Source organism: Coregonus clupeaformis, unplaced genomic scaffold (assembly GCF_020615455.1).
Source record: "Coregonus clupeaformis isolate EN_2021a unplaced genomic scaffold, ASM2061545v1 scaf0069, whole genome shotgun sequence".
NCBI classification, from domain to species: Eukaryota; Metazoa; Chordata; class Actinopteri; order Salmoniformes; family Salmonidae; genus Coregonus; species Coregonus clupeaformis.
Window position 1 is genome coordinate 609,584 of NW_025533524.1, and position 144,179 is coordinate 753,762.

Here is a 144,179-nt window from a genome sequence, read left to right on the forward strand (position 1 = left end):
GGATAGTGGTCGGGTTAGGAGGGGTAGAGAGAGGGGATAGTGGTCGGGTTAGGAGGGGTAGAGAGAGGGGATAGTGGTCGGGTTAGGAGGGGTAGAGAGAGGGGATATTGGTTGGGTTAGGAGGGGTAGAGAGAGGGGATAGTGGTCGGGTTAGGAGGGGTTGAGAGAGGGGATAGTGGTCGGGTTAGGAGGGGTAGAGAGAGGGGATAGTGGTCGGGTTAGGAGGGGTAGAGAGAGGGGATAGTGGTCGGGTTAGGAGGGGTAGAGAGAGGGGATAGTGGTCGGGTTAGGAGGGGTAGAGAGAGGGGATAGTGGTCGGGTTAGGAGGGGTAGAGAGAGGGGATAGTGGTCGGGTTAGGAGGGGTAGAGAGGGGGATAGTGGTCGGGTTAGGAGGGGTAGAGAGAGGGGATAGTGGTCGGGTTAGGAGGGGTAGAGAGAGGGGATAGTGGTCGGGTTAGGAGGGGTAGAGAGAGGGGATAGTGGTCGGGTTAGGAGGGGTAGAGAGAGGGGATAGTGGTCGGGTTAGGAGGGGTAGTGTTGGGGTAGAGAGAGGGGATAGTGGTCGGGTTAGGAGGGGTAGAGAGAGGGGATAGTGGTCGGGTTAGGAGGGGTAGAGAGAGGGGATAGTGGTCGGGTTAGGAGGGGTAGAGAGAGGGGATAGTGGTCGGGTTAGGAGGGGTAGAGAGAGGGGATAGTTGTCGGGTTAGGAGGGGTAGAGAGAGGGGATAGTGGTCGGGTTAGGAGGGGTAGAGAGAGGGGATAGTGGTCGGGTTAGGAGGGGTAGAGAGAGGGGATAGTGGTCGGGTTAGGAGGGGTAGAGAGAGGGGATAGTGGTCGGGTTAGGAGGGGTAGAGAGAGGGGATAGTGGTCGGGTTAGGAGGGGTAGAGAGAGGGGATAGTGGTCGGGTTAGGCGGGGTAGAGAGAGGGGATAGTGGTCGGGTTAGGAGGGGTAGAGAGAGGGGATAGTGGTCGGGTTAGGAGGGGTATAGAGAGGGGATAGTGGTCGGGTTAGGAGGGGTAGAGAGAGGGGATAGTGGTCGGGTTAGGAGGGGGAGAGAGAGGGGATAGTGGTCGGGTTAGGAGGGGTAGAGAGAGGGGATAGTGGTCAGGTTAGGAGGGGTAGAGAGAGGGGATAGTGGTCGGGTTAGGAGGGGTAGAGAGGGGGATAGTGGTCGGGTTAGGAGGGGTAGTGTTGGGGGATAGTGGTCGGGTTAGGAGGGGTAGTGAGAGGGGATAGTGGTCGGGTTAGGAGGGGTAGAGAGAGGGGATAGTGGTCGGGTTAGGAGGGGTAGTGTTGGGGGATAGTGGTCGGGTTAGGAGGGGTAGAGAGAGGGGATAGTGGTCGGGTTAGGAGGGGTAGAGAGAGGGGATAGTGGTCGGGTTAGGAGGGGTAGTGTTGGGGGATAGTGGTCGGGTTAGGAGGGGCAGAGAGAGGGGATAGTGGTCGGGTTAGGAGGGGTAGAGAGAGGGGATAGTGGTCGGGTTAGGAGGGGTAGAGAGAGGGGATAGTGGTCGGGTTAGGAGGGGTAGAGAGAGGGGATAGTGGTCGGGTTAGGAGGGGTAGTGTCAAAAATAGGTTTCCAAAAAAGGTCCAGTTGCCAGGACCACAAATACAAATTCACTGCGTTTCAGCCCTGCCACAAAAGGACCAGCTGACATCATGTCAGTGATTCTCTCATTAACACAGGTGAGAGTGTTGACGAGGACAAGGCTGGAGATCACTCTGTCATGCTGATTGAGTTAGAATAACAGACTGGAAGCTTTAAAAGGAGGGTGGTGCTTGAAATCATTGTTCTTCCTCTGTTAACCATGGTTACCTGCAAGGAAACACGTGCCGTCATCATTGCTTTGCACAAAAAGGGCTTCACTGGCAAGGATATTGCTGCTAGTAAGATTGCACCTAAATCAACCATTTATCGGATCAAGAACTTCAAGGAGAGTGGTTCAATTGTTGTGAAGAAGGCGTCAGGGCGCCCAAGAAAGTCCAGCAAGCGCCAGGACCGTCTCCTAAAGTTGATTCAGCTGCGGGATCGGGGAACCACCAGTGCAAAGCTTGCTCAGGAATGGAAGCAGGCAGGTGTGAGTGCATCTGCACGCACAGTGAGGCAAAGACTTTTGGAGGATGGCCTGGTGTCAAGAAGGGCAGCAAAGAAGCCACTTCTCTCCAGGAAAAACATCAGGGACAGACTGATATTCTGCAAAAGGTACAGGGATTGGACTGCTGAGGACTGGGGTAAAGTCATTTTCTCTGATGAATCCCCTTTCCGATTGTTTGGGGCATCCGGAAAACACCTTGTCCGGAGAAGGCAAGGTGAGCGCTACCATCAGTCCTGTGTCATGCCAACAGTAAAGCATGCTGAGACCATTCATGTGTGGGGTTGCTTCTCAGCCAAGGGAGTGGGCTCACTCACAATTTTGCCTAAGAACACAGCCATGAATGAATAATTGTACCAACACATCCTCCGAGAGCAACTCCCAACCATCCAAGAACAGTTTGGTGACGACCAATGCCTTTTCCAGCATGATGGAGCACCTTGCCATAAGGCAAAAGTGATAACTAAGTGGCTCGGGGAACAAAACATCGACATTTTGGGTCCATGGCCAGGAAACTCCCCAGACCTTAATCCCATTGAGAACTTGTGGTCGATTCTCAAGAGCCGGGTGGACAAACAAAAACCCACAAATTCTGACAAACTCCAAGCATTGATTATGCAAGAATGGGCTGCCATCAGTCAGGATGTGGCCCAGAAGTTAATTGACAGCATGCCAGGGCAGAGTGCAGAGGTCTTGAAAAAGAAGGGTCAACACTGCAAATATTGACTCTTTGCATAAACTTAATGTAATTGTCAATAAAAGCCTTTGACACTTATGGAATGCTTGTAATTATACTTCAGTATACCATAGTACCATCTGACAAAAATATCTCATAACACTGAAGCTGCGAACTCTGTGAAGACCAATACTTGTGTCATTCTCAAAACTTTTGACCACGACTGTATATAGACATAATATGACATTTGAAATGTCTTTATTCTTTTGGAACTTCTGAGTGTAATGTTTACTGTTAATACTTATTGTTTATTTCACTTTTGTTTATTATCTATTTCACTTGCTTTGGCAATGTTAACATACGTTTCCCATGACGATAAAGCCCTTAAATTGAGAGGGAAAGGGAGGGTTTTTTGAAGATGTTAGATCAAAGAATTCCATGTTGTCCCCTTTACACCCAAAGCCTTCTGGGAGTTTCCCTGAAGGTGGGGTCTGTGGTAATGAGGAGAGGGTGTGTGTGTGTATGGGGGGGGGGACATGATCGTCATCATTGCTCCTAATAGAGGAGTTGCTAAAAATAACTACTGGGAAGAAATTCCAGTGTTTAGCAACAGTGTTAATATATTTCACCTACTGTCATTACCTTACCACATCTTTCAGTGACATAGGAAGGAATATATACACTGACCTTGAATAGCAGTAAGAATTGAAAACGTTTAATTTTCTTGTGTAGCCTATTCTGGACAATTTATAGATGTGATGTGAGCACAGTCGCATTCGCGTTCTCATTACATTAGTGTTGTTATGCCCCCTTGTGGCAAAACGGCAACACTGATCTCAAAGCTCGTCATCCTTTTCCCTGGTGCCGTTCTTACCTTGCCACTGTTCCCAAATTTCATAATCACTCAGCTATTGGCTACTTCCAGCTTGTGAGTCCTTTTAAGAGAATTGAAAGGGATGGTTGGTAGATCATTTAAAGGGATAGTTGGTAGAGAATTGAAAGGGATAGGGCCACCCATGCCACCTCTCTGCCCAGATACAGTACCTACAGTTGAAGTCGGAAGTTTACATACACCTTAGTCAAATACATTTAAACTCAGTTCTTCACAATTCCTGACATTTAATCCTAGTAAAAATGCCCTGTTTTAGGTCAGTTAGGATCACCACTTTATTTTAAGAATGTGAAATGTCAGAATAATAGTAGAGAGAATGATTTATTTCAGCTTTTATTTCTTTCATCACATTCCCAGTGGGTCAGAAGTTTACATACACTCAATTAGTATTTGGTAGCATTGCCTTTCAATTGTTTAACTTGTGTCAAACGTTTCGGGTAGCCTTCCACAAGCTTCCCACAATAAGTTGGGTGAATTTTGGCCCATTCCTCCTGACAGAGCTGGTGTAACTGAGTCAGGTTTGTAGGCCTCCTTGCTCGCACACGCCTTTTTCAGTTCTGCCCACACATTTCCGATAGGATTGAGGTCAGGGCTTTGTGATGGCCACTCCAACACCTTGACTTTGTTGTCCTTCAGCCATTTTGCCACAACTTTGGAAGTATGCTTGGGGTCATTGTCCATTTGGAAGACCCATTTGCGACCAAGCTTTAACTTCCTTACTGATGTCTTGAGATGTTGCTTCAATATATCCACATAATTTTCCTTCCTCATGATGCCATCTATTTTGTGAAGTGCACCAGTCCCTCCTGCAGCAAAGCACCCCCACAGCATGATGCTGCCACCCCCGTGCTTCACAGTTGAGATGGTGTTCTTCGGCTTGCAAGCCGCCCCCTTTTTCCTCCAAACATAACGATGGTCATTATGGCCAAACAGTTCTATTTTTGTTTCATCAGACCAGAGGACATTCTCCAAAAAGTACGATCTTTGTCCCCATGTTCAGTTGCAAACCGTACTCTGGCTTTTTTATGTCGGTTTTGGAGCAGTGGCTTCTTCCTTGCTGAACGGCCTTTCAGGTTATGTCGATATAGGACTCGTTTTACTGTGGATATAGATACTTTTGTACCTGTTTCCTCCATCATCTTCACAAGGTCCTTTGCTGTTGTTCTGGGATTTATTTGCACTTTTCGCACCAAAGTACGTTCATCTCTAGGAGGCAGAACGCGTCTCCTTCCTGAGCGGTATGACGGCTGCGTGGTCCCATGGTGTTTATACTTGCGTACTATTGTTTGTACAGATGAACGTGGTACCTTCAGGCGTTTGGAAATTGCTCCCAAAGATGAACCAGACTTCAGGAGGTCTACAATTATTTTTCTGAGGTCTTGGCTGATTTCATTTGATTTTCCCATGATGTCAAGCAAAGAGGCACTGAGTTTGAAGGTAGGCCTTGAAATACATCCACAGGTACACCTCCAATTGACTCAAATGATGTAAATTAGCCTATCAGAAGCTTCTAAATCCCTGACATCATTTTCTGGAATTTTCCAAGCTCTTTAAAGGCACAGTCAACTTAGTGTATGTAAACTGCTGACCCACTGGAATTGTGATACAGTGAATTATAAGTGAAATAATCTGTCTGTAAACAATTGTTGGAAAAATGACTTGTATCATGCACAAAGTAGATGTCCTAACTGACTTGCCAAAACTATAGTTTGTTATCAAGAAAGTTGTGGAGTGGTTGAAAAACAAGTTTTAATGACTCCAACCTAAGTGTATGTAAACTTCCGACTTCAACTGTAGATATATTGCTATTGGCACAACACCAGTCAGACCATTGTGTGTGTGTGTGTGTGTGTGTGTGTGTGTGTGTGTGTGTGTGTGTGTGTGTGTGTGTGTGTGTGTGTGCATGGTGTGGCACCTGCCTTTGACGCAGTGGTACTGTGTTGTTGATATAGTCCGTGTGGGGGTGTTGGTGTAATGTTGTTGGCCCAGGTTGGGTGGTGAGAGGGTGAGGCTTGTTCACTGCCCGCTCCTGCCCCAGACATGAACCCCCATAGCAGCTGTCACTGTCTAAGTACACAACCATAGTTATGCCATTTCCCTTCCCTGGTGACCTACTACAGGACTGGACTGGAATGGTATGACTAGGACACAACCACAGATATGCCAAGCCCACTCTCTCTAGTCTAGAATCCACACACTCACAACTATTCCGAACTCCCTGACATACTGGCTGGAGTGGAGTGACTGGTATGAGAGAGTTTGGATGGCTGAGTGAGGTGGAGTAGGTGGAAAATGATGCCCCCCCAAAATCAGGTTGGTATGTTGTGTTGAGATGTTTTCCCCTCTGTAAATGCTGTTCCTTCTACAGCCTCATGTCCCCCCCTCTGTTTATGCTGTTCCTTCTACAGCCTCATGTTCCCCCTCTGTTTATGCTGTTCCTTCTACAGCCTCATGTTCCCCCCTCTGTTTATGCTGTTCCTTCTACAGCCTCATGTTCCCCCTCTGTATATGCTGTTCCTTCTACAGCCTCATGTTCCCCCCTCTGTAAATGCTGTTCCTTCTACAGCCTCATGTTCCCCCCTCTGTATATGCTGTTCCTTCTACATCCTCATGTTCCCCCCCTCTGTTTATGCTGTTCCTTCTACAGCCTCATGTTCCCCCCCTCTGTATATGCTGTTCCGTCTACATTCTCTATAATGGGAAACAGCCCAACCAACCAGGGAGGTAACTCAACTGGGTGTAGGAACAAGGCCGGCCACATGCCCTCAGTGACTGTCGGGGTCCCAACTTACTGTTGAGCGTTAGAACAGTAGAATACACAAGGTGCAAGTTAAACATTTGGTTGTGCATCAGCAATTATTCTCTTGTTATGTCAGTCACCTGACAGTAACTCAATTAGCCATGTCAACTAACAATATTTTGATTGGTAAATTAGTCTAGCCAGCTATGTAAACTTGTAGTTATCATGGCCGAATACCGACAGGGCACGCAGGGCACGTGCCCAGGGGCCCGGACCTCCAGGGGGCCCCCCATTGATTTTGTTAGTCACTCTCACTCAGAACACATTAACATGGCATAAGGGAGGCAGGTAGCCTAGCGTTGGGCCAGTCACCGAAAGGTCGCTGGTTTGAATCCACGAGCCGACTAGGTGAAAAATCTCTTGATGAGCCCTTGAGCAAGGCACTTAACCCTAATTACTCCTGTAAGTCGCTCTGGATAAGAGCGTCTGCTAACATGTCAATGTAAATAAGTCTTGGCGGCCCCCAAAAGGCTATAGATGGTGCCATAGATCTGTTTTAGAAACAGATCTATGGCACCATCTAGTGTTCTGTATTGGTTATTAGGCGACCCAAGGATGGATTCCTATACTCCTCGCTGTGTAAAATACTGTATCTGCAAAACAATGCCTCCTAAAACATTCAAGCTAACCAGAGTAGACCTACAGAAGACATATTTTGCATGAATTAAGTAATTGGTCATGTATCTTGTGTTTCTACACCATACATAACCATTTCTCTGGCAAACACATTAGACACACATTTTTTTCCCCACTACCCTTTATGTTTTGAATAGTTTATGCATGCACACTTTAAGACAATATAGTGTGTAGTCCCACAGAGAATATAAACGTTTTGAACCCAACTTTAAAAAAAAATAAAAAAAATAATTCACAAACGTAGTTTATAACATAACTGTTACTTGCACAAAACACAAATAGAAATTGTAATAGATGTCCATACCACAGAAATAAGGAAGTATCCCACCAAGGGGTTGCAGAGACAAGGGAGTGGCAAATTGCCATCATCAAAACTGAGGCAGCAGACTTTGTGAAAATGTGTCTTTGTGTCATTCTCAAAAACGTTTGACCATGACTGTACTGAATCTGCAAAACACTGCCTCCTAAAACATTCAACCTAACCAGAGTAGACCTACAGAAGACATATGTTGCATTAATTAAGTCATTGGTAGAAATAAGGAAGTATCCAACCGAGGGGGTTGTAGAGACAAGGGGAGTGGCTTGGCTTGAGCACATACCTTCCTGCGTCACATACACTTTTTAATTCGAGGGAATACCTGGTAATACTCAACGGACTAGGCCCAAAGCAGAGCTGCCAGAAATACAATATAACATTTCCGTGCAGATGCTCGTGGAGTAACATGTCCTCAAATTAGGTAAGAGACAAATTCCTAGAAATCAATATAAGAAGTGTTTTTACAACTGTAGGCTTAACTTCAGGTGTAGGAGAGGCAACGGGACGTTAGACGCGTCAAGGTATTTCAAGCGATTGGAGTTGTTAATTATTGTTGACCGTTTACTCAAAACGAAACTATTCAAGAGTCGTTTGAAGTCAGTAAAATTATACCATGAACATCATATTATTTCTAGCAGTTTACAAATATGTCATGTCATGTGTCTAAATGAAATGTGAAAAACATGAAGACTGAGGACAACATTTGTAATAGATTGATTGACATGCCTTAATGGTATGAGTCCTTTACCAATATAGATATATGAAAGAAATACCTTCGGATTCAAGCATTTGAACTTGAACAACATATGCACAATGTGTGGAATTTCTTCCATTGCATTTGCCACCTGAGTTCAGTTGGAAGAATCTCGATTATCACTCTGCAGGTCTGTGCAGGTGAAATTGTTGGTACGTAATTCCAGCGCCTGGGTGTATGACGCTGCAGTATGCAATCCTATATACTCCAAAACAAGTCTTATTGCTCCACTGACTCTCTTACAGAATAGGGAAGTATAGAGGGTGTATCTATCTGTGTTTTGGTTTTGACAAGTGAGGTGGATTTCCGTGGTAAAGTTGGTTTGAGATTCGATATTCAACAGACATTTGGACCTTCAAACTTCTATAGCTCGGGAACGATTTGAGCTATATACCTCAGGTGAGGCTCTTTATGAAGGAAAAAAGTTGTACAACATTGCACAGGTCTTATTTTCCCGAGTCCGACCCGAGTTTCATAATCACAAAGCAACGTTGTAGGCAGCCGGCTCAAAGTCAATGCAACTAGTTAGGGACCGTCAACAAAGTGCATGATCACAATATTCAAATAGCTCTTACACCAAGTGATTTAGCAACCCAATTTCAACTGTCCATTGTATCTTTCATAGAGAGGCAAGTTGCACACCCTTTGGTTTTCTCATAAAATGATTCCAACATGTTATTTTGTAAAAAAAAATATATATATTTATTTAATGTCAAAATCTAAAAAAAAACTTAATTCAATATCTCCTTGACCATGTGATCTACACACCTTAAATCAACGTTGTATTGTTCACAGGGTAGGGACACACATCGCACAATTTAATGAAAAATGGTTACATTTTCTTTTACCTTAATTTATTTGTTGAATGTTTGACTTTGAATTCCAATAGCTCCTTGATCACACGGGCACCTTAAACCAAATGTTGTATTGTCACAGGGTAGGGACGCACATCACACACCCTTTGGTACCCTTTTATTTATTTATTTATAAAAAAAAAATACGTTCATTTATTAGTTCCATTTTTGACAGATTGTCACCTCTTACCTGGACGACTGCAACGCTCGTCTCTATAGCCTCTCTGTCAACCCTCTTCAATATGTTCAGAATTCTGTTGCTTCAGTGCCCACCCTGAAGGGTAGAACATTTTTGTGTTACCTTACCTTCATGGCTCCATCTGTTTACAGGCATTTTGATGGGCTGACAAGGGGAGGGAAAAGATAGTGTTGTCCCTCCTCTGGGTCCTTATCTGATGTTCTGGTATAAAGTAAGGCTGTTGGAGAACTTTGCAGACCGTCGTTTTTCGCTCTCTCCTTGGATCCTTTATTTCACATCACTGGAAACCGAAACTTCCCTACATCCGCGCCAAAACCTGGGAAAACATCACATCCACTCTCCACCGACTCCACTGCTCACGTACACATCTCTCCATGTCCTGGATCTATCCTGCACATCTCTCCATGTCCTGGATCTATCCTGCACATCTCTCCATGTCCTGGATCTATCCTGCACATCTCTCCATGTCCTGGATCTATCCTGCACATCTCTCCATGTCCTGGATCTATCCTGCACATCTTCTCCACATCCTGGATCTTTCCTACCTCTCTGACATGCTTGCACATCTAAATCCCCTGTCACTCACTCCGCTCATCTGACTCCAGCTTCCTTATCACCATTAACACCAGACTCCTGGCCACTGGGGACCTTGTCTTCAGTGCCTTCAGCTCAGCTGCACTCCAGCTTCCTTATCACCATTAACACCAGACTCCTGGCCACTGGGGACCTTGTCTTCAGTGCCTTCAGCTCAGCTGCACTCCTCTTAAACTCCTGGAACATCCATCACTCCATTTGCATATTTATAACCATATCTTCAGACAGCACCTATGTTACCCTCCATTCAGCCCCAAGTCTCCCATTTCTTGTTAGATGTTTTGACTAGAACCAAACGTTTTTTAAAAATCATATTACTCTAGTGCTAGCCTCTGGCTTCCTGTTTAAGGTTAGGGCTGATTTTCAAGGTTTTACTGTTAAGCTACAAAGCATTACATGGACTTGCTCCTACCTGTCTCTCTGAGTTGGTCCTGCCGTAGATAATGTATCTACATGTACGCTGCGGTCACAAGACGCAGGCCTCCTTATTTTCATGATCATTTATTATTATTATTATTATTATTATCATTTCAAAGGAAACAGCTGGAGGCAGGGCTTTCTCCTCTAGAGCTCCCCTTTTTATGGAATGGTCTGCTGATCCATGTGAGAGAAACAGACTTGGTCTCAACCTTTTTTAAGTCTTCACTGAAGAATCATCTCTTCAGTAAGTCCTATGGCTCGGGGGTGCAAAGGTGAATGGCAAGGCACTGGCAAGAGGACCCACCCTTGCTGTCTGTGCTTGGCCGGCTCCCCACTCTCTCCTGGGATTCTCTGACCGTATTAGGGAGGCATATTCACTGGCCTGCTCGTGCTCTCACATGCATTCCCTATGAGGGCTCATCATGCCAGGCTTTGTTCACTGTACTCCACTGTTGATCCATTTTTAATTCAGGTCAAGGGCTATGAATACTGTACTTTCTGAATGCACTATCTTCCCCATGAAGTGACTGAAAACATTTCACTTTTAAGAAGGCGTGTAAGTAGATGAAAGTGGGCGGCAGGTGGCTTAGTGGTTGAGAGCGAAGGGTCGTTGGTTCTAATCCCCGAGCCGACTAGGTGAAAAATCTGTCGATGTGCCCTTGAGCAAGGCACTTAACCCTAATTGCTTCTGTAAGTCGCTCTGGATAAGAGCGTCTGCTAAATGACTAAAATGTAAATGTAAATGTACTCGACTCCCTTGGGTCTTCCTGTCCAGTTTTGCTAGGGCTAGTGTGGTGGGGGAGATCTTCCTGGGCTATACTCAACCTTGTCTCAAGGTAGTAAGTTAGTGGTCTGTGGATTTCCGTTGAGTGGTGTGGGGGGCTGTGCTTTGGCAAATTGGGTGGTGTTTATCCTGCCTGATTGGCCCTGTCTGGGAGTAATTTTGGACAGGCCTACAGTGTTGCCCAACCCCCCCGTCTCAGTCCGCAGTATCTATTCTGCAATAGCCTATGTGCCGGGGGGCTAGGGTCAGTCTGTCCTATCTGGTGTACTGTGTGATCTTAGGCATAGTCCCTCTGATCCTCCGCTATCTCTCTGTTTCTCTCTCTCTCTGTCTCTACACACACACACACACACACACACACACACACACACACAAACACTGTACACAGTGATTGATTGATGTTATTGTTGTACATTTCTCATTCTAGATGGAACCCTCTGTAAAGGTTTCTACCTAGCACCTAATGTGGTTCCCCATGGGGACAAGCAGAAGGTTTCTACCTGGCACCTAATGTGGTTCCCCTATGGGGACAAGCAGAAGGTTTCTACCTGGCACCTAATGTGGTTCCCCTATGGGGACAAGCAGAAGGTTTCTACCTGGCACCTAATGTGGTTCCCCTATGGGGACAAGCAGAAGGTTTCTACCTGGCACCTAATGTGGTTCCCCTATGGGGACAAGCAGAAGTAGTCTATATGTTCTATTTAGCACCTTTTTTCTAAAGAGTGTACAACAATAATCTACTCTCCTTTGCCATTGAGTTCCTGGATGTGTTGTGATGTGTTCAGAGTGTTGCTGGAATTATGTAATATTTAAATCCAATTTCAAGTGGCATATTTATCTTTTAAGTCCTTCCGTAGTTTGAATTTGAAAGGCATTGTGGTTAATGTCTTCTATCAGTCTGACTCCATAGCCTTCAGAAGTTAGTAATGTTGTGATGATAAATGTGTGCCATGATTTCACTGGCAGGAATAGATCCATCTTTTTCTTTCTAGTGATCCAAAGAAATTGTATTTGATGCCAATCAAGTGTTAGTTCACAAAAGGAATGGTGCAAAGGGGGGGTGCTGTGGGATTATTTAAGATAATTTTTGTTTTGAAGAGGTAGGGTTACAGATGTTTTCAGAAGATGGGCAGAGTCACTGCTTTTGATGTTTGCAGAGAATGTCAGTGTTGTCCAGGGTCACGCCAAGGTTCCTTGCACTCTGGGAGGGGGACACAGTGGCGTTGTCAACCATGATGGAGAGGTCTTGGAGCTGGCAGGCCTTACCTGGGAGAAAGAGAAGCTCTGTCTTGTGGAGGTTGAGCTTGAGATGGTGGGCCGACATCCAAGCTGAGATATCTGCAAGGCACGCAGATATGCGTGTCACCACCTGGGTGTCAGAAGGGGGGGAAGGAGAAAAGTAGTTGAGTGTCATCCGCATAGCAATGATATGAGAGACCATGTGAGGATATGACAGAGCTTAGTGACTTGGTGTATAGAGAGAAGAGGAGAGGGTCTAGAACCGAGCCCTGGGGGACACCAGTAGTGAGAGTACGTGGTACAGACACAGATCCTCTCCACGTCACTTGGTAGGAGCGGCCTGCCAGGTAGGATGTAATCCAAGAGTGTGCAGAGCCTAAGATGCCCAGCCCTGAGAGGGTGGAGAGGAGGATCTGATGGTTCACTGTCGTAGGCAGCGGAGGATGAGAACAGAGAGAGTCAGCTTTGGCAGTGCGGAGAGCCTCCGTGCCACAGAGGAGAGCAGTCTTGGTTGAGTGACCCGCCTTGAAGCCTGACTGGTTAGGGTCAAGAAGATCGTTTTGAGAGAGATAACGAGAAAGTTGGTCAGAGTCCTGTGAGTGTGCAGAGTCCTGTGAGTGTGCAGAGTCCTGTGAGTGTGTATAGAGACAGTGCAAAAATACAAATAAAATCCAAGGGTCAACTCAGACAGTTCCTGTAGCCATTCTGTTAGGTATTTAGCAGTCTTATGGCTTGGGGATAGAAGCTGTTCAGGAGCCTGTTGGTGTCAGACATGATGCACCGGTAACGCTTGCCGTGCTGAAGCAGAGAACAGTCTATGGCTTAAAGGAGAAGGTTTAAAGGGAGGGGGGAGAAGGTTTAAAAGGGAGGGAGGAGAAAGTTTAAAAGGGAGGGGGGAGAAGGTGGTTAAAGGGGGGGGGTAAAATAGTTTCCTAGTGTTAGAGGCAGAAGCTAAAAAATGTAGAGTGATAGAAAGTGGCTTTAGCAGCGGATACAGAGGAAGAGAAGGTAGAGAGGAGGGAGTGAAAGGATGGCTTTAGCAGCGGATACAGAGGAAGAGAAGGTAGAGAGGAGGGAGTGAAAGGATGGCTTTAGCAGCGGATACAGAGGAAGAGAAGGTAGAGAGGAGGGAGTGAAAGGATGGCTTTAGCAGCGGATACAGAGGAAGAGAAGGTAGAGAGGAGGGAGGGAAAGGATGGCTTTAGCAGCGGATAGAGAGGAAGAGAAGGTAGAGAGGAGGGAGTGAAAGGATGGCTTTAGCAGCGGATACAGAGGAAGAGAAGGTAGAGAGGAGGGAGTGAACAGATGGCTTTAGCAGCGGATAGAGAGGAAGGGAAGGTAGAGCGGAGGGAGTGAACGGATGATAGGTCCTTCAGAAGTTTACTTTTCCTCCATTTTCGCTCAGCTGCCCACAGCCCTGTTCTGTTAGAAGGGTTGCAGCCAAGGGTTGGGGAGCGTCTCTGTAAAGCCTACAGGGGGAGGAACAGCAGCCCTGTTCTGTTAGAAGGGTTGCAGCCAAGGGTTGGGGAGCGTCTCTGTAAAGCCTACAGGGGGAGGAACAGGTATAGAAAACACACACATAGTTGACAAAAGCTACAAAAGAGCAAAATGAGAATCTGTAGAAGACTAGGTAAGCTACTCCAGTGAGAGAGCCTTCCTCTCTCTCCCTCCTGGAACAACTCCACAGAACAACTTGGCAGAACCGTCTTTGTTTCAGCGACGGTCTTAGTTTTGCCCTTCCCCTCAATCCTGTTTGATGTGTCAACAATCAGCTGCACGTTATGAGCAGTCAGCAGTTCACACACTAAGTAGGCCACTGGGAAGACAGACAGCACTTCAAGTAGATGGCCCTAGCTAGCACAAATACAGTACTAGACAACAACAGATAAAACAAAAAATGATACTTATGGTTGATCCTCAGCATAGTTTCTGGAAACATGGAGGTAGACGTGGTAATGGTTGATCCTCAGCATAGTTTCTGGAAACATGGAGGTAGACGTGGTAATTGTTGATCCTCAGCATAGTTTCTGGAAACATGGAGGTAGACGTGGTAATGGTTGATCCTTTTATTTTATTTATTTTAATTTCACCTTTATTTAACCAGGTAAGCCAGTTGAGAACAAGTTCTCATTTACAACTGCGACCTGGCCAAGATAAAGCAAAGCAGTGCGATAAAAACAACAGCACAGAGTTACATATGGGGTAAAACAAAACATAAAGTCAAAAATACAACAGAAAATATATATACAGTGTGTGCAATTGTAGCAAGTTATGGAGGTAAGGCAATAAATAGGCTATAGTGCAAAATAATTACAATTAGTATTAACACTGGAATGATAGATGTGCAAGCGATGATGTGCAAATAGAGATACTGGGGTGCAAATGAGCAAAATAAATAACAATATGGGGATGAGGTAGTTGGGTGGGCTAATTTCAGATGGGCTGTGTACAGGTGCAGTGATCGGTAAGGTGCTCTGACAACTGATGCTTAAAGTTAGTTAGGGAGATAAGAGTCTCCAGCTTCAGAGATTTTTGCAATCCTCAGCATAGTGTCTGGAAACATGGAGTAGATGTGGTAATGGTTGATCCTCAGCATTGTTTCTGGAAACATGGAGGTAGACGTGGTAATGGTTGATCCTCAGCATAGTTTCTGGAAACATGGAGGTAGACGTGGTAATGGTTGATCATCAGCATAGTTTCTGGAACATGGAATAAAGTAAGAAATATAGATGCATAACAAATTGGTAATAAACATGAGATAGACATGTATTAAAGAGTTATACACCATTCACATAAGACACAGAAAATACATGAATATGAAACATTGCAAATGACTTTGTGGAGAAAGCAAAGGAGGTCCTCTTTGACTTCAGATAGAAGGCTGATTTCAGCCGACCCTCAATTGAGAACGGGTAGAGAGGTTCAGCAGTTTAAATTACTTAGGGACTATGTGTGATGTGTGTCCCTACCCTCTGAACAATCCAAAGTTATCCAAAGGAGCTATTGAAGTTTAAGTAATTTTATATATATATATGGAATAATGGACAGTTGAAACGAGGTTGCTAAGTCACATGGTGCTATTGAAATTTGAATATTGTGATAATGCACTTTGTTGATGGTCCCTAACTAGTTGCATTGAAGGTGCACCAGGCTGCCTACACAGTTGCTGTGTTGAAGGCATAGTGCATTTGAACATATACTTTGCTCTGTCAGTTTTCTAATGTTGCCCCACAGTAAAACTAGATTACATGTTTTTACTTTCTCCATCTGTTTTTAGCCTTTCATTCTTCTACGTAACAGTTTTGTCAGGGCTGTTTCCCTGTAGGCTGTCCAATCTTTCCAACCCTGTCCACACACACAAACAAACAAACAAACAAACAAACATACTTCCAACCCTGTCGAGGTCTCCCTATCTGTACCTCTGGTGCTCAGGGTTTAGTGTTTGCCTGTTAAATATTAAACCCTCCAGAGGTCAGCTCTCACATTCCTGTTATCGGGACCTGTTCCTGCCCTTTATGGATGTTACCCACTGTATTTGTATCTATTATGGATCCCCATTAGTTCCTGCCAAGGCAGCAGCTACTCTTCCAGGGGTTTATTATGGATCCCCATTAGTTCCTGCCAAGGCAGCAGCTACTCTTCCTGGGGTTTATTATGGATCCCCATTAGTTCCTGCCAAGGCAGCAGCTACTCTTCCTGGGGTTTATTATGGATCCCCATTAGTTCCTGCCAAGGCAGCAGCTACTCTTCCTGGGGTTTATTATGGATCCCCATTAGTTCCTGCCAAGGCAGCAGCTACTCTTCCTGGGTTTATTATGGATCCCCATTAGTTCCTGCCAAGGCAGCAGCTACTCTTCCTGGGGTTTATTATGGATCCCCATTAGTTCCTGCCAAGGCAGCAGCTACTCTTCCTGGGGTTTATTATGGATCCCCATTAGTTCCTGCCAAGGCAGCAGCTACTCTTCCTGGGGTTTATTATGGATCCCCATTAGTTCCTGCCAAGGCAGCAGCTACTCTTCCTGGGGTTTATTATGGATCCCCATTAGTTCCTGCCAAGGCGCAGCTACTCTTCCTGGGGTTTATTATGGATCCCCATTAGTTCCTGCCAAGGCAGCAGCTACTCTTCCTGGGGTTTATTATGGATCCCCATTAGTTCCTGCCAAGGCAGCAGCAGGGACTGTGAACAGACACAAACACAGGCAGACACACACATGATAACAGACGCACTCTACACACACGTACACATGGATTTTGCATTGTAGATATGTGGTAGTAGAGTAGTGGCCTGAGGGCACATACTTAATGTGTTGTGAAATCTGTCATGAATGTATTGTAATGTTTTTAAAATTGTATAACTGCCTTAATTTTGATGGACCCCAGGAAGAGTAGCTGCTGCCTTGGCAGGAACTAATGGGGATCCATAATAAATACAAATACTCTTCCTGGGGTCCAGCAACATTAAGGAAGTTATATACAGTAAAAAAATATTACATGACATTACATTTCATAACACTTTTCACAACACATTAAGTGTGTTCCCTCAGGCCGCTACTCAACTGCCACATATCTACAATACAACATCCATGTGTACCAGTGGCGGTCAGTTCTGTTTAAGATGAGGGAGGATGATTATTTTTTCCCATGTTATTCATATTTTATTCACCCAGTTCAATGTAACATTGATAGGTCTACCTGATACTCTAATTTTCCCTTTACCCATCACGAGGTTGCTATAACCTAGCCTATGAATGAAAGTTTACAACGTAGCTGCACACATGTTCGAGAGAGAAATTTGAGGTGACAGGCGGTGTAATCGTTCGTCCAACAGTTGCAAACAAGAGTTTCTATTGGACAACTTCAGGTATGTTTATCCCCGTTTTGTTCTGTTTAAGAAACGTTTTTTCAACAGGAATGAACACACCCCTGATCACGCGTAAACACAGTTCACTTTCATAGCAGCCATGTTGTATTCATTCGCGCGTCTATGCTCTCTCCTCCTCTCACCTTTTCCCTTCGTCTGTGTATGTGACCAGGCATAAAAACCTTTCCAAGCCAAACCATATCATAACCGCTACACACAGCCTTTATCGTTGTCCCCATATTAGCTAAAATAAACGTCATAGTCAACATAGCTAATAGAACTAACGTGTTTGTAAACCCACTACAATCATGCAGTAACGTTACAGTGTACAGTCAGTAAGCAGTTATACCGGCGGGCCCCGGTGGCAATAATTTTGTAAAACCAAAAGCTTACCTTGACTTGGAAGAGTTCCAGTGTTGTGTTGGAAAGTCATAGCCAGCTAGCTAACATGGCAACCCTCTGTTTGAGCAGGGTGTTTGAGTAGGCTAAACTAGCTAGCTGCATTTGCTAGCTAAGTAAGTGAAACTAAAAGTGGGAAAAAAAATGACAATCTCTCTCTCTAGTATTATTTGGTGACGTGATTATATGTAGTTTAGTTTTATCTAAAAAGGATAACTTTTTAACTGTTTTACAATGTTTATTTTTCTGAAAATCACTGAAGAGGATGGTCCTCCCCTTCCTCCTCTGAGGAGCCTCCACTGATGTGAATGTGTGTGTAGAGTGCGTGTGTTAGCATGTGTCTGTGTCTGTGTGTGTGTGTCTCTTCACAGTCTGATTCTACTGCTTGTTATCAGTTACTTGATGTAGAATAGAGTTCCATGTAGTCATGGCTCTGTGTAGTACTGTGCGCCTCCTATAGTCTGTTCTGGACTTGGATTGTGAAGAGACCTCTGGTGGCATGTCTTGTGGGGGTATGCATGGGTGTCCGAGCTGTGTGCTAGTAGTTTAAACAGACAGCTCGGTGCATTCAACATGTCAACACCTCTCACAAATACAAGTAGTGATGCAGTCAATCTCTCCTCTACTTTGAGCCATGAGAGATTGACATGTATATTATTAATGTTAGCTCTCTGTGTACAGTTAAGGGCCAGCCGTGCTGCCCTGTTCTGAGCCAATTGTAATTTTCCCAAGTCCCTCTTTGTGGCACCTGACCACACGACTGAACAGTAGTCCAGATGCGACAAAACTAGGGCCTGTAGGACCTGCCTTGTTGATAGTGTTGTTAAGAAGGCAGAGCAGCGCTTTATTATGGACAGACTTCTCCCCATTTTAGCTACTGTTGCATCAACATGTTTTGACCATGACAGTTTACAATCTAGGGTTACTCCAAGCAGTTTAGTCACCTCAACTTGTTCAATTTCCACAGTATTCATTACAAGATTTAGTTGAGGTTTAGGGTTTAGTGAATGATTTGTCCCAAATAAAATGCTTTTAGTTTTAGAAATATTTAGGACTAACTTATTCCTTGCCACCCATTCTGAAACTAACTGCAACTTTGTTAAGAGTTGCAGTCATTTCAGTCGCTGTGGTAGCTGACATGTATAGTGTTGAGTCATCTGCATACATAGACACACTGGCTTTACTCAAAGCATTGACGTTATTGTGAAAACCCATAGGCAAATGCAACTACAGTGGCTGCCTGTAATATAGCCCTTTGGTGGGGGAAAACTAATTCTGATTGGCTGGGCCTGACTCCCCAGTGGGCGGGCCTGACTCCCCAGTGGGCGGGCCTGACTCCCCAGTGGGCGGGCCTGACTCCCCAGTGGGCGGGCCTGACTCCCCAGTGGGCGGGCCTGACTCCCCAGTGGGCGGGCCTGACTCCCCAGTGGGCGGGCCTATGCCCTCCCAGGCCCACCTATGGCTGCCCCCCTGCCCAGTCATGTGAAACCCATAGATTAGGACCTAATAAAATTATTTCAATTGACTGATTTCCTTATAAGTCAGTAAAACCGTTGAAATTGTTTCATGTTGAGTTTATATTTTTGTTCAGTGTATATATAAAGCCAGGTTGGTTGTCATACCAAGCTACCTAACTGTAAGTTGCTCTTGATAAGAGTGTCTGCTGAATGACTAAATGTAAGTACTTGTGTTTCAATGAAAGGTCCCATTTTTCATTAAGAAAATATTTTCGTAACTGTTTTTCATGGAGATGTTTGGATTGGGTTTCTCAAAGTACAGCTACTAATATACTGTAGAATGGCATGCCATTACGCAAGACAGGAGATTGGAAACCTTACCCTTGCTTTCCTCCTGTGCAATCGTTTGTAACTAGAAAACATCTCAAATGGTCAAACTTTATTAGCAACTGACCATACTAACCTTTCAGAGTTCACAGCATTTAAAGTATTCGTTATCAAAATGCTCTGAACCATGTACTATTACATGAAAATGATTGAACAGGAAGTAATGAGGTGCCTGTTATGTAATATTGTCTGAGCGTCTCGATCGTAGGATTGTAGCGTTCCAACCCCTCCCTCCCACAAACCCATGTGGTGGTGCTAGGTGCTGTGGGGAGTATCTCCCAGACAAACACGCACGCAGGCACTTACGCACACGCACACACGCACGCACACGCAAACACACACACACAGAGTGAGACACACACACACACACACACAGAGTGAGACACACACACACACACACACAGAGTGAGACACACACACACACACACACACACACACACACACACACAATATTAGGAAGGTGTTCTTAATGTTTGGCATACTAAGTGTAGAGATACTGTTAGTCGCAGGAGCATGTCCAGGAGCATAGCTGTGTACCCTCGGTTAGTCTTAAAACCACAATGACTGCTTGCAATCAATCATCAGTTGTTTGTTGAACACAGCCCGTTGGTTGTTGATTGGTTAGTACAGAATCTGCTGTAATCTTCGGGACATATTTTCTGTTGAGGTGTGATTCTCAAGGACAGAATTGGCTCAATGCAGACCACAGCTTGCCTCACCAGACCTGGGTTCAAATACTATTCAAAATAATTTCAAATACTTTCTCTGGGCTTGATTAAGCTTGCCTGGCACAATCCAACCAATAGAATAATCGCAAAAGTGCAAACCCCCGCCCATGTGGTATTTCCAGGCAGACCAGAGCAAACGCTAACATGATTTGAAAGATTTCTAATGTTATTTGAACCCAGGTTTGTGCCTCACTACAGAACACACTGCAGAGAAAATGGGCCGTGGGAAAGCGTGCTTGTTGCGTAACAGCTTTGTCCCCTTTTCTCCTTACTGCCAGTGTAATGTTAGTTATATCCTTACTGCCAGTGTAATGTTAGTTATGGCCTTACTGCTAGTGTAATGTTAGTTATGTCCTTACTGCCAGTGTAATGTTAGTTATGGCCTTACTGCCAGTGTAATGTTAGTTATGGCCTTACTGCCAGTGTAATGTTAGTTATTGCCTTACTGCCAGTGTAATGTTAGTTATGGCCTTACTGCCAGTGTAATGTTAGTTATGGCCTTACTGCTAGTGTAATGTTAGTTATGGCCTTACTGCCAGTGTAATGTTAGTTATGGCCTTACTGCTAGTATAATGTTAGTTATGGCCTTACTGCCAGTGTAATGTTAGTTATGTCCTTACTGCCAGTGTAATGTTAGTTATATCCTTACTGCCAGTGTAATGTTAGTTATGGCCTTACTGCTAGTGTAATGTTAGTTATGTCCTTACTGCTAGTGTAATGTTAGTTATGGCCTTACTGCTAGTGTAATGTTAGTTATTGCCTTACTGCCAGTGTAATGTTAGTTATGGCCTTACTGCCAGTGTAATGTTAGTTATATCCTTACTGCCAGTGTAATGTTAGTTATATCCTTACTGCCAGTGTAATGTTAGTTATGTCCTTAATGCCAGTGTAATGTTAGTTATGTACTTACTGCTAGTGTAATGTTAGTTATGTCCTTACTGCTAGTGTAATGTTAGTTATGTCCTTACTGCCAGTGTAATGTTAGTTATGTCCTTACTGCCAGTGTAATGTTAGTTATGTACTTACTGCTAGTGTAATGTTAGTTATGTCCTTACTGCCAGTGTAATGTTAGTTATGTACTTACTGCCAGTGTAATGTTAGTTATGGCCTTACTGCTAGTGTAATGTTAGTTATATCCTTACTGCCAGTGTAATGTTAGTTATGGCCTTACTGCCAGTGTAATGTTAGTTATGGCCTTACTGCCAGTGTAATGTTAGTTATGGCCTTACTGCTAGTGTAATGTTAGTTATATCCTTACTGCCAGTGTAATGTTAGTTATATCCTTACTGCCAGTGTAATGTTAGTTATGTCCTTACTGCTAGTGTAATGTTAGTTATATCCTTACTGCCAGTGTAATGTTAGTTATGTACTTACTGCCAGTGTAATGTTAGTTATGTCCTTACTGCCAGTGTAATGTTAGTTATGGCCTTACTGCCAGTGTAATGTTAGTTATGGCCTTACTGCCAGTGTAATGTTAGTTATGGCCTTACTGCCAGTGTAATGTTAGTTATTGCCTTACTGCCAGTGTAATGTTAGTTATGTCCTTACTGCTAGTGTAATGTTAGTTATGTCCTTACTGCCAGTGTAATGTTAGTTATGTCCTTACTGCCAGTGTAATGTTAGTTATGTCCTTACTGCTAGTGTAATGTTAGTTATTTCCTTACTGCCAGTGTAATGTTAGTTATGTACTTACTGCCAGTGTAATGTTAGTTATGGCCTTACTGCCAGTGTAATGTTAGTTATGGCCTTACTGCCAGTGTAATGTTAGTTATGTCCTTACTGCCAGTGTAATGTTAGTTATGGCCTTACTGCCAGTGTAATGTTAGTTATGTCCTTACTGCCAGTGTAATGTTAGTTATGCCCTTACTGCTAGTGTAATGTTAGTTATGTCCTTACTGCTAGTGTAATGTTAGTTATGGCCTTACTGCCAGTGTAATGTTAGTTATGTCCTTACTGCTAGTGTAATGTTAGTTATGTCCTTACTGCCAGTGTAATGTTAGTTATGTCCTTACTGCTAGTGTAATGTTAGTTATGTCCTTACTGCCAGTGTAATGTTAGTTATGTACTTACTGCCAGTGTAATGTTAGTTATGTCCTTACTGCTAGTGTAATGTTAGTTATGTACTTACTGCCAGTGTAATGTTAGTTATGTCCTTACTGCTAGTGTAATGTTAGTTATTTCCTTACTGCCAGTGTAATGTTAGTTATGTACTTACTGCCAGTGTAATGTTAGTTATGGCCTTACTGCCAGTGTAATGTTAGTTATGTCCTTACTGCCAGTGTAATGTTAGTTATTGCCTTACTGCCAGTGTAATGTTAGTTATGGCCTTACTGCCAGTGTAATGTTAGTTATATCCTTACTGCCAGTGTAATGTTAGTTATGTCCTTACTGCCAGTGTAATGTTAGTTATGTACTTACTGCCAGTGTAATGTTAGTTATGTCCTTACTGCCAGTGTAATGTTAGTTATGGCCTTACTGCCAGTGTAATGTTAGTTATGGCCTTACTGCTAGTGTAATGTTAGTTATATCCTTACTGCCAGTGTAATGTTAGTTATATCCTTACTGCCAGTGTAATGTTAGTTATGGCCTTACTGCCAGTGTAATGTTAGTTATGGCCTTACTGCCAGTGTAATGTTAGTTATGGCCTTACTGCTAGTGTAATGTTAGTTATATCCTTACTGCCAGTGTAATGTTAGTTATATCCTTACTGCCAGTGTAATGTTAGTTATGTCCTTACTGCTAGTGTAATGTTAGTTATGCCCTTACTGCCAGTGTAATGTTAGTTATGTACTTACTGCCAGTGTAATGTTAGTTATGTACTTACTGCCAGTGTAATGTTAGTTATGTCCTTACTGCCAGTGTAATGTTAGTTATGTCCTTACTGCCAGTGTAATGTTAGTTATGTACTTACTGCCAGTGTAATGTTAGTTATGGCCTTACTGCCAGTGTAATGTTAGTTATGGCCTTACTGCCAGTGTAATGTTAGTTATGTCCTTACTGCCAGTGTAATGTTAGTTATGGCCTTACTGCCAGTGTAATGTTAGTTATGGCCTTACTGCCAGTGTAATGTTAGTTATGTCCTTACTGCCAGTGTAATGTTAGTTATGTCCTTACTGCCAGTGTAATGTTAGTTATGGCCTTACTGCTAGTGTAATGTTAGTTATGTCCTTACTGCTAGTGTAATGTTAGTTATGGCCTTACTGCCAGTGTAATGTTAGTTATATCCTTACTGCCAGTGTAATGTTAGTTATGTCCTTACTGCTAGTGTAATGTTAGTTATATCCTTACTGCCAGTGTAATGTTAGTTAAAGTTCTCATGGCTTCATTGGGGTGTTTTTCCCTGACAGAGTTGTTATTGTTTCATATGTGTTTTTGTTTGCGTTGCATTTAGAAAGGGACTGGCCCGTTTCACAAACCCAAAGATGTTGGTTCATTTTGATACTCAAAGTGGTGTTTAACAGATGTGATCGTACGTCGTAACTCTTGTGAAAGTGGTGTGTGTGTTTAACAGATATGACCGTACGTCGTAGCTCTCTTGTAAAAGTGGTGTGTGTATTTAACAGATGTGATCGTACTTCGTAACTCTCTTGCGTTGTGTTTTTAAAGAAAGGCCTGTCCAGCCAGCGAGCCCAGTTGATTGGTGTTTATTCTGACAATAGACACAAGGAAGCACATTAGATGTTAGATTAGATGTGCAACAGTATGTTGATGGCTGTACATTTGTGATTCGTCTGTAGCATGGAAATAACTGTATATTAGCAGGGACCAATGAGACCATTATATCTTGAGAATGCCAGCTAACTCACTCTTAGAGCAATAACAAACAAAAGCACATCCCAGGATGCCCCCAATATTTACCAGGTACCGTACACATATATACACAAACCAGGACATGGACATAGTGAACTCCTACACATTATAAATATGACAATAGAGTACTGTATTTCAGAACGTGACCTACCACTTGCATGTCAGTATCAGACTGGGAAGAATTGACATTTGTGATCTCCCCCTATCTGCGAGCATGACCAAGTTGAATACGTATTTCTGCAATGGCAAGTGGAAACATAACCAACCGTGTGACGTGTAGGCCTGTGCACTGCCATGCGAGCTTACCTTCTGACTCACACAGGCCTTCACATGAACACAGAGAGACAGGAAAGGCTATCAGTAGATCAAGATCTGTGAATCGACTGTGAAGTGAGTCAGAACCCTATCTGATACTATACCACCACGCAGCATAGCATTGTTACTAATATATAACGTGTGTCGTGGAAATTCTTACACAGGGACACTCAAAGTCAGTCTTAAATGAATCATTGTGAACGTCTGTCAGGAGCTCTAACGGGGCAGTCCCGTTCAGTTCTCTTATATACTGCAGACAAGTCATATTTTCATGATTTAGCTTATTCATCATTGATTGATCATTTAACGTTTGCTTCGTTCATGTGGCCGACCAATACTGGGTCATGCATGTGACAGACCAATACCTCACGAGGCTTCTTCTCTAAGCTGAGACCTTGAAAACTGCGATATCAAAACAAGGGTCTGGGCGTACTGCCAAATTGCAGATGCTGATAGTGAGGGTTCGTTCAATCAGTCACTTGCATGAACACAGAAATTGGTAAATAGAAAAGCACAAACATAGAACATAGAAATTGGTAAATAGAAAAGCACAAACATAGAACATAGAAATTGGTAAATAGAAAAGCACAAACATAAAATGTTCCATCACAGGTGTTACTATTGTATAAGTTATACTCGTATATAAAGCACATTTAACGTTGAAAGTATGAGAGCTGTGACTTCTACATGGAATGTTTCCATTACTCAAAACATTTTGTGATTTGTCTCCATCACATGGAAAATTAGATGCGCTCAGTGGCCAGTTTATTAGGTACACCGGGTTGGTGTACCGGGTAGGACCCCTTTGCCTTCAGAACAGCCTGAATGATTCAGGGCATGGAAACGATGCTCAATTGGTATCAAGGAACCTAACGTGTGCCAGGAAAACATTCCCCACACCATTACACCACCGCCACCAGCCTGTACCGTTGACACCAGGCAGGATGTGGCCATGGACTCATGCTGCTTATGCCAGATCCTGACTCTGCCATCAGCATGACGCAACAGGAACCAGGATTCGTCGAATCAGGCAATATTTTAACACTCCTCATTTGTCCAGTGTTGGTGATGGCGTGCCCAGTGGAGCTGCTTCTTCTTGTTTTTAGCTGATTGGAGTGGAACCCGGTGTGGTCGTCTGCTGCAATAGCCCATCTGTGACAAGGACCAACTGGTTGTGCGTTCCGAGATGCCGTTCTGCGCCGTTATTTGTCTCTTTGTGGTCGCCTGTTAGCTTGCACGATTCTTGCCATTCTCCTTCAACCTTTCGTCAACGAGCTGTTTTCGCCCACAGGACTGCCGCTGACTGGATGTTTTTTGTTTGTCGCACCATTCTCTGTAAACTCTAGACACTGTCGTGCGTGAAAAGCCCAGGAGGCCGGCTGTTTCTGAGGTACTGGAACAGACGCACCTGGCACCAATGATCATACCACGCTCAAAGTCACTTAGGTCACTCGTTTTGCCCATTCTAACGTTCAATCGAACAGTAACTGAATGCCTTGATGCCTGTCTGCTTGATATAGCAAGCCACGGCCACGTGACTCACTGTCTGTAGGAGCGAACCATTTTCTCTCCTCTCTCTCTCTCTCTCTCTCTCTCTCTCTCTCTCTCTCTCTCTCTCCCAGGTATGATATCAGTGTGACATTGCCCTCTTCCCCCCCTCTCTCTCTCCCTCTCTCTCCTCTCTACCCCCTCTCTCTCTCTCCTCCCCCTCCCCCTCTCTCTCCCTCTCCCCCTCTCTCCCCTCTCCCCTCTCTCTCTCTCTCTCCCCAGGTATGATATCAGTGTGACATTGCCCTCCTCTTCCCCCCCTCTCTCTCTCCCTCTCTCTCCTCTCTACCCCCCTCTCTCTCTCCCTCCTCCCCCCTCCCCCCCTCTCTCTCCCTCTCCCCCCCTCTCTCCCTCTCCCCCTCTCTCTCTCTCCCCCCAGGTATGATATCAGTGTGACATTGCCCTCCTCTCCCCCTCTCTCTCTCTGCTCTCCCTCTCCCCAGGTATGAATACAGTTTAACGTTGTCCTCCTCTCTGCCCTGAGAATGTATGAGGTGATGCAAGGAGACACTACCACCCTGTCCTGGAGGCTACCCAGCCCCGGTCACAACAATGGCCCACAACAAAGCCCCTTCAGCGAGGAGGGAGGGCCCACCAAGATCCTCAAAGTCTGTTTCTCCACCAACAACACCCTGGGGAAGAACTTCAAGCTGGTCAAGTGTGACAGCTCCTGGCAGATCAGGGTGAGGGATTGTCTTGATACTGTGACTGCGTACTTAGTTATTTAGTTGTAACATTGTAAGAATACACTACTTTAAACTAACTATATAGCTTCGCAGACTAGCCCCCCAAATTCTAGCTGTGACTGACTCCATACTGGTCTCCTCCAGGCTATAGTGCAGTCTATCCTGACCAGTGGTAGGCTGGGCCCTAACATCCTGTATAAAGGCTCCTATGGCCTGCTGCTGAAGCACCTCAAGTCAGACGAGCTCCACTGGCTCCATCCAGACCTGACCGTGGGGGAGGTGGAGCAACGCTATGAGAGTCAGCACGTGGAGGCAGAGTGGAGGTGAGAGGAGGGGTGGGGTGGGGTGGAGGAGGTGGAGCAACGCTATGAGAGTCACCACGTGGAGGCCGAGTGGAGGTGAGAGGAGGGGTGGAGGAGGTGGGGGTGAGAGGAGGGTGGAGGAGGTGGGGGTGAGAGGAGGGTGGAGGAGGTGGGGGTGAGAGGAGGGTGGGTGGGGTGGGAGGAGGTGGGGGGTGAGAGGAGGGTGGAGGAGGTGGGGGGGTGAGAGGAGGGTGGAGGAGGTGGGGGGTGAGAGGAGGGTGGGAGGAGGTGGGGGGTGAGGAGGAGGAGGTGGGCGTCAGTGGAGGAGTAGAGGAGGTGGGGGTTAGAGGAGGGTGGAGGAGTGGTGGGGGTGAGAGGAAGGTGCAGGAGTGGTGGGGGTGAGATGAGTGGTGGAGGTAGGGGTTAGAGGAGGGGTGGAGGAGGTGAGGAGGGTGGAGGAGGTAGGGGTGAGAGGAGGGTGGAGGAAGTGGGGGTGAGGAGGGTGAAGGAGGTAGGGGTGAGAGGAGGGTGGAGGAGGTGGGAGTGCAGGAGGTGGGGGTGAGAGGAGGGTGGAGGAGAGGAGGGTGAGAGAAAGTAATGCACATGATGGATAATATACGGAGCCATTTGAGACGCAGCCCAGGTTGAGCAAGAGGAAGTAGTCAGGAACAATGATGATTGTATTGACGAATACGGTTCAGTTGAAGACTCCTACTCTAAAGCAGTGGTATGGTCATCTCTCCCCAGGTATGACCTGAGAGTCCGCTACATTCCAGTCAACTTCCTGGAAAAGTTTAAAGAAGACAGAACCACACTGCTGTATTTCTATCAACAGGTACGGTAGGCAGCAAGCACTACCCTGACTATGGAGAGAACACATTAATACTCTATAGAGAGAACACATTAATACCCTGACTATGTAGAGAACACATTAATACTCTGACTATGTAGAGAACACATTAATACCCTGACTATGTAGAGAACACATTAATACTCTATGTAGAGAACACATTCATACTGACTATGTAGAGAACACAATAATACTGACTATGTAGAGAACACATTAATACTCTATGTAGAGAACACATTACTACTCTATGTAGAGAACACATTACTACTCTATGTAGAGAACACATTAATACTCTGACTATGTAGAGAACACATTCATACTGACTATGTAGAGAACACATTACTACTCTGACTATGTAGAGAACACATTAATACTCTGACTATGTAGAGAACACATTAATACTCTATGTAGAGAACACATTACTACTCTGACTATGTAGAGAACACATTAATACTCTGACTATGTAGAGAACACATTAATACTCTGACTATGTAGAGAACACATTCATACTGACTATGTAGAGAACACATTAATACTCTGACTATGTAGAGAACACATTAATACTCTATGTAGAGAACACATTACTACTCTGACTATGTAGAGAACACATTACTACTCTGACTATGTAGAGAACACATTAATACTCTGACTATGTAGAGAACACATTCATACTGACTATGTAGAGAACACATTAATACTGACTATGTAGAGAACACATTAATACTCTATGTAGAGAACACATTACTACTCTGACTATGTAGAGAACACATTAATACTCTGACTATGTAGAGAACACATTAATACTCTATGTAGAGAACACATTAATACCCTGACTATGTAGAGAACACATTACTACTCTGACTATGTAGAGAACACATTACTACTCTGACTATGTAGAGAACACATTACTACTCTGACTATGTAGAGAACACATTACTACTCTGACTATGTAGAGAACACATTACTACTCTGACTATGTAGAGAACACATTACTACTCTGACTATGTAGAGAACACATTACTACTCTGACTATGTAGAGAACACATTAATACTCTGACTATGTAGAGAACACATTAATACTCTGACTATGTAGAGAACACATTAATACTCTATGTAGAGAACACATTACTACTCTGACTATGTAGAGAACACATTAATACTCTGACTATGTAGAGAACACATTAATACTCTATGTAGAGAACACATTAATACCCTGACTATGTAGAGAACACATTACTACTCTGACTATGTAGAGAACACATTAATACTCTGACTATGTAGAGAACACATTAATACTCTATGTAGAGAACACATTAATACTCTGACTATGTAGAGAACACATTAATACTCTGACTATGTAGAGAACACATTACTACTCTGACTATGTAGAGAACACATTAATACTCTGACTATGTAGAGAACACATTAATACTCTGACTATGTAGAGAACACATTCATACTGACTATGTAGAGAACACATTCATACTGACTATGTAGAGAACACATTCATACTGACTATGTAGAGAACACATTAATACTCTATGTAGAGAACACATTAATACTCTGACTATGTAGAGAACACATTACTACTCTGACTATGTAGAGAACACATTAATACTCTATGTAGAGAACACATTCATACTGACTATGTAGAGAACACATTCATACTGACTATGTAGAGAACACATTCATACTGACTATGTAGAGAACACATTAATACTCTGACTATGTAGAGAACACATTAATACTCTATGTAGAGAACACATTCATACTGACTATGTAGAGAACACATTAATACTCAGATTATTAATGTGTTCTCTACATAGTCAATGTAGAGAACACATTAATACTCTGACTATGTAGAGAACACATTCATACTCTGACTATGTAGAGAACACATTAATACTATATGTAGAGAACACATTAATACTCTGACTATGTAGAGAACACATTAATACTCTGACTATGTAGAGAACACATTAATACTCTGACTATGTAGAGAACACATTAATACTCTGACTATGTAGAGAACACATTAATACTCTGACTATGTAGAGAACACATTAATACTCTATGTAGAGAACACATTAATACTCTATGTAGAGAACACATTAATACTCGGACTATGTAGAGAACACATAATACTCGGACTATGTAGAGAACACATTAATAATCTATGTAGAGAACACATTAATACTGACTATGTAGAGAACACATTAATACTCTATGTAGAGAACACATTAATACTCTGACTATGTAGAGAACACATTAATAATATATGTAGAGAACACATTAATACTCTGACTATGTAGAGAACACATTAATACTCTGACTATGTAGAGAACACATTAATACTCTGACTATGTAGAGAACACATTAATACTCTGACTATGTAGAGAACACATTAATACTCTATGTAGAGAACACATTAATACTCTGACTATGTAGAGAACACATTAATACTCTGACTATGTAGAGAACACATTAATACTATATGTAGAGAACACATTAATACTCTATATAGAGAACACATTATTACTCTATGTAGAGAACACATTAATACTCTGACTATGTAGAGAACACATTAATACTTTATGTAGAGAACACATTAATACTCTGACTATGTAGAGAACACATTAATACTCTGACTATGTAGAGAACACATTAAAACTCTGACTATGTAGAGAACACATTAATACTCTATAGAGAGAACACATTAATACTCTGACTATGGAGAGAACACATTAATACTTTCCAGAACTTCATCATCTAAAGATAACTCACTGATGTCTTGGCCTTGTGTGGATACTGTAGATGCATTGTGACTACAGACAGATGTAATGTGTTCTCTCGGTATTGCCTGTGTTAGGTGCGTAGTGACTACATGCAGTATCATGCCAGTAAAGTCAGTGACGGGATGGCCCTGCAGCTGGGCTGTCTGGAGATTAGGTGAGGTTGGGCTTTCCTATTGTATTGTCAATGTGTAGACATTATCAACATCACAGTGGGTTTGTCCATAGAGCTTCATTATTGTCTCTCTGCTTCACCTTCAGGAGGTTTTATAAAGACATGAACGCTAAAGGTCTGGAGAAAAAGTCCAACTTTGAATTGCTAGAGTAAGTATGTACATTTGACATGTTTTTTCTACTAACCTTCAGTTCTATGACTTTTCTATCACATTGGATTGATTGTTTTGATTGATTATAACTGGTCTCTCCAATGAAGGAAGGACGTGGGGCTGAACCTGTTCTTCCCACAGGAGCTCATTGACAGCATGAAGGTACATTTATACATTTTGATATCCACACGATCGTTAAAAACATTATTGGAAGTTTCTACTAACATAAATTAAGTTGTCAATGAGCCGACTTCACTATTATATCAACAAGGATAATTTCTGATCATTTCTATGCTAGCAGCGTTGTTTACCACGTGACGTCATAGTAAAATAGGGTTATGAAAGTGTTGTCCAATGTTGCCGTGGTCTGTCCCAGTCTCGTCACCTTCGGAAGCTGATCCAGCAGACATTCCAGCAGTATGCTGCACTGAAGGAGGAGGAGTGCGTGGTTCGCTTCTTCCAGACACTCACAGACTTCCTCAGCATTGGCGAAGAGGTCTACCCTTGTGAACTGGTGGTGAGTGTTGCCGCTGGCTTTACAGACAACAAGGATACACTGGAAACACCTGACCCTCAAATGCACTGCCAAATACCTGACCTCAAATGCACTGCCAAATACCTGACCTCAAATGCACTGCCAAATACCCAAGTGTGGACCTTCCTCATTCGTTCATAACTGCTGACTTTTCTATCCCAGCACTACAATAATCTACAATTAGACGTGCCCCGGGTTTTCCTTTTTTCTCGGTTCACTTGACAGACATTGTACAAGTCTGAAATGTAACTTAACTTGCAACCCCACTGTCTGTCCACAGCAAGGCTGGAGTCTGTCAGTAGAGCTGGTGATTGGAGCCAGGGGCATTCGCCAACGCACCCAGAAAGACTCAGCGGTAAGCAGGGTGTTAACTGTATACAGTGCATTCTGAACGTATTCAGACCCGTTGACTTTTTCCACATTTTGTTACGTTACAGCCTTATTCCTCATCAATCTACATACAATACCCCATAAATGTATAAAAACTGAAATATCACATTTACATAAGTATTCAGACCCTTTACTCAGTACTTTGTTGAAGCACCTTTGGCAGCGATTACAGCCTCGAGAGTTCTTGGGTATGACATCAGGTTGGATGGGGAGCATTGCTGCAAAGCTATTTTCAGGTCTCTCCAGAGATGTTTGATCGGGTTCAAGTCCGGTCTCTGGCTGGGCCACTCAAGGACATTCAAAGCCACTCCTGTGTTGTCTTGGCTGTGTGCTTAGGGTTGTTGTCCTGTTGGAAGGTGAACCTTCGCCCCAGTCTGAGGTCCTGAGTGCTCTGGAGCAGGTTTTCATCAAGGAGATCTCTATACTTTGCTCCGTTCATCTTTGCCTCGATCCTGACTAGTCTCCCAGTCCCTGCCGCTGAAAAACATCCCCACAGCATGATACTGCCACCACCATGCTTCACCGTAGGGATGGTGCCAGGTTTCCTCCAGACGTGACGCTTGGCATTCAGGCCAAAGAGTTCAATCTTGGTTTCATCAGACCAGAGAATCTTGTTTCTCATGGTCTGAGAGTCTTTGGGTGCCTTTTGGCAAACTCCAAGCGGGCTGTCATGTGCCTTTTACTGAGGAGTGGCTTCCGTCTGGCCATTCTACCATAAAGGCCTGATTGGTGGAGTGTTGCAGAGAGGGTTGTCCTTCTGGAAGGTTCTCCCATCTCCACAGTGGAACTCTGGAGCTCTGTTAGAGTGATCATCTGTTACAGGAGTGGGTCGCAGTTCTGGAGCAACCCACTAGGTGTCATCCTTCGACAACCATAGGCACCTCCTCACTCACAGTCGGGACTAATTATCTGCCTATTGGTGTCACCTGTGGCTATCTGATTGACCTGTGTATTTATGCCCTCACTTCCCTGTGTTCCCTTGCTCAGTTTTCTCTGCTAGTTCCTTGATGTCAAGCAGTACGTATCAGTGTCGGATCACGTGACGGAGTTACAGGTACTCGAGAAGTGTTCTCCCTGTGTCATTGTGTTTTTCCAGTCAGAGTTAGTATTTCATATTGTTTGTTGTCAGCCTGTTTTTTGGAGACCTTTGTGCTCCTCATTTGTTTTCATGTATAGTCTGTTGTTTTGTATCCTGGCTTTTGGACCACCAGTAAAGATCCTTGTTTCACCATCCTTGCCTACTGCCTACTGTCTATCCTGCACCGCACCTGGGTCACACCAACCCTTACAACCATTGGGTTCTTGGTCACCTCCCTGACCAAGGCCCTTCTCCCCCGATTGCTCAGTCTGGCCGGGCGGCCAGCTCTAGGAAGCGTCTTAGTGGTTCCAAACTTCTTCCATTTAAGAATGATGGAGGCCACTGTGTTCTTTGGGACCTTCAATGCTGCAGAAATTTTTTGGTACCCTTCCCCAGATCTGAGCCTCGACACAATCCTGTCTCGGAGCGCTACGGACTATTCCTTCGATTTCATGGCTTGGTTTCTGTTCTGACATTTACATTTTAGTCATTTAGCAGACGCTCTTATCCAGAGCGACTTACAGTTAGTGAATTTATTTTATTTTATTTTTTATACTGGCCCCCCGTGGGAATCGAACCCACAACCCTGGCGTTGCAAACGCCATGCTCTATCAACTGAGCTACATCCCTGCCGGCCATTCCCTCCCCTACCCTGGACGACTTGTGCGCCGCCCATGAGTCTCCCGGTCGCGGCCGGTTGCGACAGAGCCTGGATTCGAACCAGGATCTCTAGTGGCACAGTTAGCACTGCGATGCAGTGCCTTAGACCACTGCGCCACTCAGGACATGCCCTGTCAACTGTGGGACCTTAGATAGAGATGCGTGTACCTTTCCAAATCATGTCCAATCAATTGAGTCTCATAGCAAAGGATCTGATTACTAATGTAAATAAGGTATTTCAGTTTTGTGCAACAGATTCTAAAAACCTGTTTGCGCTTTGTCATTACGGGGTATTGTGTGTAGATTGCAGAGGAATAAAAAAAAAATGTAATCAATTTTAGAATAAGGCTGTAACGTAACAAAATGTGGAAGAAGTTAAGGGGTCTGAATTCTTTCCGAAGGCACTGTATATGTTGCCATTTGGTCATTTTCATTGCATTGTCATGCATGCTTTCTGACCGCGATTGTTGTTCCTCTCCCATCACAAGATAAACAGGTTGGGTGCTGAATCCCCCTATATAATCCCCCTATATCACCCCCCTATATAATCCTCCTATATAATCCTCCTATATCACCTCCCTATATACTCCTATATAATCCTCCTATATCACCTCCCTATATAATCCCCCTATATAATCCTCCTATATAATCCTCCTATATCACCTCCCTATATCACCCCCCTATATAATCCTCCTATATCACCCCCCTATATAATCCTTCTATATCACCCCCTATATAATCCCCCTATATAATCCTTCTATATCCCCCCTATATAATCCTCCTATATAATCCTCCTATATCACCTCCCTATATCACCCCCCTATATAATCCTCCTATATCATCCCCCTATATAATCCTTCTATATCCCCCCCATATAATCCTCCTATATAATCCTCCTATATCACCTCCCTATATCACCCCCCTATATAATCCTCCTATATCACCCCCCTATATAATCCTCCTATACCCCCCCTATAATCCTCCTATATCACCTCCCTATATCACCCCCCTATATAATCCTATATAATCCCCCTATATAATCCTCCTATATCACCCCCCTATATAATCCAATATAATCCCCCTATATAATCCCCATATATCACCTCCCTATATCACCCCCTATATAATCCTCCTATATCACCCCCCTATATAATCCTCCTATATCCCCCCTATATAATCCTCCTATATAATCCTCCTATATCACCCCCCTATATAATCCTATATAATCCCCCTATATCACCCTCCTATATAATCCTCCTATATCACCCCCCTATATAATCCTCCTATATAATCCTCCTATATAATCCCCCTATATAATCCTCCTATACCACCCCTATATAATCCTGCTATATAATCCTCCTATATAATCATGCTATATCACCCCCTATATAATCCCCCTATATAATCCTTCTATATCCCCCCTATATAATCCTCCTATATAATCCTCCTATATCACCTCCCTATATCACCCCCCTATATAATCCTCCTATATCATCCCACTATATAATCCTTCTATATCCCCCCCATATAATCCTCCTATATAATCCTCCTATATCACCCCTATATCACCCCCTCTATAATCCTCCTATATCACCCCCCTATCACCTATAATCCTCCTATATCATCCCACCATATAATTTCCCCTATATAATCCTCCTATATCACCCCCTATATAATCCTCCTATATAATCCTCCCTATATCACCTAACCTCCTATATCACCCCCTATATAATCCTCCTATATCACCCCCCTATATAATCCTCCTATATCCCCCTCTATAATCCTCCTATATCACCTCCCTATATCACCCCCCTATATAATCCTATATAATCCCCCTATATAATCCTCCTATATCACCCCCCTATATAATCCCCCTATATAATCCCCATATATCACCTCCCTATATCACCCCCCTATATAATCCTCCTATATCACCCCCCTATATAATCCTCCTATATCCCCCTATATAATCCTCCATATCCCCCCTATATAATCCTCCTATATAATCCTCCTATATCACCCCCCTATATAATCCCCCTATATCACCCTCCTATATAATCCTCCTATATCACCCCCCTATATAATCCTCCTATATAATCCTCCTATATAATCCTCCTATACCACCCCTATATAATCCTGCTATATAATCCTCCTATATAATCATGCTATATCACCCCCTATATAATGCTCCTATATCACCCCCTATATAATCCTCCTATATAATCCCCCTATATAATCCCCCTATATCACCCCCCTATATAATCCTTCTATATCCCCCCTATATAACCCTCCTATATAATCCTCCTATATCACCCCCTATATAATCCTCCTATATAATCATGCTATATCACCCCCGATATAATGCTCCTATATCACCCCCCTATATAATCCCCCTATATCACCCCCTATATAATCCTCCTATATCACCCCCCTATATAATCCTCCTATATCCCCCCTATATAATCCTCCTATATAATCCTCCTATATCACCCCCCTATATAATCCTCCTATATCACCTCCCTATATCACCCCCCTATATAATCCCCCTATATCACCCCCCTATATAATCCTCCTATATCACCCCCCTATATAATCCTCCTATATCCTCCCTATATAATCCTCCTATATAATCCCCCTATATCACCCTCCTATATAATCATCCTATATAATCCACCTATATAATCATGCTATATCACCCCCTATATAATCCCCCTATATCACCCTCCTATATAATCATCCTATATAATCCTCCTATATAATCCTCCTACAGTGGGGAAAAAAAGTATTTAGTCAGCCACCAATTGTGCAAGTTCTCCCACTTAAAAATATGAGAGAGGCCTGTAATTTTCATAATAGGTACACGTGTCAACTATGACAGACAAAATGAGAATTTTTTTCCAGAAAATCACATTGTAGGATTTTTTATGATTTTATTTGCAAATTATGGTGGAAAATAAGTATTTGGTCAATAACAAAAGTTTCTCAATACTTTGTTATATACCCTTTGTTGGCAATGACACAGGTCAAACGTTTTCTGTAAGTCTTCACAAGGTTTTCACACACTGTTGCTGGTATTTTGGCCCATTCCTCCATGCAGATCTCCTCTAGAGCAGTGATGTTTTGGGGCTGTCGCTGGGCAACACTGACTTTTAACTCCCTCCAAAGATTTTCTATGGGGTTGAGATCTGGAGACTGGCTAGGCCACTCCAGGACCTTGAAATGCTTCTTACGAAGCCACTCCTTCGTTGCCCGGGCGGTGTGTTTGGGATCATTGTCATGCTGAAAGACCCAGCCACGTTTCATCTTCAATGCCCTTGCTGATGGAAGGAGGTTTTCACTCAAAATCTCACGATACATGGCCCCATTCATTCTTTCCTTTACACGGATCAGTCGTCTTGGTCCCTTTGCAGAAAAACAGCCCCAAAGCATGATGTTTCCACCCCCATGCTTCACAGTAGGTATGGTGTTCTTTGGATGCAACTCAGCATTCTTTGTCCTCCAAACACGACGAGTTGAGTTTTTACCAAAAAAGTTCTATTTTGGTTTCATCTGACCATATGACATTCTCCCAATCCTCTTCTGGATCATCCAAATGCACTCTAGCAAACTTCAGACGGGCCTGGACATGTACTGGCTTAAGCAGGGGACACGTCTGGCACTGCAGGATTTGAGTCCCTGGCGGCGTAGTGTGTTACTGATGGTAGGCTTTGTTACTTTGGTCCCAGCTCTCTGCAGGTCATTCACTAGGTCCCCCTGTGTGGTTCTGGGATTTTTGCTCACCGTTCTTGTGATCATTTTGACTCCTACGGGGTGAGATCTTGCGTGGAGCACCAGATCGAGGGAGATTATCAGTGGTCTTGTATGTCTTCCATTTCCTAATAATTGCTCCCACAGTTGATTTCTTCAAACCAAGGTGCTTACCTATTGCAGATTCAGTCTTCCCAGCCTGGTGCAGGTCTACAATTTTGTTTCTGGTGTCCTTTGACAGCTCTTTGGTCTTGGCCATAGTGGAGTTTGGAGTGTGACTGTTTGAGGTTGTGGACAGGTGTCTTTTATACTGATAACAAGTTCAAACAGGTGCCATTAATACAGGTAACGAGTGGAGGACAGAGGAGCCCCTTAAAGAAGAAGTTACAGGTCTGTGAGAGCCAGAATTCTTGCTTGTTTGTAGGTGACCAAATACTTATTTTCCACCATAATTTGCAAATAAATTAATTAAAAATCCTACAATGTGATTTTCTGGATTTTCTTTTCTCAATTTGTCTGTCATAGTTGACGTGTACCTATGATGAAAATTACAGGCCTCTCATCTTTTTAAGTGGGAGAACTTGCACAATCGGTGGCTGACTAAATACTTTTTTTCCCCACTGTATATATATACAGTGGGGAGAACAAGTATTTGATACACTGCCGATTTTGCAGGTTTTCCTACTTACAAAGCATGTAGAGGTCTGTAATGTTTATCATAGGTACACTTCAACTGTGAGAGACGGAATCTAAAACAAAAATCCAGAAAATCACATTGTATGATTTTTAAGTAATGAATTTGCATTTTATTGCATGACATAAGTATTTGATCACCTACCAACCAGTAAGAATTCCGGCTCTCACAGACCTGTTAGTTTTTCTTTAAGAAGCCCTCCTGTTCTCCACTCATTACCTGTATTAACTGCACCTGTTTGAACTCATTACCTGTATAAAAAACACCTGTCCACACACTCAATCAAACAGACTCCAACCTCTCCACAATGGCCAAGACCAGAGAGCTGTGTAAGGACATCAGGGATAAAATTGTAGACCTACACAAGCCTGGGATGGGCTACAGGATAATAGGCAAGCAGCTTGGTGAGAAGGCAACAACTGTTGGCGCAATTATTAGAAAATGGAAGAAGTTCAAGATGACGTTCAATCACCCTCGGTCTGGGGCTCCATGCAAGATCTCACCTCGTGGGGCATCAATGATCATGAGGAAGGTGATGGATCAGCCCAGAACTACATGGCAGGACCTGGTCAATGACCTGAAGAGAGCTGGGACCACAGTCTCAAAGAAAACCATTAGTAACACACTAAACCGTCATGGATTAAAATCCTGCAGCGCACGCAAGGTCCCCCTGCTCAAGCCAGCACTTGTCCAGGCCCGTCTGAAGTTTGCCAATGACCATCTGGATGATCCAGAGGAGGAATGGGAGAAGGTCATGTGGTCTGATGAGACAAAAATAGAGCTTTTTGGTCTAAACTCCACTCGCATGTTTGGAGGAAGAAGAAGGATGAGTACAACCCCAAGAACACCATCCCAACCGTGAAGCATGGAGGTGGAAACATCATTCTTTGGGGATGCTTTTCTGCAAAGGGGACAGGACGACTGCACCGTATTGAGGGGAGGATGGATGGGGCCATGTATCGCGAGATCTTGGCCAACAACCTCCTTCCCTCAGTAAGAGCATTGAAGATGGGTCGTGGCTGGGTCTTCCAGCATGACAACAACCCGAAACACACAGCCAGGGCAACTAAGGAGTGGCACCGTAAGAAGCATCTCAAGGTCCTGGAGTGGCCTAGCCAGTCTCCAGACCTGAACCCAATAGAACATCTTTGGAGGGAGCTGAAAGTTCCGTATTGCCCAGCGACAGCCCTGAAACCTGAAGGATTTGGAGAAGGTCTGTATGGAGGAGTGGGCCAAATCTCTGCTGCAGTGTGTGCAAACCTGGTCAAGACCTACAGGAAACGTATGATCTCTGTAATTGCAAACAAAGGTTTCTGTAACAAATATTAATTTCTGCTTTTCTGATGTATCAAATACTTATGTCATGCAATAAAATGCAAATTAATTACTTAAAAATCATACAATGTGATTTTCTGGATTTTTGTTTTAGATTCCGTCTCTCACAGTTGAAGTGTACCTATGATAAAAATGACAGACCTCTACATGCTTTGTAAGTAGGAAAACCTGCAAAATCGGCAGTGTATCAAATACTTGTTCTCCCCACTGTATATATATACACACCAACACACAAAAAAGATCTTATGATGTCATAGCCTAAATGTTAGGAGGGTAATTTCAGGCTACACATTTAAAGCTTTCTACAAAAAAACAAGAAATGGAACATTCCTCATTGAGGCCTGCTGCAAGGGTGTCTCTCTTTGGAGAAGTAATGTATCCCTATCTCCACCTCATCCCCAGCCGGTGTGGGCTCCGGGGTGAAGTTTCCCCTAGGTACAGATCAAGGATCAGCTTCCCCTCCCACAAATCCTTACCCTAACCATTAGTGGGGGAAAATGCTCAACTGACCCAAGACCAGAGCATATGAGCGGAGTGGAGCGGGAGCGGACGGATTTTGAACAGAGCGCAGAGTGGCATTTTTAAAAGGACGGAGCGTCGCCCTATGTCCCGCTCCAATTTCGCTCGCTCACACCACGAGTCTGAAGCATGCTCAAGCCTGACCCAGAATCCATCTGTTTAATTTAATTTGTGTCGTCCATGAATTTGTATTTTATAGAGCGAGAGGAGCAGCAGCAGCAACAAGAGAAAAGGGTTGAGGAATTCAAAAGTTTATTCACTGCACGCAAAGGCCCAACTATAACAAGGGAGAGAAAAAGAGAGCTGGATGTAGCATTTTTTGAAATGATTTTCATGGACTATGAACCGCTGAGTAAAGGAGAACGCGAAGGGATGCAACACTTTGCCAGCGCAGCTCAACCGGCTACACTCCCCCAAGAAACTATGATAAATCAGTACTTTACTTTGTCAAATTTACATCTGAGATGCCCCATTTACATGCTTCAGCTGGCGATCAAAAACGCCGTTAACAAGCACGACAACATTAATAGGCTGTTCGTGAAAGTCGGGCACCTGGTGAAAAGTGTACGCAAGAGCACAGAGGAAACCGACCAATTAGGTGTCCGCCCCACAAATGCCTGCGCCATTCGATGGAGCAGCCAGCTGCGGATGATTCAGTCGTTCATCCGGTTGTTCCAAAAAGACCCGTTATGGTAAAACAAACTCAAGTCTAATGTTGCTAACATCACCCTGAATCAAGTACGGCAGCTGACGCACCTTGTCAGTGTGCTGACACCACTAGCAGACCTCACAGACAAAATGCAGAAGGAGCTGGGGAACCTGGGGATGATCCTCCCTGCTGTCACAGAAATCAAATCCCTGCTCACCGATTACACTCACGCTGCACTTCCAATGGGCATCGCTGCTTTTGCAGAAACATTGGCAAACAACGTGTCAATTCGCTATGGAATATACTATACTGATTAACATCTCATTTTAGCGTCAGTGTTAGATCCCCGTTTCAAGACAGAATGGATAATCCGAGATGAGTCTGTATGCAACAAATTCGGGGAGATAAAGTAAGGCTGTGGTTTAAGCTAAAAGTGAAATACATGCAGATTTTGTTCCTTTTTTGGGGTGAGCGGGGGCGATTTGAGTGGAGCGCGATGCAAACTGCGTTCGCGAGCGATAATGAGCGGACTGGCCTGATGTGGCTTTGAGCGGGGGGAGCGGAGGGGTGAACAGCTCCGTGAGCGAGGAGCTGAGATTCTCACCGCTCCACTCCGCTCATATGCTCTGCCCAAGACCGGCGTGTACTGGGCAACTTCACCCTACACCAAAGGCTTTTAAGTGTATCGGCTAATTGTTTTATCTCTTACCCCCGTAGCCTGTGTGTCTAGCAAACTTCAAACAGATCAAGAGCATCAAGTGTTTATCTCAGAGTGACGACAAAGCCCTCCTCAACCTGGTCATAGACGGAGCCAGACAGGTACGCATTGAAATAGATATAGAACAACTTTATTAGCACTGCTTAAATCGGGAACACAGTGAGGCCTGGACCCACATATCCATTAATAGTCTCAGAGTAGGGGTGCTGATCTAGGATCAGTTATTTGGACAGGCGGAAACCGATCTCAGATCAGCACTCCTACTCTGAGACTATTAATGGATATGTGGGTCCAGTTATTTGGACAGGCGGAAACCGATCTCAGATCAGCACTCCTACTCTGAGACTATTAATGGATATGTGGGTCCAGTTATTTGGACAGGCGGAAACCGATCTCAGATCAGCACTCCTACTCTGAGACTATTAATGGATATGTGGGTCCAGTTATTTGGACAGGCGGAAACCGATCTCAGATCAGCACTCCTACTCTGAGACTATTAATGGATATGTGGGTCCAGTTATTTGGACAGGCGGAAACCGATCTCAGATCAGCACTCCTACTCTGAGACTATTAATGGATATGTGGGTCCAGTTATTTGGACAGGCGGAAACCGATCTCAGATCAGCACTCCTACTCTGAGACTATTAATGGATATGTGGGTCCAGTTATTTGGACAGGCGGAAACCGATCTCAGATCAGCACTCCTACTCTGAGACTATTAATGGATATGTGGGTCCAGTTATTTGGACAGGCGGAAACCGATCTCAGATCAGCACTCCTACTCTGAGACTATTAATGGATATGTGGGTCCAGTTATTTGGACAGGCGGAAACCGATCTCAGATCAGCACTCCTACTCTGAGACTATTAATGGATATGTGGGTCCAGTTATTTGGACAGGCGGAAACCGATCTCAGATCAGCACTCCTACTCTGAGACACTTTGTGAATTCGGGCCCTGAATCCTAACTTGAGATCTGTGTGTGTGTATTTTTTATCATGCAACATTTTTGTTGACGTGTTCGTTGAGTTAAATGCCTGCATCTTAAAAAAGCCCTGAAACGCCCTGAAAGCCTACCGGTCTATGACCCCTATGACATTATATAATGTTAATAAAGTGATTGTAATTGTCAGTAATTGTCAGTAATGTGAATCGTTTGTATCTTCTTGGTCAGCCTCTGTCTATCAACGTGACTAAGTTTGCGATGGCAGAGAACATGGTGGACCTTATTGACGGTTACTGTCGCTTGGAGCACGCCACTGACAAGTCGTTCATCGTCATCAGACCAAATAAAGGTAAGGGGGATCAGGAAGTCCGCCCTGTGTATATAATGGTAAGGGGAAACACAGAGGGGATACACTGAAAGAGTGCATCACAGTGGTCTAACTTGATTACCTCATCTCTCGTAAGTCTATTGAACCAATGTGATGTAACACCATGTTTCTGCCATGACCCATAGACGCCAATCTACGAAGTTCCCTTCCAGACCTACCCACAAAGTGAGTGTATTGAACAAGGCTTAATATTTGGGCTTTTGTGTCATTCCTATAACAAGTCACTATGCTGAAACTGAACTGTACATATTCAAGAGTACTTGTTGGAACATTGGATATAAGATCAAGTGAAAAGTGATGCTGTCAGATAGATTTTTCCAAAGAGACAGGTAGTGTTATTGTAACAGTGTGCCTGGTGCATTGAGGAACTATAAACCCAGGGTTTGATGATCCTCTCCTCTCCTCCTCTGGCTGTCTCTCCTCCCACTCTGTAGTCAAACGGTAAACACAGACAGCATCAGAAATAGCATGGGTGAGTTATTATCTACCAAGACTGCTTTCATCTTTTGTTTGACAAATATCATGGTTAATTTCTCATTATTAATCATTGTTCAAATCAGTGCAGTGGCTGTGTTGAATTATTTGAAACTAGTACTGTAGGGGGGGGGCTATGTTGACCCATCTGTTTTGACCACAAAACTGACATCATCAAATATCCAATCGTTCAGGATCTGAAATCTACGCTGAGATTGATGAACGACCGAGGTCTGGTAAGTAGAAGTTCTCCTTTATCAAACTGGAAGACATTTTATAGTTGTTGATATGAGGAGATTGATGTAGACTTTTCATATCAAATCGTATTGGTCACATACACATATTTAGCAGATGTTATTGCGGGTCTAGCAAAATGCTTGTGTTCCTAGCTCCAACAGTGCAGTAGTATCTGATAGTTCGCAACAATACAGACAAATCTAAAAGTAAAAGAATGGAATTAATAAATATATAAATATTAGGATGAGCAATGTCAGAATGGCATTGACTAAATACAGTAAAACACAGTAATCAAATAAAATCTAATGTTATTGGTCACATACAAATATTTAGCAGATGTTATTGCAGGTGTAGTGAAATGCTTGTGTTTCTAGCTCCGACAGTGCAGTAATATCTAACAAGTAATATCTAACAATTTCACAACATATACCCAATACACACAAATCTAAGTAAGGAATTAATTAAGAATATATACATATATGGACAAGCAATGACAGAGCAGCATAGACTAAGATACAGTAGAATAGTATAGAATACAGTATATACATATGAGATGAGTAATGCAAGATATGTAAACATTATTAAAGTGACTAAGATACAGTAGAATAGTATAGAATACAGCATATACATATGAGATGAGTAATACAAGATATGTAAACATTATTAAAGTGACCAGTGATTCCATGTCTATGTACATAGGGCAGCAGCCTCTAAGGTGCAGAGTTGAGTAACCGGGTGGTAGCCGGCTAGTGATGTCTATTTAAAAGTCTGCTGGCCTTGAGATAGAAGCTGTTTTTAAGTCTCAGGTCCCAGCTTTTATGTACCTCTACTGACCTCGCCTTCTGAATGATAGCTGGGTGAACAAGCAGTGGCTCGGGTGGTTGATGTCCTTGATCATCTTTTTGGACTTCCTGTGACATTGGGTGCTGTAGTCTGCTGGCCTGGAGGGCAGGCAGTGTGGCCCTGGTGATGCCTTGGGCAGGCCGCACCACCCTCTTGAGAGCCCTGCGGTTGCGGGCGGTGCAGTTTCCGTACCAGGTCGTGAGACAGCCCGACAGGATGCTTTCAATTGTGCATCTGTAAAAGTTTGTGAGGGGCCAAGCCAAACTTCTTCAGCCTCCTGAGGTTGAAGAGGTGGTGTTGCACCTTCTTCACCACACTGTCTGCTTGGGTGGACCATTTCAGATGATCAGTGATGTGTACGCCAAGGAACTTGAAGCTTTCCACCTTCTCCACTGCGGTCCCGTCGATGTGGATAGGGGCTTACTCCCTCTGCTGTTTCCTGAAGTCCACGATCAGCTCCTTTGTTTTGTTGACGTTGAGGAAGAGGTTATTTTCCTGGCACCACTCCGCCAGGGCCATCACCACCTCCCTGTTGGCTGTCTCGTCATTGTTGGTGATCAGGCCTACCACTGTTCTGTCGTCTGCAAACTTGATGATTGAGTTGGAGGCGTGCGTGACCACGCAGTCATGGGTGAACAGGGAGTACAGGATGGGGCTGAGCACGCACCCTTGTGGGACCCCTGTGTTGAGGATCAGCGTAGTGGAGGTGTTGTTTGCTACCTTCACCACCTGGGGGCGGCCCGTCAGGAAGTCCAGGACCCAGTTGCACAGGACGCGGTTCAGACCCAGGGCCCCGAGCTTAATGATGAGCTTGGAGGGCACTATGGTGTTGATTGCTGAATAGACCTTAGCACGGGTACTTCATGTTTGAGTTTCTGCCTATAGGAAGGGAGGAGCAGGATGGAGTCGTGATCTGATTTGTCGAAGGGAGGGCACGGGAGGGCGTTGTAGCAATGGTCGAGAGTTTTTGATGCGCATGTACTACAGGCAATGTGTTGATAGAACTTCGGTAGTGTTTTCCTCAAATTTGCCTTCTGTGTTCTATGTTCTATGATCTACTGTATGTTCTATGTTCTATGATCTACTGTATGTTCTATGTTCTATGATCTACTGTATGTTCTAAGTTGTTGTATACTTGGTTTCAGTGGTGAAGTATGGAATCGACAGAGAAGACATTGTTCTGGGCCGGATACTTGGCGAGGGTTTTTTCGGGGAGGTCTATGAAGGAATGTACAAGAAATCGGCAAGTCTATCTCCCGACACCCTACTCACACAGTCAATTCTAACACCTCAAATGTGCCTAACTAAACACAATATTGATCTCACTGTTTGTGTGTGTGTGTGTGTGACTGGTCTCTGTGTGTGTGTGTGTGTGTGTGTGACTGGTCTCTGTGTGTGTGTGTGTGTGGTGTGTGTGTGTGTGTGACTGGTCTCTGTGTGTGTGTGTTTGTGTGTGTTTGTGTGTGTGACTGGTCTCTGTGTTTGTGTGTGTGTGTGTGTGACTGGTCTCTGTGTGTGTGTGTGTGTGTGTGTGTGTGTGTGTGTGTGTGTGTGTGTGTGTGTGTGTGTGTGTGTGTGACTGGTCTCTGTGTTTGTGAACCAGAATGGGAAGAGACTAAGCGTGGCGGTGAAGACATGTAAAGACTGTTCACCTGACGTCATGGAGAAGTTCATGAGTGAAGCAGGTACAGAGCAAATACTGATCACACTTCACCAACTCACTGGCCTTGTGGTTAGTGTCCACCCTGAGATTGAAAAGTTGGGATCCCCCAGCCAAGTCATACCCAAAGACCTGTATTTTAATCAGCTGTGTAGTGCTAGGGCAAAAAACAAAACGTGTGGGCGGGTATAGTATATCCACTTATTTTTTCAGTGGGCATTGCGTAAACTCACTTCTTAATCTCAACGATGCGTATCAAAGTAGTGTAGTGGAGGTATACACTGTATCAATTAAAAAGGCTGATGGAACAGATCAGACTGTTTAGCTTTAGAATGTTGATGAACTATTATATCTATATATTATATTAACTATATATCTATTATATCTTCACATTTTAGAAGCAGCATTGTGTGCATGGCGGTAGGCCTACGTGCGATTTGCGTAAAACGGGTAAAACACTGTTCTAAAATGCGCACCGCACATGCGAGTGGTTTCTCTTTAGGAAGAGGGGAGATCTAAAGATGCAATATGCTAATATGACTAGGATAATCCCTGCCTGTGCCATTAAACCCCTACAACTCATCCAGAACGCTGCAGCCCGTCTGGTGTTCAACCTTCCCAAGTTCTCTCACGTCACCCCGCTCCTCCGCACACTCCACTGGCTTCCAGTTGAAGCTCGCATCTGCTACAAGACCATGGCGCTTGCCTACGGAGCTGTGAGGGGAACGGCACCTCCTTACCTTCAGGCTCTGATCAGTCCCTACACCCAAACGAGGGCATTGCGTTCTTCCACCTCTGGCCTTCTGGTCCCCCTACCTCTGTGGAAGAACAGTTCCCGCTCAGCCCAGTCAAAACTGTTCGCTGCTCTGGCACCCCAATGGTGGAACAAGCTCCCTCACGACGCCAGGACAGCGGAGTCACTGACCACCTTCCGGAGACACTTGAAACCCTACCTCTTTAAGGAATACCTGGGATAGTATAAAAGTAATCCTTCTATCCCCCCCCCACCCCCAAAAAAAAAAATAATAAGAAGAAGAAGAATTACAACAAAAAAAACACATAAAAATGTAAAAACAACAAAAATTAAAAAAAAAAAACTATATATACAAAACAAAGAAAATTAAAAACATACTCTAAATAAAAAATAAAAAAAATTGAAAGAAATTTCACAAAAATAAAAACAATCTAAAAATATTTCTAAAACTAAAGAAAAAATATATATAAAAAAAAAATAACAAAAAAACACACACAAAAAATAATTATAATAATAATTGTAAAGTGGTTGTCCCACTGGCTATCATAAGGTGAATGCACCAATTTGTAAGTCGCTCTGGATAAGAGCGTCTGCTAAATGACGTAAATGTAAATGTAGTAATGCCTTTGGCTGCTAGACATTGAAAAAAGTTGAAAGAAAACCAAAACAACAGGAGAACGCATATGAGGAAGTCTTTATAAAATAATTGCCTCCATTTTTCTATGGTGGGATTTTGGCTATAGGCTACTTTGAAGCAAGGTAAGACATGCCTCATTATATGAAGTAAAACGTCCAGGTTTCAAACAATTAACGGACAAATATAGTGATGCTAATGATATACCTAACCGTCTTCTGGTATGGATGGAAAGGCTTTCCCAAAAACCTTCTCTATTAAATGTTAACTAGCTACAAAGTAGCCTATGCCTACCTGAAAGAATGATATCATGATTATTATTTATTTGCATAAATCCATTGGAAAACGCCATCCCATGTGCTAGGTGCCTGCCACTTGAATTAAAGGGTAACTACACAAAAAAAATCACAATTTCAAAAAAGATTCGCAGACCTCAAAAGTGGTCTCCTGATGTGGTTTATATCTAAGTAACATAATTTTAAAAATCCCCATGAAAATCATTAGTTTAAGAATTTTTTTGCATGGGCTGCGTCTCAATCCACCGCATCCGCCTGTGTCACCCTTCCTCATCTGTGGTGGAAGGTGGCCGAGCTACAGCAGTGTTTTGTCAGACCAGGAGACATTTTTATTTTTTTATTTTTATTTAACTAGGCAAGTCAGTTAAGAACACATTAAGAACAAATTCTTATTTACAATAACGGCCTACACCGGCCAACGCTGGGCCAATTGTGCGCCGCCCTATGGGACTCCCAATCACAGCCGGTTGTGATACAGCCTGGAATCGAACCAGGGTGTCTGTAGTGACGCCTCAAGCACTGAGATGCAGTGCCTTAGACCACTGCGCCACTCGGGAGCCCAAAAAATCTTCTCACGACATCACGAAAATCTGCTCCGGGAAAACGTTTGGCCTACAAACTACTATGGAAAGATGAGACTCTCACGAACACGATGGTGAAAGTGTCAAATCAAATCAAATCAAATCAAATTTTATTGGTCACATGCGCCGAATACAACAGGTGCAGACATTACAGTGAAATGCTTACTTACAGCCCTTAACCAACAGTGCATTTAGCGGGACTAGCGGGACTAGTCCGAAGGTAACCCATACAAATAAATGGAAGTATGGTAGTTTTGTGCCAACAAAAATAAGGGGTTAAATATGTGTCCAAAAAAACAAAAATATTTCCTGAGCTTTCTTATGTCTCCTAGATACAGGACAGACACTTCAAAACCTTATTCCTCATGATTTACTTTTTTTATTGTCTTTTTTTGTTATTCAATGTGATTCTATAAGCTGTGGTAGTAAAGGCCAAATTCAAAATTGTATCAAATAATTGTTTTATACTATGGGAATATGGGAAATGTAAAAAGGTAAAATTAGAGTGTACCCACTTCTCCAGGCACCACTACACCACTGGTTGGCACTCAGCATTAAGGAGAGATTGGGGGTAAGGCCCTGCGATACACTAGTGTCCTGTCCAGGGGGTTGTCCCGTGTAGCTCAGTTGGTAGAGCATGGCGTTTGCAACGCCAGGGTTGTGGGTTCATTTCCCACGGGGGACCAGTATGGAAAAAACTAAAAACATGCAGTATGCACTCACGATCTGTAAGTCGCTCTGGATAAGAGTGTCTGCTAAATGACTAAAATGTAAATGTAAAATGTTGTAGGCTACATCAAGCTGTCTCACTACAGCGATAGACTAGTGTCCTGTCCAGGGGGTTGTAGGAGACATCAAGCTGTCTCACTACAGCGATAGACTAGTGTCCTGTCCAGGGGTAGGCTCCGTCCTGGCTCACACAAGGCAACGCTACTTACTTTTTTTTGTACACTTCATGATCACTTGAATAAGCATCAACAGACCTGATCTGTAGAGACAATACATAAGGGATAAACACCTCCATTCTGTACATTACCTTGGAAATAATGGACAAAGCACCTATTTTCATTTTTATAAGATTATTCATATTTTGGTTGCTATAGATATATTTATGGACCCATTTGTTTGTTCTGTATGTTCCATAGCCATGCGCTCTGGCAATGTTCTTGTCCCTTGCTTGTTAGGTGGCCAACTAGCTATGGCTAACACAGTCACGACCTCTGCAGCCAGAATAACAGCAAAGTAGCTGCATTTGCGTTTGTTTAAGATGTTTTTCTATTGACATTCATTTGGATACATCCATAACAATGAGCTGATAATGCCCGATTTTTGCCTGGCATAGCTACAAAAGTTGTCCTTCTCGTCAGGACACTCGACACTGTTCATTACGAAGAGAGATCGCATTGCATATCAAACACTAGACTAGAAGCTAGCTAAACAGTTTGTTGCTAGCAAACCTGCCAATATGACAAGCGAATTCAAAAATACCAGTTGCTGAAAACAGCCGGTCAAACTAGAAACACGTGGGAGGATTTGACAGCATAGCGTCATGACTGCAACATGGAAAGGACAGGAGAAATTCATGTTCATCACTCACCACCTCAGGTCATTCATGTTCATCACTCACCACCTCAGGTCATTCATGTTCATCACTCACCACCTCAGGTCATTCATGTTCATCACTCACCACCTCAGGTCATTCATGTTCATCACTCACCACCTCAGGTCATCAGATGCTCCCCCAAAAAAAATGTCTCTGTAAAAACAAGTCAATGCTAGCTTTTCCTTTGTTGGACCTGCGTTTACAATGTATCCAATTTCAGTTTTTTGGGGTTGTTGGTTTAGCTTTCTGTTACTTTGCCGCAAGTACAGTCTGCATGTGTAGGCGCATATTGCGTCATGATTACAAGGTGTCCCGATATCTTTTCCAACTGTCCAGTTATCTGGTTTTAATGTACATTCTAGTGGTTAATGTACATCCACGGGGTTCGTAACTTTATGTTACGAACCCCGTGGCTCTAAACGTCTAGGGTGGATGGACATGAGACCCGTAACATAAATTATGCAAATTAGGAGTGTGGCATGGAATAGTGAGAACAAATAGGACACAACTACCATGAACTACCGTCAAACACACATGGTTTATTTCAGAACACACGGTAAGGGTTTGGGAAAAAGGGCTGAGCAGGACCCAAGAAATGAAACAATAGTGTAAAACACCCCTGAACTGATCTTGCCTGCCTCAAGAACCGCTAGGCTACTGCTACCATACAAAAATACAGTGGGTGGTCCGCTCAGGTCTAACTAGTGTTTTTAGACAGCTTTCTTCCCACGGGTAATGTACGCCCAAGGGCAACTAGCTTAAACTCCCCTTTTCCCAGAAACACACAAAGCTACCAAACAGGGTAATCAGCAATTAAGTACGTACACAATACACAGGACACAACAGTATCCACACTCACATAAAGAAATAGATTCTAACAAAGTTACCAACAGGGTAACCAGCAACTTAGTGAGTACACAATACACAGGACACAACAGTGTCCATACTCACATACGGAAAAAGTCTCTCTCTCTCAACAAACACAAGTCTGGTTTTTATAAAATGGGATGTGTGATTGAACAAACGAATAACAGGTGGTGCAATTAACAGGAATGTTCACTGATTGGTCCAATCAGCAGACACCTCAACGACCACCAATCAGGAACATACAGGACACCTGTGATTAGGGCAGAAAGAGTAGAAACACACAAAAACACAGGATACCTGTATCCGTAACACTCCCACCCCTTAAAAGAGCAAACCAAAATGGTTTTGCGACACACGTACTATCACAACACCCAAATTCACAAATCATCCTATCGGGATAACAAAAAAAACCTAGATCATTACACACGAGACAAAGCATCTGCCAACACATTATCTAACCCCCTTTTTTGTGGCGGGATCTCCAAATTATAATTTTGCACGACAAGTGCCCAACGCATAAGGCGTTGGTTCTGGTTGTACATCCGGTGGAGAAAAACTAAGGGGTTATGGTCAGTATACACTATCACTGGTAATGCACTGGAACCAACATAAACTTCAAAGTACTGCAGAGCTAACAACAAAGCTAGAGCTTCTTGTTCAATGGTGGAATAGTTTGTCTGACATTTGTTAAATTTCCGTGAAAAATAACAGACAGGATGGTCCACTCCACTCTGGTCTTGCTGCAGTAGAACAGCACCAGCACCTCTGGCACTTGCATCTACCTCCAGTTTAAACGGCCGTTCAAAATCTGGCGCAGCAAGAACAGGAGTACTACACAAGAGTGCTTTAGCAGTGTTGAAAGCAGTACAACAATCTTCAGACCATACAAATTTTCTCGCGGACTGAGCAAATCCGTTAATGGAGCAACTACCGCAGATAAATTTTTACAGAAACTACGGTAGTAGCCAACCATCCCTAAAAAACGGCGTAGCTCTCTTCTGGTGGTAGGTGCGGGAAATGCGTTTATAGCTGAGACCTTGGCATCTACAGGGCGCACCTGACCATGGCCGACCTGTTTACCAAGATACGTAACAGTGGCCTTCCCCAAACTCGCACTTTGCTAAGTTCAGGGTTAGAGAAGCGGTTGCTAGACGTTCACACACTACCCTTAGAGTGTTAACATGATCAGACCACTCAGTTGAATAAATGACCAGATCATCCAAGGTAAGCACTACAATTAGGAACTCCAGCCAATACTGTGTTAACCAGGCGTTGGAAAGTGGCTGGTGCGTTCCGCATCCCAAATGCCATGACAGCATATTGTAGGAAGTGATCTGGGGTCACAAATGCAGAGATGTCGGAGGCACGTGGGGTTAACGGCACCTGCCAGTAACCTTTTAGAAGATCTAATTTGGTTACATAGGTAGCAGCACCAACAGTATCAATACAGTCATCCAGTCTGGGTAACGGGAACGAGTCGGGCACTGTGACAGCATTGACTTTCCGATAGTCCGTACATAATCTGGATGTCCCATCAGGTTTAGGAACCAGAATGCACGGAGAACTCCAAGGACTTGAACTTGGCATAGCCAGGTTATTCTCCAGCAAATAACCGACCTCACCCCTCATTATCTTTCTCTTAGCGACGTTGACACGATAAGGATGTTGCTTGATAGGTGCAGCGTTTCCAACATTAATGTCATGTTCTAACACATTTGTACATGTAGGAACATCATTAAAAAGACATGGAAAGCTGTGTAATAGTCTCACAATATCATCTGACTGTCTGTCCGTTAAATGAATCAGGCTTGACGGGAGAGACAGCAGCATCTCTGAATTGGGCAATCTAGCACACTGCTGCTGAGTATTGCGCAACTCCAAACCATCTCCGTCCACATCATTAACATGACCTCCCACTACAGCCGTAGCAGCAACAGAGACAGCCGACTCGGCCAGTTTCTCTGGACTGTCTACCTGAGTAACGGGTCTGTTGTGGTATGTCTTCAACATGTTAACGTGGCACACACGAGATTGGCGTTTTTCGATCAGGAGTCTGTATCACATAGTCAGTTTCAGTTAGTTTCTTTTCAATGACATAAGGACCAGCGAAACGTGCTGACAATGACGCTCCTGGCACAGGCAACAACACAAGAACTCGGTCACCTGGCTGCAGTGAACGAAACAGCCTGTGTGTCATAGTGTCGTTTCATCCATTTCTGTGAGGAAGACAGCGCTTCCTTTGCTAGAGCACAGGCAGCATGTAGGCGCTCACGAAGCGACTAACGTAGTCCAACACATTTTCTTTCACACACAACTCTTGTGACAAAAACTGATCCTTAAGGACTTTCATAGGTCCTCTCATGGTGTGTCCAAACACCAGTTCAGCTGGGCTGAACCCTAGGGATTCCTGTACTGTCTCACGGACAGCAAACAACACTAGAGGAACTCCCTCATCCCAATCTTTCTCAGATTCCAAACAATATTTACGGAGCATAGACTTCAGGGTCTGATGCCAACGTTCAAGCGCACCCTGAGACTCTGGGTGATATGCGCTTGACACACGGTGTGTAACTGACAAGGATTTTAACACTTGTTTGAAAAGTTTAGAAAGGAAATTCGTACCCTGATCAGTTTGTATCACCTTAGGTAATCCAAAAGTTGAGAAGAATTTGATCAACGCTTTACTCACCACCGGAGCAGTAATCCTTCGCAGAGGAATGGCCTCTGGGTACCTGGTGGCCACACACATAATTGTCAACATAAACTGGTTACCAGATTTTGTTTTGGTAATGGTCCAACACAATCAACCATCACATGTTCGAATGGTTCACCTATGGCCGGTATGGGACAAAGAGGCGCGGGGGAAATAACCTGGTTCGGTTTCCCAACTACTTGACAGGTGTGGCAAGTCCGACAGAACTGAGCCACATCTTGTTTTAAACCAGGCCAAAAGAAATGTCGCAAAACACGATCATAAGTCTTGGTGACTCCCAGATGTCCGGACCACTGGTGATCATGAGCGAGGATAAAACATTTTGTCGAAAGGCTGTAGGAATCACTATTTGGTAAACAGCATTCCAATCTCCGCCAGCGTCAACATGGGATGTCCATTTACGCATGAGGAGATTACCATCAATGAAGTATGCCATGTTTTTCTTCTTTAGCTCGTCTTTTGAGACAACACTAGAAAAACATTTAGCCAGGCTAATGTCAACCTGTTGGTTAGCGATCAGCTGCTCACGAGTAACTGGTAACTGTATTGCTTCAGCAACAAGTTCCACATCCTTCTTCCTTTCTCTGGGCTGTTGGTCAGACTGCACCAGCTTACCAGAGGTAGCACCCGAACTATCCTCTGGGTCACACTCTCTGAATAGAATCGTGTCTGACAAATCTACCACTTCACCCACTTGTCGTGCTTGAGCACGTGTGACAGCACAAGCGGGGAACACATCTGGATAACCCTGTGCCAGCTCCTCGGAGAGAGACTGGTCACTTTTATCCAATACCTCCAATATGGGTATCACCTTTCCTCCGGCAATATCGTTGCCCATTATAAATGTCACACCTTTTACTGGCAACATAGGACGGACGCCCACTCTGAACAATCCACTGACTAACTCAGAGTGTACGTTCACAAAGTGCAATGGCACTGGGACGAAACCCATTTCAATTCCTTGTACTAACACACTGGAACCACAATATGTATTACTGGACAAGGGCAACACATCAGCTAGTATGAACGACTGCGCCGCACCAGTATCTCTGAGGATTCTAACTGGACGCTGAGACGCTTCATCATCTGATATAGAAACAAACCCCTCAAAAATGAACGGTTCATAACTGTGATCTGGGACAGGGACTTTCAAACCACATTCACTATGAGGCTTCTGTCTTGATTCCGGCCCTACAACCGCACTGAATCAGCCCAACACCCGTTAGCGGCCTGGCGTGCTGAGGCATCCCAGTTTGCGTTTTAGCAGAAAGCAATCATTAACTATATGTCCCACCTTATGACAATAGAAACAGTGACGCACATCTTTTGGGCGTGCTGGATGTACTGCTGGTCGACTAGGATTAAAAAGTTAGCAACTCCGCAGCCCGGCTCTCCGTGCGAGCCGAAAACACGCTCTTATGCGTCAACACAAACTTCGTCTGCCAATACAGACGCTTCCGACAGTGAGGATACTTTCTGTTCGTTCAGATAAACTACAATGCGTTCCGGTAAACAATTTTTAAACTCTTCTAACAAGATTAACTCCCGTAGAGAGTTAAAATCAGTTACCTTACTAGCACTGTGCCATTTGTCAAACAGATTTCCTTTGTCTCTAGCAAACTCCACATAAGTCTGAGTAGGAGACTTTTTATGAGACCTAAATCTCTGTCGATATGCCTCAGGAACAAGCTCATAGGCACGAAGAACAGTAGCTTTGACCACCCTAGCCCTTCTAGCCAATCAGAAACAATGACGCTGTGGGATAAATACTATTAATAAGAAAGTATGTATCCCCAGTGGCGCAACTTTGGTTTTAAGGCGGAAGACATTTATTATTATTATTATTATTATTATTTTAATCCAGTCGGATAAACACTCCAAACAGGCTACCCGACCGCTTGGAAGCGTCTGCATGGTCCTAAAGCACACCGTAGCCTTGTTTGTTATCACATTCCAATGATAAAACTGGGGGTGACAAAAATGCAATTTCAGAATGTTGGGGGGGGACATGTCCCCGTCCCCAGTGAAAGTTGCGCCCCTGTGTATCCCTCTCTTGATGTAGCCTTCATATGAAAATATAAGGAAAAAGTTGAATTGTTAAACCTGTCCCATTCTCCAGTGATCATGAAGAACCTGAACCACCCCCACATCGTCAGTCTGATCGGCGTCATAGAGGAAGACCCAGTGTGGATCGTCATGGAGCTCTACCTGTATGGAGAGGTGAGAACCACAGCCACACTATGTTGTTAGCCATAATGCTATGTTGTTAGCCATGACACTATGTTGTTAGCCATGACGCTATGTTGTTAGCCATGACGCTGTGTTGTTAGCCATGACGCTACGTTGTTAGCATGACGCTACGTTGTTAGCCATAATACTATGGTGTTAGCCATGACGCTATGTTGTTAGCCATGACGCTACGTTGTTAGCCATGGCGCTATGTTGTTAGCCATGACACTATGTTGTTAGCCATGACGCTATGTTGTTAGCCATAACGCTATGTTGTTAGCCATGACGCTATGTTGTTAGCCATGACGCTATGTTGTTAGCCATGACGCTATGTTGTTAGCCATGACGCTATGTTGTTAGCCATGACGCTATGTTGTTAGCCATGACGCTATGTTGTTAGCCATAATTCTATGTTGTTAGCCATGACGCTATGTTGTTAGCCATAATGCTGTGTTGATAGCTATAATTCTATGTTGTTAGCCATAATGTTATGTTGTTAGCCACGATATGTGAATTGTCATGAAGCTCTACCAGTATGGCTAAGTGAGACAACAGCAGCCATGATCTTATAAAAATGAACTTGGAAACTTGGATAGAATTGACTTATAGCACAATTTCTCCTGGCAGACCTGGGATTCAAACCAGTGACCCTACAGGTGCTTCTCTACCAGCTTGTCCTGTCTGCTGCCCTATCATTCTGTTCCATCTGTCTTCCAGCTGGGCAACTACCTAGTAGAGAACCAGCGCAAGCTGACCAACATAACGCTGGTCCTCTTCAGCCTGCAGATCTGTAAAGCTCTGGTCTACCTGGAGGGAATCAGCATGGTGCACAGGTAGGGAGAGGCTATACGGACACGCCTGGGGCCCCAAAATGGATGACTTATGTCACGCAGCGAGAGTTGAGTGGGGATAAACTGATTCAGTTCAGTCAGTCATCCCAGGTAGCTAGTTCATGCTTGTGGCAAGAAACTTCCAAGAGAATTTGAAACTTGTCTGCCGAAGTTGGGAGTTGGGAGAATGTTCAGAATCATTTCTGTTTTTTAAATCGGAGTAATTGTTTATTAATAGTTTGCTGGCCTGATATTGGCTACACTATCTAACTACTTCCTTCTCCTTGCTGGCCTGATATTGGCTACACTATCTAACTACTTCCCTCTCCTTACTGGCCTGATATTGGCTACACTATCTAACTACTTCCTTCTCCTTACTGGCCTGATATTGGCTACACTATCTAACTACTTCCTTCTCCTTACTGGCCTGATATTGGCTACACTATCTAACTACTTCCCTCTCCAGCAGTGCTCATCATTAGTCTGCAAGCAGGAACGAAGGACACACTGTGCGCCGTGTTGTTCTGTTACCGGCTTGCAGCACAAACTCTCCCCATTGAGCAGCAGTAGACCGTATCACGGTGACATCCAGATGGCTACTACCAATATTACAAGTTATTTGTCGTGTAGGATGCTATCCTACTCTTAATATAAATCAAGTGGGATGGAACACATTGGCCACGTTAGCATCAGTGGGAAGTACCTTGATACAACGCCGTTGTACTGGTCGCTCACTCCGGCTTGTCGTTACGTTAATTTATTGGCATGTCACGGTGACATCCAGACGGTGACCGATACTACATGTTATTTCTCCCTCGCCCGTCAAAATAAACATCACTTTCTTTTAGTGAGTATTAACTAGCGCAATGATGCTGCTGTTGTTGTCAGCTAGCCGGCATTAACTAGCTAGCCGGGAAGGGCTCATCACTGACGACTGACTGAACCGAATCCATTAATCTCTGCTCGACTCTCAGCTGCGCGACATACGTCATCAATTTGGGCACCAGGCGTGTCCGTATAGCTTTTCCCACACAGGTAGGGTGGCCATCTTTACTCCCATATTCCATGTTCCACTTCATCACACTCCTAGATATGTAATACATACACTGAGTATACAAAACATTTTAAACACCTTCCTAATATTGAGTTGCACCCCCCCCACAAGGTGTCGAAAACGTTCCACAGGGATGCTGGGCCCATGTTGACTCCAATGCTTCCCACAGTTGTGTCAAGTTAGCTGGATGTCCTTTGGGTGGTGGACCATTCTTGATACACACAGGAAACTTGTGAGCGGGATGCGCCTGGCACCTACTACCATACCCCGTTCAAAGGCACTTACTGTATATCTTTTGTCTTGCCAATTCACCCTCTGAATGGCACACATACACAATCCATGTCTCAAGGCTTATAAATCCTTCTTTTAACCGGTCTCCTCCCCTTCATCTACACTGATTTGAAGTGGATTTAACAAGTGACATCAATAAGGGATCATAGCTTCCACCTGGATTCACCTGGTCAGTCGTATGTAATGGAAAGAACAGGTGTCCTTAATGTTTTGTCCACTCAGTGTAGATGCCCATGCTGTAAAGTACTATTGCTGCCCACTAACCCATGTTGTTGTTTATATTTATTTAACCTTTATTTAACAAGTCAATTAAGAACTAATTCTTAGTTACAATGACGGCCTACCAAGAGGCATAAGACCTCCTGCGGGGACGGGGGCTGGGATTTTTTTTTTTTTATGTAGGACAAAACACACATCACGACAAGAGACACCACAACACTACATAAAGAGATACCTAAGACGACAACACAACATCGCAGCAACACAACATGACAACAGCATGGCAGCAACACAGCATGGCAGCAACACGGCAGCCACACATGACAACACAGCATGGTAGCAACACAGCAACATGGCAGCCACACATGACAACACAGCATGGTAGCAACACAGCAACATGGCAGCCACACATGACAACACAGCATGGTAGCAACACAGCAACATGGCAGCCACACATGACAACACAGCATGGTAGCAACACAGCAACATGGCAGCCACACATGACAACACAGCATGGTAGCAACACAACAACACGGCAGCCACACAACATGTTGTGTCCCAACAGAGACAAAGCACACGTATGACAGCCACGTTTGCACCCATATTCCTCTAAACACAGAGAACAGGGTTGTGTTCGTTAGAGCACACGGTAGCAAAACATCTTGCAACAAGATGACAAAAACCTGTTGTACCTCCGTTTCAACTAACCCTGTTTATTGTCTCCGAACAGAGACATAGCGGTGAGGAACGTGCTGGTGGCCACAGCAGACTGTGTTAGGCTGGGAGACTTTGGCCTGTCCAGATACATCGAGGAAGAAGAGTATTACAAAGGTACGGGGAGAATCTCAATGTCAGTTCCTTGATTCCTCTCACCGCGCCTCATTAAAAAAAAAAAAAAAACATTGGATGAGAAAGTCAGATGGGAGGGACTTCTGACCTTCTCATCCAATGGGTTTTGAGAAGGAGGTCGAAGAGGATGCAAGGAATCAAGGAAATGTAATTGAGATGCTCCCATGGAGTGGTTGGTGGTCTGTCTGTGTGCTCTTAAATACTGGCCTCACACTGGCTAAATACATATTACCACTGTCTTTCTGCATCACTTCCACAGCCTCAGTGAGCCGATTACCTATCAAATGGATGGCTCCAGAATCCATTAACTTCAGACGCTTCACAACGGCTAGTGATGTCTGGATGTTTGGTAAGTCTGTTGAAATGTTTTGGGGGATCCTTTGCTTTTGCAGTATTTCTGTGTGTGCCTGCATGTATAACTGTCTTTCTTTCTCACTCCCTCTCTCTTTCTTTTTCTTTCTCTCTCTCTCTTTCTCTCTCTCTCTTTCTTTCACTGGTGGTCGCTGAGCCTGTATTTGGTCAGGATCTGTCTCTGTTTTGTATCTCTGACAGTAGAGATATTCTGACCATTTGTATTCTGTTTTGAGGGCAAATAGAAATGTTGTTTATTCTGTGTTTTTGTTTCATTTTTCCAATTTGTCAAAAAATAGGTTTTCATTTCTGTAACAATTTCATTGATCTCCCTGTGTGTTTGGATAATAGGGTTGTTTAGTGTTTTTAACAGCTGCCATAGGGGACTCTTTTCAGCGTTCAGGTCTTGGGTTTCCAGTGCTTTGAATTGTAAGGATGTGTTGGGGCTTCATTTCAAATGGTGCCAAAGTGTTACTGTCAATCGTCCGAGTTCCGCTCTGCATGCATTATCTGGTACTTTCTTTTGGATATTTAAGATATTTCTGCAGAATTCTGTATGTAGATTTTCTATTGGTTTTTTTCTCCCAATACTTATAATCGTAATTACAGGTTGGTCCTTAAACCTCGCTTCCATATAGTGCAATTGGTAAAATTACACTACTGAATATTTTTCACCAGATTTGGATAGGAATATTTATTTTTGAGAATTGTCTTTTTATGGAGTAAAATGCTTTGCAGGCTTTTTCTTTTAAAGCATTCGCTGCCTGACCAAATCCAACGGAGGCACTGATTATTAGTCCCAGGTAGTTATACCATTGGACGTGTTCAACCAATGGTATTTCCTCATTTGAAGGAGTGTCTGCTGCTCTGATTCATGGCCTTTTTCTGGAGAATCAAGACTTTGGTTTTCTGAAAGTTTATGTTTATTGCCCAGTTGATGCTGTATTCCCAAAGAATGTTAAGTTGTTCCTGTAGTCTCTGTTGGTGACCGTAGGACAAGGTCCTCTGGGTAGAGCAGGAATCTGACCTCCTCATCTTTGAGGGTGAGTCCAGGGGCTGCAGATCGGTCCAACAACACTGCTAGTTCATTGATGTAGACGTTGAACAGGGTTGGACTTAAACTGCACCCTTGTCTCACCCCTCGGCCCTTGTGCAAAAAAACTGTTATTTTATTGTTCAGTTTTAATACTACATGTGTTGTTCAAGTAAATACATTTTATGATGTCATATACTTTACCCCCAATGCTGCTTTGGAGGGTTTTGTAATATAATCCAGCAGGCTATACAGAATCAAAAGCATTCTTAAAATCAACAAAACATGCAAATACTTTTCCTCTGCTTTTCTGATGAACGTGCTGGTTTATTAGTGTGTGTAATGTGTATGGGGTCTGTTGTTCTGTGTTCGGGTAGGAAGCCAATTCGTTTTTTTTCTGAGAGCGTATATTGAGCGTTATGTTGTGTGAGGAAGGTCTGTATTCGGTCATTGAGAAGACAGCAGAACAGTTTCCCCATGTTACTGGTGACACATATTCCCCTAATAGGTATTAGGGTCTAATTTGTCACCTTTTTATACAAGGGGGTTATGAGCCCCTCATTCCAAATATCAGGGAAGCAGCAACTCTCCAAAACCAGGTTGAATAGTTTTAATTAGGCATCCTGTAGCTCAGGAGTACTGTGTTTTTAAGCATGTCATTATTGATGCTGTCAGGGCCACATGCCTTTCCTCCTCTTGGAGGCCATCGTTGGACTGGGGCATTTGTTCAGTGTTCTGTCTTAACTTCTGTCTCGGCTGTTCTATTGAAGCACGGCTCTCCTCCTGGAAATGCCTCAACTCTTCCATCAGCGTCTGGACAGTGTCACATTCTTGTTGTTTTCTCCCCCTGAATTCTGGGGGGTTGTGTCCACATACAATTGTCTCGTGGTGTTGTTTCCAGACATTTTAAGATGTTTGTTTGCTTTGCGCAGGGCTGCTTGCCAAGCATTTGGACGTTCAGTAAAAAGAGGAGATCCACCTTGATTTCTTTTGTCTTTTTGTTGCATAAAGTCTGCTCTTAGGGTCTCTGGGCGCTCTTTTAAAACCTTTGCTTTATATATTTTCCTCCCTGCTTCACTGGCAATACCTTCTGCATATTGGATTGCAAGGTTGCTGAGCTTGGGGCTTGTAAATGTATCCATCTTAGTTGATTACAGCTGGATACAGTAGATGTTACATCTGGTTTGCACTTGGCTAGTTATAGCTAGACGTTTATGAATGTAAACAAAGCCTACCTTGTTTTCTGTCTGAATAGTTTTCTCTTGCTTGTGTAAGTTTAGGTACTTGTTTTCCTGGCTTTTGTCCTTTTTTTATTGTCCTTTTTGTTATTTGTTAGCTAGTTTTTTTTTTAGCTAACAGCATGTAGCCTGTAGCTAGAAACTGTCTTACCAACTCTGTAGCAACATGTAAACAACTGTTAGCTTGTTAGCTTGTTAGCTATCCAGTTGCATTATCAGGCTTGTTAGCTGTCCAGTTGAGTTAGCAGGATAAAAGATGTTGTATTTTCTTCTTCTGATGTTATATTCTTAGTCCTTCTTCCTTTATCTTTCACTCACTTGTTTTTCTCAAATGTACTCTTCCTCTAACTAATTTAAAATATGATATATAACACTAGATATTAGGAGCTCATCATTTTACCAGCTGCTCTTGGAACTTGAAGCGCTCTCTCCTCTCTCTCTCTCTCTCTCTCTGTCTCTCTCTCTCTGTCTCTCTCTCTCTCTGTCTCTCTCTCTCTCTCTCTCGCTCTCTCGCTCTCTCGCTCTCTCGCTCTCTCGCTCTCTCGCTCTCTCGCTCTCTGTCTCTCTCTCTACCTCTCTGTCTCTCTCTACCTCTCTGTCTCTCTCTCTACCTCTCTGTCTCTCTCTCTACCTCTCTGTCTCTCTCTCTACCTCTCTGTCTGTCTGTCTCTCTCTCTCTCTGTCTCTCTCTCTCTCTCTCTGTCTCTGTCTCTGTCTCTGTCTCTGTCTCTCTGTCTCTGTCTCTGTCTCTGTCTCTGTCTCTGTCTCTCTCTGTCTCTGTCTCTGTCTCTGTCTCTGTCTCTGTCTCTGTCTCTGTCTCTGTCTCTGTCTCTGTCTCTCTCTGTCTCTTCTCTCCTCTCCGCCATAGCGGTGTGTATGTGGGAGATCCTGAGCCATGGGCAGCAGCCTTTCTTCTGGTTGGAGAACCGTGATGTCATCAACCAGCTGGAGCAGGGCATCAGACTTCCCAAACCTGACAACTGCCCCCCTGCCCTCTACTCCCTCATGACCCGCTGCTGGTCCTACGACCCCCGCGACAGACCCTCCTTCACCGAGCTGGTCGTCAAGATCAGGTACTGACTGCCCTTTCCTGGCTTGGCTATGTTCTGAAATCTGAATGTGGTTAAAGGTGGGTAAGGTGCTCCATTAAACAATTCCACCAACAAATATCCTGCCAATATGTACTTTTTCTTTTCACAGTGACGTCCATCAGATGGAGAAGGAGCAGCAGAGAGAGAGAGAGAGGGACAGAAAACGCTCCACCAAGTTGTTCGACACAAAGTTGAACTTCAACGAGCCTCCTCCTAAGGTAGTATCCTATCTTCTTGATGAGACACACACACACACACACACACACACCCACGCACACACACACACACACACACACACACACACACACACACCCCCACACACACACACCTTCAGCATTATTGTCTTTCTGTAATAGCGTTGTTAGAATTAGCATATACAGTACCAGTCAAAAGTTTGGACACACCTACTCATTCCAGTTTTTTTTTTTATTTGTACTATTTTCTACATTGTAGAATAATAGTGAAGACATCAGAACTATGAAATAACACATATGGAATCATGTATTAACCAAAAAAAGTGTTAAACAAATCAAAATATATTTTATATTTGAGATTCTTCAAAGTAGCCACCCTTTGCCTTGATGACAGCTTTACACACTCTTGGCATTCTCTCAACCAGCTTCACCTGGAATGCTTTTCCAACAGTCTTGAAGGAGTTCCCACATATGCTGATCACTTGTTGGCTGCTTTTCCTTCACTCTGCCATCCAACTCATCCCAAACCATCTCAATTGGGTTGAGGTTGGGTGATTGTGGAGGCCAGGTCATCTGATGCAGCACTCCATCACTCTCCTTGGTCAAATAGCCCTTACACAGTCTGGAGGTGTGTTTTGGGTCATTGTCCTGTTGAAAAACAAATGATAGTCCTACTAAGCGCAAACCAGATGGGATGGCGTACCGCTGCAGAATGCTGTGGTAGCCATGCTGGTTAAGTGTGCCTTGAATTCTAAATAAATCACAGACAGTGTCACCAGCAAAGCACCCCCACAACATAACACTTCCTCCTCCATGCTTTACGGTGGGAACCACACATGCAGAGATCATCCGTTCAGCCACACCGCGTCTCACAAAGACACGGCGGTTGGAACCAGAAATCTCCAATTTGGACTCATCAGACCAAAGGACAGATTTCCACCGGTCTAATGTCCATTGCTCGTGTTTCTTGGCCCAAGCAAGTCTCTTCTTATTGGTGTCCTTTAGTAGTGGTTTCTTTGCAGCAATTCGACCATGAAGGCCTGATTCACGCAGTCTCCTCTGAACAGTTGATGTTGAGATTTGTCTGTTACTTGAACTCTGTGAAGCATTTATTTGGGCTACAATTTCTGAGGCTGGTAACTCTAATGAACTTATCCTCTGCAGCAGAGGTAACTCTGGGTCTTCCATTCCTGTGGCGATCCTCATGAGAGCCAGTTTCATCATAGCGCTTGGTGGTTTTTGGGACTGCAATTGAAGAAACATTTAAAGTTCTTGAACTTTTCCGAATTGACTGACCTTCATGTCTTAAAGTAATGATGGACTGTCGTTTCTCTTTGCTTATTTGAGCTTTTCTTGCCATAACATGGACTTGGTCTTTTACCAAATAGGGCTATCTTCTGAATACCACCCCTACCTTGTCACAAGACAACTGATTGGCTCAAACACATTAAGAAGGAAAGAAATTCCACAAATTAACTTTTAAGAAGGCACACCTGTTAATTGAAATGCATTCCAGGTGACTACCTCATGAAGCTGGTTAAGAGAATGCCAAGAGTGTGCAAAGCTGTCATCAAGGCAAAGGGTGGCTACTTTGAAGAATCTCTGTTTCATAGTTTTGATGTCTTCACTATTATTCTACAATGTAGAAAATAGTAAAAAATAAAGGAAAACCCTGGAATGAGTAGGTGTGTCCAAACATTTGACTTGTACTGTAAGTTACTCAGCGCCCGTCATCGTTTCTGTCCCTGTGTCTCCAGCCCTTCAGGTTGAAACCTGGGGGTCGTTTTGGGAACGGTATTGGCCTGCACATTCAGCTGAATGAGGCCCTGTGTGCCAGCTCTCCAGACCTGGTCAGTCCCTGTGAATTCACCACTCCTGTAGACTCTAGGAGCAACGCCTTGATGGTGCCCACGGTGTCTCCACGACGATGCAGCATGGGGGTGAGACTCTAGTTATCTAGTTCTAGTCTACTTAATTCTAGACTCTAGTTATCTAGTTCTAGTCTACTTAATTCTAGACTCTAGTTATCTAGTTCTAGTCTACTTAAATCTAGACTCTAGTTATCTAGTTCTAGTCTACTTAATTCTAGACTCTAGTTATCTAGTTCTAGTCTACTTAATTCTAGACTAGTTATCTAGTTATATTCTACTTAATTCTAGACTCTAGTTATCTAGTTTTATTCTACTTAATTCTAGACTCTAGTTATCTAGTTCTAGTCTACTTAATTCTAGACTCTAGTTATCTAGTTCTAGTCTACTTAATTCTAGACTCTAGTTATCTAGTTCTAGTCTACTTAATTCTAGACTCTAGTTATCTAGTTCTAGTCTACTTAATTCTAGACTCTAGTTATCTAGTTCTAGTCTACTTAATTCTAGACTCTAGTTATCTAGTTCTAGTCTACTTAATTCTAGACTAGTTATCTAGTTATATTCTACTTAATTCTAGACTCTAGTTATCTAGTTTTATTCTACTTAATTCTAGACTCTAGTTATCTAGTTCTAGTCTACTTAATTCTAGACTCTAGTTATCTAGTTCTAGTCTACTTAATTCTAGACTCTAGTTATCTAGTTCTAGTCTACTTAATTCTAGACTCTAGTTATCTAGTTCTAGTCTACTTAATTCTAGACTCTAGTTATCTAGTTCTAGTCTACTTAATTCTAGACTCTAGTTATCTAGTTCTAGTCTACTTAATTCTAGACTCTAGTTATCTAGTTCTAGTCTACTTAATTCTAGACTAGTTATCTAGTTATATTCTACTTAATTCTAGACTCTAGTTATCTAGTTCTAGTCTACTTAATTCTAGACTCTAGTTATCTAGTTCTAGTCTACTTAATTCTAGACTCTAGTTATCTAGTTCTAGTCTACTTAATTCTAGACTCTAGTTATCTAGCATTCTAGACTTAGTTATCTAGTCGTCTACTTAATTCTAGACTCTAGTTATCTAGTTCTAGTCTACTTAATTCTAGACTAGTTATCTAGTTATATTCTACTTAATTCTAGACTCTAGTTATCTAGTTATATTCTACTTAATTCTAGACTCTAGTTATCTAGTTCTAGTCTACTTAATTCTAGACTCTAGTTATCTAGTTCTAGTCTACTTAATTCTAGACTCTAGTTATCTAGTTCTAGTCTACTTAATTCTAGACTAGTTATCTAGTTTTATTCTACTTAATTCTAGGCTCTAGTTATCTAGTTCTAGTCTACTTAATTCTAGACTCTGGTTATCTAGTTCTAGTCTACTTCCTTCTAGACTCTGGTTACTCTATTTCCACCCTCAGCGGGGGTTTAAAGAAACCGTAAGCATCTGTTTTTCAGGGATACAGTATCTTCAACCTAGCTTCCGTTTCATTTACGCCTTCTACGTTAGGTCTCTATGATGATCCAAGTCATGTGGTCCTGTGCTTGTGTTAAAGCCCTGTGTTACTGCTATAAGCCCAACAAGCAAGGCTACCGTATTACTAGCTCTGTACTATAGGATTGGTGTGTGTGTGTGTCTCCCTTCCAATAGGAGGGTGAGTTCGTTGTGGAGCCGTCCAGTAAGGAGGACGCCCAGCGGTTGTGGCAGATGGAGAGACAGCGTATGCAGGAGACGATGAGACAACAGAAACAACAGATGATGGAGGATAACAAATGGCTGACCAAGGAGGAGAGACTCCTGGTGGGGAAAACACCTCCGACCTTTACCCCCCTAGACCTAGCAACCCGCCCTAGCAACCCACCCTAACAACCACCCTAACAACAAGTGGCTGACCAAGGAGGAGAGACTCCTGGTGGGGAAAACACCTCCGACCTTTACCCCCCTAGACCTAGCAACCCGCCCTAGCAACCCACCCTAACAACCACCCTAACAACAAGTGGCTGACCAAGGAGGAGAGACTCCTGGTGGGGAAAACACCTCCGACCTTTACCCCCCTAGACCTAGCAAACCACCCTAACAACCACCCTAACAACCCCTTAACAACAAGTGGCTGACCAAGGAGTAACGACTCCTGGCGGGGAATACACCTCCGACCTTTACCCCCCTAGACCTAGCAACCCGCCCTAGCAACCTGCCCTAGCAACCACCCTAACAACAAGTGGCTGACCAAGGAGGAGAGACTCCTGGTGGGGAAAACACCTCCGACCTTTACACCACTATACCTAGCAACCCGCCCTAGCAACCACCCTAACAACAAGTGGCTGACCAAGGAGGAGAGACTCCTGGTGGGGAATATACCTCCAACATATTCCCCCCTAGACCTAGCAAACCACCCTAACAACACCCCTTAACAACAAGTGGCTGACCAAGGAGTAACGACTCCTGGTGGTTAATACACCTTCGACCTTTACCACCCTAGACCTAGTAACCTGCCCTAGCAACCAGGCCCTAGTCCGCCCTAACAACTAGCGCTCTGTACGCCCTGTCCACCATAACTACCTTTCGTCCACCTTATCAACCAACCCCCTCTCCACCCTAACCACCAGTCCCGTAACTCTCACTCTCAGTGGGTCTGTTTTTGAACTGACTGTCCCCATGGGGTCCGTGGCCAATCGACGGTCCACGTCCATATAGTGTCAAATGAACCTGAAGCTACTTGTTCCTTTACAGGATCCCATGGGACAGGAGGACGCCTCCAGTCCACTGGTATGTGTCTTTTTAAAAGCTCATACATGCATATAACAAGTTCTAAAGCAGGGGTGTCAAACGTACGGCCCGCGGGCCGGATCAGGCCCGCAAACGGGTTTAATCCGGCCCGCGAGATGATTTTGAAAAAAAATAACATTTCTAAAGACCGACCCAGTTCTAAAGCATTATACCTGTAGGCTTTAGGTTTAGTGTTACCGCAGCCTCTGTTTTTCTGGTCTGTCATTCACTCATCTGTCTGTCCATTTACATGAAATCACTATGAATTGGTAACAAATCTGCTATGCGATATGGAGTTGTAGTAGGTACGATGATTAGTCAGGTTTCTATAGTTATTCTGCTTTTTGTCTCTGTCTGTAGTCACCTGAAGCTGAGACTGAACATGGTGAGTGGTCCTTCAGAATATCTAGTCGTATGAAATGGAAGTTGATTAAGTGTAACAAAAGTATCATAAACATCCTCCAGTCCTTCTCATACACCCCTCCCTCTCTCCCCCCTATCTCCCCCCGCCTCCCTCTCCCCCCGCCTCCCCCTTCCCCCGCCTCCCTCCCCTCTCTTCCCCCGCCTCCCTCTCTCTCCCTCCCTCTCTCTCCCCCTCTTCTCTCTCCCCCTCCCCTCCCTCCCTCCCTCTCTCCCTCCTTCTCTGAAACCCCAGCCCCGCCAGACAAGCCCCCACGTCTCCCCGTCCCCACAGCCCAGGCCTTCCCCACAGCAGAGCTGGACCGGTCAGATGACCAGGTGTACCAGGCGGTGATGGAGCTGGTCAAGGTGGTGGTGCAGCTGAAGAACGATGTCAACACACTACAGCCTGAACAATACATCAACATAGTGAAGGTAAAGACATGGAAGGTGGTGACTAGTCCCGTAGGAAACCTGAATCAGACACTTGTGATTCAGCTTGGAGTTCCACTTTTGGGAAAATGAGTCCCATTGTACCGGGCGAACTCAATCAAGGGCAGCTCAAGTATATATATAATATATATAATATAATATAAGTATATGAAAGTATTTGACTGTACCCAGGTCTGCTGTAGGATAGAGGCAATGGACCCACAGAAGCATTATAAGATATGGAGTTTCTGTATCCCAATTTGCCCAGGCTAAAAATACTGATATTTCTGCGCATGTGCAGGATTAATTTTTACGTAGCTGAGTACCCACTCCGCTTCCTATGTAGCTGCTGTGCTGAGTGTCTAGTCCGCTTCCTATGTAGCTGCTGTGCTGAGTGTCTAGTCCGCTTCCTATGTAGATGCTGTGCTGAGTGTCTAGTCCGCTTCCTATGTAGATGCTGTGCCGAGTGTCTAGTCCGCTTCCTATGTAGATGCTGTGCTGAGTGTCTAGTCCGCTTCCTATGTAGATGCTGTGCTGAGTGTCTAGTCCGCTTCCTATGTAGATGCTGTGCTGAGTGTCTAGTCCGCTTCCTATGTAGCTGCTGTGCTGAGTGTCTAGTCCGCTTCCTATGTAGATGCTGTGCTGAGTGTCTAGTCCGCTTCCTATGTAGCTGCTGTGCTGAGTGTCTAGTCCGCTTCCTATGTAGATGCTGTGCTGAGTGTCTAGTCCGCTTCCTATGTAGATGCTGTGCTGAGTGTCTAGTCCGCTTCCTATGTAGATGCTGTGCTGAGTGTCTAGTCCACTTCCTATGTAGATGCTGTGCTGAGTGTCTAGTCCGCTTCCTATGTAGATGCTGTGCTGAGTGTCTAGTCCGCTTCCTATGTAGATGCTGTGCTGAGTGTCTAGTCCGCTTCCTATGTAGCTGCTGTGCTGAGTGTCTAGTCCACTTCCTATGTAGATGCTGTGCTGAGTGTCTAGTCCGCTTCCTATGTAGATGCTGTGCTGAGTGCCTAGTCCACTTCCTATGTAGATGCTGTGCTGAGTGTCTAGTCCGCTTCCTATGTAGATGCTGTGCTGAGTACCCACTCCGCTTCCTATGTAGATGCTGTGCTGAGTGCCTAGTCCGCTTCCTATGTAGATGCTGTGCTGAGTGTCTAGTCCGCTTCCTATGTAGATGCTGTGCTGAGTGTCTAGTCCGCTTCCTATGTAGCTGCTGTGCTGAGTGTCTAGTCCGCTTCCTATGTAGATGCTGTGCTGAGTGTCTAGTCCGCTTCCTATGTAGATGCTGTGCTGAGTTCCACTCCCCCCTCCTTGATACCTTTTGTCTGGTCACTGGTGTAGCCTACAAACTTAATGTTGTACACAGAACTGTTCAAACTATTGCATTCCACGCCTTTATTTTAGGAGTGGCGGGGCGTGTATCCGTAGCCACGGTAACAGCTTGACTTGCCAGGACGTATTTTATTGATTAAAGACTCCCCTCTCGCTCCAGTCTATAGGGCTGACCTTACGGAGTCTGATCCACAGTGTGGATGATATTCTACCTACCCTGCATGAGTCCATCAGGACAGAGGTACAGTAACAACCTTCTCCCTTTTACCTCACTCCTTCTCTCCGATATCCCCTGCCTTCAACAGTATATCCCCCGTCCTCAACAGTATATCCCCTGCCTTCAACAGTATATCCCCCGTCCTCAACAGTATATCCCCTGCCTTCAACAGTATATCCCCCGTCCTCAACAGTATATCCCCCGTCCTCAACAGTATATCCCCCGTCCTCAACAGTATATCCCCCGTCCTCAACAGTATATCCCCCGTCCTCAACAGTATATCCCCCGTCCTCAACAGTATATCCCCTGTCCTCAACAGCATATCCCCCGTCCTCAACAGTATATCCCCCGTCCTCAACAGTATATCCCCCGTCCTCAACAGTATATCCCCCCGTCCTCAACAGTATATCCCCCGTCCTCAACAGTATATCCCCCGTCCTCAACAGTATATCCCCCGTCCTCAACAGTATATCCCCCGTCCTCAACAGCATATCCCCCGTCCTCAACAGCATATCCCCCGTCCTCAACAGCATATCCACTGCCCTCAACAGCATATCCCCCGTCCTCAACAGCATATCCCCTGTCCTCAACAGTATATCCCCTGCCCTCAACAGCATATCCCCCGTCCTCAACAGTATATCCCCCGTCCTCAACAGTATATCCCCCGTCCTCAACAGTATATCCCCCGTCCTCAACAGTATATCCCCTGCCCTCAACAGCATATCCCCCGTCCTCAACAGTATATCCCCTGTCCTCAACAGCATATCCCCCGTCCTCAACAGTATATCCCCCGTCCTCAACAGTATATCCCCCGCCTTCAACAGTATATCCCCCGTCCTCAACAGTATATCCCCCGTCCTCAACAGTATATCCCCCGTCCTCAACAGTATATCCCCCGTCCTCAACAGTATATCCCCCGCCCTCAACAGTATATCCCCCGCCCTCAACAGTATATCCCCCGCCCTCAACAGTATATCCCCCGCCCTCAACAGTATATCCCCCGCCCTCAACAGTATATCCCCGCCCTCAACAGTATATCCCCGTCCTCAACAGTATATCCCCCGTCCTCAACAGTATATCCCCCGTCCTCAACAGTATATCCCCCGTCCTCAACAGTATATCCCCCGCCCTCAACAGTATATCCCCGCCTTCAACAGTATATCCCCCGTCCTCAACAGTATATCCCCCGTCCTCAACAGTATATCCCCCGTCCTCAACAGTATATCCCCCGTCCTCAACAGTATATCCCCCGTCCTCAACAGTATATCCCCCGTCCTCAACAGTATATCCCCCGCCTTCAACAGTATATCCCCCGCCCTCAACAGTATATCCCCCGCCCTCAACAGTATATCCCCCGCCCTCAACAGTATATCCCCCGCCCTCAACAGTATATCCCCCGTCCTCAACAGTATATCCCCCGTCCTCAACAGTATATCCCCCGTCCTCAACAGTATATCCCCTGCCCTCAACAGTATATCCCCTGCCCTCAACAGTATATCCCCCGCCCTCAACAGTATATCCCCCGCCCTCAACAGTATATCCCCCGTCCTCAACAGTATATCCCCCGTCCTCAACAGTATATCCCCCGTCCTCAACAGTATATCCCCCGTCCTCAACAGTATATACCCCGTCCTCAACAGTATATCCCCGTCCTCAACAGTATATACCCCCGTCCTCAACAGTATATACCCCGTCCTCAACAGTATATACCCCCGTCCTCAACAGTATATCCCCCGTCCTCAACAGTATATCCCCCGTCCTCAACAGTATATCCCCCGTCCTCAACAGTATATCCCCCGTCCTCAACAGTATATCCCCCGTCCTCAACAGCATATCCCCCGTCCTCAACAGCATATCCCCCGTCCTCAACAGCATATCCACTGCCCTCAACAGCATATCCCCCGGCCTCAACAGCATATCCCCTGTCCTCAACAGCATATCCCCTGTCCTCAACAGTATATCCCCTGCCCTCAACAGTATATCCCCCGTCCTCAACAGTATATCCCCCGTCCTCAACAGTATATCCCCCGTCCTCAACAGTATATCCCCCGTCCTCAACAGTATATCCCCTGCCCTCAACAGTATATCCTCAGTCTCTCAATCCCTCTATTCTCTTGTTCCACTGAGATGTTCACTTAGGAACAATGACAAAGGAGTTGGCTAAAAGAGAAAACATGCTAGCATGCAGGCTACCATTAACTTTTCACTCTCTCCAATCCTCTCCCCTCCTCTCAGATCGAGGGCACCCAAAAGCTGTTGAACAACGACATGGCAGAGTTGATCAGTAAGATGCGTCTGGCCCAGCAGAACGCAATCACCTCTCTGAAGGAGGAGTGTAAGAAACAGATGCTGACTGCAGCACACAACCTGGCCATGGACGGGAAGAACCTCCTGGATGCTGTGGACCAGGCCAGGGTCAGGGCCAACCTGGCCAAGCCCAAACCGGAGGACCCATAGTGGGGTAAATACCCACAGGACACCCCGTCTGGATGGATGGATGGATGGGAGGATTTCCATGTGGGTTGTTTTTTTTCTTCCACTGGAGGACAGGTCAGAGCCGAACATGTTGCGACTGATTGGATGGACATCAGTGACTTGCAGGTACAATAGTCGAGATAAGCGGCATCAGTATGACTAAAATGTAATGTCAGGATTCAAATGGACAGAAAATATGACATTCTTGTGTGATATCTGTTTATCTCAAGAGTTTTAAATTAAAGACATGCTCCGGAACTTTGGCGACTGCTAAGTATTTTTTTAACCTCCCGCTTTGGGCTGGATGTGTCAACGTGTAGTTCATACACGCATAATCTATTCATTACGGTTTTACCTCAATTAGCCACGAAATCCCTAGTTTGAAAGTGACTGTTTTTCTTGAAGTTGTGCCGTGCCATTTTGCCTACATTTCCCACCACGTGGGCCAGCCCCTAGTAATTAAGAGTTCTAGCCAATGAGCTTCAGCCCCTCGCATTTGACTGACTGCTTGCAAGAGGCATGCCCAGCGTTATCCAATAAGGTTGCAGGGCGGGCCCAATGACACAGCAGAGAGAGAGAGAGCAATTACGTGGTTCACATATCTGCACATATGTGATGTAGTACGCAATTTACAGGGACCACTATAGGCTCCTAAGCGCTAGTTCAGAACTACTGGCTAAAACGTATACAAAATTATCGGAGAATCTCTTTAAGAAAAGCCTTTTATAAATAGTCACATTCTCTCTGTCTGCTTAGGTACAGTGGCTTGCAAAAGTATTCACACCCTTTGGCATTCTTCCTATTTTGTTGCCTTACAACCTGGAATTAAAATGGATTTCTTTGGGGTTTGTATCATTTGATTTACACAACATGCCTACCACTTTGAAGATGCAAATTTTTTTTGTGTGTGAAACAAACAAGAAATAGGACAAAGAACTTGAGCATACATAACTATTCACCCACCCAAAGTCAATACTTTGTAGAGCCACCTTTTGCAGCAATTACAGCTGCAAGTCTCTGGAGGAATGTCTCTATAAGCTTGGCACATCTAGCCACTGGGATTTTTACCCATTCTTCAAGGCAAAACTGTTCCAGCTCCTTCAAGTTGGATGGGTTCCGCTGGTGTACAGCAATCTTTAAGTCATATCACAGATTCTCAATTGGATTGAGGTCTGGGCTTTGGCTAGGCCATTCCAAGACATTTAAATGTTTCCTCTTAAACCACTAGAGTGTTGCTTTAGCAGTATGCTTAGGGTCATTCTCCTGCTGGAAGGTGAACCTCCGTCCCAGTCGCAAATCTCTGGAAGACTGAAACAGGTTTCCCTCAAGAATTTCCCTGTATTTAGCGCCATCCATCATTCCTTCAATTCTGACCAGTTTCCCAGTCACTGTCAATTAAAAACGGCCCCACAGCATGATGCTGCCACCACCATGCTTCACTGTGGGGATGGTGTTCTCGGGGTGATGAGAGGTGTTGGGTTTGCGCCAGACATAGCGTTTTCCTTGATGGCCAAAAAGCTCAATTTTAGTCTCATCTGACCAGAGTACCTTCTTCCATATGTTTGGGGAGTCTCCCACATGCCTTTTGGCGAACACCAAAAGTGTTTGCTTATTATTTTCTTTAAGCAATGGCTTTTTTCTGGCCACTCTTCTGTAAAGCCCAGCACTGTGGAGTGTTCAGCTTAAAGTGGTCCTATGGACAGATACTCCAATCTCCACTGTGGAGCTTTGCAGCTCCTTCAGAGTTATCTTTGGTGTCTTTGTTGCCTCTCTGATTAATGCCCTCCTTGCCTGGTCTGTGAGTTTTGGTGGGCGGCCCTCTCTTGGCAGGTTTGTTGTGGTGCCATATTCTTTCCATTTTTTAATAATGGATTTAATGGTGCTCCATTGTATGTTCAAAGTTTAACCCAACCCTGATCTGTACTTCTCCACAACTTTGTCCCTGACCTGTTTGGAGAGCTCCTTGGTCTTCATGGTGCCCCTTGCTTAGTGGTGTTGCAGACTCTGGGCCTTTCAGAACAGGTGTATATATACTGAGATCATGTGACAGATCATGCACACAGGTGGACTTTATTTAACTAATTATGTGACTTCTGAAGGTAATTGGTTGCACCAGATCTTATTTAGGGGCTTCATAGCAAAGGGGGTGAATACATATGCACGCACAACTTTTCAGTTTTTTTTTTTTCATTTCACATCACCAATTTGGACTATTTTGTGTATGTCCATTACATGTAAAATAAAAATCAATTTAAATGACAGGTTGTAATGCAACAAAATAGGAAAAACGGCAAGGGGGATGAATACTTTTGCAAGGCACTGTATAAGATAACGGGGAATTTACTTCCTGGTTATCTTCATGTGTTTCTTCGTAGTAATGCCAGATCAATTGTATTGTTTTAGTGTGACACAATTTTTTTTAAGCATCTTTGTTATTTATGGAATGTGTGAAGCTGTTTCTAGACTTAGACTTGATAGATATAATACTACTGCTGCCCATCACCTTTTTTTTAATCACAATTTTTACATCAGTTTTATAGTATATGTTATGAAAATACCCTTTTGAAAATATGTTAATATACTGCATCCTTCTATCTTTGCCCTATCTTGTATTCATCTGTATCATTATGGATATGACAATGGAATGATTTTGAATACAAATGTCAGACACCATTATGACAAAATAATAAGTGTTGTAATTGTAGAACATTTGTGGTTTTTGAGGATGTTCCCTTATTCTTACATTGGAGTATTGTATGGACTTCCATCAGTGCTCTCGGTAGAAACATTAAATCAAGCATTTTGATTCCTGTTGATCCCCAGAACAGGCATTTCAATTTATACAGTCTTTACTACACAGCAACATCATGAGAGAGAGAGAGAGAGAGAGAGAGAGAATGCCCCTTTACTTCCTTGAAAAGCAGCCAAATCACCTTATTGGATAGAATTTACCCACAAGTCATTGCTTCTCCAATACGAAGCAGTACATTTTAAGGGATTCTATGAATGCCCCGAACCGGGTTAGCGTGTGAGCCAGGTGACCCGTTTTGGCCGATGGTGAAGTTTGCTCAAACAAAAGTGACGTAGGTTAAGCAGGATTCTGTGTTTTCACATGCAAAAGTGATTGCTTTTGATAACAAAGGTTTTATCAGCCTTTCACAATTAAAACTATTTTGAAAATTCTAACATATATATTTTATGGAAAAGAGTTGTTTCTGGATGATGCACCATGCTGCCTTTGTTGACAACATGACCGAGCGGCGCAGGTCACTGTAGCAGGGCGCTCCTCCCTCACCGCTCTTGCCCGTTCACGTCACGGGCCATAGCCCGGTGCACTTAAATGGAACTCCCTCATTGGTAGTGCCAGTCATCCTACTAACTTAGTTTCCTCATTAGGCTTCCACGAGATGGTGCTACTGAAAGGTCACAGTCCATCTGTCTCTACTCATACCACCAGCCGGTCATTGTAGTGCCAGTCCTATGGTACCCACTCCGGGATGGGGTCGCAGACCCCAAGTCCTAGATCATGCCGGCCAGCCAGGGGGGGAGGAAGAGCCCGATGGTCCCCAGCAGACACACGATAATAAACATCCACAGGAAGATACGGTCGATCACCATGGCAACATACTTCCAGTCTTCCTTCACCTGGATGGAGAGATGGAGGAGAGGAGAGACTTGAATGAACGGTAACCACTTTTCTTTTTACATTTTGACTTTTTAGTCATTTATCAGAATGAGTACATTCAACTATCTGCAATATCAGTGTTACTAGTGCTGCCAGTTTAGTTGTGTTATAGTATGTCATAAACACTCACACTAAAGTCAGCGTCCTCTGCCCTCAGGTGATCTGCAATGTAGTGCAGTCCTTCCAGAGCCCGTATCACGCTGGGAGACAAAGACTCTGACACCAAGTTATCCATCTTCTCCAGTCGCTGGGTGGGGTTAATCCTTCTATTCACTCCTCCTCGTCCACTTCCACCATCCAGGCGGTTCTGGGGCCCCCCTGCCCCTTGGGGTGGGTGGTTCTGCTGGGGCGGATGGGTGGAGCCCGGGGGTCTGGGTGACGGAGGACGGAAGGAGAAGTAGGAGGTCAGCGCCCCCAGCTCCAGGTCCTCATAACATGGGGTCCGTCCCCGGGGGTCCTCCCTGGTCCCTCCTCCATCCCGGAGCCAGCTGGCTGAGGTGCTGAGGCAGGGAGGATGGTCTAGGCCTGGATGAAGGAATTAATGATTGGACTTGATACATTTAAACTACGCATAAAGTTGCCTCAGTCATACATATATTGAGGGCCAGTTTCCCGGACACAATGTTTATCATTGTCTGCCTAGTCTTGGACTAAGAAGCACTTTCAATAGAAAATCACCATTAAGAATGATGTTTAGTCCTAGACTACGCTTAACCTGGGAAACCGGCCCTATAAATCACAATAAAGTCTACCAACTTATTATTCATGGTCCTGTTATTACCACCTCACCTGGTGGTCTCGTGGTGGTTGTAGTCCGTCCCTGGTGTTGTGCCACCGCTGCCCCCTGCTGGAGCAACAACAACCTGCGTCTCCTTCCGTCCGGCGCCGGCCGCCTCATGAACAGCCACCTGGGGATCAGGTCCAGGAAGACAGAGTGGACCCAGCGAGGCATCTTATGGGTCCCCGGGGAGCGGTGGTGGACGTTGAGGACAAACACAGTGATGACGATGGAGAGAGTGACGAAGATCATGGTGAAGAGGAGGTACTCTCCAATCAGAGGGATGACCAGGGAGGTGGACGGGATGATCTCTGTGATGAGGAGCAGGAAGACGGTGAGGGAGAGGAGGACGGAGATACACAGGGTGATCTTCTCCCCACAGTCTGAAACAAGAAGGAGGAAGAGGGTGAGGAGGATGGAGAGACACAGGGTGATCTTCTCCCCACAGTCTGAAACAAGAAGGAGGAAGAAGAGGAGGGGGAGGGGGAGGAGGAGGAGGAGGGGGAGAGAGGAAGAAGAAGAAGAAGAAGAATACTTTTTTGTCCATCTTGCAGAGAACGGAAATGTGTCTTTTTACACACACCCCAAGAGGTTGGAAGCAATGGGTCAGCCACAATGCAGCAGCCCTGGAGCAGTTGTTAGGTGCCTTACTCAAGGGCACAATGGCAGGAGAGGGTATTTAGGATGACACCTCACTCTACACCAGATTTTCCCATCGGACCTGGGATTCGAACCGGCAACCCTCTGGTTGCTGGCCCGCTGGTAACCAATGGGGATGTTAGCTTAAAATGTCAGAAATTCTATTTACACACCAGTGTTCTACCAGAACTAAACTGTTCCCAGAACCAAATTGAATAGCTTGCCAGTAGCTGGTTCTGGGTGTTGAGGTCGCTGCATCCTCACCATGGAAATAACACACACACACATTCACACACACACGGACATGCATACACACACACACACATTCACGGACCTGCATACACACACACACACATTCACACACACACACACACGGACATGCATACACACAAACACACAAACACACATTCACACACACACGGACCTGCATACACACAAACACACAAACACACATTCACACACACACGGACCTGCATACACACAAACACACATTCACACACACACACGGACATGCATACACACACACACACAAACACACATTCACACACACACGGACATGCATACACACACACACACACATACACACATTCACACACACACACATTCACACACACACGGACATGCATACACACACACACACACACACATTCACACACACACGGACATGCATACACACACACACACATTCACACACACACACGGACCTGCATACACACACACACACACATTCACACACACACGGACATGCATACACACACACACACATACACACATTCACACACATTCACACACACACACATTCACACACACACGGACATGCATACACACACACACACACATTCACACACACACGGACCTGCATACACACAAACACACATTTACACACACACGGACATGCATACACACACACACATTCACACACACACGGACCTGCATACACACAAACACACATTCACACACACACGGACATGCATACACACAAACACACATTCACACACACACGGACATGCATACACACAAACACACATTCACACACACACACAGACATGCATACACACACACACACAAACACACATTCACACACACACGGACATGCATACACACACACACACATTCACACACATTCACACACACACACACATTCACACACACACACGGACCTGCATACACACACACACACACATTCACACACACACACACGGACATGCATACACACACACACACATTCACACACACACGGACATGCATACACACACACACACATTCACACACACACACGGACCTGCATACACACACACACACATTCACACACACACACACGGACATGCATACACACACACACACATTCACACACACACGGACACACGGACATGCATACACACAAACACACATTCACACACACACACACGTGTCAGCAACACTGGTCCTTCAGCTCAGACCACTTCTGTTTTTCTGAGGCTGGGCAGAGAGAGAAATGGTTCCACCACAGAATGTCAGTAAGAGGAACAGAGTCATTTCACACAGTTTTGTATTTGCATTTTGCAACCAAACAAAAGAAACAGTTGAGTTACCATGGTAAAGATAGGCAATACCAGGGGTATTAAAATAATAATAATAATAATAATAATAATAATAATAATAATAATAATATGCCATTTAGCAGACGCTTTTATCCAACGCGATTTACAGTCATGTGTGCATACATTTTTACGTATGGGTGGTCCCGGGGATCAAACCCACTACCCTGGGCGTTACAAGCGCCGTGCTCTACCAATTGAGCTACAGAGGACCAAATCTTACCCTAGGAGGGCCGGAGTACTGCTGGTTTTCTGTTCTACACTATCTAGAACCTAAAAGGGTTCTTCGGCTGTCCCCATAGGATAAAGCCTGTTTAGAACCCTTTTGGGTTCCATGTAGAACCCTTTCCGCAGAGAACCAAAAAGACAGTCAAAAAATAAATCACAAGGAATAACGTTCTGAAGTGTCTGTCCTATAACTAGGAGACATAAGAAAGATCAGGAAATATTTAAGGTTTTTTTGGACACATTTAACCCCTTATTTTTTTTGGCACAAAACGACCATACTTCCATTTATTTGTATGGGTTAACTTCAGACTAGTCCCGAAGACACTTGTGGGGGTCATAGAGCAGAACACCATTGTGTTTCTTGAGAGTCTCATCTTTTCATAATAGTTAGGCCAAAAACCGTTCGGACGCTACAGATGTTTTCGTGAGAAGACCGATTTTCGGGACGTCTCCTGGTCTTGACAAAACACCGCTGTAGCTCGGCCACCTTCCACCACAGATGAGGAAGGGTGACACAGGCGGATGCGGTGGATTGAGACACAGCCCATGCAACAAAACAAAAAATAAATAAAAAAAACGGATATCTCTAGTGAATATAATGCAATCCTTTTAGATTTTATAATATTATATTATATTCTGTGAATCTTTTTGCATTTTCCAGACAAATAGCTAGCAATAAAGTGCACAATATTGTCCAAACTGATGTGTAAAGGCGCTTTCTGTAAGCATGAGCCTGTCCAATATGACGTAGGCTACAATATGAAGGACTCTTTAGGCTACTTTAAAATTTTACACTTTATTCCCTTAGAAAGCGATAGTATTTGCTTTACCAGCGTGCCCCTTTGCAATTTGTATCCATTGCCGCTTTTTATCCATGTTTTTTTTTTTATCATTTGTTTTATAATAGGCCATCATATTAGAGATTCTTCAAAATACAGATTTTGGTATCCTATTCTTCATAAGACCTGCTTAAAATACATTTTTACATTAACATTTTAGTCATTTAGCAGACGCTCTTATCCAGAGCGACTTACAGTTAGTGCATACATTATTTTATGTTTTTCATACTGGCCCCCCGTGGGAATCGAACCCACAACCCTGGCGTTGCAAACGCCATGCTCTACCAACTGAGCTACATCCCTGCCGGCCATTCCCTCCCCTACCCTGGACGACGCTGGGCCAATTGTGCGCCGCCCCATGGGTCTCCCGGTCGTGGCCGGCTACGACAGAGCCTGCCCACAACCAATGCACGTAGGCCTACAACCAATGCACGTAGGCCTACAAAGCGGTTTTACTGTTTTTTAAAACAGGAGGATATTAAATTATATTTATTTGTACGGCTGTGGACAGGTGGAGGATATCGGGACAGTAGCTTATTACTCCCAGTCTTAAATCGTTGGATAACAAATACAGGCTGTAATGATGAGAAAAAAAAACGAAACCGATTGACTATTAAAGTGTGCTGTTTGTCGATTTATACTGCTTGTGGAATAAGGGGGAGGGACCAGGGAATCAGACAGTGATCGGATCATCTTGAGGTGTAACCATGGCTTCTGACTGTGCCTCTCCAGAAGGAGGGACAACAACAGGAAGTGGAGGGACAACAACAGGAAGTGGAGGTGTCAGGCAACTGAGAGGGGAGAAGTGAAACCCTTCCTGGACTTCACCACCACAGGTAGACATTATCAATAGATATCTCCCATTTCATCAACGAGTCGTCAATCGGCCACCCTAGCATAGCATTCACAGTAGAAACAGAAACGGTTTTCCAATACGGGATGTAAATGTAAATGTTGAATTTGTGCTTTTTAGAGAGTACTACTAGTTTGATTCCATCAGTGTCCCTCGGAACTCCCGTGATGGTTGGAGTTTATTTTTATTTTACAAACAACAAAACTGCAGTGTCCGACATATAACGGAATTACCGTTCCTTCTGTTAGAATAGCACTCTCTAGCGGTGGTAGTTGTCATGGTAGTCCCACACAAACGTTGTACTCATCGTAGATAGTCAATCATTGAGAATCAGCGTTTTACTCTGAGAGTACATGGTCTCATCACTCTCTGTCCCTTTATCCTTAAAATGATACTATTTGACTACTTGTTAGTTGTACGTATTCCAGGGGAGGCTGGTGAGGGGAGGACGTCTCATAATAATGTCTGGAATGGAGTGAAATGGAATGGTATCAACATGGAACTATAAACTATAAACCCGTCCTCCGATTTATAAGTGCCACCAGCCACCACTGGAATTCACCCATTTTCTAATGTGACCAACGGGTCCAACTTCCTGCTTCCCCTGTGATGCATAACCATTCTGTCATGGTCTGGTGTGTGTTGTGTTGTGTTGTTGTTTTGTTCTCTAGAGTAAAAGAGGATAGAAATGTTTTTACAATTGATGTTCGTCTACAGTTGATAGTGAACGTGTACACACCCCTTGCACAGTCTTTACATTTTGCTGCTTTAAAATTATATTTTAAAAGAATGATTAAATTAGATTTTTTTTCTCTTACAGATCGACACAACCGACTCAACATTTTCAAAGTGAGAATAATTACAGAAAATATTCAAAATTATGGGAGCTCTATCCAATCAGATCCGCTTTAGCCGACATCCGCATAACGGTTGTTATGACGTGTCGGAGGTGGAACTGCTTTAGAACTGTTAAATCCACAAGTGAATTTCCATTATTTTGCATTATACCTAAAGTGGATATTGCCATTGGCTGCACAGAGAACTCCCATGCAGCCTTGTTTCCAAGTTCCAACACTGGAATGTGAGATATAATCTACATCCTCCATTATGATGATAGAAATCCTCTTTATATTGTTGAATGTTTTTTTCAATTTGAGCGTAACTATTTACAGTGGGGGAAAAAAGTATTTAGTCAGCCACCAATTGTGCAAGTTCTCCCACTTAAAAAGATGAGAGAGGCCTGTAATTTTCATCATAGGTACACGTCAACTATGACAGACAAAATGAGAAAAAGAATTCCAGAAAATCACATTGTAGGATTTTTTATGAATTTATTTGCAAATTATGGTGGAAAATAAGTATTTGGTCAATAACAAAAGTTTCTCAATACTTTGTTACATACCCTTTGTTGGCAATGACACAGGTCAAACGTTTTCTGTAAGTCTTCACAAGGTTTTCACACACTGTTGCTGGTATTTTGGCCCATTCCTCCATGCAGATCTCCTCTAGAGCAGTGATGTTTTGGGGCTGTCGCTGGGCAACACGGACTTTCAACTCCCTCCAAATATGTTCTATGGGGTTGAGATCTGGAGACTGGCTAGGCCACTCCAGGACCTTGATATGCTTCTTACGAAGCCACTCCTTCGTTGCCCGGGCGGTGTGTTTGGGATCATTGTCATGCTGAAAGACCCAGCCACGTTTCATCTTCAATGCCCTTGCTGATGGAAGGAGGTTTTCACTCAAAATCTCACGATACATGGCCCCATTCATTCTTTCCTTTACACGGATCAGTCGTCCTGGTTCCTTTGCAGAAAAACAGCCCCAAAGCATGATGTTTCCACCCCCATGCTTCACAGTAGGTATGGTGTTCTTTGGATGCAACTCAGCATTCTTTGTCCTCCAAACACGACGAGTTGAGTTTTTACCAAAAAGTTATATTTTGGTTTCATCTGACCATATGTGATTCTCCCAATCCTCTTCTGGATCATCCAAATGCACTCTAGCAAACTTCAGACGGGCCTGGACATGTACTGGCTTAAGCAGGGTGACACGTCTGGCACTGCAGGATTTGAGTCCCTGGCGGCGTAGTGTGTTACTGATGGTAGGCTTTGTTACTTTGGTCCCAGCTCTCTGCAGGTCATTCACTAGGTCCCCCCGTGTGGTTCTGGGATTTTTGCTCACCGTTCTTGTGATCATTTTGACCCCACGGGGTGAGATCTTGCGTGGAGCCCCCAGATCGAGGGAGATTATCAGTGGTCTTGTATGTCTTCCATTTCCTAATAATTGATCCCACAGTTGATTTCTTCAAACCAAGCTGCTTACCTATTGCAGATTCAGTCTTCCCAGCCTGGTGCAGGTCTACAATTTTGTTTCTGGTGTCCTTTGACAGCTCTTTGGTCTTGGCCATAGTGGAGTTTGGAGTGTGACTGTTTGAGGTTGTGGACAGGTGTCTTTTAGACTGATAACAAGTTCAAACAGGTGCCATTAATACAGGTAACGAGTGGAGGACAGAGGAGCCTCTTAAAGAAGAAGTTACAGGTCTGTGAGAGCCAGAAATCTTGCTTGTTTGTAGGTGACCAAATACTTATTTTCCACCATAATTTGCAAATCAATTCATTAAAAATCCTACAATGTGATTTTCTGGAAAAAAAATTCTCAATGTGTCTGTCATAGTTGACATGTACCTATGATGAAAATTACAGGCCTCTCTCATCTTTTTAAGTGGGAGAACTTTCACAATTGGTGGCTCACTAAATACTTGTTTTCCTCACTGTACACGGCAGAGGCTCAATCAAGCTAGTCGTCTTGACTACTTTCTTATGTCATTCTCGCTGGCACCAAAAGTTTAAAAAGTGTTGATGGGGGTCAGAATGCGGTCGGACCATCAAATAATTGGCATGTACATTACTCTTACTGAATTTCCACGTGGGCGAGGATATTGGAAATGTAATCAAAGCCTATTGGATGACAACTTGTTTTTAACCAGGACAGAAGAATTTATAACTGACTTTTTCCTACATAACATAGCAGATCCCCTTATTGTATCGGACACTTTTAAATGTACCTTTTAAAGGACATGCAATTCAATACTAATCTTTAAAACAAAAGCAATTAAAGTCAAAATAATCCATATTAAGAAAGGAAATAGAGGGACTAGCAGTACAGATAGATAGCAATAAAAACAGTACCATAGAGGCACAGAATACGTTAAAGGAAAAACAAAAAGAAATGGAGGAACTTATTCAAGAAAGATCAAGTGTAATATATTATAAAAAATAAAGCAAACTGGATGGGACATGTCTGTGTTGATTTGATGGCCTCATGGCATTATATATCTGTAGCTCAGTTGGTAGAGCATGGCGCTTGCAACGCCAGGGTTGTGGGTTCGTTTCCCACGGGGGGCCAGTATGAAAATGTATGCACTCACTAACTGTAAGTCGCTCTGGATAAGAGTGACTGCTAAATGACTAAAATGTAAAATGTAAACATGGGGAAAAATGCACTTTTTTGTTGTTGTAAATCTTCAACATAGAAATGCTACCAAAAATACTTTTCTGAAACTTGTTACAAATGACGGAGTCACCCATGATTCACCAAACTATATTTTAAAAAAACGAGGCAAAGTACTTTAAGCATATATTTTCGTTTCAGTCTCCTCCATCTCCACTAACCTATTAAAAATGTAAAATTAATAGCTGTACAGAAAGATTCACATGAAGGCCAAATTACAGAGGAAAAACTTCTTGATGCAATTAAAGCCTTTATTAAGTCCGGGAAAACTACAGGGCTGGATGGCATACCAGTTAAGGTATACCAAACCTTTTTTGATGTACTCAGAGGACCGTTATTAGCATGTTTTAACCACTCCTATAAAAATTGTAGATTATCAGATACTCAACAAGAAGGTCTGATTTCATTATTACTGAAACAGGACCCAAATTGTAAATTTAAAGATCCAGTCCATTTAAAAAACTGGAGGCCCCTTACACTTCAGTGTTGTGATGCAAAAATTCTAGCAAAGTGCATAGTGCTTAGAATTAAAGAGGTATTGTCGGATATTATTCATCCTAATTAGACAGGTTTTTTACAGGGACAATACATTGGACATAATATAAGACAAGTACTGGAAACAATAGAACACTGAAATATCTGGAAAACCAGCTTGTATTTCTTTCATCACATTCCCAGTGGGTCAGAAGTTTACATACACTCAATTAGTATTTCGTAGCATTGCCTTTAAATTGTTTAACTTGGGTCAAACGTTTTGGGTAGCCTTCCACAAGCTTCCCACAATAAGTTGGGTGAATTTTGGCCCATTCCTCCTGACAGAGCTGGTGTAACTGAGTCAGGTATGTAGGCCTCCTTGCTCGCACACGCTTTTTCAGTTCTGCCCACAAATGTTCTATAGGATTGAGGTCAGGGTTTTGTGATGGCCACTCCAATACCTTGACTTTGTTGTCCTTAAGCCATTTTGCCACAACTTTGGAAGTATGCTTGGGGTCATTGTCCATTTGGAAGACCCATTTGCGACCAAGCTTTAACTTCCTGACTGATGTCTTGAGATGTTGCTTCAATATATCCACATAATTTTCCTTCCTCATGATGCCATCTATTTTGTGAAGTGCACCAGTCCCTCCTGCAGCAAAGCACCCCCACAGCATGATGCTGCCACCCCCGTGCTTCACGGTTGAGATGGTGTTCTTCGGCTTGCAAGCCGCCCCCTTTTTCCTCCAGACATAACGATGGTCATTATGGCCAAACAGTTCTATTTTTGTTTCATCAGACCAGAGGACATTTCTCCAAAAAGTATGATCTTTGTCCCCATGTTCAGTTGCAAACCGTACTCTGGCATTTTTATGGTGGTTTTGGAGCAGTGGCTTCTTCCTTGCTGAGTGGCCTTTCAGGTTATGTCGATATAGGACTTGTTTTACTGTGGATATAGATACTTTTGTACCTGTTTCCTCTAGCATCTTCACAAGGTCCTTTGCTGTTGTTCTGGGATTGATTTGCACTTATCACCAAAGTACGTTCATCTCTAGGAGACAGAACGTGTCTTCTTCCTGAGCGGTATGACGGCTGCGTGGTCCCATGGTGTTTATACTTGCGTACTATTGTTTGTATAGATGAACGTGGTACCTACAGGCGTTTGGAAATTGCTCCCAAGGATGAACCAGACTTGTGGAGGTCTACAATTTGATTTATTTTGATTTTCCCATGATGTCAAGCATCCGGATCCCGCTTTACCATTCCAGGTAGAGGTAGACGCGTCCGAGGCCGGTATTGGGGCCGTCCTCTCACAACGGTCTGGCACACCACCTAAGCTCCGCCCCTGTGCTTTTTATTCTAAGAAGCTCAGTCCGGCGGAGCGGAATTATGATGTAGGGGACAGGGAGCTGTTAGCCGTGGTACAGGCCCTAAAGGTGTGGAGGCATTGGCTTGAGGGGGCTCAACACCCTTTCCTCATTTTGACGGACCACCGTAACCTGGAGTACATCCGGGCAGCTAGGAGACTGAATCCTCGCCAGGCCCGCTGGACTATGTTTCTAGCCCGGTTTGTGTTTAAAATCACTTACATCCCTGGGTCCCAGAACGGGAAGGCAGATGCCCTGTCTCGGCGGTATGACACGGAGGAGAGGTCCGTTGAGCCCACTCCCATACTACCAAAGTCTTGTCTGGTGGCACCGGTGGTATGGGAGGTCGATGCAGAGATCGAGCGGGCGTTACGCACCGACCCAAGTCCTCCACAGTGTCCAGTGGGTCGGACGTACGTTCCACTCGAGGTACGCGATCGCCTCATTTATTGGGCTCATACGTCCCCCTCCTCTGGACATCCAGGTATCGGCCGGACAGTTCACTGCCTTAGCACTAAGTACTGGTGGCCAACGTTAGCCAGGGATGTGAGGGTTTATGTCTCCTCCTGTTCGGTGTGTGCACAGTGTAAGGCGCCCAGACATTTGCCCAGGGGTAAGCTACAACCCCTGCCCGTTCCACAACGACCCTGGTCCCACCTCTCGGTGGACTTTGTTACAGACCTTCCCCCTCACAGGGGAATACTACCATCCTGGTCGTTGTGGATCGGTTCTCGAAGGCCTGTCGTCTCCTTCCCATGCCGGGTCTCCCTACTGCCCTACAGACCGCTGAGGCTCTGTTTACCCATGTCTTCCGGCATTACGGGGTACCCGAGGATATAGTGTCTGATCGAGGCCCCCAGTTCACCTCCAGAGTGTGGAGAGCCTTTATGGAACGGTTTGGGGGTTTCGGTGAGCCTTACCTCGGGTTACCACCCGGAGAGTAATGGGCAGGTTGAACGTGTCAACCAGGATGTGGGTAGGTTTCTGAGGTCTTATTGCCAGGGCCGGCCGGAGGAGTGGGCGAGATACGTTCCGTGGGCCGAGATGGCACAGAACTCTCTCCGCCACTCCTCCACCCAACTAACCCCTTTCCAGTGTGTGTTAGGGTACCAGCTGGTTCTGGCACCTTGGCACGAGAGCCAGATCGAGGCCCCTGCGGTGGATGAGTGGGTGCGGCGCTCGGAGGAGACATGGAACGCTGCCCACGTTCATCTGCAGCGGGCCATCCGTCGGCATAAGACGAGCGCCGATCTCCACCGCAGTGAGGGGCCTGTATACGCACCTGGAGATCGAGTCTGGCTCTCGACCAGAAACCTGCCCCTCCGCCTGCCCTGCCGGAAGCTGGGTCGGCGGTTTGTGGGGCCATTCAAAGTCCTGAGGAGGTTGAACGAGGTGTGTTACAGGTTAGAACTGCCTATTGATTACAGGAATATTAACCCCTCGTTCCATGTGTCTCTCCTCAGGCCGGTGGTAGCTGGTCCACTCCAGGACTATGAGATAGAGGAGACTCCTCCGCCCCGTTGGACATCGAGGGGGCTCCGGCGTACACTGTGAGGTCCATCCTTGATTCGAGACGCCGGATGGGGGGTCTCCAATATCTCGTGGAGTGGGAGGGGTACGGCCCGGAGGAGCGGTGCTGGGTGCCGAGGAGGGACATATTAGACCTGTCCCTGCTGACCGAGTTCCATCGGGGTCATCCTACGCGCCCTGCTCCGCGTCGTCCTGGTCGTCCCCGAGGCCGGGATCGGCGCACGGCTGGAGCCGCGCGTCAAGGGGGGGTACTGTCACGGTTTCGGCCGAGGCTGCTCCTCCTCCTTGTTCGGGCAGGCTTCGGCGGTCGTCGTCCCCGGAGTACTAGCTACCACCGTTCGATGTTTCATGTTTGTTTGGTTTTGTCTGTTTGTACACCTGTCCCTTGTTAGTGTTTGATTTGGTTTCCTATTTAGTTATCGTGTGTTGGGTCAGGTGTTATGTGTGATTGGTTATTGTCTAGCTGTTGCTCTCGTTATTACTCTCGTGTTTTGTTGTTTTCGAGAGTCCGCACTGTGTGCGCTATTGTCTTTTTACACACGTTGTATTTTGTGCGTAATTTGTATTTTGCCTCCCGGTTGGGTTGGCTGTTCGCCTGTTTGGTGCTGACTTCATTTACTAAAGTCTGTTCACGTACGCCCGTGTTTCCTGCGCTTGATTTCCACACCGCATCTACACTCAGCTACTGACAACCCCACTTTCAAGAATGGCCTTTTTCCCTTTATTCAGATTACAACCTCTGACTTTCGGTTATTTGAAAATGAAATAATCTCCAAAATATCGCTATTTTTAAAACAAGCCATAGAAAGTTGGTTGCATTTTCAGTTTAATCCACCAGAAAATACAACACATATAACACATATTATGGTTAAATTAAAATATACTAATTGATAAAAAAACAATATTTTGGGGAATAAAAAAAAGTGGAGTTATGTCACACAAGCAGCTAACAAAAATATATGGAAATGTCTGCTCTACTCAGAATTACAACCAATTAATTGCAGCATTACTGCAAAAACGGAAGAGGCAAGTGGAAGGGGGAGAAAGTAAGGTACTTGTCTGTCGGCCCTGCATTAAAGACCGAAATTGGCTAAAGAAAATTCTGATAAATAAAAAAGTATACCAGTTTCATTTAAAGACCAACATTTTTTACAGCTGTGCCATATAGATTGTAAAATAGTTGGGAAGAGATTTTCAATGTACCGATTCCATGGCACATGGTTTATGAACTGATACACAAAACGACGCTGGATTCAAAACTTAGTTTTTCTATTTAAATTATTATACAAAATTCTTGCAACCAATAGAACGTTAAATATATGGGGGATACAACCTATGCAGATTTTGCTGCGAAGAGATCATTAGATCATTTGTTTTTGTGCTGTCCTTATGTAACTTGTTTTTGGTATGCAAGTTCAGGAGTGGCTGAAGAATTGCAACATTTACCCGGAGCTAACTCTATAAATAGCACTGCTGGGTGATTTTAAAAAGTCATAGTCAATCGATCAATAATATAATAATACTCTTGGGAAAAATGTTTTATCTTTAATTTACAATCTGTAGAATCTATGAGAATATAAAGGTTCCGAACATTTGTGGAAAAAAAAGAAGAAGAAAAAACGACTCTGTGGTGTGAAGACATATGCAATCAAGACATCTTTGTTTTTTATTTGTAATTAATTAGGAACATTTTCTATAACTTTCTTTTCACATAGAAAATGTGGAGTCTGTTGTGTAGATCACTAGAAAAAAATTAATCTAATTTAATGCCTTTTTAGATTTAATTTGAAGGCAGCAAAATGTGATGACTGTGCAAGCGGTGTGTAGACTTTCACTAGGCTATAGGCACTGTATAACAGTGTATAGTGTTTTGTAAGATGTATTAATCGTTGCAATTTAATATTTTTTAACATATGCCCTTTTTCTTCTTGCATGCATTATAGATAAAGACATTTATTACGCCATATTTGTTTGATGAAAGATAAGTTTGGCTTTTAATTTGTGAATGAAGTCAGCATAGATAAATTCATTTTTGTTCATTTAATCATTTTTACTTAAGCAGATTTAAAATAAGCTTAATGCTCTTTCAATATTATTCTTTTTGCATTTCTGTAACTGTTACTAAAATAAAATAATAAATATGCAATATGTATGTCAAATATGGACTATTTTCAGTTGTAACAACCTGTAATTTTCCAAAACCTCCACTAGATGGGAATGTTGGCTAAATTCTGAATTGTTCATGTAACAGTATTGCTTCCGTCTCTCTCCTTGCCCCAACCTGGGCTCGAACCAGGGACCCTCTGAACACATCGACAGTCACCCACGAAGCATCGTTACCTATCGCTCCACAAAAGCCACGCCTCTTGCAGAGCAAGGGAAACATCTACTACTTCAAGGTCTGAGCGTGTGAAGTCACCATTAACAAGCCGTTTCACACCATTACATTCAGAAAATTCAGAGATTCCCTCTGTTACCCTACTTACCTGAAATGAGATAGAAGACCAGGACCTACCTGAGGGGAGATAGAAGACCAGGACTTACCTGAGGGGAGATAGAAGACCAGGACCTACCTGAGGGGAGATAGAAGACCAGGACCTACCTGAGGGGAACCAGGACCTACCTGAAGGGCCTCTGTGGGAGCTCAGCTGGTAGAGCACGGCGCTTAGTAACGCCAAGGTAGTGGGGGTTCGATCCCCGGGACCACCCATACACAAAAATGTATGCACGCATGACTGTAAGTCGCTTTGGATAAAAGCGTCTGCTAAATGGCATATTATTATTATTATTATGATTATAGAAGACCAGGACCTACCTGAAGGGAGATAGACGACCAGGACCTACCTGAAGGGTCCTCTGTAGCTCAGCTGGTAGAGCACGGCGCTTGTAACGCCAAGGTAGTGGGTTCGATCCCCGGGACCACCCATACACAAAAATGTATGCACGCATGACTGTAAGTCGCTTTGGATAAAAGCGTCTGCTAAATGGCATATTATTATTATTATTATTATAGAAGACCAGGACCTACCTGAAGGGAGATAGAAGACCAGGACCTACCTGAAGGGAGACCAGGACCTACCTGAGGGGAGATAGAAGACCAGGACCTACCTGAGGGGAGACCAGGACCTACCTGAGGGGAGACCAGGACCTACCTGAGGGGAGACCAGGACCTACCTGAAGGGGAGATAGAAGACCAGGACCTACCTGAGGGGAGAGCAGGACCTACCTGAAGGGAGACCAGGACCTACCTGAAGGGAGACCGAAGACCAGGACCTACCTGAGGGGAGACCGAAGACCAGGACCTACCTGAGGGGAGATAGAAGACCAGGACCTACCTGAGGGGAGATAGAAGACCAGGACCTACCTGAGGGGAGATAGAAGACCAGGACCTACCTGAGGGGAGATAGAAGACCAGGACCTACCTGAGGGGAGACCAGGACCTACCTGAGGGGAGATAGAAGACCAGGACCTACCTGAGGGGAGATAGAAGACCAGGACGGTGAGACAGGAGATGAGCAGACAGGGGATGATCAGGTTGATGGTGTAGAAGAGAGGCAGCCGTCTGATGATGAAGAAGTATGTGATATCAGGGTAGATCTCATGACAGCAGTCGTACTTCTTGGTGTTGTATGTTCCCACTGCATTGATGATGGCCCACTCCCCACTCTCCCAGTAGTTGTTCAGATCCACCGTGTTCTAGGGGATAGAGATCAACCGTCCCACTCTATGAAGGCTTCATATGGCATACATAAAGGCTTCATAAGCACTGTGTAGATACAGTTGTTCAGATCCACCGTGTTCTAGGGGATAGAGATCAACCGTCCCACTCTATGAAGGCTTCATATGGCATACATAAAGGCTTCATAAGCACTGTGTAGATACAGTTGTTCAGATCCACAGTGTTCTAGGGGATAGAGATCAACCGTCCCACTCTATGAAGGCTTCATATGGCATACATAAAGGCTTCATAAGCACTGTGTAGATACAGTTGTTCAGATCCACAGTGTTCTAGGGGATAGAGATCAACCGTCCCACTCTATGAAGGCTTCATATGGCATACATAAAGGCTTCATAAGCACTGTGTAGATACAGTTGTTCAGATCCACAGTGTTCTAGGGAATAGAGATCAACCGTCCCACTCTATGAAGGCTTCATATGGCATACATAAAGGCTTCATAAGCACTGTGTAGATACAGTTGTTCAGATCCACAGTGTTCTAGGGGATAGCGATAAACCGTCCCACTCTATAAAGGCTTCATATGGCATACATAAAGGCTTCATAAGCACTGTGTAGATACAGTTGTTCAGATCCACTGTGTTTAGTGTCCCTTATGGGAAGATTGTAACACACTGCTGGCTCTGATTAGCTCTCAGTGTGGCTTGACAATGACAGCAATGGAGTTAGCAAGAACACAAACAGAACTGGGACCAGGCTAATGTATAAAACATAAACACTGTACATACACACTAGACACGTAGACAATACTTACATTACGTTACCCGTGTCATACACATCTTGTACAAAATTTTTACAACAGTACCTGCTTGTTTGATTGATTGTTTGATTGATTGATTAAATGATTGATTGATTGACTGACTGACTGACTGACTGACTGATTGATACAACCCCATACCTCGATGCGTTCCAGATCAATCTTAGCCTTGTCGTAAGTCCAGGAGCCAAACTTCATCTTACAGTTCTGCTGGTCGAAGGGGAAGAAGGTGACGTCTATAGAGCAGGAGGACTTATAGATGGCCGGGGGAACCCAGCGCACCTTCCCATTGTGGAACAGGTGGGCCTTGGTCATGTGGGTCACGGCGAACTCACCGTCCGCACTGAAGAGAGGAGAGCAGAACACAACAGAACAGAACAGAGATTACTGAAGCAATTGTACACGAGAGGGCGCCTTAAACAACTTTTTTTTAGCACGGCTGTGCTGCGGTCGTAGGTACGAGTCGACAGCCGAGTACCGTATATCATTGGCATCGTTTGCCAAGCAAACCCTCTGGTTGTTAGTTGGATTGGCATTGTCAGTTCGGCCAGGTTGGTATGGGCATGCACAGCCATAGCCACGGGAAGTAGTGGTGCTGGAGGTGCTGGAGGTGCTGGAGGTGCTGCAGCACTCCTAATGCTGAGATGGTAAAACTGCAAGAATTTATTTTTTTCATTACATTATTGATATAATTGACAATGGGATTGGGGTAGGGGAGAGAAAAACATATGTTTTGGAAGCGGTGCGCTCATGATGGGCTCTTATCTATTCAGTTGTGGGCGTTTGGCACGCTCTGCTGTATGATAGACAGTTCAGTTTGAGTTGAGTCGGGTCTCTCCCCCTCTGTCTCTCTCTGTCCCTCTCTGTCCCTCTCTCTCCCTCTCTGTCCCCCTCTGTCCCTCTCTGTCCCCCTCTGTCTCTCTCTGTCCACCTCTGTCCCTCTCTGTCCCCCTCTGTCCCTCTCTGTCCCCCTCTGTCCCTCTCTGTCCCCCTCTGTCCCTCTCTGTCCCCCTCTGTCTCTCTCTGTCCCCCTCTGTCCCTCTCTGTCCCCCTCTGTCCCTCTCTGTCCCCCCTCTGTCCCCCTCTGTCCCTCTCTGTCCCTCTCTGTCCCCCCCCTGTCCCTCTCTGTCCCCCCTGTCCCTCTCTGTCCCCCTCTGTCCCCCCCTCTGTCCCCCCTCTGTCCCCCCTCTGTCCCTCTCTGTCCCCCTCTGTCCCTCTCTGTCCCCCCTCTGTCCCTCTCTGTCCCCCCTCTGTCCCCCTCTGTCCCCCCTCTGTCCCCTCTCTGTCCCTCTCTGTCCCCCCTCTGTCTCTCTCTGTCCCTCTCTGTCTCCCTCTGTCTCCCTCTGTCCCTCTCTGTCTCTCTCTGTCCCCCTCTGTCTCTCTCTGTCCCCCTCTGTCTCCCTCTGTCCCCCTCTGTCCCTCTCTGTCTCTCTCTGTCCCCCTCTGTCCCCCTCTGTCCCTCTCTGTCTCTCTCTGTCCCTCTCTCTCTCTCTCTGTCCCTCTCTGTCCCCCTCTGTCCCCCTCTGTCCCTCTCTGTCCCCCTCTGTCCCCCTCTGTCCCCCTCTGTCTCCCTCTGTCCCCCCTCTGTCCCCCTCTGTCCCTCTCTGTCCCCCTCTGTCTCTCTCTGTCCCTCTCTGTCCCCCTCTGTCCCCCTCTGTCCCTCTCTGTCCCTCTCTGTCCCCCTCTGTCCCCCTCTGTCCCTCTCTGTCCCTCTCTGTCCCCCTCTGTCCCTCTCTGTCCCCCTCTGTCCCCTTCTGTCCCTCTCTCTCTCTCTCTGTCCCTCTCTGTCCCTCTCTGTCTCTCTCTGTCCCCCTCTGTCCCTCTCTGTCCCCCTCTGTCCCCTTCTGTCCCTCTCTCTCTCTCTCTGTCCCTCTCTGTCCCTCTCTGTCCCCCTCTGTCCCTCTCTGTCCCCCTCTGTCCCCCTCTGTCCCCCTCTGTCCCCCTCTGTCTCTCTCTGTCTCTCTCTGTACCCCCTCTGTCCCCCTCTGTCTCTCTCTCTCTATCCTCTCTGTCCCCCTCTGTCCCTCTCTGTCCCTCTCTGTCCCTCTCTGTCCCCCTCTGTCTCTCTGTCTCTCTCTGTCCCTCTCTCTCTCTCTGTCTCTCTCTGTCCCTCTCTGTCCCCCTCTGTCCCTCTCTCTCTCTCTCTGTCCCTCTCTGCCCCTCTCTGTCCCCCTCTGTCCCTCTCTGCCCCTCTCTGTCCCCCTCTGTCCCTCTCTGTCCCTCTCCCATAGGCGGCATGTTGAGTTTCAAGTTTGGGGAAACTGATATTCAGCATAAAAACACACCTTTATAATAAAACATTCCGTGCATCTGTCGTTGCATTTGCAGACGTATGTAAGATAGCCTACTATTCCTAATGTGATGAGTAGATTGGATAGTCATAATGAAGGCAAATATAACTCAATCGTAGTTCGCAAAAAAAAAAAAAAACTGCAGTGTTTAATGCATGGCTGAGCACATGGTGGTGTATAGCAGGCCATGGGCTACTATCAGAATGGTTTCTTCTCCTTTCCTTTTGTGATTATAAACACATTTTCATTCAATTCTACTGCACTTTATATGACTGGAGACATTAGCATAATATCTTTTTTAAACAACAAAAGTTACAGGGTAGTAGGTTACAGCCGATTCTGATAAAACAGGTCAAGAAAGACGAACTTGTCTCCATTTAATCTAGGCCCATGATTCCGGAGACACTTGAAACCCTCCCTCTTTAAGGAATACCTGGAATAGTATAAAGTAATCCTTCTTCCCCCACAAAAGTTTTTTTTTTTTTTTTTTTTCTATAAAGGTGGTTGTCCCACTGGCTATCATAAGTTGAATGCACCAATGTGTAAGTCGCTCTGGATAAGAGCGTCTGCTAAATGATGTAAAATGTAAAAAGGGGACTGGTTGTCTTCGACTCTCAGTCTGCCTTTCACAAATGTCAAAATACCATCATGAGAAAAACATAGGCGTACCGTTTGGAAAGTAAAATGCCTACAGCTGAAAATAGAAGACTAATCTGTCTGTAGAAGCAATTTTAAAAATTTAATCAACAGCTTTTGAGGGATTCTGAGCGAACAGCACTGTTTTTTCAAAGAAGCGTATCTTGAGGTAGTGGTGCGAGCGCATCGGCCATCACCGCTGAGTAGCCTATGCTTTGTCTTCATTGGGTGAATCAGTATCACTGGAAAGTGTATTTTGTAGCCCAAACTATATATACTGAATATATTCCATATATCAGGGTTTCCGTTAGGAAAATTTGGCGCCGGACAAGTGACTGGGAAGATTTTAATTTATCTGACATTTCAGAAATGTACCGGTCATCCATATGCATTAGAGAGAGAGAGAGAACGAGAGAGAGACAGGAATTAACAGAGAGAGAGAGAGAGAGAGAGAAGCCGGCGGCTACGACACCAACTTGCATTTCTTTATTATTGAGTACGGTTACATCAAATCAAATTTTATTGGTCACATGCGCCGAATACAACAGGTGCAGACATTAGTGAAATGCTTACTTACAGCCCTTAACCAACAGTGCATTTATTTTTAACAAAAAAAGTAAAAATAAAACAACAACAAAAAAAGTGTTGAGAAAAAAAGAGCAGAAGTAAAATAAAGTAACAGTAGGGGAGGCTATATATACAGGGGGGTACCGTTGCAGAGTCAATGTGCGGGGGCACCGGCTAGTTGAGGTAATATGTACATGTGGGTAGAGTTAAAGTGACTATGCATAAATAATTAACAGAGTAGCAGCAGCGTAAAAAGGATGGGGTGGGGGGCAGTGCAAATAGTCCGGGTAGCCATGATTAGCTGTTCAGGAGTCTTATGGCTTGGGGTAGAAGCTGTTGAGAAGTCTTTTGGACCTAGACTTGGCACTCCGGTACCGCTTGCCGTGCGGTAGCAGAGAGAACAGTCTATGACTAGGGTGGCTGGAGTCTTTGACAATTTTGAGGGCCTTCCTCTGACACCGCCTGGTATAGAGGTCCTGGATGGCAGGAAGCTTGGCCCCAGTGATGTACTGGGCCGTACGCACTACCCTCTGTAGTGCCTTGCGGTCGGAGGCCAAGCAGTTGCCATACCAGGCGGTGATGCAACCAGTCAGGATGCTCTCGATGGTGCAGCTGTAGAATTTTGAGGATCTGAATAGGCTTTGTCGTGCCCTCTTCACGACTGTCTTGGTGTGTTTGGACCATGATAGTTCGTTGGTGATGTGGACACCAAGGAACTTGAAGCTCTCAACCTGTGGCGTGCTCAGTCCTCTTTTTTTTCCTGTAGTCCACAATCATCTCCTTTGTCTTGGTCACGTTGAGGGAGAGGTTGTTGTCCTGGCACCACACGGCCAGGTCTCTGACCTCCTCCCTATAGGCTGTCTCATCGTTGTCGGTGATCAGGCCTACCACTGTTGTGTCGTCGGCAAACCTAATGATGGTATTGGAGTCGTGCTTGGCCATGCAGTCATGGGTGAACAGAGAGTAGAGGACGGGACTGAGAACGCACCCCTGAGGGGCCCCCGTGTTGAGGATCAGTGTGGCAGATGTGTTGTTACCTACCCTTACCACCTGGGGGCGGCCCGTCAGGAAGTCCAGGATCCAGTTGCAGAGGGAGGTGTTTAGTCCCAGGGTCCTTAGTTTAGTGATGAGCTTTGAGGGCACTATGGTGTTGAACGCTGAGCTGTAGTCAATGAATAGCATTCTCACGTAGGTGTTCCTCTTGTCCAGGTGGGAAAGGGCAGTGTGGAGTGCAATAGAGATTGCGTCATCTGTGGATCTGTTGGGGCGGTATGCAAATTGGAGTGGGTCTAGGGTTTCTGGGACAATGCTGTTGATGTGAGCCATGACCAGCCTTTCAAAGCACTTCATGGCTACAGATGTCAGTGCTACGGTTCTGTAGTCATTTAGGCAGGTTACCTTAGTGTTCTTGGGCACAGGGACTATGGTGGTCTGCTTGAAACATGTTGGTATTACAGACTCAGTCAGGGACAGGTTGAAAATGTCAGTGAAGACACTTGCCAGTTGGTCAGCGCATGCTCGCAGGACACATCCTGGTAATCCGTCTGGCCCTGCGGCCTTGTGAATGTTGACCTGTTTGAAGGTCTTACTCACATCGGCTACGGAGAGCGTGTTTCACACAATCATCCGGAACAGCTGATGCTTTCAGTGTTACTCGCCTCGAAGCGAGCATAAAAGTAATTTAGCTCGTCTGGTAGGCTCGTGGGTCGGTAGTCATTTAGGTTATCTTAGTGTCCTTGGGCACTACCCTTTACTTTGTTGAAGCACCTTTGGTAGCGATTACAGCCTCGAGTCTTTGGCGCTACAAGCTTGGCACACCTGTATTTGGTGAGTTTCTCCCATTCTTCTTTGCAGATCCTCTCAAGCTCTGTCATGTTGGATGGGGAGAGTTGCTGCACAGGTATTTTCAGGTCTCTCCAGAGATGTTCGATTGGTTTCAAGTCCGGGCTCTGGCTGGGCCACTCATGGACATTCAGAGACTTGTCCCGAAGCCACTCCTGCGTTATCTTGGCTGTGTGCTTAGGGTCGTTGTCCTGTTGGAAGGTGAACCTTCAACCCAGTCTGAGGTCCTGAGCACTCTGGAGCAGGTTTTCATTGAGGATCTCTCTGTACTTTGCTCCGTCTATCCTGACTGGTTTCCCAGACCATGCCGCTGAAAAACATCCCCACAGCATGGTGCTGCCACCACCATGCTTTACCGTAGGGATGGTGCCAGGTTTCCTCCAGACGTGACGCTTGGCATTCGGGCCAAAGAGTTCGATCTTGGTTTCATCAGACCAGAGAATCTTGTTTCTCATGGTTTGAGAGTCCTTTAGGTGCCTTTTGGCAAACTCCAAGTGGGCTGTCATGTGCCTTTTACTGAGGAGTGGCTTCCGTCTGGCCATTCTACCATAAAGCCCTGATTGGTGGAGTGCTGCAGAGATGGTTGTCCTTCTGTCAGAGTGACCATCGGGTTCTTGGTCACCTCCCTGACAAAGACCCTTCTCCCCCGATTACTCAGTTTGGCCGGGCGGTCAACTCTAGGAAGAGTCTTGGTTGTTCCAAACTTCTTCCATTTAAGAATGATGGAGGCCACTGTGTTCTTGGGGACCTACAATGCTGCTGAAATATCTCAAGGATGATCAGACCACTCAGACGGGTGAGGACATACCAGTCAACCGCCCCAGGATGCAGACGAGTTATCCTGCATCCCTAAGACATATAAGACGCCTGTGACCACCCACCTCAGTCCACACCGCCACATGAAGCCGTCATGCACCTGAGGAAAATGAGTTGCGAGGCCCTACACACTTCTCTCATCTAAGAGACTACCAGCCCTGCTTCAGTGGTCAGGGAGTGACCACACCCTCACCAGTTGGGAGCTGATGAGGGAAAGGCCCTCCCGGCCTGAGTCACCTCCGCGGGAGCACCGGTACCACCGCTACTCTCCTGACCACCACTGCTCTAGGCCTCCCCGGCTAGAGACATCGTTACCGCCACGGGAGCACCATCATTGCTGGTACTTCCTGAGTCAGTCCGGCTACACCTCCACGAGACCATTAGGACCTCCACTAAGTCCAGAGGTGGCCCAGCTATTCAACAGATCGTCGCTCCAGGTCCCCTCCGACTGGAGCATACGTCGTATCTGCCAGGGCGTCGGGAGCGCCACTCCCCCCACGGGAGTGTCGGGTCCGCTTCTGCTCCCCAGAGCGGCCTAGCTCCCAAGCAGATGAAGACAACTCCAGAGTGCACAATCCACGACACCAAGGTCTGCATCCTCCTCAGCCAGCTGCTCGACTAGCCACAGTTAAGGAGACTCCCGCTCCAGTGGTGGAGCCACAGCCAGCCGCTGCCATGGGGCTTGTTCCTCTCCTCCCCATGTGTGGAAATCCTAAAAACCGGTCTGCTCAACTGTATACCACAACACAAATGCGATTATAGTTGCATGCAATGCTTTATTATAAAGGGGAATTTTTTCAAAACTTCTTCCTTTGGCTACGGGCAGTGCTGCTGCTGACAGTGACAGTGCTGTCAGTGGTGCTGAATTTAGCGCATCAATAATCTTGCTCATTTAAGAAGAAATAGGCTATAGGCCACAGAAAAGGGAATTATTGTAATCATAACACTGACAATTTATTTATATCACCCACTACGATACCGTGCCAGCGCTTCTCCCTTGCTAGCTTATGTTAACCAACTACACAGCTAACACAATCACTTCAAACTGAAGCTGGAGAAACAGCAAACCAGGTGTGTTTCGTTTTACGTGTTATTTGATTGACACGTCTTTTGTATATATCCAGAAAAATGATGCTGATGCAGAAAAGGATGTCTCGTCCTGACAGGTTCATATGGGCCGGTGGAGATCGCTATTCAATACTGAAACAATGCTGCAAAGGTCAGAGAGGCAGACAGCAACATTTGTACAATCCCACATTGTTGCAAACTAAATGTTAGGCTAGAAGGGGTAATAATGTTGAGATGCTTCTTACAGTGGAGATCAAGTTAAAGAATTGCCTGACCAGGCTGGTGGGACAGTGGATGCACAGTGATTTCTCAGGTAGAAAATAAAACAAGTAGCCTATTTTGCATCAAAGGCCTTCCCGTTGTAAACTGCTTCTTAGAACGCTTCTCAACCATCACAATGCTTTTTTTTTGACCAACCCGTTGTAGTTAGATATGGTTGTACAGTACAGTGTTAAACATTGTGAATTATGGTAGCTATTACATTACATTAATAATCAAACCACAATAAAGATAGTTTCACAAATTAATCTAAAAGCAAATCAGGATTAGCCAATACATAACTGTGTTGATTTGGTAAATAGTAAATGTTTTGCTATGTAACTTAGCTCCCTCCAAATACTGTCTATAATCAGTGTTAAGGCCACATTTGACATTTCAATATGACAGGAACCTCATCAGCACTTCACAAATTGTTTTATTTACATACAAAAACACACAGGACTCCGAGACATATTAGAAGCAATTATTTTGGTAAAGAGTTATCATCCTCCAGGAACAATCTCCTATATGGCAGTCTGTAATTGATCTCCTCCCCTCAAGCGCTACAAATCCCTGATCACAGCTTTAATACGCGCCGCTAAATAACCTTTTTAATTTCACTAACTGATCATGATCTCACAGGAGAGCTTGGTGGAACAGTCATTTAATACCCTGAGTTTAATCTGACACTTTTAGCCGTGAAACTAGAATACATTTAGATGAGGAGAAAACTATTAGGAGGGCTAGGATCAGGGTAACATGGCAGTATATTACAGGGGAGGGCTAGGATCAGGATAACATGGCAGTATATTACAGGGGAGGGCTAGGATCAGGATAACATGGCAGTATATTACAGGGGAGGGCTAGGATCAGGATAACATGGCAGTATATTACAGGGGAGGGCTAGGAGCAGGGTAACATGGCAGTATACTACTGGGGAGGGCTAGGATCAGGATAACATGGCAGTATATTACTGGGGAGGGCTAGGATCAGGATAACATGGCAGTATATTACTGGGGAGGGCTAGGATCAGGATAACATGGCAGTATATTACAGGGGAGGGCTAGGATCAGGATAACATGGCAGTATATTACAGGGGAGGGCTAGGATCAGGATAACATGGCAGTATATTACAGGGGAGGGCTAGGATCAGGATAACATGGCAGTATATTACAGGGGAGGGCTAGGATCAGGATAACATGGCAGTATATTACTGGGGAGGGCTAGGATCAGGATAACATGGCAGTATATTACAGGGGAGGGCTAGGATCAGAATAACATGGCAGTATATTACAGGGGAGGGCTAGGATCAGGATAACATGGCAGTATATTACAGGGGAGGGCTAGGATCAGGATAACATGGCAGTATATTACTGGGGGGGGCTAGGATCAGGATAACATGGCAGTATATTACAGGGGAGGGCTAGGATCAGGATAACATGGCAGTATATTACAGGGGAGGGCTAGGATCAGGATAACATGGCGGTATATTACAGGGGAGGGCTAGGATCAGGATAACATGGCGGTATATTACAGGGGAGGGCTAGGATCAGGGAAACATGGCAGTATATTACTGGGGAGGGCTAGGATCAGGATAACATGGCAGTATATTACTGGGGAGGGCTAGGATCAGGATAACATGGCAGTATATTACAGGGGAGGGCTAGGATCAGGATAACATGGCAGTATATTACAGGGGAGGGCTAGGATCAGGATAACATGGCGGTATATTACAGGGGAGGGCTAGGATCAGGATAACATGGCAGTATATTACAGGGGAGGGCTAGGATCAGGATAACATGGCGGTATATTACAGGGGAGGGCTAGGATCAGGATAACATGGCGGTATATTACAGGGGAGGGCTAGGATCAGGGAAACATGGCAGTATATTCCCGGGGAGGGCTAGGATCAGGATAACATGACAGTATATTACTGGGGAGGGCTAGGAGCAGGGTAACATGGCAGTATATTACTGGGGAGGGCAGGGAGCAGGGTAACATGGCAGTATATTACTGGGGAGGGCAGGGAGCAGGGTAACATGGCAGTATATTACAGGGGAGGGCTAGGAGCAGGGTAACATGGCAGTATATTACAGGGGAGGGCTCGGATCAGGATGACATGGCAGTATATTACTGGGGAGGGCTAGAAGCAGGGTAACATGGCAGTATATTACTGGGGAGGGCTAAGAGCAGGGTAACTTGGCAGTATACTACTGGGGAGGGTTAGGAGCAGGGTAACACGGCAGTATATTACAGGGGAAGGCTAGGATCAGGATAACATGGCAGTATATTACAGGGGAGGGCTAGGAGCAGGATAACATGACAGTATATTCCTGGGGAGGGCTAGGATCATGATAACATGGCAGTATATTACAGGGGAGGGCTAGGAGCAGGGTATCATGGCAGTATATTACAGGGGAGGGCTAGGATCAGGATAACATGGCAGTATATTACTGGGGAGGGCTAGGAGCAGGGTAACATGACAGTATATTACAGGGGAGGGCTAGGAGCAGGGTTACATGGCAGTATATTCCTGGGGAGGGCTAGGATCAGGTTAACATGGCAGTATATTCCCGGGGAGGGCTAGGATCAGGATAACATGACAGTATATTACTGGGGAGGGCTAGGAGCAGGGTAACATGGCAGTATATTACTGGGGAGGGCAGGGAGCAGGGTAACATGGCAGTATATTACTGGGGAGGGCAGGGAGCAGGGTAACATGGCAGTATATTACAGGGGAGGGCTAGGAGCAGGGTAACATGGCAGTATATTACAGGGGAGGGCTAGGATCAGGATGACATGGCAGTATATTACTGGGGAGGGCTAGGAGCAGGGTAACATGGCAGTATATTACTGGGGAGGGCTAAGAGCAGGGTAACTTGGCAGTATACTACTGGGGAAGGCTAGGATCAGGATAACATGGCAGTATATTACAGGGGAGGGCTAGGAGCAGGGTAACACGGCAGTATATTACAGGGGAAGGCTAGGATCAGGATAACATGGCAGTATATTACAGGGGAGGGCTAGGATCAAGACAACATGCCAGTATATTACAGGGGAGGGCTAGGATCAGGATAACATGGCAGTATATTCCTGGGGAGGGCTAGGATCATGATAACATGGCAGTATATTCCTGGGGAGGGCTAGGAGCAGGGTATCATGGCAGTATATTACAGGGGAGGGCTAGGATCAGGATAACATGGTAGTATATTAAAGGGGAGGGCTAGGAGCAGGGTAACATGGCAGTATATTCCTGGGGAGGGCTAGGATCAGGATAACATGGCAGTATATTACTGGGGAGGGCTAGGAGCAGGGTAACATGGCAGTATATTCCTGGGGAGGGCTAGGATCAGGATAACATGGCAGTATATTACAGGGGAGGGCTAGGAGCAGGGTAACATGGCAGTATATTCCTGGGGAGGGCTAGGATCATGATAACATGGCAGTATATTCCTGGGGAGGGCTAGGAGCAGGGTATCATGGCAGTATATTACAGGGGAGGGCTGACAGGACTAGGGAGGGCTAGGCAGGGTAACATGGCAGTATATTCCTGGGGAGGGCTAGGATCAGGATAACATGGCAGTATATTACTGGGGAGGGCTAGGAGCAGGGTAACATGGCAGTATATTCCTGGGGAGGGCTAGGAGCAGGGTAACATGGCAGTATATTACAGGGGAGGGCTAGGATCAGGATGACATGGCAGTATATTACTGGGGAGGGCTAGGAGCAGGGTAACATGGCAGTATATTACTGGGGAGGGCTAAGAGCAGGGTAACTTGGCAGTATACTACTGGGGAGGGCTAGGAGCAGGGTAATATGGCAGTATATTACTGGGGAGGGTTAGGAGCAGGGTAACACGGCAGTATATTACAGGGGAAGGCTAGGATCAGGATAACATGGCAGTATATTCCTGGGGAGGGCTAGGATCATGATAACATGGCAGTATATTACAGGGGAGGGCTAGGATCAGGATAACATGGCAGTATATTACAGGGGAGGGCTAGGATCAGGATAACATGGCAGTATATTACTGGGGAGGGCTAGGATCAGGATAACATGGCAGTATATTACAGGGGAGGGCTAGGATCAGGATAACATGGCAGTATATTACAGGGGAGGGCTAGGATCAGGATAACATGGCAGTATATTACAGGGGAGGGCTAGGATCAGGATAACATGGCAGTATATTACAGGGGAGGGCTAGGATCAGGATAACATGGCAGTATATTACAGGGGAGGGCTAGGATCATGATAACATGGCAGTATATTACTGGGGGTGGCTAGGATCATGATAACATGGCAGTATATTACTGGGGGGGGCTAGGATCATGATAACATGGCAGTATATTACAGGGGAGGGCTAGGATCAGGATAACATGGCAGTATATTACAGGGGAGGGCTAGGATCAGGATAACATGCCAGTATATTACAGGGGAGGGCTAGGATCAGGATAACATGGCAGTATATTACAGGGGAGGGCTAGGATCAGGATAACATGGCAGTATATTACAGGGGAGGGCTAGGATCAGGATAACATGGCAGTATATTCCTGGGGAGGGCTAGGATCATGATAACATGGCAGTATATTCCTGGGGAGGGCTAGGATCAGGATAACATGGCAGTATATTCCTGGGGAGGGCTAGGATCATGATAACATGGCAGTATATTCCTGGGGAGGGCTAGGAGCAGGGTATCATGGCAGTATATTACAGGGGAGGGCTAGGATCAGGATAACATGGTAGTATATTAAAGGGGAGGGCTAGGAGCAGGGTAACATGGCAGTATATTCCTGGGGAGGGCTAGGATCAGGATAACATGGCAGTATATTACTGGGGAGGGCTAGGAGCAGGGTAACATGGCAGTATATTACTGGGGAGGGCAGGGAGCAGGGTAACATGGCAGTATATTACTGGGGAGGGCTAGGAGCAGGGTAACATGGCAGTATATTACTGGGGAGGGCTAGGATCAGGGTAACATGGCAGTATATTACTGGGGAGGGCTAGGAGCAGGGTAACATGGCAGTATATTACTGGGGAGGGCTAGGAGCAGGGTAACATGGCAGTATATTACTGGGGAGGGCTAGGATCAGGATAACATGGCAGTATATTGCTGGGGATGGCTAGGATCAGGATAACATGGCAGTATATTCCTGGGGATGGCTAGGATCAGGATAACATGCAGTATCTTAATGGGGAGGGCTAGGATCAGGATAACATGGGAGTATATTACTGGGGATGGCTAGGATCAGGATAACATGGCAGTATATTACTGGGGAGGGCTAGGAGCAGGGTAACATGGCAGTATATTACTGGGGAGGGCTAGGAGCAGGGTAACATGGCAGTATATTACTGGGGAGGGCTAGGAGCAGGGTAACATGGCAGTATATTACTGGGGAGGGCTAGGATCAGGATAACATGGCAGTATATTACTGGGGAGGGCTAGGATCAGGATAACATGGCAGTATATTCCTGGGGATGGCTAGGATCAGGATAACATGCAGTATCTTAATGGGGAGGGCTAGGATCAGGATAACATGGGAGTATATTACTGGGGATGGCTAGGATCAGGATAACATGGCAGTATATTACTGGAGAGGGCTAGGATCAGGATAACATGGCAGTATATTCCTAGGGATGGCTAGGATCAGGATAACATGCAGTATCTTAATGGGGAGGGCTAGGATCAGGATAACATGGCAGTATATTACAGGGGAGGGCTAGGATCAGGATAACATGGCAGTATATTACTGGGGAGGGCTAGGATCAGGATAACATGGCAGTATATTACTGGGGAGGGCTAGGATCAGGATAACATGGCAGTATATTACTGGGGAGGGCTAGGATCAGGATAACATGGCAGTATATCACAGGGGAGGGCTAGGATCAGGATATCATGGCAGTATCTTAATGGGGAGGGCTAGGATCAGGATAACATGGCAGTATATTACTGGGGAGGGCTAGGATCATGGTAACATGGCAGTATATTACAGGGGAGGGCTAGGATCAGGATAACATGGCAGTATATTACAGGGGAGGGCTAGGATCAGGACAACATGGCAGTATATTACTGGGGAGGGCTAGGAGCAGGATAACATGACAGTATATTACTGGGGAGGGCTAGGAGCAGGATAACATGACAGTATATTACTGGGGATGGGATGGGTGTTTTAAGATGAGAGCTTTATCAAGAGTAGGTCTACAGCTGCTGTTCAATCAGTCAAACCCTAACAACAACAGGTAAATAGACTCATGCCTCACTGTTGGACAGTCAAACCCTAACAACAACAGGTAAATAGACTCATGCCTCACTGTTGGACAGTCAAACCCTAACAACAACAGGTAAATAGACTCATGCCTCACTGTTGGACAGTCAAACCCTAACAACAACAGGTAAATAGACTCATGCCTCACTGTTGGACAGTCAAACCCTAACAACAACAGGTAAATAGACTCATGCCTCACTGTTGGACAGTCAAACCCTAACAACAACAGGTAAATAGACTCATGCCTCACTGTTGGACAGTCAAACCCTAACAACAACAGGTAAATAGACTCATGCCTCACTGTTGGACAGTCAAACCCTAACAACAACAGGTAAATAGAATCATGCCTCACTGTTGGACAGTCAAACCCTAACAACAACAGGTAAATAGACTCATACCTCACTGTTGGACAGTCAAACCCTAACAACAACAGGTAAATAGACTCATGCCTCACTGTTGGACAGTCAAACCCTAACAACAACAGGTAAATAGAATCATGCCTCACTGTTGGACAGTCAAACCCTAACAACAACAGGTAAATAGACTCATGCCTCACTGTTGGACAGTCAAACCCTAACAACAACAGGTAAATAGACTCATGCCTCACTGTTGGACAGTCAAACCCTAACAACAACAGGTAAATAGACTCATGCCTCACTGTTGGACAGTCAAACCCTAACAACAACAGGTAAATAGACTCATGCCTCACTGTTGGACAGTCAAACCCTAACAACAACAGGTAAATAGACTCATGCCTCACTGTTGGACAGTCAAACCCTAACAACAACAGGTAAATAGACTCATGCCTCACTGTTGGACAGTCAAACCCTAACAACAACAGGTAAATAGACTCATGCCTCACTGTTGGACAGTCAAACCCTAACAACAACAGGTAAATAGACTCATGCCTCACTGTTGGACAGTCAAACCCTAACAACAACAGGTAAATAGACTCATGCCTCACTGTTGGACAGTCAAACCCTAACAACAACAGGTAAATAGACTCATGCCTCACTGTTGGACAGTCAAACCCTAACAACAACAGGTAAATAGACTCATGCCTCACTGTTGGACAGTCAAACCCTAACAACAACAGGTAAATAGACTCATGCCTCACTGTTGGACAGTCAAACCCTAACAACAACAGGTAAATAGACTCATGCCTCACTGTTGGACAGTCAAACCCTAACAACAACAGGTAAATAGACTCATGCCTCACTGTTGGACAGTCAAACCCTAACAACAACAGGTAAATAGACTCATGCCTCACTGTTGGACAGTCAAACCCTAAAACAACAGGTAAATAGACTCATGCCTCACTGTTGGACAGTCAAACCCTAACAACAACAGGTAAATAGACTCATGCCTCACTGTTGGACAGTCAAACCCTAACAACAACAGGTAAATAGACTCATGCCTCACTGTTGGACAGTCAAACCCTAACAACAACAGGTAAATAGACTCATGCCTCACTGTTGGACAGTCAAACCCTAACAACAACAGGTAAATAGACTCATGCCTCACTGTTGGACAGTCAAACCCTAACAACAACAGGTAAATAGACTCATGCCTCACTGTTGGACAGTCAAACCCTAACAACAACAGGTAAATAGACTCATGCCTCACTGTTGGACAGTCAAACCCTAACAACAACAGGTAAATAGACTCATGCCTCACTGTTGGACAGTCAAACCCTAACAACAACAGGTAAATAGACTCATGCCTCACTGTTGGACAGAAAAATGTCATCTAGGTAATCATCATTGGTGCTCTAGAACATGTAAAATGGATCACAGTCATCAGCTCACTGTAGTGGGAAATACCTCCTGAGAAACCCTTCCTGATTAATGTACTCGGGAACCCAGTAGATGGCGCCACGTAACCATTTAAATAGGTCTGGACGTGGAGTTTACTGAACTCGACCTTGACGTTACATTACAACAACAGTTTTGGACAAACAGTCTGCTGTCACTCACTTATTGTAGAGGACGATGTCTGGGACCCAGATTAGTTCTGACGGGACTCTGATGGACGTCACGTTGTCGTAGTCAGAAGGCCTCCAGCGTAGCTTGTAGTCATTCCACTCCTGAGTGGGGAACAACACACACGCACACACGGAGACACACAAACAAGGAGACGAGAGGTCGTTCAGTGCCCCAGGTGTGATCAGAAAGAGCCATTACAGGCCTATTAATCCTTAAACTAATTACCATCATTTATTCACATTGAAACAGTCGCACACATGCTATATATACACTGAATGTACTGGAACACCTCAGTCACACACATGCTATATATACACTGAATGTACTGGAACACCTCAGTCACACACATGCTATATATACACTGAATGTACTGGAACACCTCAGTCACACACATGTTATATACACTGAATGTACTGGAACACCTCAGTCACACACATGCTATATATACACTGAATGTACTGGAACACCTCAGTCACACACATGTTATATATACTGAATGTACTGGAACACCTCAGTCACACACATGCTATATATACACTGAATGTACTGGAACACCTCAGTCACACACATGCTATATATACACTGAATGTACTGGAACACCTCAGTCACATACATGCTATATATACACTGAATGTACTGGAACACCTCAGTCACACACATGCTATATATACACTGAATGTACTGGAACACCTCAGTCACACACATGCTATATACTGAATGTACTGGAACACCTCAGTCACACACATGTTATATACTGAATGTACTGGAACACCTCAGTCACACACATGCTATATATACTGAATGGACTGGAACACCTCAGTCACACATGTTACAGTGGGGGAAAAAAGTATTTAGTCAGCCACCAATTGTGCAAGTTCTCCCACTTAAAAAATGAGAGAGGCCTGTAATTTTCATCATAGGTACATGTCAACTATGACAGACAAAATGACAAAGAAAAATCCAGAAAATCACATTGTAGGATTGTTAATGAATGTATTTGCAAATTATGGTGGAAAATAAGTATTTGGTCAATAACAAAAGTTTCTCAATACTTTGTTATATACCCTTTGTTGGCAATGACACAGGTCAAACGTTTTCTGTAAGTCTTCACAAGGTTTTCACACACTGTTGCTGGTATTTTTGCCCATTCCTCCATGCAGATCTCCTCTAGAGCAGTGATGTTTTGGGGCTGTCGCTGGGCAACACGGACTTTCAACTCCCTCCAAAGATTTTCTATGGGGTTGAGATCTGGAGACTGGCTAGGCCACTCCAGGACCTTGAAATGCTTCTTACGAAGCCACTCCTTCGTTGCCCAGGCGGTGTGTTTGGGATCATTGTCATGCTGAAAGACCCAGCCACGTTTCATCTTCAATGCCCTTGCTGATGGAAGGAGGTTTTCACTCAAAATCTCACGATACATGGCCCCATTCATTCTTTCCTTTACACGGATCAGTCGTCCTGGTCCCTTTGCAGAAAAACAGCCCCAACGCATGATGTTACCACCACCATGCTTCACAGTAGGTATGGTGTTCTTTGGATGCAACTCAGCATTCTTTGTCCTCCAAACACGACAAGTTGAGTTTTTACCAAAAAGTTATATTTTGGTTTCATCTGACCATATGACGTTCTCCCAATCCTCTTCTGGATCATCCAAATGCACTCTAGCAAACTTCAGACGGGCCTGGACATGTACTGGCTTAAGCAGGGGGACACGCCTGGCACTGCAGGATTTGAGTCCCTGGCGGCGTAGTGTGTTTCTGATGGTAGGCTTTGTTACTTTGGTCCCAGCTCTCTGCAGGTCATTCACTAGGTCCCCCCATGTGGTTCTGGGATTTTTGCTCACCGTTCTTGTGATCATTTTGACCCCACAGGGTGAGATCTTGCGTGGAGCCCCAGATCGAGGGAGATTATCAGTGGTCTTGTATGTCTTCCATTTCCTAATAATTGCTCCCACAGTTGATTTCTTCAAACCAAGCTGCTTACCTATTGCAGATTCAGTCTTCCCAGCCTGGTGCAGGTCTACAATTTTGTTTCTGGTGTCCTTTGACAGCTCTTTGGTCTTGGCCATAGTGGAGTTTGGAGTGTGACTGTTTGAGGTTGTGGACAGGTGTCTTTTATACTGATAACAAGTTCAAACAGGTGCCATTAATACAGGTAACGAGTGGAGGACAGAGGAGCCTCTTAAAGAAGTTGTTACAGGTCTGTGAGAGCCGGAAATCTTGCTTGTTTGTAGGTGACCAAATACTTATTTTCCACCATAATTTGCAAATAAATTCATAAAAAATCCTACAATGTGATTTTCTGGAGAAAAAAATTCTCAATTTGTCTGTCATAGTTGACGTGTACCTATGATGAAAATTACAGGCCTCTCTCATCTTTTTAAGTGGGAGAACTTGCACAATTGGTGGCTGACTAAATACCTTTTTTCCCCACTGTATATATACTGAATGTACTGGAACACCTCAGTCACACACATGCTATAAATACTGGATGTACTGGAACACCTCAGTCACACACATGCTATATATACACTGAATGTACTGGAACACCTCAGTCACACATATGCTATATATACACTGAATGTACTGGAACACCTCAGTCACACACATGCTATATATACACTGAATGTACTGGAACACCTCAGTCACACACATGCTATATATACACTGAATGTACTGGAACACCTCAGTCACACACATGCTATATATACACTGAATGGACTGGAACACCTCAGTCACACACATGCTATAGATATACTGAATGTACTGGAACACCTCAGTCACACACATGTTATATATACTGAATGTACTGGAACACCTCAGTCACACACATGTTACATATACTGAATGTACTGGAACACCTCAGTCACACACATGCTATATACACTGAATGGACTGGAACACCTCAGTCACACACATGCTATATATACACTGAATGTACTGGAACACCTCAGTCACACACATGTTATATATACTGAATGTACTGGAACACCTCAGTCACACACATGCTATATATACTGAATGTACTGGAACACCTCAGTCACACACATGCTATATATACTGAATGTACTGGAACACCTCAGTCACACACATTCTATATATACTGAATGTACTGGAACACCTCAGTCACACACATGCTATATATACACTGAATGTACTGGAACACCTCAGTCACACACATGCTATATATACACTGAATGTACTGGAACACCTCAGTCACACACATGCTATATATACTGAATGGACTGGAACACCTCAGTCACACACATGCTATATATACACTGAATGGACTGGAACACCTCAGTCACACACATGCTATAGATATACTGAATGTACTGGAACACCTCAGTCACACACATGCTATATACACTGAATGGACTGGAACACCTCAGTCACACACATGCTATATATACACTGAATGTACTGGAACACCTCAGTCACACACGTTATATATACTGAATGTACTGGAACACCTCAGTCATACACATGTTATATATACTGAATGTACTGGAACACCTCAGTCACACACATGTTATATATACTGAATGTACTGGATCACCTCAGTCACACACATGCTATATATACTGAATGTACTGGAACACCTCAGTCACACACATGCTATATATACTGAATGTACTGGAACACCTCAGTCACACACATGCTATATATACACTGAATGTACTGGAACACCTCAGTCACACACATGCTATATATACTGAATGTACTGGAACACCTCACCTGCTTCAGCCAGACGTTGGTCGTCATCATCTGATTCTTCTCGTCCTGCACAAAGGAAAATAAAAAAGAGGTGAATGAAAAATAGAGAGGCGGCAAAAAAGTTACACAAAGAGAGAAATACTGGGGTAGAGGGAATTCAAGATAAAAACAGAGAGAGAGAAGCAGACAGAAAGAGAGAGAGAGAGAGAGAGAGAGAGGGGGGGGGGAGACAGAGAGAGAGAGAGGGAGAGAGAGAGAGAGAGAGAGAGGGGTAAATAGAGATATTAGATGAATCAGTCAGTCATAGTGCTAGTTGGGTGTAGTCCAGCAGAATACAGTAGAGGTTCTTGTGATTATCAGGAAAGGACCATAACATAGCCAGCAGCATCTTCACTTTAATCACCTGATGGAGGTAAAGTCTCTCTCTCTGACCATCTCTCTCTCTCTCTGACCATCTCTCTCTCTCTCTGACCATCTCTCTCTCTCTCTGACCATCTCTCTCTCTCTCTGACCATCTCTCACTCACTCTCTGACCATCTCTCTCTCTCTCTGACCATCTATCTCTCTCTCTGACCATCTCTCACTCTCTCTGACCATCTCTCTCTCTCTCTGACCATCTCTCTCTCTCTCTTTGCTGCTGCTCTGAGGGGTCATAGTAGAGGTCTTTGCAGATCTACCTGTACCTGAATATCCGAGACGCGGTCACGGGTCTGATATGATTGTCACGGGTATGTGTCATTTTAACTGACTTGTCCAGAAGGGCCGTACAGATCCTAACAGACTGCTGCAGTAGAGAGATAGAGAGGGAGAGAACTTGTATCATTTATGCTGCTGCTCTTTGCTTTTCACCAGAGTGGAGTGCGGCTGTGCAGCTTGTTGTTGGCCAATCACAAGTCATCAAAGCGGCAATAGGATACAGTCTTAGAGCCTCCATGTGGGGCAAAAGTTAGGAGATATCTAATCAATGGAAGATGGAATTAAAAGTTATAGGAGAAGGACATGCTACATCAACGAAGAGTCAACAGCTAGGCTGCTATCTAATATTCTGAATGGAGTTGTTGTTATGTGTGACTGTAGGATGAGAAAGCGCAGGCACTGCAGCCTACCTAGCCAACGTTAGCTGGCTTACCTAGCTTCTCCCGGTTTGATGCAGTCAAGACAGGTACTACGTAATCATATTTCACGATAAATTACCTAGCTGTGACAGCTATTAGTCGACTATAGCAGGAGTCGGCTTGGTTGGTTGCGGTCTCTCGTCTCCCTCCTCCCTGTTCACCGTGTCACTTCCTCACAGTACGGCCCCTCCCCCGCCTTCACTGTGTCACTTTTCTGCTGCTTCCCTCACTCGGATCCGATCGGACCGGGTCTGGATCCGACCAGGTCTATACAGAACGGGTCTAGTTGTCTTCGGGTCCGTTCAAAATGGGCCTCTATGTTATTTGTATTTATTTATGCATATTGGGTCCAGGTGGGAAAGCCCCAGGTCCATTTCAGAACGGGTCCAACGTTTTAGACCTGTGAAGACCTCTAGGTCATAGGTCAACTAAATCTGCTTTAATCAAGGTTTGTTTTTGCAGCTCTATGTACAAAATACCAAATATGTTACTTCAAATGTTAGATGGCTGCAGTGTTCACAGAGGAATCACGATTCAATAGGAAAGGTTGTTAAACCTTACACCTTATAAATGTACAATGAGAGAGACCGCACGAGGACAAGAACTAGAAACAGAGGAAGAGAGGAAGAGAGACAGAGAGAACGAGAGACGGAGAGAACTAGAGACAGACAGACAGAGAGATGGCGAGAACTAGACGGAGAGACGGAGAGAACGAGAGACGGAGAGAACGAGAGACGGAGAGAACTAGAGACGGAGAGAACTAGAGACGGAGAGAACTAGAGACGGAGAGAACTAGAGACGGAGAGAACTAGAGACGGAGAGAACTAGAGACGGAGAGAACTAGAGACGGAGAGAACTAGAGACAGACAGACAGAGAGATGGCGAGAACTAGACGGAGAGACGGAGAGAACGAGAGACGGAGAGAACGAGAGACGGAGAGAACTAGAGACGGAGAGAACGAGAGACGGAGAGAACGAGAGACGGAGAGAACGAGAGACGGAGAGAACTAGAGACGGAGAGAACTAGAGACGGAGAGAACTAGAGACAGACAGACAGAGAGACGGAGAGAACTAGAGACGGAGAGAACGAGAGACGGAGAGAACGAGAGACGGAGAGAACTAGAGACGGAGAGAACGAGAGACGGAGAGAACGAGAGACGGAGAGAACGAGAGACGGAGAGAACGAGAGACGGAGAGAACGAGAGACGGAGAGAACGAGAGACGGAGAGAACGAGAGACGGAGAGAACGAGAGACGGAGAGAACGAGAGACGGAGAGAACGAGAGAACGAGAGACGGAGAGAACGAGAGACGGAGAGAACGAGAGACGGAGAGAACTAGAGACGGAGAGAACTAGAGACGGAGAGAACGAGAGACGGAGAGAACGAGAGACGGAGAGAACGAGAGACGGAGAGAACGAGAGACGGAGAGAACGAGAGACGGAGAGAACGAGAGACGGAGAGAACGAGAGACGGAGAGAACGAGAGACGGAGAGACAGAGAGAACTAGAGACAGAGGAAGAGAGACAGAGAGAACGAGAGACGGAGAGAACTAGAGACGGAGAGAACGAGAGACGGAGAGAACGAGAGACGGAGAGAACGAGAGACGGAGAGAACGAGAGAGCGGAGAGAACGAGAGACGGAGAGAACGAGAGACGGAGAAGAACGAGAGACGGAGAGAACGAGAGAGCGGAGAGAACGAGAGACGGAGAGAACGAGAGAGCGGAGAGAAGCGAGAGACGGAGAGAACGAGAGACGGAGAGAACGAGAGACGGAGAGAACGAGAGACGGAGAGAACGAGAGACGGAGAGAACGAGAGACGGAGAGAACGAGAGACGGAGAGAACGAGAGACGGAGAGAACGAGAGAACTAGAGACAGAGGAAGAGAGACAGAGAGAACGAGAGATGGTGAGTGTGAGAGAAAGTTTGTGTAACAATGTACAGTGTATTCAAAACCCCTGCCACTCTCAATTTAAATTGTGGCCGTGCTTGTGTGAAATACTTCTCTGTAGTTATTGACCGAAGGATCGTTTGATAAGGTTGTTTTTCACACCTTTATTCTGCTTCAAAGCCCCTGTGGGGGACTGATGGAGATTGTAGGATTTGTTTCAGTTTGCTGCGAGAGTTCATTTAGTAACACCTGTTTTGCAATTTCATAAACAGGTCTTTCCAATACACTTAACTAACCACTTATTCCCAAAGATAAGCTCATTGGGGAACAATGTGAGAATTTTCAATGAATATAATTGACATAAATTCAGATTTTCTGTAACAAGCTTGTCAGTCAACACTGCTGCAATCCTGTGAGGTTCATTTGGACTGGTAGAGCATGGCGCTTGGGTTCAGTTCCCACTCTGCCCACCCATACGAAAATGTATACACGCCCTTATTCACTTTGGATGAAAGTGTCTGTTAAATGGCATAGATTATTATTATTATTTATTATTATTATTATTATTATTATTATTATTATTACATAACTTACCACATCGATGAGCTGTGCTATGGAGAGGCCAAACTTGACGATGACGACGTCTGAGATGTTGGGCACGGGTCTGGACCACTTGTTGTACCCGATGAAGAGCTTCTTGAACAGCTCATCCTCCGCGTGCGAGTGGGTCTTCTCATGACAGAAAACTTACAGGGACCACAAGAGACACAAGAGTTCTATAACAAACCTGTTGTTTTATCCCAGACATAGGTAGAATTATGCATATACATATTAAAATGACAGAATGTTGTGGTCTGAGGGGCTTGTCTTGTATAATGTATAGAGTAGGGGTGGGTAACGTACGGGCCGGTTTAGTCTGGCCCATTGGAGGTTGGAGTAAAAAACTAAAACAGAAAACACAAGAAGAAACTCCTCCTCTCTCTCTCCCCCACCCCACCTCTCCCTAAGGGATTACCATTGGTCCCTTCATCAACCTAATCACAGTCAATTACACACATCATTACTTCCAGCAGCTAACAGAGTAGGGTATGTTCCCCAAATGGCACCCTGTTCCCTATATAGTGTGATTCCCATAGGGCTCTGGTGAAGATGGAGTACCACCTGGGACACATCGAGGGGCTGAGCTATGAGCTAATCCATCCGTCTGTCAGAAGGTGTCGTGGGGCAAACCTCATACAAACACAACCTATTGTTGAGCTGCCAGTAAGCTGTCATTTAGGATGACACTGACACCAAAACATAAACCATTTCTGTTCTGTTTTCAGTTCAATGTGAACTATATGTGAATGAATATCCTCATGACCTGACGTACTGCGTGACACCTGATTGGTTACTGCGTGACACCTGACAGGTTACTGCGTGACACCTGATTGGTTACTGCGTGACACCTGACTGGTTACTGCGTGACACCTGATTGGTTACTGCGTGACACCTGACTGAGCGAGACATATATTAGCAGTCAGCTTTAAAATAAATGGTCCAAACACTTTCCCTGACTGAGTTTCTCCTTTTCCCTGACTGAGTTTCTCCTTTTCCCTGACTGAGTTTCTCCTTTTCCCTGACTGAGTTTCTCCTTTTCCCTGACTGAGTTTCTCCTTTTCCCTGACTGAGTTTCTCCTTTTCCCTGACTGAGTTTCTCCTTTTCCCTGACTGAGTTTCTCCTTTTCCCTGACTGAGTTTCTCCTTTTCCCTGACTGAGTTTCTCCTTTTCCCTGACTGAGTTTCTCCTTTTTGGATCATAATGTTGTGCTCTCATGTTCGTAGGTGCATGGTGAATATTTTGAAAGGTGTTGATATGTATGTTTGACAAAATGTCCATCATATTACACCGGAAAAGTCACTTGTCACTTGCACCAGTGTGTGTGTGTGTGTGTGCGTGCGTGTGTGTGTGTGTGCGCGTGTGTGCGTGCTTGCGTATCACCACCATTACCAACCTGTGAGTCATCGTCCTCAGGACCACAAAGGCATGTCATTATTATTGCCTCGTCTAAAGTAGGCCAACCAGACAGCCAACCAGTCAACCAACCAGACAACCATCCAGCCAACCAGTCAACCAGCCAGCCACCGAGCCAACCAGCCAACCAGCCAGCCACCGAGCCAACCAGCCAACCAGCCAACCAGCCAGCCACCGAGCCAACCAGCCAACCAGCCAGCCACCGAGCCAACCAGCCAGCCAACCAGTCAACCACCCAGCCAGCCAGCAAACCAGCCAGCCAACGAGAAAGCCAACCAGCCACACACCCAGTCTGTCAGTCAGTCAGCCAGTCAGTCAGTCAGCCAGCCAGTTAGCGAGTCAGAAAACCAGCCAGCCGGCCAGTGGAAGAAGGCCAGGGCCAACCAGCCTGCGAGACAGCAAATCAGGACCAGTCAGCCAGCCAAACAGCCAGTCAGTCAGTCAGCCAGCCAAAGCTAGCAAGCCAGCCAGTTAACCAATCAGCCAGTCAGTCAGTCAGTCAGTCAGTCAGCCAGAGAGCCAGCCAGCAAACCAGCCAGTTGGCAAAACAGCCAGCATGCCAGTCAGCCTGCCAAGTCAGTCAGTCAGTCAAACCAGGTCAGTGGAGGAAGGCAGGAACCAGGAGAGTTTAGATGGAGAAGGACTAAATGGCATTGAAGGGAGATTGTGGCAATTCAAAGATCTAATAGTGAAGGTGGGCTGAATGTAATACACTAGAGTCTATTAAAGTGATTCATGGCCTTATGAACAAATTACCTAGCTGAGGTAGGTTGGAGATCATGAATGTGTTCAAACTGCTATGACACTATTTATGTAACCTGTAGATAGGATACGTTGCAAAAATATATTTTGGTATACCACAGTCTACTAATTTATAATGAAATAATAGTGAAATAACAATATTGATCCCATAATGAAATGATGCACGTGTTCTAATTCTGGCAAGGCATCTTCTTTGCGTCACATCACACTTCAATTATGCGCGTATTTGAAGCTCGGCAGCGGACCGCGCATCTGTCCTCCAGTCTGGAGTAAAACCAGCACGCAGCAGAGACTATCCGAGACCAGATGCGCCGGGTTGGAAAAAAAGCCCTCGTGCACCGCAGATCAAAGCCCCTCCTGTCAGTGGAGTGAGAAAAGAAGAGATGACACCTCCGGTCCATGCCCAGCGCTGGGATCTTTGGCATCTTGTGTAGCCCCTGGGCAGTTCACGTGTGGTGTTTCAGAGAGTACCCTAGAGTGGCTCCCTCTGAACGAGTCATCAACTTCTCGGGCTAAGCGTGCTCTTGGGAGAATTTTGTCTTAAAATCCTTTCTATTCCACTTGGAAGTGCATAAACCACAGTGGCCAACTGCACAACTCTCGTCCATGTGGCTGCCGCTGCCGCATTTAGAGTTATGTGGAGGTATTAAACTGTAGTGTAGCCCGGAGCTTTTAATGAGAAATAAGCAATTTAATGAATGAGAAATCAGAGTGGAGTAGAGTGCTCAGCTCAGGGTATTTAGAAAGTAAAGAGAACGGGACGAGTACGTCGAGGAAATGATTGAAAAGGCGGGAGAAGTCCAATTAGTTTAGAATGATGGAACCACAGAACACGGAACCACAGAACACGGAACCACAGAACACAGAACATGGAACCACAGAACACAGATGATGGAAACACAGAACATGGTCGGTCATTTCTGATTATGGTAGATCATTTGGTGAAATCGATGTAGGAAAATTGTCAATGAATGAACTGATATGGTAGGTCTATATGGCTGGATCATAAATGGCATAGCAACGGCATTCACACACCTTGGTAAAAAAAAAAATATATACATAAAGAAATCCCCTTTTCTCTCATATTTTGTTTAAACTCGCCTTATTAGGGTATGTCAGGAGATAAGTCCAAGGCAAAATAAATAATAAAAGGAATTGACTTGACTCACATAAGAAGAAACCACAGAGCGCAGTGGTCCTCGCTGAGAACAGGTGGTTGAATAATCCACGTTCCATATTTCACCCCAGTGACTTTCTGTCTGTCTTTATACTTCCCTGAAAAGCATCTAGTTTAGATCTACTTCTCTCTTCTCTCAAAAACCATTGACGTCGTTATATGACGATATCCTCTCCGGAAAGGTTATCTTGAAGCAATGGTGACGTGGGGAGAAGTCGGCTTCCGTGTCAGTTGTTGAAATGCCCTCTCGTCCTGTGTCATCTTCGCGTCTGAGAGGAGGCGAATCCGGACAAGTGCCTCGCTTCAGATATCGCATGCTAGGCGCTTCATTGGCGGGAGAGAGTGACGTTAACGCCACTTTATGTGCTGTGCCCTTTAGAGATGATAATGAATTGAACTCCGTCGTTTCCACAACTCTCCGTCTCTGTCCTCACCACTGTTACCGTGTAGCAGCTGTATGTATCCAAATGCGTTAGGCGTAAAAACGGAGCGCTGCCCATGCGGTGCTGCTGAAATACAAATAGGGGCGCGCCTAAACGCTCCGTCAATAAATGGGCGCCTATGCTATTTTATGAAGTTCCTTCACATATCTCGAGATTTTTTGACGACAGTATCCGAAGTTTTGACTTTTGGTTGGTAATTACACATTTTCTCACATGCACGCTCATCTCATTTATGCACGGATGGAGACAATTATCCAGGTTATGCACAGCTATTAAACACATTTCTAAGCAGATACAAATATTTTGACTCCATTCTCATGTCTACATGACGGGTTAACGTATCCAGAAGTGCAATTCTATTGTCATTTCCAGTTTGAGAGTTTTTTTTCTTCTGATTCACCAGGACAAACCTCACGAGCTCCTCTGGGAATAAGGAATGTGAGGCACGGTGGCACCGACTGACCGCATCTACTCTCCCCCCCTTCCCTGACTCTCTCCCCTGCTGCCCATATGGTAAGGGACACGGGGGGGACTAGATTGAGACTGTCTACATAAAGCTTTGACATGGCATGTCAATATTAAACAGGTGTGAATGAGTAAAAAATAATAAAACAGGAGGCTACTAGAATGTCGTTGCAGACTAGGTCTAACTGTCATTTAAATACAAGTTAATGAGCTTTTTCTGTGTGAATATACAAAAGGAGGGTTTTGTACTTATTTTGTGCAGTACTACTTGAATGTGTAATGCTGAGCTATGCAGTTATGGTGATCTATTCCAGAGTCTCTAGACCAAATGACTGGATAGTTAATGGACATGGACCACTGATAGTGGCACCCCAATGGTGGAACAAGCTCCCTCATGACGCCAGGACAGCGGTGTCACTCACCACCTTCCGGAGACATTTGAAACCCCACCTCTTTAAGGAATACCTGGGATAGGATAAAGTAATCCCCCAGCCGGCCAGTGTAATCCCCCCTCCAAAAAAAATAAAAAAAACATTGTAAAGTGGTTATCCCACTGGCTATAAGGTGAATGCACCTATTTGTATGTCGCTCTGGATAAGAGCGTCTGCTAAATGACTCACTAACTGTATGTCGCTCTGGATAAGAGCGTCTGCTAAATGACTAAAATGTAAATGTAAATAGTGAAAGAGTTGGACACAGCTAGAGGGCAGAGCAGGTGAATGAATGGATGACAAAACAACAATTTTACACACAAAAAAATCTATCTTAGATTCAACTTTATTTTCACATCTTGATTAAATAGAACAACTGTAAAATAAACATATGGCCTATACTGATGTAAAGTTTCCTGTTTAGGGGACCTGCGTTGTTCTGGTACCGGTTCTGACCAACATATTTGCTTATAAATCGATCTGTGGACACCGTAGATCGAAATGGCTTGCTGTGAAGGATAGCCCTTGTTCCCACGGACACAGTAGTATATTTTCTGAGCCCCTGTGTGATGTAGGATGTGAAATCTGAAACCACTTGACGTTGGGATGTCCCTCCTACCATTTCATTTACTCTTCTGACTGTCCATCGACTCCTGGCTGAACCCTGTGTCACAGCAACTGACAAAGCACATGCCTGCAATCCTTACATTGTAGCGCAACAGGAGAGAGTGTTTTCACCACAGTAGCATCAATTTATAGCCATTAATCTAAAAATAATTCATAGATTTGAAACAAAAAACACTTTCTGTTTGTCACAGATTGACAATTTTAATATGAGATGAAAGGCGAGTTCAGGAACGAGTTCAGGAAGCCAGGCTAGAGCTCAGTGAGACGTTCACAGCGAAGGAGGCAGATGTTTTGATCAAGAGAGACCTTTTAAATATGCACATTTTCTCTAACATTAAACATACAAATATGTATTTTACAGTTATGAGGAAGGTAAGATCTTATAATTAGTTGTTTTATAATTTGATTATACTATATTTAGAAAGCATATAAGTCATTTCAAGCCTTATTCATACAGTTTTGTTGAATAGGAAATACGTAATATAAAATATTTAGCATATTTGTACTGTGTTCTTGAGCTTGTGTCCTCAAAAGTGGCTACACCTCAGCAATTTACAACTATTTTTATACCAGAAAGGTGAGATTTTAACCTTTCTCTGAATATGCAGCATCACTGGTTATTGTTTATGGCCCTCTAATGATAAATAATTACTTTTGGGGATTACATAGATTACATTTTAGATTACATTTAGTAATTACATTGTAACCATACACAACATTACCCCCTGTAACCATACACAACATTACCCCCTGTAACCATACACAACATTACCCCCTGTAACCATACACAACATTACCCCCTGTAACCATACACAACATTACCCCCTGTAACCATACACAACATTACCCCCTGTAACCATACACGACATTACCCCCTGTAACCATACACGACAATACCCCCTGTAACCATACACGACATTACCCCCTGTAACCATACGCGACATTACCCCCTGTAACCATACACGACATTACCCCCTGTAACCATACGCGACATTACCCCCTGTAACCATACACGACATTACCCCCCTGTAACCATACGCGACATTACCCCCTGTAACCATACACGACATTACCCCCCTGTAACCATACACGACATTACCCCCTGTAACCATACAAAACATTACCCCCGGTAACCATACACAACATTACCCCGGTAACCATACGCGACATTACCCCCTGTAACCATACACGACATTACCCCCTGTAACCATACACGACATTACCCCTGTAACCATACACGACATTACCCCCTGTAACCATACAAAACATTACCCCCTGTAACCATACGCGACATTACCCCCTGTAACCATACACGACAATACCCCCTGTAACCATACACAACATTACCCCCTGTAACCATACGCGACATTACCCCCTGTAACCATACACGACATTACCCCCTGTAACCATACGCGACATTACCCCCTGTAACCATACACGACATTACCCCCTGTAACCATACGCGACATTACCCCCTGTAACCATACACGACATTACCCCCTGTAACCATACACGACATTACCCCCTGTAACCATACAAAACATTACCCCCGGTAACCATACACAACATTACCCCCGGTAACCATACGCGACATTACCCCCTGTAACCATACACGACATTACCCCCTGTAACCATACACGACATTACCCCCTGTAACCATACAAAACATTACCCCCTGTAACCATACACGACATTACCCCCTGTAACCATACACGACAATACCCCCTGTAACCATACACAACATTACCCCCGGTAATCATACGCGACATTACCCCCTGTAACCATACACAACATTACCCCCGGTAATCATACGCGACATTACCCCAGTGGAACCCATCTATATAAAGCCTAATTGATCTTGTATACTTCAGATCAGGGCTGTGTGTACAGTGAGGGAAAAAAGTATTTGATCCCCTGCTGATTTTGTACGTTTGCCCACTGACAAAGAAATGATCAGTCTATAATTTTAATGGTAGGTTTATTTGAACAGTGAGAGACAGAATAACAACAAAAATATCCAGAAAAACGCATCAAAAATGTTATAAATTGATTTGCATTTTAATGAGGGAAATAAGTATTTGACCCCTTCTCAATCAGAAAGATTTCTGGCTCCCAGGTGTCTTTTATACAGGTAATGAGCTGAGATTAGGAGCACACTCTTAAAGGGAGTGCTCCTAATCTCAGCTTGTTACCTGTATAAAAGACACCAGTCCACAGAAGCAATCGATCAGATTCCAAACTCTCCACCATGGCCAAGACCAAAGAGCTCTCCAAGGATGTCAGGGACAAGATTGTAGACCTACACAAGGCTGGAATGGGCTACAAGACCATCGCCAAGCAGCTTGGTGAGAAGGTGACAACAGTTGGTGCGATTATTCGCAAATGGAAGAAACACAAAATAACTGTAAATCTCCCTCGGCCTGGGGCTCCATGCAAGATCTCACCTCGTGGAGTTGCAATGATCATGAGAACGGTGAGGAATCAGCCCAGAACTACACGGGAGGATCTTGTCAATGATCTCAAGGCAGCTGGGACCATAGTCACCAAGAAAACAATTGGTAACACACTACGCCGTGAAGGACTGAAATCCTGCAGCGCCCGCAAGGTCCCCCTGCTCAAGAAAGCACATATACAGGCCCGTCTGAAGTTTGCCAATGAACATCTGAATGATTCAGTGGAGAAGTGGGTGAAAGTGTTGTGGTCAGATGAGATCAAAATGGAGCTCTTTGGCATCAACTCAACTCGCCGTGTTTGGAGGAGGAGGAATGCTGCCTATGACCCCAAGAACACCATCCCCACTGTCAAACATGGAGGTGGAGGAATGCTTTGGGGGGTGTTTTTCTGCTAAGGGGACAGGACAACTTCACTGCATCAAAGGGACGATGGACGGGGCCATGTACCGTCAAATCTTGGGTGAGAACCTCCTTCCCTCAGCCAGGGCATTGAAAATGGGTCGTGGATGGGTATTCCAGCATGACAATGACCCAAAACACACGGCCAAGGCAACAAAGGAGTGGCTCAAGAAGAAGCACATTAAGGTCCTGGAGTGGCCTAGCCAGTCTCCAGACATTAATCCCATAGAAAATCTGTGGAGGGAGCTGAAGGTTCGAGTTGCCAAATGTCAGCCTCGAAACCTTAATGATTTGGAGAAGATCTGCAAAGAGGAGTGGGACAAAATCCCTTCTGAGATGTGGGCAAACCTGGTGGCCAACTACAAGAAACGTCTGACCTCTGTGATTGCCAACAAGGGTTTTGTCACCAAGTACTAAGTCATGTTTTGCAGAGGGGTCAAATACTTATTTCCCTCATTAAAATGCAAATCAATCTATAACATTTTTGACATGCGTTTTTCTGGATTTTTTTGTTGTTATTCTGTCTCTCACTGTTCAAATAAACCTACCATTAAAATTATAGACTGATAATGTCTTTGTCAGTGGGCAAATGTTCAAAATCAGCAGGGGATCAAATACTTTTTTCCCTCACTGTAGTTGCATCCCAAATGGCACCCTATACTTGGGCCCTGGTCAAAATGAGTGCACTATATAGGGAATAGGGTGCCATTTTGGGACGCACGCTATGTTTCCAACTCATTCAACAGCATGGGGTTGTCGTTTGAACTCTGACAAGGAATGGGGGTCAAAGTCACAATCACCCCAGCCTGGCTGCCCCTTTCCTCACCAACTCACTGCACACAATATATCTTTCTCTGAAAAACATCTTTCCCTCACAGCATAACATAGCCTCTCGTATACAGTATAACCCATCTAGACCAAGTCCCATCGCACTCGTATACAATTTCCTTTATTTGCAAATAAACCCTTTTGGTTTTCAAGCCTGGAATTTGAGCTGAATATCACTCTGTTTTACGTTTCTGTATTTTCACTGATAAACAACAGAGAAACATAATGATGATCGGTGTGTATTCCAGGCGTCTGCTTTCATAGAACAAGAGAGGGAAACCTGCCTTCAAGCAAGCTGCCCTGAACCTATCCTGGTCTCCACCCTTACCCTGGTACCTAGACAGATGTACCATACTACTCTGGTATCTAGACAGACCAATACAGACGTACCATACAGTGCCTTAGGAAAGTATTCAGACCCCTTGACTTTTTCCACATTTTGTTACGTTACAGCCTTAGCAATCTATATTTTACATTTTAGTCATTTTTAGCAGACGCTCTTATCCAGAGCAACTTACAGTTAGTGAGTGCATACATTTTTTCATACATTTTCTTCTTACTGCCCCCCCGTGGGAATCGAACCCACAACCCTGGCGTTGCAAGCACCATGCTCTACCAACTGAGCTACACAGGGCCCTATCTACACACAATACCCCATAATGACAAAGTGAAAACAGGTTTAAAAAAACTGAAATACCTTATTTACATAAGTATTCAGACCCTTTGCTATGAGACTCGAAATTGAGCTCAGGTGCATCCTATTTCCATTGATCATCCTTGAGATGTTTCTACAACTTGATTGGAGTCCACGTGTGCTAAATTCAATTAATTGGACATGATTTGGAAAGGCACACACCTGTCTATATAAGGTCTCAGTTTACAGCGCATGTCAGAGCAAAAACCAAGCTATGAGGTCGAAGGAATTTTCCGTAGAGTTCCGAGACAGGATTGTGTCGAGGCACAGATCTGGGGAAGGGTACCAAAACATTTCTGCAGCATTGAAGATCCCCAAGAACACAGTGGCCTCTATCATTCTTAAATGGAAGAAGTTTGGAACCACCAAGACTCTTCCTAGAGCTGGCCACCCGGCCATACGGAGCAATCGGGGGAGAAGGGCCTTGGTCAGGGAGGTGACCAAGAACCCGATGCTAGAATTCCTCTGTGGAGATGGGAGAACCTTCCAGAAGGACAACCATCTCTGCAGCACTCCACCAATCAGGCCTTAATGGTAGAGTGGCCAGACAGAAGCCACTCCTCAGTAAAAGGCACATGACAGCCCGTTTGGAGTTTGCCAAAAGGCACCTAAAGGGCTCTCAGACCATGAGAAACAAGATTCTCAGGTCTGATGAAACCAAGATCGAACTCTTTGGTCTGAATGCCAAGCATCACGTCTGGAGGAAACCTGGCACCATCCCTACGTGAAGCATGGTGGTGGCAGCATCATGCTGTGGGGATGTTTTTCAGTGGCAGGGACTGGGAGACTAGTCAGGATCGAGGCAAAGATGAACGGAGCAAAGTACATAGAGATCCTTGATGAAAATCTGCTCCAGAGCACTCAGGACCTCAGACTGGGGTGAAGGTTCACCTTCCTACAGGACAACGAGCCTAAGCACACAGCCAAGACAATGCAGGAGTGGCTTTGGGAGAAGTCTCTGAATGTCCTTGAGTGGCCCAGCCAGAGCCCGGACTTGAACCCGATCGAATATCTCTGGAGAGACCTGAAAATAGCTGTGCAGCAACGCTCCCCATCCAACCTGACAGAGCTTGAGAGGATCTGCAGAGAAGAATGGGAGAAACTCCCCAAATACAGGTGTGCGAAGCTTGTAGCGTCATACCCAAGAAGACTCAAGGCTCTAATCGCTGTCAAAGGTGCTTCAACAAAGTACTGAGTAAAGGGTCTGAATACTTATGTAAATGTGATATTTCCGTTTTTTTTTTAATAAATTTGCAAAAATTTCTAAAAACCTCTTTTTGCTTTGTTATTATGGGGTATTGTGTGTAGATTGATGAGGGGAAAAAACAAGGGGTCTGAATACATTTCGAATGCACTGTACTACTCTGGACCTAGACAGGCCAATACAGACAGACCATAATACTCTGGCTAACCAGAGCTGCCTGTACTACTATGAGAGAAACAGAGCTTGTGTCAAAAATTCCACCCTATTCCTGATACAGTGCACTACTTCTGAACAGGGCCCATATGGCTCTGGTCTAAAGTAGTGCACCATGTAGGGAATAGGGTGCAGTTTGGGATGCATCCAAAGTTATCCCTGCAAGGTAGCCAACAAACCACATAAGACATAAACATGCTTCGTCAGTTACCCCACTCCAACTGACATATTTGGTTTCAAAACTTCCAACTGACATATTTGGTTTAAAAATGTTTCCGGTGAATAATAGCAATTTACTGGATGGAAAATCTGGCTTGAAATACATGACATACAATGATATAATTATATGCTGAACTGCTCAGTATGAACAACTCAATGTTTTTTTGGAATAGTTGGTAACAGAAAAAGTACTGACTTGGCATTTTGTCTATGATAGCGTTTGGTCACACATGAGTGCTACTATATTAAACAGCTATGGGACAGTACAGTACGGTGACTGTTCATTACAAATCTATGGTCCAAAATATCTGCACAAATCCTGGACCAATTATCCCATAGCTCTGTCAGCCCACTCACGGTTCACTTAAAGTACACTGAGCAGAAATAACATTCCTGTCAGAGCATCTGTTTAGTAGAGCACTACTGACCTCTAGGTTCAGACCAGAGAGATTTATGTTTTGACGAGAGACACAGATGTTGAAGGTTGTATTAGTAGCCTGAAGGAGGGAGGGAGAAGAGTAGGAGGGAGAGAAGAAGAGTAGGGGGAGAGAAGAAGAGTAGGAGGGAGAGAAGAAGAGTAGGAGGGAGAGAAGAAGAGTAGGAGGGAGAGAAGAAGAGTAGGAGGGAGAGAAGAAGAGTAGGAGGGAGAGAAGAAGAGTAGGAGGGAGAGAAGAAGAGTAGGAGGGAGAGAAGAAGAGTAGGGGGAGAGAAGAAGAGTAGGAGAATAGGAGGGAGGGAGAAGAGTAGGAGGGAGAGAAGAAGAGTAGGGGGAGAGAAGAAGAGTAGGAGGGAGAGAAGAAGAGTAGGAGGGAGAGAAGAAGAGTATGAGGGAGAGAAGAAGAGTATGAGGGAGAGAAGAAGAGTAGGGGGAGAGAAGAAGAGTAGGAGGGAGAGAAGAAGAGTAGGGGGGAGAGAAGAAGAGTAGGAGGGAGAGAAGAAGAGTAGGGGAGAGAAGAAGAGTAGGAGGGAGAGAAGAAGAGTAGGGGGGAGAGAAGAAGAGTAGGAGAATAGGAGGGAGGGAGAAGAGTAGGAGGGAGAGAAGAAGAGTAGGAAGGAGAGAAGAAGAGTAGGGTGGAGAGAAGAAGAGTAGGAGGGAGAGAAGAAGAGTAGGAGGGAGAGGAGAAGAGTAGGAGGGAGAGAAGAAGAGTAGGAGGGAGAGAAGAAGAGTAGGAAGGAGAGAAGAAGAGTAGGGGAGAGAGAAGAAGAGTAGGAGGGAGAGAAGAAGAGTAGGATGGAGAGGAGAAGAGTAGGGTGGAGAGAAGAAGAGTAGGAGGGAGAGGAGAAGAGTAGGAGGGAGAGAAGAAGAGTAGGAGGGAGAGAAGAAGAGTAGGAGGGAGAGAAGAAGAGTAGGAGGGAGAGAAGAAGAGTAGGCGGGAGAGAAGAAGAGTAGGCGGGAGAGAAGAAGAGTAGGGGGAGAGAAGAAGAGTAGGAGGGAGAGAAGAAGAGTAGGAGGGAGAGAAGAAGAGTAGGGGGAGAGAAGAAGAGTAGGAGGGAGAGAAGAAGAGTAGGGGGGAGAGAAGAAGAGTAGGAGGGAGAGAAGAAGAGTAGGAGGGAGAGAAGAAGAGTAGGGGGAGAGAAGAAGAGTAGGAGGGAGAGAAGAAGAGTAGGGGGGAGAGAAGAAGAGTAGGAGAATAGGAGGGAGGGAGAAGAGTAGGAGGGAGAGAAGAAGAGTAGGAAGGAGAGAAGAAGAGTAGGGTGGAGAGAAGAAGAGTAGGGTGGAGAGAAGAAGAGTAGGAGGGAGAGAAGAAGAGTAGGAGGGAGAGGAGAAGAGTAGGAGGGAGAGAAGAAGAGTAGGAGGGAGAGAAGAAGAGTAGGAAGGAGAGAAGAAGAGTAGGGGAGAGAGAAGAAGAGTAGGAGGGAGAGAAGAAGAGTAGGATGAGAGGAGAAGAGTAGGGTGGAGAGAAGAAGAGTAGGAGGGAGAGGAGAAGAGTAGGAGGGAGAGAAGAAGAGTAGGAGGGAGAGAAGAAGAGTAGGAAGGAGAGAAGAAGAGTAGGAGGGAGAGAAGAAGAGTAGGAGAGAGATAAGAAGAGTAGGAGGGAGAGAAGAAGAGTAGGGGGGAGAGAAGAAGAGTAGGAGGGAGAGAAGAAGAGTAGGAGGGAGAGAAGAAGAAGAGTAGGGTGGAGAGAAGAAGAGTAGGAGGGAGAGAAGAAGAGTAGGAGGGAGAGAAGAAGAGTAGGAGGGAGAGAAGAAGTGTAGGAGGGAGAAGTCCATAGAGAGTTCTCTTTAGGGCTAGATTCTAGCAGATATCTGCATAGCGGTTGTTTTGGCCGTGTCGGAGGTGGAATGCGTTAGAGCTGTCCAATCCACAAGCAGCTCCCAGATTTATACCTAAAGTGGACATTGCAATTGGCTGCACGGAGTCGCATTAAGAGTGAATTCAAACACTGGAGTGTGAGATGTAATCTACACCTCGATTAGGCTAATATAAATCTTCATTATTTAGTTGAATGATTTTCAGTTTCAGCGTAATTATTTCTATATAGCCTATACTTTCTTGTTCTGAACTTCATGACAATGATCACATGAGCTTCTGCTCACCGATTTGACAAGCTCCTACGCAGGGACACCTCCGACACCGGAAAAACATCAGCTATGTGGGTGTCGGCTATCACCGCTTTACACTTGATTCTAAGCCTTAGTTGCCTGATGCCAGAGCTGTTTGTGCTGTCTTGCACACACATATCTGGAACCAGGCTACAAGAGAGTCACAGCAATGACCATAGGAGTTGGCGAGACCGCACAAACAGATCTGGGACCAGGCGGTCTCCTTAGCGATGGAGGGTAGTAAGTCTCTTTAGCGATGTCAAGTTTTGAGAGTCTTTGAGCTGTTTGGTGAAGGAGGCGTGGAGGGTCTGAGACAAGCTATCCAGCCTCATGGCGATGTCTGCTGTTGCCTGGAGGAGGCCCTCGAACGCCAGGGATTCCTCTTTGATTCTGTCGTGAAAGGAGACAAGACAAAACAGGGTTAGCAGGGAGACAGGGGAGGATAGAGTGAGGGAGGGAGGGAAGTAAAAGAGGGAGGAGGTATGAATGGAGGAGAGGTTGGCCAGGGACTCCTCTTTGATTCTGTCATGCAGGAAGACAAGACAAACACAGTGTCAGCAAGAGGGAGAGAAGAAGAGTAGGAGGGAGAGAAGAAGAGTAGGAGGGAGAGAAGAAGAGTAGGAGGGAGAGAAGAAGAGTAGGAGGGAGAGAAGAAGAGTAGGGGGGAGAGAAGAAGAGTAGGAGGGAGAGAAGAAGAGTAGGAGAGAGAGAAGAAGAGTAGGAGGGAGAGAAGAAGAGTAGGAGGGAGAGAAGAAGAGTAGGGGGAGAGAAGAAGAGTAGGAGGGAGAGAAGAAGAGTAGGAGAGAGAGAAGAAGAGTAGGAGGGAGAGAAGAAGAGTAGGAGGGAGATAAGAAGAGTAGGAGGGAGAGGAGAAGAGTAGGAGGGAGCGAAGAAGAGTAGGAGGGAGAGAAGAAGAGTAGGAGGGAGAGAAGAAGAGTAGGAGGGAGAGAAGAAGAGTAGGAGGGAGGAAACATAGAGAAAGTTTGGAAAACACATGGTAAAGAGGGAAAAGGTGCTGTACATAGTTGCAGATGAATGTCACACTGTTTGACGTAAGACAATGGGTTCTGATGAGGACACTAGGTTTATTACAGTAATTAAACCCCAGAGAGGCCTTGATTAGGGTTATTACGGTAAATACGTCCATCAGACCCAGGCCACATCTTGGTTCTGATGAGGACACAGTAGGGTTGTGGATGTCTGGGAAGAACAGAGAGTCTGAGTCAATAAGGTGACCGTTAATGGACTGGGAAAAACAGTGGTTGCTAAGGTGACTGTTAATAGAGCTCTGTATAAACTAATCAATGAGCCGGGAGGAGTTCCTGTCTCTCAGTAGATTAGATTACACTCATACAGTATGTGGATGTGTCTCTGTTCCTCTCTGACTGCCTGTCCAGTCTATGGCAAGGTCTCCTCAGTGGCAGCCCAGAGGAGGATGGCTGTGTCAAGGTTTTATCCAGACCTCAAGGGAGTTTTTCCTTGCCCTTGTTGCCCCACGCTTGCTCTTTTGGGTGTTTAAGTCTCAGACAAACTTCAAATTAATGGATTTATTATATTAATAGACTGTGACAGATTGAGATGAATAACTAACTGGTTTCATCCATGTACTTACTTCAGTATCCCAGCCAGAGCCTCCAGTACATCTCCTTCCAGCTGTCCATCCAGATCCTCCACCACCTTCTGGACCACACCGTTACAACTCTGCTGCTCCTCCCTGATGACATAATAACATCATTTTTACATTTTAGTCATTTAGCAGACACTCTTATCCAGAGCGACTTACAGTTAGTGAGTGCATACATTTTTTCAAACTGGCCCCCCGTGGGAATCGAACCCACAACCCTGGCGCCAAGCTCTACCAACTGAGCTACACGGGGACATAAAGACATAATATACAACATAATGACATAATACACCATCACAGCTCTGCTGCTCCTCCCTGATGACATAATACACAACATAATGACATAATACACAACATAATGAGATAATACACAACATAATGACATAATACACAACATAATGACATAATACACCATCACAGCTCTGCTGCTCCTCCCTTATGACATAATACACAACATAATGGCATAATACACAACATAATGACATAATACACAACATAATGACATAATACACAACATAATGACAAAATACACAACATAATGACATAATACACAACATAATGGTATAATACACCATCACAGCTCTGCTGCTCTTCCCTGATGGCATAGCACACAATATTCCAGAGCTCCATCATACTATCCAGGTCTGTGCCCAAACAGTTTGAGCTTCTACTTCTAAAAATCCACCTTTCCAGAAATAAATCTCTCACTGTTGCCGCTTGCTACAGACCCCCCTCAGCCCCCAGCTGTGCCCTGGACACCATATGTGAATTGATTGCCCCCCATCTATCCTCAGAGTTCGTACTGCTTGGTGACCTAAATTGGGATATGCTTAACACCCCGGCCATCCTACAATCTAAACTAGATGCCCTCAATCTCACACAAATTATCAACGAACCTACCAGGTACAACCCTAAATCCGTAAACATGGGTACCCTCATAGATATCATCCTGACTAACTTACCCTCTAAATACACCTCCGCTGTCTTCAACCAGGATCTCAGCGATCACTGCCTTATTGCCTGCGTCCGTAACGGGTCCGCGGTCAAACGACCACCCCTCATCACTGTCAAACGCTCCCAAAAACACTTCAGCGAGCAGGCCTTCCTAATTGACCTGGCCCAGGTATCCTGGATGGATATAGATCTCATTCCGTCAGTAGAGGATGCCTGGTTGTTCTTTAAAAGTAATTTCCTCTCAATCTTAAATAGACATGCCCCATTCAAAAAATACAGAACTAAGAACAGATATAGCCCCTGGTTCTCCTCAGACTTGACTGCCCTTGACCAGCACAAAAACATCCTGTGGCGTACTGCATTAGCATCAAATAGCCCCCGCGATATGCAACTTTTCAGGGAAGTTAGGAACCAATACACACAAGCAGTTAGGAAAGCAAAGGCTAACTTTTTCAAACAGAAATTTGCATCCTGTAGCACTAACTCCAAAAAGTTTTGGGACACTGTAAAGTCCATGGAAAATAAGAGCACTTCCTCCCAGCTGCCCACTGCACTGAGGCTAGGAAACACTATCACCACCGATAAATCTACAATAATCGAGAATTTCAACAAGCATTTTGCTACGGCTGGCCATGCTTTCCACCTGGCTACCACTACCCCGGCCACCAGCTCTGCACCCTCCACTGCAACTTGCCCATGCCCCCCGCTTCTCCTTCACACAAATCCAGACAGCTGATGTTCTAAAAGAGCTGCAAAATCTGGACCCCTACAAATCATCTGGGCTAGACAATCTGGACCCTTTCTTTCTAAAACTAGCCGCCGAAATTGTCGCAACCCCTATTACTAGCCTGTTCAACCTCTCTTTCGTAATGTCTGAGATCCCCAGAGACTGGAAAGCTGCCGCGGTCATCCCCCTCTTCAAAGGGGGTGACACTCTAGACCCAAACTGTTACAGACCCATATCCATCCTGCCCTGCCTTTCAAAAGTTTTTGAAAGCCAAGTCAACAAACAGATCACCGACCATTTCGAATCCCACCGTACCTTCTCCGCTATGCAATCCGGTTTCCGAGCTGGTCATGGGTGCACTTCAGCCACGCTCAAGGTCCTAAACGATATTATAACCGCGATCGATAATAGACAGTACTGTGCAGCCGTTTTCATTGACCTGGCCAAGGCTTTCGACTCTGTCAACCACCGCATTCTTATTGGCAGACTAAATAGCCTTGGTTTCTCAAATGACTGCCTCGCCTGGTTCACCAACTACTTCTCAGATAGAGTTCAATGTGTCAAATCGGAGGGCCTGTTGTCTGGACCTATGGCAGTCTCTATGGGGGTGCCACAGGGTTCAATTCTTGGGCCAACTCTTTTCTCTGTGTATATCAATGACGTCGCTCTTGCTGCTGGTGACTCTCAGATCCACCTCTACGCAGACGACACCATTTTGTATACATCTGGCCCTTCATTGGACACTGTGTTAACAAACCTCCAAACAAGCTTCAATTCCATACAACACTCCTTCAGTAGCCTCCAACTGCTCTTAAACACTAGTAAAACTAAATGCATGCTCTTCAACCGAACGCTGCTTGCACCCGCCCACCCGACTAGAATCACTACTCTAGACGGGTCTGACCTAGAGTATGTGGACAACTACAAATATCTAGGTGTCTGGTTAGACTGTAAACTCTCCTTCCAGACTCACATTAAGAATCTCCAATCCAGTTAAATCTAGAATCGGTTTCCTATTTCGCAACAAAGCCTCCTTCACTCATGCTGCCAAACATGCCCTCGTAAAACTGACTATCCTACCGATCCTTGACTTCGGCGATGTCATTTACAAAATAGCCTCCAACACTCTACTCAGCAAATTGGATGTTGTCTATCACAGTGCCATCCGTTTTGTCTCCAAAGCCCCATATAATACCCACCACTGTGACCTGTACGCTCTTGTTGGCTGGTCCTCACTACATATTCGTCGCCAAACCCACTGGCTCCAGGCCATCTATAAATCACTGCTAGGCAAATCCCCGCCTTATCTTAGCTCATTGGTCACCATAGCAACACCCACCCGTAGTCTGCGCTCCAGCGGGTATATCTCACTGGTCATCCCCAAAGCCAACACCTCCTTTGGCCGCAATTCCTTCCAGTTCTCTGCTGCCAATGACTGGAACAAATTGCAAAAATCTCTGAAGCTGGAGACACTTATCTCCCTCACTAACTTTAAGCATCAGTTGTCAGAGCACCTTACCGATCACTGCACCTGTACACAGCCCATCTGAAATTAGCCCGCCCAACTACCTCATCCCTATATTGTTATTTATTTTGCTCATTTGTACCCCAGTATCTCTATTTGCACATCATCTCTTGCACATCATTCCAGTGTTAATACTAAATTGTAATTATTTTGCACTATAGCCTATTTTATTGCCTTACCTCCATAACTTGCTAAATTTGCACACTGTATATTATATGTATTTCTGTTGTATTTTTGACTTTGTTTTGTTTTACCCCATATGTAACTCTGTGTTGTTGTTTTTTATCGCACTGCTTTGCTTTATCTTGGCCAGGTCGCAGTTGTAAATGAGAACTTGTTCTCAACTGGTTTACCTGGTTAAATAAAGGTGAAATAAAAAATAAAAATAAATAAAATTCACTCACCTCAATTAAATTATGATTCTGTCCTCGTTTGTTAAATCTATAAAAATCTTAAATGAACCACACTCCAAAGGACTCATTTAGCAGATGATGGCTATTTTGTAGGTTTTACTTGCAATGATATGTGGTTGTTTTAACCTAACTTATTTGAATACACTGACAGTAAGTTGTACTGGATAATAGCGTCCGCTGACGTAAAGGATAGTCACCAACCTAATGCCCACTATGTTTTCCTCGATGACGTCCTCGTAGCGCTGCCCCTCCCCCAGCTCTGCTCCGACGTACTGGACTAGGTTCTCCACCACCGCCTGGTTCCCATGCTGTATAGCCTTTAGATAGGCCAGCTCCTCTCTCTGGGCCTTGAGGCGTCTGGCGGAGGCCTGACTGGTGCTGAAGCGATTGATTGATTGATTTGATTGATTGATTGATTGACTGATTGGCATGTATTGTCCTACAAGAGGAAATTATTTTTTCACAGCTCACACATTACATAGCGTACACAAACCACATAGAAACACACAACAGGAAACAAACAGTAAACAACAGACATTGAGATTTAAATAGTATCACACCTGAAGTGGACGGAGCACTCGTCTGGCTCCGGCTCGTAGTGGAGCACTGGCTTAGGTGGTGGTGGAGGTGATGTTGGTGGTGGTGTTTTTACCCACGATTCTCCTGTCTCTGTTTCTGACCCCGCAGGGTAATCTCCGGGCTCCTGGGAGGAGGACGTGTTGTTGTTGGTGCCGAGGGTCGTCATGGAGATATCGAAGCCCGAGCCCCAGTCGGCACTGTCACCACTCTGGCCAAGGCACGGTGTTGTTATCGTGGATACCCATAGCAAGGTCGCCAGTAGCCAGCACCACCAATGCCCCATGGTGACCCTGGAGTTAGAGAGGAGGATGAGAGTGGAGTGAGTGGCCAGTAGTTAGCACCACCAATGCCCCATGGCAACCCTGAAGTAAATCTGTAATACCTACATGTTTCAAGTAGACCACCATAGTCCCTGTGCCCAAGAACGCCAAGGTAACCTGTCTAAATGACTACCGCCCCGTAGCACTCACGTCTGTAGCCATGAAACGCTTTGAAAGGCTGGTCATGGCTCACATCAACACCATCATAGACATCCTGGACCCACTCCAATTTGCATACCGCCCCAACAGATCCACAGATGACACAATCTCTATTGTACTCCACACTGCCATTTCCCACCTGGACAAAAGGAGAACCTATGTGAGAATGCTGTTCCTTGACTACAGCTCGGCATTCAACACCATAGTCCCCTCCAAGCTCATCACTAAGCTAAGGACCCTGGGAATGAACCCCTTCCTCTGCAACTGGATCCTGGACTTCCTGACGGGCCGCCCCCAGGTGGTGAGGGTAGGCAACAACACATCCACCACACTGACCCTCAACACGGGGGCCCCTCAGGGGTGCGTGCTTAGTCCCCTCCTGTACTCCCTTTTCAGCCACAACTGCATAGCCGCGCATGACCCCAACACCATCATTAAGTTTGTCGACAACACAACAGTGGTAGGCCTGATCACCAACGACGATGAGACAGTCTACAGGGAGGAGGTCAGAGACCTGGCAGTGTGGTGCCAGCACAACAACCTCTCCCTCAACGTCAGTAAGACCAAGGAGCTGATCGTGGACTACAGGAAATGGGGCTGTAGTTGAACGGGTCGAGAGCTTCAAGTTCCTCGGTGTCCACCTCACTGAGGACCTATCATGGTCCAAACACACAAACACAGTTGTGACGACAACACCTCTTTCCCCTCAGGAGGCTGGAGAGATTTGGAATGTGTCCTCAGATCCTTAAAAAGTTCTACAGCTGCACCATTGAGAGCATCTTGACTGGCTGCATCACCGCCTGGTCTGGCAACTGCTTGGCATTTGTCCTCAAGGCGCTACAGAGGGTAATACATACGGCCCAGTACATCACTGGGGCCGAGCTCCCTGCCATCTAGGACCTCTATACCAGACGTTGTCAGAGGAAGGCCCTAAAAATTGTCAAAGACTCCAGCCACCCAAGTCATAGACAGTTCTCTCTGCTACCGAACGGCAAGCGGTACAGGAACGCCAAGTCTAGGACCAAAAGGCTCCTGAACAGCTTCTACCCCCAAGCCATAAGACTGCTGAACAGTTAATCAAATGGCTACCCAGACTATTTGCATTGACCCCCCCACCTCTATGACTCTACCCACACAAACTCACACATACTAAACTGACAATCCAACACACAAACACACACACACACACACACACACACACACACACACACACACACACACACTACATAATCTCTCACACACAAAACGCAAACACACACTCTGCTACTACTGTTTTATTTATTTCGTAGATCAGCTTTAATATTGCAGATTGTAACTTCCATCAATGTAATTGTGACACTCTGGCTCCATGGACTTTGATTATTGAGCCAGGGTTGTTCATTTTCATTGTTTGGGTGTATTTCTAGGTTGGGTATTCTGGTTGTTTATTTCTATGTTTGGGTTTGGTGTTCTTGATTTAGTCATATGACTCCCAATCGGAGGTAACGAGTGTCAGCTGTCGGCTCGTTATCTCTGATTGGGAGCCATATTTATACTGTGTGGGTTCACCTTGGTTTTGTGGGTTTTTGTTCCTTTTCAGTCAGTGTTACTGTTTGGACTTCACTAGTCGTATTTCTTGTTTTGTCGAGTGTTGTGCTTTTATTTAATAAAGTGCCATGTTCGTTCAACGCGCTGCGTATTGGTCCGCTTCTTATGACGACCGTGACAGAAAAACCCACCACAAAAGGACCAAGCAGCGCGTCCAGGAGCAAAGGGTCTGGACATGGGAGGAGCTGTTGGACGGAAAAGGGTCCTGGACTTGGGAGGAGATCCTGGATGGGATGGATCGCCGTCCATGGAGCGAAACGGTGGAGAGGCGACGGCGAGAGGAGCAACGGCGTCAGCAGGGCCATCGTCGGAAGGACGGGAGGCAACCCCAAAAAATTTTGGGGGGGGGCACATGGCTTGGGCGGCTGGGCAGCAGGAGGCTGCCACAGGGCTGACGGAGGCAGAGAAGGGGCGAATTCAAAAGGCAACCAGGTTACGGGGGTCACTGGTCAGAGTAGGGAAAGGAGATGTAGAGGCACGGCGAGTGGTACTGGGGTGTATTACCAGTCCGGTCCGGCCCGTTCCAGTTCCCGGGGTAGAGCCAGTGGTGTGTGCCTCCAGTACGGTCCGGCCTGTTACGACCCCTCGCACCAAGTGTACGGTGCGCGTCTCCAGCCCGGCTCGGCCTGTTCCGGCCACTCGCACCAGGGATACGGTGCGCGTCGCCAGCCCGGCTCGGCCTGTTCCGACCACTCGCACCAGGGATACGGTGCGCGTCGCCAGCCCAGCCCGGCCTGTTCCTGCTCCACGCACCAGGGATACGGTGCGCTTCGCCATCCCGGCCCGGCCTGTTCCGGCCACTCGCACCAGGGATACGGTGCGCTTCGCCAGCCCGGCCCGGCCTGTTCCGGCCACTCGCACCAGGGATACGGTGCGCGTCGCCAGCCCAGCCCGGCCTGTTCCTGCTCCACGCACCAGGGATACGGTGCGCTTCGCCAGCCCGGCCCGGCCTGTTCCGGCCACTCGCACCAGGGATACGGTGCGCGTCGCCAGCCCAGCCCGGCCTGTTGCTGCTCTCCGCACTAGGCCTTATGTGCGTCCCCAGGGTCCAGCATGCCCTGTTGCTGCTCTCCGCACTAGGCCTTATGTGCGTCCCCAGGGTCCAGCATGCCCTGTTGCTTCTCCCCGCACTAGCCCTGTGATGCGTGTCCTCAGCCCGGTACCTCCAGTTCCGGCACCACGCACCAGGCCTACGATGCGCCTCAGACGGCCAGAGTCTGCCGCCTGCCCTACGGCGCCTGAACTGTCCGTCTGCCCAACGCCGTCTGAACTGCCCGTCTGCCCAACGGGGCCTGAACTGTCCGTCTGCCCAACGCCGTCTGAACTGCCCGTCTGCCCAACGGCGCCTGAACTGCCCGTCTGCCCAACGCCGTCTGAACTGTCCGTCTGCCAAGCGCCGCAGGAACTGCCCGTCTGTACTGAGCCTGCAAAGCCGCCCGTCTGCCATGAGCCTTCAGAGCCGTCCGCCAGACCGGAGCCGCTAGAGCTCTCCGCCAGACAGGAGCAGCCAGAGCCTTCCGCCAGACAGGATCAGCCAGAGCCTTCCGCCAGACAGGAGCAGCCAGAGCCTTCCGCCAGACAGGATCAGCCAGAGCCTTCCGCCAGACAGGATCAGCCAGAGCCTTCTGCCAGACAGGATCAGCCAGAGCCTTCTGCCAGACAGGATCAGCCAGAGCCTTCCGCCAGCCAGGATCCGCCAGAGCCGTCCAGCCAGGATCCGCCAGAGCCAGCCAGCCAGGATCCGCCATTCAGTCCGGTGCTGCCCCTCAGGCCGGTGCTGCCCCCTTAGTCAGGTACTGTCCCTTAGTCCGGTGCTGCCCCTTAGTCCGGTGCTGCCCCTTAGTCCGGTGCCGCCCCTTAATCCAGTGGGGTTTAGTTGGGGGTGGTCATGTGGAGGGGGCTACGGAGCGGATAGTGACTAAGGTGGGGTGGGGACCACGACCTGGGCCAGAGCCGCCACCATGGACAGACGCCCACCCAGACCCTCCCCTAGACTGTATGCTGGTGCGCCCGGAGTTCGCACCTTTAGGGGGGGGTACTGTGACACTCTGGCTCCATGGACTTTGATTACTGAGCCAGGGTTGTTCATTTTCATTGTTTGGGTGTATTTCTAGGTTGGGTATTCTGGTTGTTTATTTCTATGTTTGGGTTTGGTGTTCTTGATTTAGTCATATGACTCCCAATCGGAGGTAACGAGTGTCAGCTGTCGGCTCGTTATCTCTGATTGGGAGCCATATTTATACTGTGTGGGTTCACCTTGGTTTTGTGGGTTTTTGTTCCTTTTCAGTCAGTGTTACTGTTTGGACTTCACTAGTCGTATTTCTTGTTTTGTCGAGTGTTGTGCTTTTATTTAATAAAGTGCCATGTTCGTTCAACGCGCTGCGTATTGGTCCGCTTCTTATGACGACCGTGACAGTAATTGTCTGCATCACTTCCAATCCCCCATATGTTTTTTTCCCGCAAATATATATATATATATATATATATATATATATATATATATATATACTACCGTTCAAAAGTTTGGGGTCACTTGTTTTCGAAAGAAAAGCAATTTTTTTGTCCATTAAAATAACATCAAATTGATCAGAAATACAGTGTAGACATTGTTAATGTTGTAAATGGTTATTGTAGCCAGAAACGGCTGATTTTTAATGGAATATCTACATAGGCGTACAGAGGCCCATTATCAGCAACCTTCAGTCCTGTGTTCCAATGGCACGTTGTGTTTGCTAATCCAAGTTTATCATTTTAAAAGGCTAATTGATCATTAGAAAACCCTTTTGCAATTATGTTAGCACAGCTGAAAACTGTTGTGGTGATTAAAGAAGCATTAAAACTGGCCTTCTTGAGACTAGTTGAGTATCTGGAGCATCAGCAATTGTGGGTTCGATTACAGGCTCAAAATGGCCAGAAACAAAGAACTTTCTTCTGAAACCCGTCAGTCTATTCTTGTTCTGAGAAATGAAGGCTATTCCATGCGAGAAATTGCCAAGAAACTGAAGATCTCGTACAACGCTGTGTACTACTCCCTTCACAGAACAGCGCAAACTGGCTCTAACCAGAATAGAAAGAGGAGTGGAAGGCCCCAGTGCACAACTGAGCAAGAGGACAAATACATTAGAGTGTCTAGTTTGAGAAACAGACGCCTCACAGGTCCTCAACTGGCAGCTTAATTAAATAGTACCCGCAAAACACCAGTCTCAACGTCAACAGTGAAGAGGCGACTCCGGGATGCTGACCTTACATTTACATTTAAGTCATATAGCAGACGCTCTTATCCAGAGCGACTTACATGAACCTTCTAGGCAGAGTTGCAAAGAAAAAGCCATATCTCAGACTGTCCAATAAAAAGAAAAGATTAAGATGGGCAGTCTGAGATATGGCTTTTTCTTTGTAACTTTTTCATTGGAAACGTCTAAGTGACCCCAAACTTTTGAATGGTAGTGCATATAGTGCCTTCATTTTGTTGAATTTTAATCACTTTGAAATGGATTAAATATTTAAATTTTGTTGTCACTTGCCTACACCAAATACACCAAAATGTCAAAGTGGAATTATGTTTTTTGAAATTTTTACAAATTAATAAGAAAATGAAAAGCTGAAATTTCTTGAGACTATACGTATTCAACACCTTTGTTATGGCAAGCCTAAATAAGTTCAGGATAAAACATTTATTTTAACAAGTCATATAATACATTGAATGGACTCACTCTGTATGCAAATATAGTGTTTAAAATGGTTTTTGAATTACCACCTCAAATCAAATCAAATCAAATGTTATTTGTCACATGCGCCGAATACAACAGGTGTAGACCTTACAGTGAAATGCTTACTTACAAGCCCTTAACCAACAATGCAGTTTTAAGAAAGAATACCCCCCAAAAATAAAAAAAATACAATATAAAATAATACGAAATAAAAGTAACAAATAATTAAAGAGCAGCAGTAAAAATAACAATAGCGAGGCTATATACAGGGGGTACCGGTACCGAGTCAATGTGCGGGGGCACCGGTTAGTCGAGGTAATTGAGGTAATATGTACATGTAGGTAGAGTTAGAAGCCTCTTGGACCTAGACTTGGCGTTCCGGTACCGCTTGCCGTGCGGTAGCAGAGAGAACAGTTTATGACTAGGGTGGCTGAAGTCTTTGACAATTTTTAGGGCCTTCCTCTGACACCGCTTGGTATAGAGGTCCTGGATGGTAGGAAGCTTGGCCCCAGTGATGTTCTGGGTCGTACACACTACCTTCTGTAGTGCCTTGCGGTCAGAGGCCGAGCAGTTGCCATACCAGGCAGTGATGCAACCAGTCAGGATGCTCTCGATGGTGCAGCTGTAGAACCTTTTGAGGATCTGAGGACCCATGCCAAAACTTTTCAGTCTCCTTAGGGGGAATAGGTTTTGTCGTGCCCTCTTCACGTCTGTCTTGGTGTGCTTGGACCATGTTAGTTTGTTGGTGATGTGGACACCAAGGAACTTGAAGCTCTCAACCTGCTCCACTACAGCCCCGTCGATGAGAATGGGGTCGTGCTCGGTCCTCTTCTTTTTCCTGTAGTCCACAATCATCTCTCTGTTTGATCCCTGAGTTGAGCAGTGAATTTCAAACACAGATTGAACCACAAATACCAGGGAGGTTTTCCAATGCCTCGCAAAGAAGGGCACCTATTGGTAGATGGGTAAAAAAAAGACATTAAATATCCTTTGGAGCATGGTGAAGTTAAAAATTAAACTTTGGATGGTGTATCAATACTTCCAGTCACTACAAAGATACAGGCATCCTTCCTAACTCAGTTGCTGGAGAGGAAGGAAACCACTCAGGGATTTCACCATGAGGCCAATTGTAATTTTAAAACAGTTACAGAGTTTAATGGCTGTGATAGGAGAAAACTGAGGATGGATCAACATCATTGTAGTTACTCCACAATACTAACCTAATTGACAGCGTGTACAAAATAGAAATATTCCAAAACATGCATCCTGTTTGCAACAAGGCACTAAAGTAATACTGCAAAAAATGTGGCAAAGCAATTTCACTTTTTGTCCTGAATACAAAGTGTTATGTTTGGGGCAAATCCAATAGAACACATTACTGTGTACCACAATTCATATTTTCAAGCATAATGGCGGCTACATCTTGTTATGGGTATGCTTGTAATCGTTAAGGACTAGGGAGTTTTTCAGGATAAAAAATTTACGGAATGGAGCTAAGCACAGGCAAAATCCTAGAGGAAAATCTGGTTCAGTCTGCTTTCCACCAGACACTGGGAGATGAATTCGCCTTTCAGCAGGCCAATAACCTAAAACACAAGGCCAAATCTACACTGGAGTTGCTTACCAAGAAAACAGTGAATGTTCGTGAGTGGCCGAGTTACAGTTAAATGACTTAAATCTACTTGAAAATCTATGGCAAGACCTGAAAATGGTTGTCTAGCAATGATCAACAACCAATTTGACAGCTTGAATAATTTTGAAAAGAATAATGGGCAAATGTTACACAATCCAGGTGTGGAAACATCTTAGAGACTTATCCAGAAAGACTCACAGCTGTAATCGCTGCCAAATGTGCTTCTACAAAGTATTGACTCAGGGGTATGAATACTTATGTAAATGAGATATTTCTGTTTTTCATTTTCAATAAATTTACGAACATTTCTAAATACATGTTTTCACTTCGTCATTATGCAGTATTGTGTGTAGATGGGTGAAAGAAAAAAAATATTGAATCCATTTTGAATTTAGGCTGTAACACAACAAAATGTGGAATAAGTCAAGGGGTATGAATACTTTCTGAAGGCACAGTATCAATTTATCTTATGTACTTAACTTAATTTATGTATCCTAATCTGACTTTGGTGCAGGTCATGTTCTTCACATCTCTGGTAAACACACACTATCAAATAAAATATTTTAATAAAAGTGTATTTGTCACATGCACAGGATACAGAAGGTATAAACGGTACAGTGGAAGTGTTACTTGCATAGGTGGAGTCTTGTTCAGACATGTAGCTACCTAGCTAAACAATGAACCATAATCCCAATACTACCATACATGAATCTGCAGGTAACTAAAGCTAACATACTAGGTTCAATGTTAGCTAGCTAGCTAACATTAGGCTATAACTAGCAATGCAAATGGCTTTCTGAGATACAAATAATATTACTACACAGATCATACAGGTAACGTTAGCTTGCGAGCCAGTCAGCTAACGTTAGCTAGTTAGCTAACAGTACACTTTAACTTGCAATGAAAACGACTTTCTGACTAAATTAGAAACATAATATCTGAAAATGTAGCTAGACTCTTACCCACACATTATATTTATATTATCTATTTATTATTATTATTTATTAATTTAATTTAAATTAATAATTAATTTATTATTTTAAATATTATCAAATTATACATGGCTGAACGCTTCTCCCTCTCTGTCACGGATGCCATGGTTGCCCTTAGTTTGAAGATGTAATCTGGAGACAGGTGTTTTATACAAATTAAGAATATATACATATCTGGACGAGCGATGTCAGAGCGACATGGACTAAGATACAGTAGAATAGTATAGAATACAGTATATACATATGACTGTTTAACAGTCTGATGGCCTTGAGATAGAAGCTGTGTTTCAGTCTCTTGGTCCCAGCTTTGATGCACCTGTACTGACCTCGCCTTCTGGATGATAGCGGGGTGAACAGGCAGTGGCTCGGGTGGTTGATGTCCTTGATGATATTTTTGGCCTTCCTGTGACATCGGGTGCTGTAGGTGTCCTGGAGGGCGGGTAGTTTGACCCCGGTAATGCGTTGTGCAGATCGCACCACCCTCTGGAGAGCCTTGCGGTTGCGGGCGGTGCAGTAGCCGTACCAGGCGGTGATACAGCCCGACAGGATGCTCTCAATTGTGCATCTGTAAAGGTTTGTGAGGGTTTTAGGTGCCAAGACGAATTTCTTCAGCCTCCTGAGGTTGAAGAGGCTCTGTTGCACCTTCTTCACCACACTGTCTGTGTGGGTGGACCATTTCAGTTTGTCTGTGATGTGTACGCCGAGTAACTTGAAGCTTTCCACCTTCTCCACTGCGGTCCCGTCGTTGTGGATAGGGGAGTGCACCCTCTGCTGTTTCCTGAAGTCCACGATCATCTCCTTTGTTTTGTTTTGTTGACGTTGAGTGAGAGGTTATTTTCCTGGCACCACACTCCCAGAGCCCTCACCTCCTCCCTGTAGGCGGTCTCGTCATTGTTGGTAATCAAGCCTACTACTGTTGTGTCGTCTGCAAACTTGATGATTGAGTTGGAGGCGTGCTTGGCCACGCAGTCATGGGTGAACAGGGAGTACAGGAGGGGGCTGAGCATGCACCCTTGTGGGGCCCCATAGTTGAGGATCAGCGAAGTGGAGGTGTTGTTTCCTACCTTCACCACCTGAGGGCGGCCCGTCAGGAAGTCCAGGACCCAGTTGCACAGGGCGGGGTTCAGACCCAGGGCCTCGAACTTAATGATGAGCTTGGAGGGTACT

At 45.1% G+C, this 144,179-nt stretch overlaps 3 protein-coding genes across 7 annotated transcripts in view; 1 reads left to right on the plus strand and 2 right to left on the minus strand.

Annotated features, from left to right (window-relative positions):
• The first annotated feature begins 7,733 nt into the window (after nt 1–7,733).
• ptk2bb (protein tyrosine kinase 2 beta, b) lies at nt 7,734–75,409 on the plus strand. 3 transcript variants are annotated; one of them, XR_005998112.2, is made up of 30 exons: nt 7,734–7,837; nt 26,209–26,448; nt 26,596–26,774; nt 27,501–27,588; nt 30,473–30,552; nt 30,657–30,719; nt 30,829–30,883; nt 31,098–31,238; nt 31,537–31,611; nt 41,046–41,147; nt 42,220–42,340; nt 42,505–42,544; nt 42,814–42,851; nt 43,048–43,089; nt 45,079–45,176; nt 45,537–45,618; nt 55,161–55,261; nt 55,988–56,103; nt 58,395–58,495; nt 58,773–58,862; nt 62,004–62,208; nt 62,336–62,444; nt 64,178–64,360; nt 65,929–66,078; nt 67,009–67,044; nt 67,405–67,429; nt 67,700–67,878; nt 69,368–69,448; nt 71,660–72,025; nt 75,296–75,409. XR_005998112.2 is itself a non-coding variant. In XM_041870067.2 (29 exons), exons 2-29 carry the CDS (start codon nt 26,251–26,253, stop codon nt 71,879–71,881), a joined length of 3,000 nt encoding a protein of 999 aa, XP_041726001.1. In that variant the 5' UTR covers nt 7,734–7,837; nt 26,209–26,250; the 3' UTR covers nt 71,882–72,720. The 3 variants fall into 3 exon arrangements, 2 of the variants coding, with proteins under 2 accessions (XP_041726001.1, XP_041726002.1); XM_041870067.2 differs by lacking the exon at nt 75,296–75,409 and having other exon boundaries at nt 71,660–72,720; XM_041870068.2 differs by lacking the exon at nt 75,296–75,409 and having other exon boundaries at nt 26,250–26,448; nt 71,660–72,720.
• A 7-nt stretch (nt 75,410–75,416) lies between these two features.
• LOC121556175 (neuronal acetylcholine receptor subunit alpha-2) lies at nt 75,417–118,754 on the minus strand. Of its 2 annotated transcripts, none has more exons than XM_041870071.2 (9): nt 118,262–118,754; nt 114,911–115,062; nt 111,336–111,380; nt 107,590–107,699; nt 92,014–92,215; nt 90,853–91,075; nt 76,374–76,745; nt 75,715–76,109; nt 75,417–75,544 (listed from the first exon to the last, which is right to left on the minus strand). In XM_041870071.2, exons 1-9 carry the CDS (start codon nt 118,326–118,328, stop codon nt 75,419–75,421), a joined length of 1,692 nt encoding a protein of 563 aa, XP_041726005.2. In that variant the 5' UTR covers nt 118,329–118,754; the 3' UTR covers nt 75,417–75,418. The 2 variants fall into 2 exon arrangements, with proteins under 2 accessions (XP_041726005.2, XP_041726004.2); XM_041870070.2 differs by having other exon boundaries at nt 76,374–76,811.
• A 9,637-nt stretch (nt 118,755–128,391) lies between these two features.
• The window catches only part of si:ch211-142k18.1, a 29,100-nt gene continuing 13,312 nt past the window's right edge, over nt 128,392–144,179 (minus strand). Inside the window, exons 2-5 of one of the 2 annotated variants that reach the window (XM_041870064.1) lie at nt 134,593–134,901; nt 134,234–134,410; nt 130,402–130,503; nt 128,392–129,179 (exon numbers count right to left, since the gene is read on the minus strand). In XM_041870064.1, the coding sequence (XP_041725998.1) occupies nt 129,014–129,179; nt 130,402–130,503; nt 134,234–134,410; nt 134,593–134,894 (747 nt within the window). In that variant the 5' untranslated portion in view covers nt 134,895–134,901 and the 3' untranslated portion in view covers nt 128,392–129,013. The remainder of the gene's footprint in view (nt 129,180–130,401; nt 130,504–134,233; nt 134,411–134,592; nt 134,902–144,179) is intronic. The other variant, XM_041870065.1, reaches the window with a different exon arrangement.

What these genes read in the sequence shown, in the direction of transcription:
- ptk2bb (XM_041870067.2), top strand. Translation starts at nt 26,251, where the DNA reads ATGTATGAGGTGATGCAAGGAGACACTACCACCCTGTCCTGGAGGCTA. An exon ending in CTTCCAGACCTACCCACAAA is followed by an intron (nt 42,545 to 42,813) that starts GTGAGTGTATTG and finishes CCCACTCTGTAG; the next exon opens with TCAAACGGTAAACACAGACA. An exon ending in GAAGTTCATGAGTGAAGCAG is followed by an intron (nt 45,619 to 55,160) that starts GTACAGAGCAAA and finishes CCCATTCTCCAG; the next exon opens with TGATCATGAAGAACCTGAAC.
- LOC121556175 (XM_041870070.2), bottom strand. Translation starts at nt 118,328, where the DNA reads ATGGAACGTGGATTATTCAACCACCTGTTCTCAGCGAGGACCACTGCG. An exon ending in GACATCGTCCTCTACAATAA is followed by an intron (nt 92,216 to 107,589) that starts GTGAGTGACAGC and finishes TCCTCTCTTCAG; the next exon opens with TGCGGACGGTGAGTTCGCCG. An exon ending in CAGAGGACGCTGACTTTAGT is followed by an intron (nt 75,545 to 75,714) that starts GTGAGTGTTTAT and finishes CTCTCCATCCAG; the next exon opens with GTGAAGGAAGACTGGAAGTA.